Genomic DNA, 144,179 nt, shown 5'->3' with positions numbered 1-144,179 from the left:
ATCATGTTTGTTATGCTCCTCCGGTGAGCACTCCTGGGCTGCATGCTGGACACTGTCCTGCCCGCTGTTGGTAGGGACCGTCTCTATATGTTGCCAACTTGTACTTCCCAAGCGCTTGGTACAGTGCTCTGCACACAGTAAGCGCTTAATAAATGCGATTAAATGAATGAATAAATACCTTCTCTGTCCAGGTCTCCGGGACGGACCCCTCTCCCACCACCTCTACATGATTCTCTGAGTTAGACTAATCGATGAACTAGCTGTGCAGCTGGACTGCCAAATGTCCTCCTCCTTTCCTGCTTCTGGAACCGATTTTGTAATTGAGTCTTAAGGCTTCTCAAATCCAGTCTTTTCTGGGTTTCTGGATATTCTCCTGCTGCTAACCTCTGAGGCGCGAATCGTATGGCTTTGCAAATCTGGGATACTGATTGCTCTCCTGCTGCTGGACTCTGAGGAACGAAGCCCAAATTTAATTAAAAGTCCAGGGTATTGAAATCTGTTTTAACTCTGCCCCACACAAGCCCCCGCGTCCCCGTCTCCAGGGTGGGGGAGAGGGCCCAACCTTGTAATCCTCAGATGTAATAATAATAATAATAATAGCATTTATTAAGCCCTTACTATGTGTAAGCTCATCCTCTAGACTGTAAGCTTTTTGTGGGCAGGGAATGTGTCTGTTTATTGTTGTATTGTACTCTCCCAGGAGTTTAATACAGTGCTCTGCAAATAGTAAGCACTCGATAAATACGATTGAATGAATGTGCTAATTGGCTCAAGTTGCCCTGTAAAAGAGTGTAAGAGCCACTCTGGCTTTCTGAGCTTCCTTGTATGGATGACTACCCTTTGCCTCGTGGCAGAAAATGTACTGGGCACTAAAAATCCTTCAGTACCATTGTTTGAAGATAATAATTATTATTATATAATTATTATTTATTAATGTTAATAAATATTATATTTGTATTATGAATATGTTAAATGTATAGATATAATATAATAATATATATTACATATGCATATTGAAACAGTAAGCGCTTAATAAATATCACAGTTATTATGATTAAATCCTACATTATGAGGAGCTGGGGAGGAGGCCAGATCAGGCATAGAATTATGTATATGTAGAATTATGTATATGTAGAATTATGTATAGAATTAGGCATAGAAGAATATATATATAAAATATATAATATATATGTAATATAATATATATTATATATAGAACATCATATATATTATATATAAGTATATTGATTAATATTAATTATTATTATTATTATGGTATTTGTTAAGTGCTTACTATGTGCCAAGCACTGTTCTAAGTGCTGGGGTAGATACAAAGTAATCAGGTGGGGCTCACAGTCTTAATCCCCATTTTAAAGATGAGGTAACTGAGTCACAGAGAAGCTAGGTGGCTTGCCCAAGGTCACACAGCAGACAAGTGGCGGAGCCGGGGTTAGAACCCACATCCTGTGACTCTGAAGCCCGGGCTCTAGACACTAGGCCACACTGCTTCTCTTCTGAGGTAGATACAAGGTAATCAGGTTGGCCCACGTGGGGCTTCCAGTCTTAATCCCCATTTTACAGATGAGGTAACTGAGGCACAGAGAAGTTAAGTGGCTTGCCTTAGGTCACACAGCAGATAAGATCAGATCAGACACTATGTCACTATGTGGCACACCGTGGGGCTCACAGCCTAAGTAGGAGGGAGAACAGAAATTTAAACCCCATTTTACAGATGAGGGAACTGAGGCCCAGAGATCAATCAATCAATCAATCGTATTTATTGAGTGCTTACTGTGTGCAGAGCACTGTACTAAGCACTTGAGAAGTACAAGTTGGCAACATATAGAGACAGTCCCTACCCAACAGTGGGCTCACAGTCTAGAAGGGGGAAACAGAGAACAAAACCAAACATATTAACAAAATAAAATAAATAGAATAGATATGTACATGTAAAATAAATAAATGAAGTAATAATGAATAAGAGATGTTAAGTGACTTGCCTAAGATCACACAGCAAACAAGTGGAGGAGCCAGGATTAGAATCCAGGTCCTCTTATTCACAGATCAATACTATATCCATTGGGCCACACTGCTTCTATTTGGATGATGATGATGGTATTTGTTAAGCGCTTACTACGTGCCAAGCACTGCTCTAAGCACTGGGGGAGATACAAGGTTATCAGGTTGTCTCAGGTGGGGCTCACAGTCTTAATCCCCATTTTGCAGATGAGGGAACTGAGGCATAGAGAATCAATCAATCAATCGTATTTATTGAGCGCTTACTGTGTGCAGAGCACTGTACTAAGCGCTTGGGAAGTACAAGTCGGCAACACATAGAGACAGTCCCTACCCAACAGCGGGCTCACAGTCTAGAAGGGGAAGACAGAGAGCAAAACCAAACATACTAACAAAATAAAATAAATAGAATAGATATGTACCAGTAAGATAAATAAATAAATGAATAAATAAATAAATAAATAAATAAATAGAGTAATAAATATGTACAAACATATATACATATATACAGGTGCTGTGGGGAGGGGAAGGAGGTAAGATGGGGGGATAGAGAGGGGGACGAGGGGGAGAGGAAGGAAGGGGCTCAGTCTGGGAAGGCCTCCTGGAGGAGGTGAGCTTTCAATAGGGCCTTGAAGGGAGAAAGAGAGCTAGCTTGGCGGATGGGCAGAGGGAGGGCATTCCAGGCCCGGGGGATGACGTGGGCCTAGAGAAGTGAAGTGACTTGGCCAAAGTCACACAGTGACAAGTGGCGGAGCCAGGATTAGAACCCGCGACCTCCGTCTACCAAGCCCTTGTTCTTTCCACTAAGCCACGTCGCTTGCCGTCCCAGTTCCCTGGGGATTCTCCTGCTTTGGTGTCCCTGTCACCAGAGAGGCTGGTTACGCTCAAATGGTTGGTCTCCTGGGCTCTGCCCGTGGCTACCAAGACTACTGCAGAGGGGAATCAATCAATCAATCAATCAATCGTATTTATTGAGCGCTTACTGTGTGCAGAGCACTGCACTAAGCACTTGGGAAGTACAAGTTGGCAACATATAGAGACAGTCCCTACTCAACAGTGGGCTCACAGTCTAAAAGGGGAAGAAGCCAATATATTTGCATCCTCCGTTACTGGCAAAATCTCCTCTCGGGGCCGGGCATTTCAGGTAAAGCTTTGCTTGAGTCGGCTATTTCACTGGCGGGGGCAGAGGAAGAAAAGGCCGTAGTCGGGGGCAGAGGGAGGGAGAGAGGGGTGGGGAATTCCAGTGGTTCTCTAGGTGACTTTAGTGTGGAGTTTTATTTTATTTTGTTAAAAAGTTTGGTTTTGTTCTCTGTCTCCCCCTTCTAGACTGTGAGCCCACTGTTGGGTAGGGACTGTCTCTACGTCTCCAACTTGTACTTCCCAAGCGCTTAGTACAGTGCTCTGCACACGGTAAGCGCTCAATAAATACGATCGATTGATTTTGGCCGGCTGAGAATTTCCGGGCCTCCGGGGGAGCGGCAGAGACAGCTAAAGAGTCAGAGAGCACCTCAAGTGACGGCATTTTTTTATTTCTGTTTATTGCTCCCAAGTGGCTACTCCACTGCTGTCATCATCAGCATCTTTACTGAGTGCTTACTCTGTGCAGAGCACTGTACTAAAAGCTTGGGAGAGCCCTCTCTCAAAGATCTGACACCCAGGGCAGCCACAGAGAGGCACAGACAGATAATAATAATAATAATAATAATAATAATAATAATAATAATAATGGCATTTATGAAGCGCTTATTATGTGCAGAGCCCTGTTCTAAGTGCTGGGGAGGTTACAAGGTGATCAAGTTGTCCCACGGGGGGCTAAGAATAAGGAGACAGAGAGATCTCTCTCAAAGACCCCTTTTAGACTGTGAGCCCACTGTTGGGTAGGGACTGTCTCTATATGTTGCCAATTAATACTTCCCAAGAGCTTAGTACAGTGCTCTGCACATAGTAAGCGCTCAATAAATACAATTGATGATGATGAAAGACCAAAGAGTCACTTACCTCTCTGAGCCTCAATTTCCTCTGGGGTTAAGCAGTGATAGCATACTTTTTTTAATGGTATTTATTAAACGCTTACCATGTGCTGCACGACACTGTACCAAGCACCGGGGTAGAAACAAGCTCACCAGGTTGGACACAGTCCATGTCCCACATGGGGTTTACAGTCTTAATCCCCATTTTACAGATGAGGTAACTGAGGCACAGAGAAGTGAAGTGACTTGTCCAAGGTCACACAGGAGACAAATGGCAGAGTTGGGATTAGAACCCAGGTCCTCTGACTCCCTAGGCCCTTGCTGCTTTCTCTGTCATAGCTACTTGGCTGGTCGGCTATTCTTTTTTAGATTGAAGTTGTCCTGATTCTTAATGGAGGGCCATACTTGTGTAAAAGTTTACCTAGCATTTTTTGGAGGGAGAGCCTCAGCGTGAGGGTGGGAGTCTTCCCACAGAGACACTCAGTTCCTCCAAACAATAGTAATAATTATGATGGCGTTTTTTAGGCATTTACTATATGCCAAGCATAATGCTAAACGCTGGGGTAGATACAAGACAATAAGGACGAACGTAGTTCCTGTCCCACATTGGTCTACAGTCTTAGAGGGAAAGAGAACAGCAATTTAATCCCCATTTTACAAATGAAGAGCCTTAGACACAGAGATGCAAAGAGACTTGCCCAAAGTCACACAGTAGACTGTGAGCCCGTTGTTGGGTAGGGACTGTCTCTATATGTTGCCAAATTTCACTTCCCAAGCGCTTAATACAGTGCTCTGCACACCGTAAGTGCTCAATAAATACGATTGAATGAATGAATGAAAGTGGCAGAGTCAGGATGAGAACCCAGGTCATCAGCGTGGCTCAGTGGAAAGAGCCCCCCGTGGGACAACCTGATCACCTTGTAACCTCCCCGGCGCTTAGAACAGTGCTTTGCACATAGTAAGCGCTTAATAAATGCCATTAGAAAAAAAAAAGAGCCTGGGCTTGGGAATCAGAGGTCATGGGTTCAAATCCCAGCTCCGCCACTTGTCAGCCGTGTGACTTTGGGCAAGTCACTTAACTTCTCTGAGCCTAAATTCCCTCATCTGTAAAATGGGGATTAAGACTGTGAGCCCCATGTGGGACAACTTAATCACCTTGTATCCTCCCCTGCGCTTAGAACAGTGTTTTGCACGTAGTAAGCACTTAACAAATGCCATTATTATTATTATTATTATTATTATTATTAATATCTGACTCTTTGCATTAGGCCATGCTACTTATACTCTGTTTATAGTCCAAAGCATCTCCTCATTCCTCACCAGCCACAGCGGGCAGAAAATATGGGGCCTTTCCCTTGAATAAGTTCAAGTGTAGTTCCATTCCTGGGCCCCACCAGTGATTCATTCATTGAGTCATATTTATTGAGCACTTACTGTGTGCAGAGCACTGTACTAAGTGCTCGGAAAGTAAAATTCAGCAATAAAGTGAGACAATCCCTGCCCACAAACAGGCTTAGAGTCTAGAAGGGGGAAGACAGACATCAAAACAAGTCAGCCTGGGTTTCCGTCTCTTCATGAAGACATTTCCCCCTGCCCCCACCAAACCAGGACATTCCTTCTCAGCTCAGCTAGCTGACGGGTTTCCTGAAAAGAACTTCCCCAATTTTCCCAGCTTCAGTCACCTCTGGACTTTGTCCCGTTAAATGATTTTTTTCAAAGGAGACCGTATTTATACGCCTGACATTTGACCTGCCTCTTTGATCTTTGACCTCCCCAAATGTTTATAATTCCTGTCCCCACCTCCTGTTAACTGGGGAATTTCATGTTGTCGGTTTCTTAAGCATCACATTTGACCATGAGAGAGAAGGAGAGATTCATAGCAGCAGGTGTAAGAGAGGTTGCGGTATGCCTATTTCTCTCAAGTTCTTGGGGTATTTTTAAGGTATCTCAACTAACATGTAAAAGGAATGTGTGGACTTTTGTTCTTCTTTTGGGCCTAAGCCATTTCCTATTAATGTGGCTGCTGGAATGATAGATTTTGTTCCCGCAAAGCCATTTCTGACAGCTTTTAGACTTTCTAATCTCGAGGATATTGCAACTTTTGTCTTTGTAAAGTCACTGCATTCACTTCCATTGTTCCTTAAGGAGATATATAGCTTCGTGGGTTTGGGGTTAGTTTGGACCTGTAATGCAAACAGATTTTGACCTTTTTTTTTTTTTTTTGGTTAATGCGGATATCATGCCTTCAAACTGCAAGCTTTGCCTCTCTTCTCCCCTGTAGATTGCAGGGAAAGGAACGATGCTTGTCTATGAAATAAGATTAGAAGCTATTAAAGGATAAAACTCCCAGTTAATTTTCCGACGAAGATGCAATGGTTCATATAGGTGAGAGCGGCTCCTCAACCTCTTCAAGTTTGAAAACTGCTTCACTATGACTTGGACAGTGAGTCAGCCCCCGGCCCTCGAGAGACCCCCTGGAATTCCAGTTAGTGAGGAAAGAAAGCAAGGGATCTCAGACCCTCTAATTTCAAAGGGCCCGAGGGGGAGGCCCACTGTAATTTTTTCCCTTCTCCTCTTCAACCTTCAAGCCCCGAAGCCATGTCTTCCACAGAGGAATCGTTTCAGTCTCAGGGGAACGTGAACGATGAGATGAAAGCAAATTTTCAGCCTCTGATTTATCCTTTTGATTTCCAGTTAAAGAGCATAACCTTCCAGGAGCTTCTTCCAGGGTCTTCTAAGCTCCCCTCTAGATGGTACGCCCATGGCTCAGTGGAAAGAGCACGGGCTCTGAAGTCAGAGGTCATGGGTTCGAATCGCGACCACCAGTTGTCAGCTGCGTGACTTTGGGCAAGTCACTTAACTTCTCTGGGCTTCAGTTACCTCATCTGTAAAATGGGGATTAAGACTGCAAGCCCCCCGTGGGACAACCTGATCACCTTGTAACGTCCCCAGTGCTTAGAACAGTGCTTTGCATATAGTAAGCACTTAATAAATGCCATCATTATTATTATTATGAGCAGGGAACATGTCTACCGGTTCTGTTGCATTGTATTCTCCCAAGCACTTAGTACGGTTCTCTACACCCAGTCAGTGCTCAATAGATACCATCAATGATGATGATTGATGATAAACTGCTGCGTATGTTTCTTTTCTTTTAGTCCTCAAATGCGGCTTTGGACACTGGCAATGGGGTATGACCTATTCCAGTTTAAAACAAAGGTAATTTTGCCAGCTTGGAAATTCTTACTGCAGAGGGTCACTCCAGCGTGAAATCCATGTTGTTTCAAGACAGCATCCTTGTTTGATTTAACTGTACTTAACTTCATGTTGGCCCAATTAAACCTCAGCAACTCTGGTCCCAAGCCCAAAGAGAGGACTCTTTGACACTGACTAGGAAATTTAGGGCCTCTAATTCCTTTGCCCCAGGAATCCTCTTTGGACGAAGAGTACTTCTTCATGCTCCAAGGACGCAGAAGGTAAAACAATCAATCAATCAATAAATCAGTGATATTTATTTAGAGTTTACTGTGGGCTGAGAACTGTACTAGACATTTGGGAAAATGCAGTGCAACAGAGTTGATAGAAGGAGCTCACAGCCTTTGGGGAGATGGATATTAAAGGGTAAGGAAAATAGTAGAATATAAGGATATTTATGGAAGTATTTGGGGCCCGGGGTGAGTGTCTAAGTTATTAAGGGGAACATGAACAAATGTGCAGTCAAAGCTGAGCTGACTTAGACTGTGAGCCCCACATGGAACAGGAACTGTGTCCAACCTAATTATTTTGTACCTACCCAGCACTTAGAACAGTGTTTGACACATAGTGCGTGCTAAACAAATACCATTTTTTTAAAAAGCGGAGGGGAGGGCAGGTAGGGGAAATAAGAATGACACCAAATACTCGCTTATTGTGGGGAGGGAATGTGGCTACCAACTCTGTCATATTGTTATATTTGACTCTCCAAATGGCTTCGTGCTCTGCACACAGTAAGTGCTCAATAAATACGTTTGATTGTTTGATTAATCGACAAACTTTTTGGGTGGCCGACGTGGCCAGGCTTGTGAATCCCACGTTGACCTTCTCAATGTGACCATGACACGGTCAGCTGTGTCATCTAAGAGTATGAAGGGTTACGCTATAATCCATTCACATTTACCTGGAACCCTCCATCTGTCCGGAAGCCAAGCTCCCCCTCACTCCCAAGGCAAAGAGGACATCAAAGCTCCAGTCTCATCTTTTTCCTACCGCCTGAAGTGATTACTCTCCCGTGGACGACACCTTGTTTTTCCAGTTTTCAGGAAATAGCTTTTTTCTTTCTTTTTTTTTTATTGTAGAGGGGGAGGGAGGGCGGGGGCAGGTGGGAGGGAAGAGGAGGACAGAGCTGAGACATTAAAGGTTTCTAAATCTGTTACTCTGCTCCGGAGGGGAGAAAGCTGTTCCTTCTCTCCCCACCTGCTCGTGGACAAATCCATCTCGCCTCTCCTTCCTTCGGCTCCGTCTACGGAAAACCAGTCAGGGGGCTGGGAGGATTTCATCCCAGCGTTCACTAGCATGGGAAGGAGAGCAGCACCTAGCCAGGCAGAGGTAAGAGAGCTTCCCAAATTCCTCTGATTCCCGAAAAGCTGAAGAAGAAAAAGAAAGCCCTCCAGGGGGAAATTATTCTAAGTAGACTCCTGCTGTTGGTAAGAGCCAGGTCCGAAGAGGGAAAAGAGGAGAGTGGGGTCTGGTTCACTGAACCCAGATGATGATCATTGAAGTTAAAAGTCCATTGGCCTGAAATAGTCAAGGGACTATGGTTTGGTCCAGGGGGAGCTTGAGATGGGAATTGTGCTTGTCGTATTTTGCTTAGCCAGAAATTTGGGACATGATTGGAGAAAGATAAAGTTGTGCTGAGAAACTGAAGTTAGATCCTGGCTTTTGAGGCTGTTACCAGGCGAGTGTGCAGCTGTCTTCTTGAGCGGACAAAGAGTTTTAATGATCGGGAATCATTTGTGCTGTTAACTAGAATTTAATGGATTGGAAGGAGACTGCATGTTGATTGCATCAACTGAGGACCTTGCCCGGAGAGATATATCTTTCCCTCCTGTGCTCTTTAAGAATTTTTCTGAGTCATTGGAGAGCTATGTAGCACCTTTCCCAATTAGGGCATATAAGAGCACTTAAGAGAATTAGTTAAAGGAGGGGCAAGATTATTAGACGTAAAGTCATTTTTGTCTAGCGTAACAATTAATCAGAGGCGGCATTAATTCCGTCCATGCGTACGTATGAATTAGTCTTTGGGTTTCTTTCCTCTGACAGCATGATGAGATCTAAGCGTGTGTTCTGCTGATGAATCAGAGCGAGAGAGAGAGGCAGTGTGAGAGATGAATGAATGAAAACTGTTCTTTGCAGTTGATATTACTTTCTGTTCAATCAGTCATATTTATTGAGCGCTTACTGTGTGCAGAGCACTGTATAAAGTGCTTGGAGGGTACAAAACTGAGTTGGGTACAAATCCGGTGGTTTCTGTTCAACATGATCCTTGAATCAAGTCTCTCTCCCCTCCCCACTACCCACCTCCACCGGCCCGGTCTGCGGAAATGGATGTTATTCTCTTGCTGATTTAAATTGAAGGGAAATGTATGTTGTCTTCTGATGACTCAAAGGCCAAGTTGGTACGGCGTATTTTGGGTGACTCACATGCTTTTGAGGGTGAACCAGAGGACAGATATGCATGTGGACAAATTTCATACTGGATTCCAATAGAAAGAAGACTTCTTTCGTATGCAAGTGTGTGGTGTGTCCAGTTGTTTGGACAGTCAGTCAGTTGTATTTATTGAGTGCTTATTGTGTGCAGAGCACTGTACTAAGTGCTTGGGAGAATACAAAATAATAATAATAATGGCATTTATTAAGCTTTTACTATGTGCAAAGCACTGTTCTAAGCACTGAGGAGGTTACAACGTGGTCAGATTGTCCCACGGGGGGTTCACAGTCTTCATCCCCATTTTACAGATGAGGGCACTGAGGCCCAGTCAAGTTAAGTGACTTTCCCAGAGTCACACAGCTGACAATTGGCAGAGTCGGGATTTAAACCCATGATCTCTGCCTCCAAAGCCTGGGCTCTTTCCACTGAGCCACGCTGCTTCTCTCATATAATATTACAATAGAATACAGTATAACAGATTCATTTTCTGCCTACAATAAGCTTACAGTCTAGAGGGAAAGCTTTGCTAGCTCCTCAGCCTTGGAGAGAGTTTATTTGGGGCAGGAATATTACGCGACTTGCATTTCTTTTCCGGCAAATGATAGAGAGTGCTTCATTTTCAGGTGGACACCAGCCCCATCCTCTGAGATGAGCTGTGTCCAGCTGTTTATTCTTTGGAGGCTAGCTAAACCCAAGATATACTTTGGACAAGAAAGTCAGTTTGGCAGTCACACCCACAGGACATCCCCATGGATGTGTCCAGCCAAGATTTTTCTGGTTTTTTGGGTTTCAGAGTTTCCCGGGAGCTTGGTTTTTTGATGCACACATCGTCAGCATGGTGCAACTGGACAGTAACAGCAGCAAGACACTAATGGACATGGGAAAACATGACCTAGTAGATGCAGCGCAGACCTGGGACTCAGAAGGGTCTGGGTTCTAATCCCGACTGTGCCACGTATCCGCTGTGCGACCCTGGGCATGCCATTTCACTTCTCCGGGCCTCAGTTCCTTCGTCTGTAAAACGGGGAGTAAGACCATGAGCCCTGTGTGAGACATGGACTGTGTTTGACTTGATTAGCTTGTATCTATGGCAGCGCTTAGTACAGTGCCTGGCGTATAGACAGTACTTCACAAATGCCACAAAATAAATAGATAAAATAAAATAATGGCCCCTGAGGAGAACAAGGATGCTTGGGATGCTGGAAAAGCCCCCTTCAGAGGTCTGGCCAGTTTACCATAGGAGAAATTAACAATAGTCAACGCAATTCCCATTAGTCCGTCTTGGTCCCGGGTTCGAGGAGATTAGTCAGCACGGAGCACTGCTTCTGCCTGGGTTTGTACTTTCAATGTAACCACTCTGGGTTGCAGGCATGGAATTTACGTTCTCATTGAATAATAATGATGGTATTTGTTAAGTGCTTACTATGTGCAAAGCACTGTTCTAAGCCCTGGACTGTTCTAAGCGCTGGTGAAACATCACTTTGCACTCCTGGATGAAACCATGAGATGTGTTTGATGGGGAACAATGCCTACGAATTAAAACTTTCCAGAGGAATTAGCTTACCAGCAAAAAGAAGCTGTGTGGCCTAATAATAGTAATAATAATAATTATGGTATTTTCTAAGTGCTTATTATGTGCCAAGCACTGTTCAAAGCGCTGGGGTAGATACAAGGTAATCAGGTTGGACAGTCCCTGTCCCACATGGGGCTCACAGTCTTCATCCCCATTTTACAGATGAGGTCACTGAGGCAAAGAGAAGTTAAGCGACTTGCCCAAAGTAGACAAGTGGTGGAGCCAGAATTAGAACCCACATCCTCTGACTCCTAAGCTCGTGCTCTTTCCACTAAGCCACGCTGCTTCTCAAATAATTATGATTGAATGAATGAACGAATGAGTGAGTTCTAATCCCGGCTCTGCCACCTGTCTGCTGTGTGACCTTGGGCAAGTCACTTCACTTCTCTGTGCCTCATTTCCCTCATCTGCAAAATAGGGACTCAATAATAATAACAATAATGGCATTTATTAAGTGCCTACTATGTGTAAAGCACTGTTCTAAGCTCTGGGGAGGTTACAAGGTGATCAGGCTGTCCCACTGGGGGCTCACAGACTTAATCACCATTTTACAGATGAGGTAACTGAGGCCCAGAGAAGTGAAGTGACTTGCCCAAGGTCACACAGCTGACAAGTCTGAGCCCCAGGTGGGACCTGATTATCTTGTGTCTATCCCAGTGCTTAGTACACTGTTTAACAAATCCCACAATTATTATTACTAGAAATATTGGAAAATAAGTACTCTATAGCCTTTGTGTGCACACGGTGGCTCATTTGCACAAAGGCACACAAATACACACATATGCACACTGCTGCTGCAAATGAAAAAATGCGATTAGCTGCTTCAAATCATTTTCTTTTTGCACAGATTTGTAGACACATCTGGCTTTTGGGCTCCACAGGTCTAGTAAATCCACAGGAAATACCACTTCCCAAGTTTTTCACGAATTTGGGGATAGTTCCAAGGAGCTTTGTTCATCTCCATCTGAAGTTTTCCTTTAGCCCTCGCCTTATTTTCTGAATGCTTTTTTCGATCAATCCTTGTTGCGTGGAAAGGATGGCATTTCCCAGTCTGGTTTGGTGGGGGCTCGAAATCCTGTGAATTGGAGCCAACCCTGGGCTGATTTAAAGCCATGGCTTTGTGGCAGGGTGCTGTTTTTTTGAGGAGCAGCTCCCAATCTGAGGGGTTATGGATCCAAGACGGAGATGAGTAGGGACCAGACCTAGGGACAGAGGGATCTCGTCTGCTGGATCTCGTCTCCTCCCCTCCTCTAGACTCTAAGCTCATTGTCTAGCGCTTAGTACAGTGTTCTGCACACAATAAGCGCTCAATAAATATGATTGATGATGATTGTCGACAGGGAACCTACCAACTCTACTGTACTGTACTCCTCCAAGCGCTTCCCACACAGGAAGCTCTCTGTAAGTACCATTAATAGTGATGATGATGATGATGATCTAAGCGCTTAGTACAGTGCTCTGCATACAGTAAGCACTCAATAAATACGATTGATGATGATGATGATGATGAGGGGTATAGGGACAAGACCGAAGGGCTGATGGCCTAGGGTCAAGTGAGAGAGACCGAGTGTCTGAGAGACACACCCTGAGGTGATGAGGGTGTGCTCATAGAGAAGCAGCGTGGCTCACTAGAAAGAGCCCGGGCTTTGGAGTCGGAGGTCATGGGTTCAAATCCCGGCTCCGCCGCTTGTCAGCTGTGTGACTTTGGGCGAGTCACTTCACTTCTCTGAGCCTCAGTGACCTCATCTGTAAAATGGGGATTAAGACTGTGAGCCCCAAGTGGGACAACCTGATCACCTTGTAACCTTTCCAGCGCTTAGAACAGTGCTTTGCACATAGTAAGCGCTTAATAAATGCCATTATTATTATTATTATGAGGGGCGGAGAGACTCAGACTAAAAGGTGAAAGGGCTGAGACACCATCAAAAGTGACCGTGATGGTGATGATGAGGGGCAGAGGGAAAAGACTGAGGGGTCAAAGGGTCCAGACTGGAGGGGTAAGGACCACAGCGAGAGGCCGGGGAGCTTAGTACAGTGCTCTGCACACAGTAAGTGCTCAATAAATACGATTGAATGAACGAAAAACCCACCCTGAGGGGCTGGTCTCTGATATCCTGGTTGGATTCATTCATTCAATCGTATTTATTGAGCGCTTACTGTGTGCAGAGCACTGTACTAAGCGCTTTGAGTACTTACAGTGTTCAGAGCACTGTACTAAATGCTTTGAACGCTTACTGTGTGCTTACTAAGTGCTTGGGAAGTACAAGTAGACAACATAGAGAGACGGTCCCTATCCAACAATGGACTCACAGTCTACAAGGGGGAGACAGGCAACAAAACAAAACATGTAGACAGGTGTCGAAATCGTCAGAATAAATAGAATTAAAGCTATATGCACATCCTTAACAAAATAAATAGAATAGTAAATATGTACAAGTAAAATAGAGTAATAAATCTGTACAAATATATCCCGGTGCTGTGGGGAAGGGAAGGAGGTAGGGCGGAGGGGATGGCAAAGCAGTGTGGCCTAGTGGACAGAGAATGGGCCTGAGATTCAGAAGACCTGAATTCTAATCCAAAGATGCTGTAGGACCTTGGGCAAATCATGTTGTTTCTCCGCCCCTCAGTTACCTCACCTGCAAAATGGGGAGTTAGACTCCGAGCCCCAAATGGAACAGGGATTGTCTCCAACCTGATTATCTTGAATCTACGTGAGGAAAAAATGCTCCTTCCAACAATCTATATTCTCTGTGCTCTCAGGGGTTTTTTTCGTGTCTGTTCTGGTTTGTTTGTTTTTTTAATGGTATTTGTTATGTGCTTTCTAGGTGCCCGGCACTGCACTAAGCACTGTGGTAGATGCAAGCTAATCAGGTTGGACACAATCCCTATTCCACGTGTCAGGGACAGATGGGTCTCAGTGTGGGTCTCTCAGCCGCTGGCCCCTCAGTTTCCATTCCCATTTTTTAGATGAGGAAACCGAGGCCTAAATAAGCAAAGAGATTTGCCCAAAGTCACAGAGCAGACAAGTGGCAGAGACCGGATTAGAACCCAGGTCCTTCGGACTACCATGTGTGGTCTCTATCCTACTAAGCCATGCTCGTTGCTGAGATTTCCTCCCCTTCCCCACAGCTTCACCTCCATTGGACTGTCTCCAGTTGGACACAAAAGTATGTATATATGTTTGTACATATTTATTACTCTATTTATTTATGTATATATTTATTTTACTTGTACATATCTATTCTATTTATTTTATTTTGTTAGTATGTTTGGTTTTGTTCTCTGTCTCCCCCTTTTAGACTGTGAGCCCACTGTTGGGTAGGGACTGTCTCTATATGTTGCCAACTTGTAACAGTACAGTGCTCTGCACACAGTAAGCGCTCAATAAATACGATTGATGATGATGAGGAGGTTGATAGTAGTTACAACCCAAGCAGCACCTTTGCCACTGAATAGCTATGTCAATCAATCAATCAATCAATTGTATTTATTGAGCGCTTACTGTGTGCAGAGCACTGTACTAAGCGCTTGCTATGTCCTTGGAACTTTACTCAGATTTGAAATTGGAGGAATTGCTACTAAGCACATAAGAGCATGTACAAGGAACACCATGACGGGATGAGATCCCAGGTCCCTCCAGCCCAGGATCCTGTCTCCAACAACAGCCCCAAGATGTTTGGAGAAGCTATGTGGGGTCTACTATCCTCACAGTTAGCGACGGGCCACCCAACACCCCTAGATTTCACCTTTATTCCGCTATCACTAGAGGAAACATTGATGAGCGACCCTTTAGGGACCCATCACAGACACTAGTTCACTAATTTATCAAACCCTCCTTGCACGTGATAGTTTCTCCAGCGCGGCTTCCTCTGTGAACATTGCTATAATAATGATGGCATTTGTTCATTCATTCATTCATTCAATTGTATTTATTGAGCGCTTACTGTGTGCACAGCACTGTACTAAACGCTTGGGAAGTACAAGTTGGCAACATATAGAGATGGTCCCTACCCAACAGCAGGCTCATAGTCTAGTTTGTTAAGCGCTTACTACGTACCAAGCACTGTTCTAAGCACTGGGGTAGATACAAGGTAATCAGGTTGTCCCACATGGGGCTCACAGTCTTCATCCCCATTTTGCAGATGAGGTAACTGAGGCACAGAGAAGACAAGTGACTTGCCCAAAGTCACACAACTGACAAGTGCCAGAGCCAGGATTAGAGCCCACGACCTCCGACTCCCAAGTCTGTGCTCTTTCCACTAAGCCACGCTGATTCTGTGTGGTGAGAGCCCTGCTGGGGGAAGAAGAGTTGGGTTGTATTTGTTTTAACACTAGTAATAATAACACTAGTAATAATAACACTAGTAATAATAACACTAAGACTAGTAATAGCACTAGTAATAACACTAGTAATAACAGTAGTAATAATAGCAACATCACCATCAGTAGTGATTTCAGTTTCTTTGCATCCATCGCTAAAGTGTTCATGTTCCACTCAGCCTTCAGTCCAGTATTTTCTTCTTCCACATCCCGGGATTGGGATCCCCACTATAATAATAATAATAATGGCATTTATTAAGTGCTTACTGTGTGCAAAGCACTATTCTCAGCACTGGGGAGGTTACAAGGTGATCAGGTTGTACCACGGGGGGCTCACAGTCTTAATCCCCATTTTACAGATGAGGGAACTGAGGCCCAGAGAAGTGAAGTGACTTGCCCAAAGTCACACAGCTGACAGTTGGCAGGGCTGGGATTTGAACCCGTGACCTCTGACTCCAAAGCCCGGGCTCTTTCCTCTGAGCCACGCTGCTTCTCTGAAGGAAGCATCTTGGCTTCATTCATCATCATCAATCGTATTTATTGAGCGCTTACTATGTGCAGAGCACTGTACTAAGCGCTTGGGAAGTACAAATTGGCAACATATAGAGACAGTCCCTACCCAACAGTGGGCTCACAGTCTAAAAGGGGGAGACAGAGAACAAAACCAAACATACTAACAAAATAAAATAAATAGAATAGATATGTACAAATAAAATAGAGTAAAAAAATACGTACAAACATATATCCATATATACAGGTGCTGTGGGGAAGGGAAGGAGGTAAGATGGGGGGGATGGAGAGGGGGACGAGGGGGAGAGGAAGGAAGGGGCTCAGCTAGCAGCCATATTCCCTGCCCACAACGAAGTTAGAATCTACGGAGAGAGACAGGCAGTAATACAAATAATTGATAATACATAATTGAAATCAGATTATGAAAAAAACCCTTCTGATGGGCATGTGCTGACCCAAGAAATAAGAGTCCTTTGCAAAGAGAATCATTCGCCACGTTTCCCTCAGAGATTCATTCATTCATTCAATCGTATTTATTGAGCGCTTACTGTGTGCAGAGCACCGGACTAAGCGCTTGGGAAGCACAAGTTGGCAACATATAGAGACGGTCCCTACCCAACAGCGGGCTCACAGTCTAGAAGATGGTCTCTCTGCCATGAGCAGTGGCCAAGGGAAGGCAGCCGGAGTGAGAGGAAAGTCTACTTCAAGTGTGGAAGTGGCACCACTCTATGGGATGCCTCAGCAGGGCAGGTGTTGTGAGCATTTCCAGAAATGGCCCTATGAGCCCTTTCAATCAAATACGATTGATTGATTCTTATGGAGCACCCTGATTTGGCTCAGGGAGCATCTGGGAGGTCTGAGCTAGCCTGGGCTTAGCTTCCCGAAGCAGAGCAGCAAAGCAGCATGGCCTAGTGGAAAGAGCACAAATCCGGGAGTCCGAAGACCTGAGTTCGAAATCCACCTCCACTACTTATCTGCTGGGTGGCCTTGGGCTAGTCACTTCATTTCTCTCTACCTCAGTCCCCTCATCTGCAAAATAGGAATTCAATGCCTGTGCTCCCTCCTGCCCAGACTCTGAACCCCAAATGGACTTGATTAGCTTGTAATAATTCATTCATTCATTCAATCGTATTTATTGAGCGCTTACTGTGTGCAGAGCACTGTACTAAGCACTTGGGAAGTCCAAGTTGGCAGCATATAGAGACGGTCCCTACCCAACAGTGGGTAATAATAATAGTAATGATGGCATATGGCAATGCATAGCACTGTTCTAAGCACTGGGGTAGATACAAGGTAATCAGGGTGTCCCAAGTGGGGCTCACAGACTTCATCCCCATTTTACAGATGAGGGAACTGAGACCCAGAGAAGTTAAGTGACTTGCCCAAAGTCACTCAGTTGACAAGTGACAGAAGCTTGAGAAGCAGCAGCTTGAGAAGCAGCGTGGCTCAGTGGAAAAAGCCCGGGCTTTGGAGTCAGAGATCATGGGTTCAAATCCCAGCTCCGCCACTTGTCAGCTGTGTGACTTGGGGCAAGTCACTTAACTTCTCTGGGCCTCTGTTACCTCATCTGTAAAATGGGGATTCATTCATTCATTCATTCAATCGTATTTATTGAGTGCTTACTGTGGGCAGAGCACTGTGCTAAGCGCTTGGGAAGTACAAGTTGGTAACATCTAGAGACGGTCCCTACCCAACAGCGGGCTCACAGTCTAGAAGGGGGAGACAGACAACAAAACAAAACATATTAACAAAATAAAATAAATAGAATAAATATGTACAAGTAAAATAAATAGAGTAATAAATACGTACAAACATATATACATATATACAGGTGTGAGCCCCCCGTGAGACAACCTGATCACCTTGACTGTGAGCCTACTGTTGGGTAGGAACCGTCTCTATATGTTGCCAACTTGTACTTCCCAAGCGCTTAGTACAGTGCTCTGCACACAGTAAGCGCTCAATGAATACGATTGATTGATTGACTGATTGATTGTAACCTCCCCAGAGCTTAGAACAGTGCTTTGCACATTGTAAACACTTAATAAATGCCATCAGTACTGTTATTATTATTATAGAAGCAAGATTAGAACCCACGACCTCTGACTCCAAAGCCCAGGCTCTTTCCACTAAGCCATGCTGTGCTTAGTACAATAAACATTTAACAAATACCATTATCAATAACAACATATAAAACCATTCAGCTGGCCTCCACATTGAGGATTCAGTGTGAATGAGAAGCAGCGTGGCTCAGTGGAAAGAGCCCGGGCTTGGGAGTCAGAGGTCATGGGTTCAAATCCCGGCTCTGGCAACTGTCAGCTGTGCGACTTGGGGCAAGCCACTTAACTTCTCTGGGCCTCAGTTACCTCATCTGTAAAATAGGGATTAAAACTGTAAGCCCCCCGTGGGACAACTTAATCGCCCTGTAACCTCCCCAGTGCTTAGAACAGAGCTTTGCACATAGTAAGCGCTTAACAAATACCATTATTATTATTATTATTATTATTCAGTCTGACTCAGAGAGTGGTGAGGGGAGCCTAGGACAGCCAACACCCCCCGGCCGCCGCAACGAGTGACTTCGGGCTCTGCTCAGGTTTTCTGTGTGGGGTTTTTGAGTACAGACTCTTTCTGTGAGTTTTCATTGTTTGGGAGAAAGAGAGATGGGACAAGATGGCCTGGTTGGAGATTCTTCATTTTCTCCCCTTTGGCCCTTTCAATTTCCAGGATCCATTATAGGGTGAAGCCATCAAAAAGGGTGTGGGGCAGCTAGAGGGGCCTTTCAACTTTTGGGGTCAGTACCAGAAACCAAATCCCTGCAGGCGGATGGAGGGGGCATCAAGGGTGGATGGGACCAAAGCTCGAGAATGGATTCAAAGAGAAGGGACAAAGTCCTGCCTCCGGCCTGGAATGCCCTCCCTCCTCAAATCCGACAGACAATAACTCTCCCCTCCTTCAAAGCCTTATCGAAGGCCCATCTCCTCCAAGAAGCCTTCCCGCACTAAACCCCACTTTTCCTTGTCTCCCACTCCCTTCTGCTCTTCCCCTCTCCCAACCCCACAGCACTTATGTACATATCTGTCATTTTCTCTATTTGTATTGACGTCTGTCTCCTCCACTCTAGACTGTAAGCTTGCTGTGGGCGGGGAATGTCACTGTTAATTGTACTGTACTTTCCCATCATATGTTCAACCATCATATAACCACATAAGCAGCGAAGCAGGGAAGCAGCGTGGCTCAGTGGAAAGAGCCTGGGCTTCGGAGTCAGAGGTCATGGGTTCAAATCCCGGCTCCGCCAATTGTCAGCTGTGTGACTTTGGGCAAGACACTTCACTTCTCTGGGCCTCAGTTGCCTCATCTGTAAAATGGGGATTAAGATTGTGAGCCCCACATGGGACAACCTGATCACCTTGTATCCTACCCAGTGCTTAGAACAGTGCTTTGCACATAGTAAGCACTTAAATACCAAAATTATTATTATGATGATGATTATTATTATTATAAGCAGCATGGCCTAGTGGAAAAAGCATAGGCCGGGATATCAGAGGAGACCAGGGTTCTAATCCCGGCTTTGCCAATTGCTTGCTGTGTGACCTTGGGCAAGTCATTTGACTTCTCTGTGCTTCAGTTTTTTCATATTTACAATGAGGATTAAATAATAATAATAATAAGACTAATAATAATAATAATAATGACATTTATTAAGCACTTACTATGTGCAAAGCACTAAGTGCTGGGGAGGTTACAAGGTGATCAGGTTGTCCCACGGAGGGCTCACAGTCTTCATCCCCATTTTACAGATGAGGGAACTACCCGTTCTCCTGTTTTCCCTCCTTCTTAGAGTCCCATGTGGCCCAGACTGTGTCGAAACTGATAGAGTTGCCTATGCCCCATCCCTTAGAACAGTGCTTGACATGTAGTAAGTGCTTAACAAATGCCACAATGACTATTATTAATGATAACTTCCAAGGGTTCCGGGTTTCCTATTGGTTACAGAATCCTGGATTGAATGGACCAAAGATGGCATTGCATATAGTCTCAATTAGTCAATTGTATTTATTGAGTGCTTACTGTGTGCAGAGCATTCTACTAATCACTTAATACAATATGCCAGAATTGATAGGAACATTCTTTTGGAGTTTTTTTTAATGGTATTTGTTAGACGCTTACTTTGTGCCAGGAACTGTACTAAGCATTGGGGTGGATATAAGATCATTGGGAAGCAACGTGGCTCAGTAGGGAAAGAGTGCTGGCTTGGGAGTCGGAGGTCATGGGTTCGAATCCTGACTCAGCCACTTGTCAGCTGTGTGACCTTGGGCAAGCCACTTAACTTCTCTGTGCCTCAGTTACCTCATTTGTAAAATGGGGATTAAGACTGTGAGCCCCACGTGGGACAACCTGATCACCTTGTATCCCCCAGTGCTTAGAACAGAGCTTTGCACATAGTAAGCACTTAACAAATACCATCATCATCATCATCATCAGGTTGGACACAGTCCCTGTCCCACACAGAGCTCACGATTCTAATCCCCATTTTAAAGATGAGGTAACTGAGGCCCAAAGAAGGGAAGTGACTTGCCTAAGGTCACACAAGAGACAAGTGGCAGAGCCGGGATTAAAACCCAGATCCTTCTGATTTTCAGTGTTGGGCTCTATTCACTAGGACATGCTGCCTCACTTCCCGTTCATATGTGGAAGGACTTACCTGTAACAAGGGCAGGCTTCACTAGAGGCCATAAGGTCTGGTTCTCCAAAATAATAATAATAATGGCATTTATTAAGCACTTACTATGTGCAAAGCACTGTTCTAAGCACTGGGGAGGTTACAAGGTGATCAGGTTGTCCCACGGGGGGCTCACAGTCTTCATCCCCATTTGACAGATGAGGGAACTGAGGCCCAGAGAAGTGAAGTGACTTGCCCAAAGTGACACAGCTGACAAGTGGCTGTCAGGATTCGAACCCATGACCTCTGACTCCAAAGCCCGGGCTCTTTCCACTGAGCCACGCTGCTTCTCTCAATGTCCTCCAGGAGTGAAAACCTCCTGCGGACCGTGAACATCTGAGCTACTGTTGGCTAGGCCTGAGAACTTGATGGGGTCAGGGAATGTGTCTGTTTACTGTTGTATCGTATTTTCCAAAGCGCTTAGTACGGTGCTTTGCACACAGTAAGTGCTCAATAAATACGATGGACTGAATGACTTTGTAGAAGCTGGGAGTCAGCTAATACACACTTCAGAGCCACTCCAACTCTCTGATGCTTTATCAGAAAATAGACATTTATTGTTAAAGAGATTAAGCTCCCCTCTGCAATAAACTGGAGAAAAAAGTTTGTATTTCAGGAGAAAGCTGCCCTCTTTCACAAAGCTCTTGGGATTTAGGTGCACAATCACGCACACCGCGGCACACAGGGACACACTCACCCACACACAGCTGTTCAAGCCAAGAGGGCTGACTAGAAGCGGCGTGGCTCAGTGGAAAGAGCGTGGGCTTTGGAGTCAGAGGTCATGGGTTCGAATCCTGGCTCTGCCACATGTCTGCTGTGTGACCTTGGCCAAGCCACTTAACTTCCCTGAGCCTCAGTTCCCTTATCTGTAAAATGGGGATGAAGACTGTAAGCCCCACATGGGACAACCTGATCACCTTGTATCCCCCCCAGCGCTTAGAACAGTGCTTTCTTCTAGACTGTGAGCCCGCTGTTGGGTAGGGACCGTCTCTAGATGTTGCCAACTTGGACTTCCCAAGCGCTTAGTACAGTGCTCTGCGCTCAGTAAGTACGATTGAATGAATGAATGAAATTCCAAACATGTGGATTTTGTCACGTGACCCGATTCCCGGAGATTGTCTTTTCTCCAGCTCCTCTGGAAAGACCCTCCTTCCTCTCCGGCCTTTCGATTCCCGTGGATTCCACGGGCATGGCCAAGCCAAGGGGTCAGACAGAAATCCGGCGGTCTCCTAGGGGGGCCACCCAGAGAGGGGACACCAAGGCCACCCAAGGGGCAGGGTGTGTGGTAGCTAAGCGGTTACCATCTCCAGAGGCAGGATCCTCTGGAAACCTGGGTCTGAGTTAGTTCATTCATTCATTGCCGCATTTATTGAGCGCTTACTGTGTGCAGAGCACTGTACTAAGCACTTGGGAAGTACAAGCTGGCATCATATAGAGATGGTCCCTACCCAACAGTGGGCTCACAGTCTAGTTATGACAGCACTCAGGGAGGACAGAGGCACGGGTCATCATCATCAATCGTATTTATTGAGCGCTTACTATGTGCAGAGCACTGTCCTAAGCGCTTGGGAAGTACAAATTGGCAACATCTAGAGACAGTCCCTACCCAGCAGTGGGCTCACAGTCTAAAAGGGGGAGACAGAGAACAAAACCAAACATACTAACAAAATAAAATAAATAGAATACAGTTCACAGGAGGGAGACGGGGTGTGGAATTTGGAGGGAGAGTGTGGGATGGGGCTTGGGAGTGGTTAATGGGTCAATGGGAAGTGGCTAATGGGTCAGTGCGGCCAATACAGCGCAGACCACTGTAGACCAGAAAAAACTTTCCTAAAAAGTTTCCATCCCCCGTGATTTTTCATCCCTCTTCCATCCCTCTGCGCCTGCCCTGGTCTCTGGTCTCATAATATTTCAATATTCAATGTGAATTCGATGTTTCAGCAGGTCTTTTATGCTGTTTGAGTGTTACATTGTTTCATCTTTCCCTATTTAACAGCCATCAGTCCCTTCTCTCAATCTATCGGTAAACCAACGATATTTATTGAGCTATAACGCGATGCAAACCACTGTACTGAGCGCTTGAGAGGTTATAATCCAACAGAGTGGGTAGACACGGTCTTCGCCCACAACGAATTTACAATTTAGACACATTCACAATCTAGAGACTCTCTCCCCTTGTAGTCTTAAATTGGGAGGCTCTGGGAGGGAGCGACTCTACACTATTTATTTATTTATTTATTTATTTTAATCAATCAATCAATCAATCATATTTATTGAGCGCTTACTGTGTGCAGAGCACTGTACAAAGCACTTGGGAAGTACAAGTTGGCAACATAACAACAACAACAACATTTTACTTGTACATATCTAGTGCTCTGCACATAGTAAGCGCTCAATAAATACGATTGATGGATGGATGGGTTTAAATCCTGGCTCCGCCGATTGCCAGCTGTGTGACTCTGGGCAAGTCACTTAACTTCTCTGTGCCTCAGTTTCCTCATCTGTAAAACAGGGATTAAGACTATGAGCCCCCCGTGGGACAACCTCATCACCTTGTAACCTCCCCAGCACTTAGAACAGTGCTTTGCAAATAGTAAGCACTTAATAAATGCCATCATTATTATTACTATTAGTATTTGGAGTCAGAGGTCATGGGTTCAAATCCCAGCTCTGCCAATTGTCAGCTGTGTGACTTTGAGAAAGTCACTTAACTTCTCTGTGCCTCGGTTACCTCATCTGTAAAATGGGGATGAAGACTGTGAGCCACCCCGAGGGAACACCTAATCACCTTGTAACCTCCCCAGCACTTAGAATAGTGCTTTGCACATAGTAAGTGCTTAATAAATGCCCTCATTATTATTATTATTATTTCTCCTCCCCATCCTCCCCACCTTACCTCCTTCCCCTCCCCACAGCACCTGTATATATGTTTGTATGGATTTATTACTCTATTTATTTTACTTGTACATATTTATTCTATTTATTTTATTTTGTTATATGTTTTGTTTTGTTCACTGTCTCCCCCTTCTAGACTGTGAGCCCACTGTTGGGTAGGGACTGTCTCTATATGTTGCCAACTTGTACTTCCCAAGCACTTAGTACAGTGCTCTGCACACAGTTAGCGCTCAATAAATACGATTGATGATGATGATGATGACAACCTAATCACCTTGTAACCTTCCCAGCACTTAGAATAGTGCTTTGCACATAGTAAGTGCTTAATAAACGCCCTCATTATTATTATTATTATTTCCTCTCCCTATCCTCCTCACCTTACCTCCTTCCCATCCCCACAGCACCTGTATATATGTATATATGTTTGTATGGATTTATTACTCTATTTATTTTACTTGTACATATTTATTCTATTTATTTTATTTTGTTATGTGTTTTGTTTTGTTCACTTTCTCCCCCTTCTAGGCTGTGAGCCCACTGTTGGGTAGGGACCGTCTCTTTATGTTGCCAACTTGTACTTCCCAAGCGCAAGAAGCAGCATGGCTCAGTGGAACGAGCCCGGGCTTTGGAGTCACAGGTCAGGGGTTCAAATCCTGGCTCTGCCAATTGTCAGCTGTGTGACTTTGGGCAAGTCACTTCACTTCTCTGTGCCTCAGTTCCCTCATCTGTAAAATGGGGCTTAAGACTGTGAGGCCCCACGTGGGACAACCTAATCACCTTGTATCCCCCCAGCGCTTAGATCAGTGCTTTGCACATAGTAAGCACTTAACAAATACCATCATTATTATTATTATTATTCAGTGTTTGGCACAGGTACTGAATACCACACTAATACCACAGTAATAATAATAACAATAATCATAATGAATTGTTATTATCAGCTGGGGCCAATGGATATTTAAGCAGCAGCAGCCTCTACAGATATTAGAATTTTGGGTGGCTGGATGTGACTGGACTCTCAATCGATCAGTACTATTTACTGAGCTCTTACTGTGCGCAGAGAGCTGTACTAAGCTCTTTGGAGGGTACAAAACAACAGAATTAGCGAACACATGTTCCCTGCCCATAACGATGATCTGGTTGGCAGAATCCTGCAGATCCTTCAGGTCTCCCTTCACCCTTGGACTTGTTGGATTCTGATTCCTTCCCCACTTCATCCGTAGATGGTGAGCCCCTGGAATTCTAATAATAATAATAATAATCATGATAATAGTTGTGGCATTTGTTGAACATCTTCTTTGTGCCAGGCACTGTTCTAAGTGCTGGGGTGGATACAAGCAAATTGAGTTGGACTGTGCTCACACTCTTAATCTTCATTTTACAGATGAAGGAACTGAGGCCCAGAGAAGTTAAGTGACTTGCCCAAGGTCACACAGCAGACACGTGGAGGAGCCGGGACTAGAATTGAGGTCCGTCTGACCCCCCAGACCTGTTCTCTATCCACTAGGCCACACTGCTTCTCTTCGTTAGTAGTAGTAGTAGTACTGTTTCAGTATTACTATTACTACTACTACCGGCTTCACCACTTGTCTGCTGTGTGACCTTGAGCAAGTCACTTCCCTTCTCTATGCCTCAGTTACCTCATCTTTAAAATGAGGATTGAGACTGGGAACCCCATGTGGGACAGACACTGTGTCCAACGTGACTAACTCGCATCTACCCCAGTGCTTAGAACAGTGCTTGGCACATAATAAGTACTTAACAAGTACCATGATTATTATTATTATTGCCACCACGACTACTACTACTAGCAGCAAACAGATAGGGTAACACGTCCTCTTCCCGGCTCCACCACTTGTCAGCTGTGTGACTTTGGGCAAGTCACTCAACTTCTCTGTGCCTCGGTTACCCCATCTGTAAAATGGGGATTAAGACTGTGAGCCCCACGTGGGACAGCCTGATTACCTTGTATCTCCCCAGCACTTAGAACAGTGCTTTGCACATAGTAAAAAGTGCTTAACAAATGCCATCATTATTATTATTATTATTCCCACGACAACCTTGCTATCTATACTTCTGGTAAAGATTGCTCAAGGCCCAGAGAACTGCATGAAAATGCAGCCAGCCCACACACACATACCCATTTTCCGTCCGACGTACCCATTTTCCGTCCGACGTACCCATTTTCCTTCCGACGCCGGCCTCTCTAGGCTCTCAGACATTCATTCACTCATTCGATCGTATTTATTGAGCACTTACTGTGTGCAGAGCACTGCACTAAGCGCTTGGGAAGTACAAGTTGGCAACAGTCCTCTCCCTCCAAGATCTTTCCGCGTGCTCTGCTGCTTGTCAGCTGTGTGACTCTGGGCAAGTCACTTAACTTCTCTGTGCCTCAGTTACCTCATCTGTAAAATGGGGTTTAAGATTGTGAGTCCCACATGGGACAACCTGATCACCTTGTATCCTCCCCAGTGCTTAGAACAGTGCTTTGCACATAGTAAGCACTTAACAAATACCAAAATTATTATTATTATTATTATGTTGCGGGCTGCCCTCCCCTGATCTCTGCCTGCTTTGCGTGACCCCACTTCTTCCAGTCGCCAGCCCTCCACTCCACGAAGCGCATCCTGCGATTTTCTTTCCCTCACCAGTCGAAGCGAAAGGGATACACTAAAAAAAAAAAGTAACCAGCATTTCATGGTTATTAATGAAAGTGATAGCGATCCCCTTGTGTATTTATCTTAGATTATATGGTCGTTATAAGATGAAGTACCTCAAGCAGTCAGTCTGCGGTTGATTTGAAATCAGACTTGTCTCAACAATGAGCTTGGGGAAAGGTGTTAGGTATAAATCTCGTCTTCAAACAGACCGGGTACATTCCTGACTTCAGAGACACTTCTTTGTGTAAAGTCTTCTCCATTTTTTTTTCTTTCTTTCGTCCCTCCTTTCTTTTCCTCAGGCCTGGAAGCGGATGAAAGAGCCGGGGTGTGTGCATTCGTTTAGTCTGATAATGAAGAGGCTCCCGGGCACAGAAATCTGGCAGCCTTTTCACTTCCTGTAACAGTTTAGGCCTTTTTTTCTGCTTTTTTTCCGATCGGAGGGCTGGGGGAAGACAAACAATTTTTGTTCAACTGCTGGTGGTTCGTTTTATGCAGGAACCGTGCAATTAATCTTGTTTATGTGAAAGAGACAGGTTGCCTTTGTAAGCTTTCCTGAGCTATAATTAATGAAGATCAAAAAATGTTACAAAGACATAATATTTAGCTGAATGCAGATGGGCTGTGCTAGATCTGCGGCAATTAGGGGTGGAAAAAGGGAAAGCAAACATCCTCCCCTCTGGGAGCGCTGGGAGAGGTTGGAAAAGTAGCCCCTTCTCTGGGTTATTTTCTTCCACACTTTTCCCCCTGGGTGTGGACGGGGTGCGTGGGGATGGTGATGAAACCCAGGGGAACTGATCTACTAGCCAACTTTCAGAAATGAAGGCCAATTAGTTCACCACTCTGGGAAGCAGAAAGTTGGTTTCCAGGTGTGCGGGTGAAAATCCAGTGGCATGGAGCCACCCGGAGCAGCCCAGCATGAGGGGGAAGAAGGAGAAGAGAGACTGGAGGAAGAGCATCCTGGTTTCTAAGGGGGAAGGAATTCCAAGGAAGCACTGCCACAGGGAACTTCCGACCTCAGACGTTAACAAGACTAACAGTTTGAATTTCTACAATATGCCCACGATGCCTTCGCCTCGCTTAGCTCGTTTTCACGAGCACATAATAAGTTTCACGTTCGAGTTGGAAGGAAAATTGGCTCTGCCAATTGTCAGCTGTGTGACCTTGGGCAAGTCACTTAACTCCTCTGGGCCTCAGTTACCTCATCTGGAAAATGGGGGTTGACTGTGAGCACTCCCCGTGGGACAACCTGATCACCTTGTATCCCCCCAGCGCTTTGAACAGTGCTTTGCACATAGTAAGCGCTTAATAAATGCCATCATTATTATTATTATTTCACCTCACAACGTCTTTGGGGGCAAGAAAGTGGCAGCGATCTCTAGCCCTGCTTTGCGGAGGAATAAGGGTTCAGGGAAGTTAAGTCCCCTTTTCATCCAGCACTTAGAACAGTGCTTTGCACATAGTAAGCGCTTAATAAATGCCATCATCATTATTATTATTATTCATTCATTCAATTGTATTTATTGAGCACTGTTCTAAGCACTTGGGTAGTACAAGTTGGTCACATATAGAGACGGTCCCTACCCAATAACGGGCTCACAGTCTAGAAGGTTCATTCAATCCTGTTTATTGAGTACTTACTGTGTGCAGAGCACTGTACTAAGCGCTTGGGAGAGTACAAATCTAACAATATAACCGACACGTTCCCAGCCTAATACGAGTTTACAGTCTACAGACTGTGTGCAGAGCACTTTTCTAAGCATTTGGGTAGTACAAGTTGGCCACATATAGAGACGGTCCCTACCCATCAATGGGCTCACAGTCTAGAAGGTTCATTCAATCCTGTTTATTGAGTGCTTACTGTGTGCAGAGCACTGTACTAAGCGCTTGGGAGAGTACAAATCTAACAATATAACTGACATGTTCCCAGCCTAATATGAGTTTACAGTCTGGAGGGGGTCAGACAGCGGGTCAGCGGCCCAAATGGGGCTAGAAACCAGCATTTGGGTGTTTTTTGCTGTTTGGCCTTACCATAGACTCCTGTCTGCTCACCCTCTGGCCCTATACACAGCAAGTATGGCCCTGTGGCTAGTTAGCGCTTAATAAATACCATTATTGTTATTATTATTATTATTACTCTATTTATTTACTTGTACATAGCACCTGTGTATATGTACATATGTATGTCCATATATGTTTGTACATATTTATTACTCTATGTATTTATTTTCCTTGTAAATAAGGAAAATAAAGGGGTTCAAATCCCGGCTCTGCCGATTGTCAGCTGGGTGTGACTTTGGGCAAGTCACTTGACTTCTCTGGGCCTCAGTTCCCTCATCTGTAAAATGGGGGTTGACTGTGAGTCCCCGGTGGGACAACCTGATCACCTTGTAACCCCCCAGCGCTTAGAACAGTGCTTTGCACATAGTAAGCGCTCAATAAATCCCATCATTATTATGGGTTCAAATCCCGGCTCTGCCGATTGTCAGCTGGGTGTGACTTTAGGCAAGTCACTTCACTTCTCTGTGCCTCAGTTCCCTCATCTGTAAAATGGGGATTAAGACTGTGTCCCCGTGGGACAACCTGATCACCTTGTAACCTCCCCAGCACTTAGAACAGTGCTTTGCACATAGTAAGCACTTAATAAATGCCATTATTATTATTATTATTTGTTTCTCTGTGGCTCTGTCTCAGAAAGGCCATCCAGTGGATGACTAGGGGCAATCCAGCTATGGAGTTGAATAATAATAATAATAATAATGATGGAATTTATTAAGCACTTAATATGTGCAAAGCACTGTTCTAAGCACTAGGGACATTACAAGGTGATCAGGTTGTCCCACGGGGGGCTCACGGTCTTTATCCCCATTTTACAGATGAGGTCACTAAGGCACAGTTGCCAACTTGTACTTCTCAAGTGCTTAGTACAGTGCTCTGCACACAGTAAGCGCTCAATAAATATGATTGAGTGAATGAATGAACAGAGAAGTTAAGTGACTTGCCTAAAGTCACACAGCTGACATATGAGGGAGCAGGGATTTGAACCCATGACCTCTGACTCCAAAGCCCGGGCTCTTTCCACTGAGCCACTGAGTTGAATGTGTGTAGGAGCAGACCATGACACTATAGATCTGCCTTTAGACTAGTCCTCTAGACTGTAAGCTTGTGGTGGGCCTGGAATGTGTCCGTTATATTGTTAGATTTGTACTCTCCCAAGCGCTTAGTACAGTGGTCTGCACAGTCAGGGCTCAATAAATACAATTGACTGACGAGTGACTTTCCTGTGGCTCTCGTACCATGGAGAGGGTCAGTCTCAACTCCTAAGAGCTCCCAGATGACCCTGCCTTGCCTCAAATGAATCAATCAGTCATTCATTCATTTATTCAATTGTATTTATTGAGAGCTTACTGTGTGCAGAGCACTGTACTAAGCGCTTGGGAAGTACAAGTTGGCAACATATAGAGACTGTCCCTACCCAACAGCAGGCTCACAGTCTAGAAGGGGGAGACAGACAACAAAACAAAACACGTAGACAGGTGAAACAAAATATGTAGTGCTTAATGTGTGCGGAGCACTGTATTAAGCTTTGGGAAGAATACAATATAACAGAGTTGACAGACACGTTTCCTGCCCCCAACTAGTTTACAGTCTAGAGGGGGAAACAGACATTAATATAAATTAATAAGTTATGGATATGTACGTAACTGTGAGCTCACTGTTGGGTAGGGACCGTCTCTATATGTTGCCAACTTGTACTTCCCAAGCACTTAGTACAGTGCTCTGCACACAGTAAGCGCTCAATAAATACGATTGAATGAATGAATGAATAAGTGCTATGGGGCCTCTTGGAGATGTACCCTCAATTGAGAAGCAGCATGGCTTAGTGGAAAGAGCCCGGGCTTGGGAATCAGAGGTCACGGGTTCAAATCCCAGCTCCGCCACTCCTCAGTTGTGGGACTGTGGGCAAGTCACTTATCTTCTCCGTGTCTCAGTTCGCTCCTCTGTAAAATGGGGATGAAGACTGTGAGTCCCACGTGGGACAACCTGATGACCTTGTATCTATCACTCTTCTGTATGTAGAATGGTGCTTGCCACATAACAAATACCATTATTATTATTATTATTAATATTAGAGTCCAAAAGAGCCCAAAATTCATTCCACTCAAGGAAACAATCAATCTGTAATATTTATTGAGTACTTACTATGTACAGAGCACTGTATTAAGCACTTGGGAGAGTACAATATACCAGAATTAGCAGGTGGCTTCCTTGGCCACAAGAAAGCAAGGTTTTAGGCTCCACCTTCTCTACCCTCCAGTTCAACATGTTGCATCTTCAACAATGTGACTTGTCCTTCCCAAGCGCTTAGTCCAGTGCTCTGCACACAGTAAGTGCTCAATAAATACGATTGAATGAATGAATGAATGAAAGTTCCTACAGACTAGGCCTGTCCAGGATTATGTTGGAGATAAAAAGAATAACAGCCATGTAGCAGAGCGGAAAGATCATCATCATCAATCGGATTTATTGAGAGCTTACCGTGTGCAGAGCACTGTACTAAGCGCTTGGGAAGTACAAATTGGCAACATATAGAGACAGTCCCTACCCAACAGTGGGCTCACAGCCGTGTAGCAGAGTTGAAAGCGCACAGGCCTTAAAGTCAGAGGACCTGGGTTCTAATCTACCCCAGTATCTACCCCAGTACTTAGAACACTGCTTGGCACATAGTGAGCACTTAACGAGTCCTATTATTGATATTAGGGAGTCGGAGGTCATGGGTTCGAATTCCGACTCCACCGCTTGTCAGCTGGGTGACTTTGGACAAGTCACTTCACTTTTTCCAGTGCTTAGAACAGTGCTTTGCACATAGTAAGCACTTAACAAATGCCAACATTATTATTATTAATCCTGACTCCACCTCTACCTGCTTGTGAACTGGGATAAGTTCATTCATTCATTCAGTCGTGGTTATCAAGCACTTACTGTGCGCAGAGCACTGCACTAAGTGCTTGGGAAAGTGCAATATAGCAATGAACAGGGACGTTCCCTGCCCACAATTGTTCTTCACAAGCGCTTAGTACAGTGCTCTGCACACAGTAAGCGCTCAATAAATATGATTGAATGAATGAATAGAAGGGGGGAGACGGACATCGATACAAATAAATGAAGTTACAGATATGTACATAAGTGCTGTGGGGATGGGAAAGGGGGAGAGAAAAGGAAGTAAGGCAGGGTGATGGAGAAGGAAGTGGGAGATGAGGAAAAATGGGGCTTAGTCTGGGAAGGCCACTCTTGGAGGAGTTGTACCTTCAAGAAGATTTTGAAGCGGGGGAGAGTCCTTGTTTGTTGGATTTGAGGAGGGAGGCCAGAGGCAAGATGTAGGCTAGGGACCGGCAGTGAAACAGTGGAGATGGAGACACAGTGAGAAGCTCACTTCATCATCATCATCATCATCATCATCAATCATATTTATTGAGCGCTTACTGTGTGCAGAGCACTGTACTAAACGCATGGGAAGTACAAGTTGGCAACATATAGAGACAGTCCCTACCCAACAGTGGGCTCACAGTCTAAAAGGGGGAGACAGAGAACATAACCAAACATACTAACAAAATAAAATAAATAGAATAGATATGTACAAGTAAAATAAATAGAGTAACAAATATGTACAAACATATATATATATATACAGGTGCTGTGGGGAAGGGAAGGAGGGAAGATGGGGGGTGGAGAGGGGGACGAGGGGGAGAGGAAGGAAGGGGCTCACTTCTCTGTGCCTCAGTTCCCTCATCTGCAAAATGGGGATTCAATCCCTGTCTTCCTCCTACTCATACTGTGAGCCCCATGTCGGGCCCGATGATCTTGTACCTACCCCAGTGCTTAGTATAGTGCTTGGGACATAGTAAGCATTTAATAAATACCACACTTGTTATGAGAAGCAGCATGGCCTAGCGGTTAGGGCACAGGTTTGGGACGCGGAAGGTCATGGGCTCTAATCCTGGCTCCGCCACTTGTCTGCTGTGTGACCTTGGGCAAGTCACTTCACCTCTCTGTGCCTCAGTCCCCTCATCTGTAAAATGGGGATTGAGACTGTGAGCCCTACATGGGACGGGGACTGTGTCCAACCCATCTGGTAACTACCCCCTCTCTGAGATCAGTGCCTGGTACATAGTAAGGGCTTAACAAATGCCGTAATTATTATTCCAACTGTAATTTATTTATTTATATTAATGTCTGTCTCCTCCTCTAGACTGTAAGCTCATTGTGGGCAGGGAGGGTGTCTGTTTATTGTTTTATTGTATTCTTCCAGGCGCTTAGTACAACGTTCTGCACACAGTAGTGCCCAATAAATATTCTAGACTGTGAGCCCGTTGTTGGGTAGGGATTGTCTCCATTTGTTGCTGAATTGTACTTTCCAAGCGCTTAGTACAGTGCTCTGCACACAGTAAGCGCTCAATAAATATGGTTGAATGAATGAATGAATGGTACGTAGTAAGGGCTTAACAAATGCCATAATTATTATTCCATCTGTAATTTATTTATTTATATTAATGTCTGTCTCCTCCTCTAGACTGTAAGCTCATTGTGGGCAGGGAATGTGTCTGTTTTTATTCTTTTATTGTATTGTATTCTCCCAAGCGCTTAGTACAATGTTCTGCACACAGTAGTGCCCAATAGATGTTCTAGACTATGAGCCCGTTGTTGGGTAGGGATTGTCTCTATTTGTTGCTGAATTGTACTTTCCAAGCGCTTAGTACAGTGCTCTGCACACTGTAAGTGCTCAATAAATACGATTGAATGAATGAATGAATGGTACATAGAAAAGGCTTAACAAATGTCTCATAATTGTTATTCCATCCGTAATTTATTTATTTATATTAATGTCTGTCTCCTCCTCTTGACTGTAAGTTCATTGTGGGCAGGGAGTGTGTCTTTTTATTGTTTTATTGTATTCTCCCAAGCGCTTAGTACAACGTTCTGCACACAGTAGTGCCCAATAAATATTCTAGACTGTGAGCCCGTTGTTGGGTAGGGACTGTCTCTATTTGTTGCTGAATTGTACTTTCCAAGCGCTTAGTACCGTGCTCTGCGCACAGTAAGCGCTCAATAAATATGATTGAATGAATGAATGATTGAGCGACCGACTTATTGGGACTCCTTGAAGACGTTATTTGTGGACACTGACCTTCCGATTCCTGGTCCTTTCTCAGAAATCACCGGGCACCTTACTACAGCCGCCTCTTGGAAAGGGCACAGGGACTCATATATGTTGCCAACTTGTACTTCCTAAGCGCTTAGTACAGTGCTCTGTACACAGTAAGCGCTTAATAAATGCGATTGATTGATTGATTGATTGATTGATTGACTCTGTGATGGAAGGGTCCTCTCTGAAGGCAGGAACACCACATAACTCAAACCAGGGATGAAGTGACCTTGTCATCCTATAGACCCTTGGGGTCTGCCGAAGTTCACGAAGAACTAGGACAAAGTGGGATTGTTCACCCTGGAATTCTCTCCCGGCCCTCCCCCTCTGTTAGAGATTTCCCCCTACGTAAACTTCAACTGGTTTCAGTTCCCACTGGACAGGGGAAGCCCAGATTTTTCTGTTATTGTTTTCCAGAGTCATTTTTCAGGCATCGTTTTTAGGACTCGAAGCTGCCGTGAATAAAACAGGAGGATGAACTCCGAGGCGGAGGCTCAATCTTTTCCATAAATGTATGAGACCTTGGCGTTATTTAAATTGGTTTACGGACCAAAAGAGAAGTAGTCATTCATTCGGAAATGGCCTAGCAGAAGGAGATCTGCTGTATATATGTATATATGTTTGTACATATTTATTACTCTATTATTTATTTATTTATTTTACTTGTACATATCTGTTCTATTTATTTTATTTTGTTAGTGTGTTTGGTTTTGTTCTCTGTCTCCCCCTTTTAGACTGTGAGCCCACTGTTGGGTAGGGACTGTCTCTATATGTTGCCAATTTGTACTTCCCAAGCGCTTAGTACAGTGCTCTGCACATAGTAAGCACTCAATAAATACGATTGATGATGATGATGATGATGAGATCGAGTCAGGGAGCCAAAGGACCTGGGCTCTAATTCCAACTCTGTCACCCTTCCTGGGTGACCTTGGGCAAGTCACAACTTCTCTGTGCCTCAGTTTCTTTATCTGTAAAAATCAATCAATCAATCGTTTTTATTGAGTGCTTACTGTGTGCAGAGCACTGTACTAAGCATTTGGGAAGTACAAGTTGGCAACATATAGAGACGGTCCCTACCCAAAAGTGGGCTCACAGTCTAGAAGGGGGAGACAGAGAACAAAACAAAACATATTAACAAAATAAAATAAATAGGATATGTACAAGTAAAATAAATAGAGTAATAAATACGTACAAATATATACATATATACAGGTGCTGTGGGGAAGGGAAGGAGGTAAGGCGGGGTGGATGGAGAGGGGGAGGAGGGGGAGAGGATTCAAAAAGGGGATTCAATGCCTATTCTAGCTCCTACTTAAACTGTGAGTCCCATGTGGGACAGGGACTGTGTTCAGACTAATTAACTTGTTTCTACTCCAACATTTAGAACTGTTCTTGGTACAGAGTAAGCGCTTAACAATTATTATTAATTGTTATTAATTATTATTATTAAAAGAGATGCAGTTAGGACCCGGAAAAGCAACATTACGTTTTCAGGGAGTCCAAAAACCCTCATTTCTCGGGAACCAGTTCTAAAACCGGCACCTCCTCCGAGTCTTCAGATTCAGTGACAAGCTAATTAAACAAACATCTGTTACCCAAACTGACTAGTTACCCAAACAAGATTAGCTTGGATGATATGACAAAAAAGTTTGCATAATTGGCTTGGTGTTATTCTACCAGCTTGCCCTCAATCCATCATCTGGATCCATGACTTCATGAGGTAATAATAATAGCTGTTTTCACGGAAGGATCACGGAAGATTTCCAAACCATGGATGCACACACAACCACACACACACTCACACACCACACACACTGCTCACGCCTGGCGATCTTGAATCTTTTCCATCCAAGGTTTGCTCTGCCAGGGCCAAGCTCCGGGGAAGAGGGGGTGGCAGGCCTCACTTCACCCTCAGAGACTTTCATCTAGGACGGAGAGGGCGATTGTGCCAGCCCTCGTGCCCAGCTGTTCCCGACGTGCCTCTTTCCAAGTGAAATCGCGTGGCCTGATCTATCTTCCAAAAACCAGCCCCGAGAGTACGCTGGTTCCTGCCACCGGGCCACATTTTTCTTCAGCAGAAGTAGAATTGTCACGTTGTTCCACACTGATCGGGATAATCCCTCCATACCCCGCCTCTCCTTCTTTCCTCCAGTTCCTCTGCTTCTCTTTCAACTCTCCTCCTCGTCCTGCACCTCGGTTTTCTAAATTTCCCCCGCTTCCACCTCCAAATCCATTCTTCCTTCCCCTGCAGCCCTACGGTGCTCCTCCCCATCCTCTGTCCCTCGTCCCCCACCATTTTCAGTCATTCATTCAATCATATTGATTGAGCGCTTACTGTGTGCAAAACCATGTACTAAGCTCCTGGAGGAGTTCAATAGAACAATGAACAGAAACATTCCTGCCCACAATGAGCTCACAGTCCACTTCTACTACGGCTTAAACATTTTTTTAAACTAGTTCCACCTCCGCAGCTGCGGCTCACCCCTTCTTTGGTTGAAACCCCCCACCATCTGTGCTGGACTGGGTTTGGGGAGGAGGCTAACGTCCCCTTTTCCCCAAACATCGGATCCTGCCCTGGCCCGGCCCGGCCTCTTCAGCCAAAGCGGTCCTAGGGGATAATAATAATAATAATAATAATGGCATTTATTAAGTGCTTACTGTGTGCAAAACACTGTTTCAAGCGCTGGGGAGGTTACAAGTTGATCAGGTTGTCCCACATGGGGCTCACAGTCTTAATCCCCATTTTGCAAATGAGGTAACTGAGGCACAGAGAAGTGAAGTGACTTGCCCAAAGTCACACAGCCGACAATTGGCGGAGCCGGGCTTTGAACTCAGCTCTTTTCCACTGAGCCACGCTGCTTCTCTGAGGGAAGGGGCCGGCCACCGTGTGATGGCGAAACAAGCTCGGAAAACATTCGATTCAGTTCAGTCGCATTTATTGAGCGCTGACTCTGTGCAAAGCACTGTACTAAGCACTCGGGAGGGGCCAAACTGCTGAGTGAAACAACCTGGCAGTTGTCCTCCTTGACACTCATTCTCCCTTGGTTCTTCCCCCGTCCCAGCCCCACAGCACCTATGTACATATCTGTAATTTATTTATTTGTATTGATGTCTGCCTTCTAAACTGTAAGCTCATTGTGGACTGGGAATATGTCCATTTTTTGTTGTATTGTACTCTCCTAAGAGCTTAGTACAGTGCTCGGCACACAGTAAGTGCTCAATAAATAGGATTGATTAGAGATGGACCATCCAACACCCTTGGGTTCCCTGTCTCCATATCGAACTTTCATTCTGGTCACCCCATATGGTTCACATCGCAGTGTGGGCCACTCAGGAAGTTCATTCATTCATTCATTCATTCAATCGTATTTATTGAGCGCTTACTGTGTGCAGAGCACTGTACTAAGCGCTTAGGAAGTACAAGTTGGCAACATATAGAGACGGTCCCTACTCAACAGCGGGCTCACAGTCTAGAAGGGGGAGATGGACAACAAAACAAAACATATTAACAAAATAAAATAAATAGAATAAATATGTACAAATAAAATAAATAAATAGAGTAATAAATGTATACAAGCATATGTACATCTATACAGGTGCTGTGGGGAGGGGAAGGAGGTAAGGCGGGAGGGATGGGGAGGGCGAGGAGGGGGAGAGGAAGAAGCGGGAAGTTCCTGAGCACCTTCTGGAACCTACTGATATTTTTAGATGCAACATGCTTCCTGGGGGGACGAATGACACCCGCTGGGCCCAGTTTGTCCGTTTACTTATTTACTTAAATAATAATGGTGGTACTTACTTGTCAGCCGTGTGACTTTGGGCAAGTCACCTAACTTCTCTGGGCCTCAGTTACCGCATCTGTAAAATAGGGATTAAGACTGTGAGCCCCATGTGGGACAACCTGATCACCTTGTATCTCCCCCAGCGCTTAGAACAGTGCTTGGCACATGGTAAGCGCTTAACAAATACCATTATTATTATTATTATTGTTAAGTGCTTACTATGTGCCAAGCACTGCTCTAAGCACTTGGATAGATACAAGCTACTCAAGTCAAACACAGTCACACTCCCATCCCCATTTTCCTGTATATATGTTTGTACATATGTGTTACTCCATTTATTTATTTATTTATTTTACTTGTACATATCTATTCTATTTATTTTATTTTGTTAGTATGTTTGGCTTTGTTCTCTGTCTCCCCCTTTTAGACTGCGAGCCCACTGTTGGGTAGGGACTGTCTCTATATGTTGCCAACTTGTACTTCCCAAGCGCTTAGTACAGTGCTCTGCACCCAGTAAGCGCTCAATAAATACGATTGATGATGATGATGATGATGATGAGGTAACAGAGGCCCAGAGATGTGAAGCAACTTGCCTAACATCACACAGCAGACAAGTGGCTGAGCTGGAATTAGAACCCGATCCTTCTGACTCCAGGCCTGTGCTATCAATGTCTGCCTTCCCCTCTAGACTGTACGCTTGTTATAATAATAATAATAATAATGTTTGTATGTTAAGCGCTTACAATGTGCCAAGCACTGTTCTAAGCGTTGGAGAGGATACAAGGTAATTAACGTTCTCCCATGTGGGGCTCACAGTCTTAATCCCCATTTTACAGATGAGGAAACTGAGGCACAGAGAAGTGAAGTGATTTGCCCAAAGTCACACAGCTGACAAGTGGCGGAACAGGGATTAGAACCCATGACCTCTGACTCCCAAGCCCGGGCTCGTTCCACTGAGCCACGCAGCTTCTTGTTATGGGCAGGGAACGTGTAGGGAACGTGTTGGCTAAAGTATTGTACTCTCTCAAGCTCTTAGTACAGTGCTCTGCATATAGGAAGAGCTCAATAAATACCATTGATTAATAATAATGATAGCATTTATTAAGCACTTACTACGTGCAAAGCACTGTTCTAAGCTTTGGGGAGATTACAAGGTGATCAGGTTGTCCCACCGGGGGCTCACAGTCTTCATCCCCATTTGACAGATGAGGGAACTGAGGCACAGAGAAGTGAAGTGACTTGCCCAAAGTCACACAGCTGACAAGTGGCAGAGCCGGGATTTGAACCCATGACCTCTGACTCCAAAGCCCGGGCTCTTTTCCACTGAGCCACGCTGCTTCTCACGTGATTGACCGATTGATTTGGATTCTTCCACCATGAGGGTTCATCAGGAGAAGCAGCATGGCTCAGTGGAAAGAGCACGGGCTTGGGAGTCAGAGGTCATGGGTTCAAATCCCGGCTCTGCCACTAATCGGCTGTGTGACGTTGGGCAAGTCACTTAACTTCTCTGTGCCTCCGTTACCTCATTTGTAAAATGGGGATTAAGATTGTGAGCCCCCTGTGGGACAACCTGATCACCTTGTATCCCCCCAGCACTTAGAACAGTGCTTTGCACATAGTAAGCGCTTGATAAATGCCATTATTATTATTATTCAACAAGAGTCCCTCATCCAGGTGCTGTGGGATTTGGTGAACACCAATTCCAATTTTGGGCTTTATACCCTCTCTAAGGTCCAGCATACTGTAATTTGTGCTTCCACTCGGCCTGCATCTTCCCAGTAAGATCCCTGACTCTTTCGGTTTGTCTTTCTATAGCTGCCGCTCCATTCCCCCTGCCCATATATCTATATGTATACATGTTTGTACATATTTATTACTCTATTTATTTATTTATTTATTTTACTTGTACATATCTATTCTATTTATTTTATTTTGTTAGTATGTTTGGTTTTGTTCTCTGTCTCCCCCTTATAGACTGTGAGCCCACTGTTGGGTAGGGACTGTCTCTAGATGTTGCCAATTTGTACTTCCCAAGTGCTTAGTACAGTGCTCTGCACATAGTAAGCGCTCAATAAATACGATTGATGATGATGATGTTGATCTCCGTCCATTCTCCAGCTATTTCCTGACCTCCTGGAGGTCTGAAAACCCAAATATATGCAGTGTTGCCGGAGTTTAGAAGTTCCCTCATTTTCTAGACTAGAAAAGCTACAGGTTTGGTTCTATTTCCTATCACCCCCGGGACGCTGCTGGCATCAGAGAGAAGCAGCGTGGCTCAGTGGAAGGAGCCCGGGCTTTGGAGTCAGAGATCATGGGTTCAAATCCTGGCTCCGCCAATCGTCAGCTGTGGGACTCTGGGCAAGTCACTTCACTTCTCTGTGCCTCAGTGACCTCATCTGTAAAATGGGGATGAAGATTGTGAGCCCAATGTGGGACAACCTGATCACCTTGTATCCCCCCAGTGCTTAGAGCAGCGCTTTGCACATAGTAAGCGCTTAACAAATACCATCATTATTATTATCAGAAGCAGTGTGGCCTACTGGATAGACAAGTGGATTGGAACTTGTCTAATTATTAGACGGGACGGGATTAGAACCAACATCCTCTGATTCCCCAGCCCGTGCTGTTGCCACCCTTCTCTCCCGTCTGCATGCCCGAAAGGTGCCTGACTTTGTTGGTCCATTTTAGGGAATCGAAAGCAGTTGCCCGGGTAAAGTGTTGTCGCTAGATCAAGATAGATCAACATCTAAAGGGGTGCTCAGTACAGTGTTCCTCACTGACAGGGCACACTGCTTATAGCTGGGGCTCAGGCCAACCTGGTGATGGGGAAGAAATAATAATAATAATAATAATGGCATTTGTTAAGCACTTACTATGTGCAGAGCACTGTTCTAAGCGCTGGGGGTGGATACAAGGTGATCAAGTTGTCCCACATGGGGCTCACAGTCTTAATCCCCATTTTACAAATAAGGTAACTGAGGCTCAGAGAAGTTAAGGCCCAAGGTCACACAACAGACATGTGGCGGAGCCGGGATTCAAACCCATGACCTCTGACTCCAAAGCCCGTGCTCTTCTCCACTGAGCCACGCTGCTCCTCTGAAATGATAATTGTCCGATACTGCACGCAGTCATCTTCCGTCGCAGACTAAATGCACCTTACACCCGTAGTCTACCTAAAGATACTGGGACTTATTTTTCCCTCTAATTAATAGGCTTTCGACTTCAAGTGCCTTATTTTTGTTTTAGCGAAGGCATATCCAAGCCACTAATCCTCTGGCACGGCCTCATGGTTCTTGGCATAGGAATAAGCAGGATTCAAGCTGCAAGGCAGGTGCAAGCGACATTCCCAAGGAAACACCTAATGAAAGAGGCCCTCAAACCCTTGAACGAAGCTCCTGCAGACGGGGGTTTTAAGAATCGACAGAACCTCTCCAGCAGAACCAGAGGGCTGAATCGATCCGTCGGTCGTATTTATTGAACACCGACTGTACTAAGCATTTGGGAGAGCACAAGAGAGTTGGTAGACACGTTCCCTGCCCACAAGGAGCTTACACAAACCCCGCTATCCATGGGGATTCCCCGTCTCGTCTCGTGACTCCGGGATGGTTCCGGGCCAGAAATCCCAGGCCCTCGGAGAGATACGGGAGTGATTTCCTGGAGCTGCCTGCCAGGGAAAGGGGTCAGTCACAGTCAAAGCTTTCCCTTCCCCACAGCACCTGTATATATGTATATATGTTTGTTCGCATTCATTACTCTATTTATTCTACTTGTACATATCTATTCTATTTATTTTATTTTATTAATATGTTTTGTTTTGTTCTCTGTCTCCCCCTTCTAGACTGTGAGCCCACTGTTGGGTAGGGACCGTCTCTAGATGTTGCCAACTTGTACTTCCCAAGCGCTTAGTACAGTGCTCTGCACACAGTAAGCGCTCAATAAATATGATTGATTGATTGATTGAAGGTACATTTCCTCTCCGGAGGAAAGGCTTCCCTGACTAAGCTTCTTTTTCTCTTCTCCCACTCTCTCCCGCGGCACCCTGACTTGCTCCTTTTATTCATCCTTCCTCCCAGCTATGTACATAGCTGTAATTTATTCATTTATATTCACGTCTTTCTCTTCCTCTAGACTGTACGCTCGTTAGGGGAATATCTGATATATTGTTATATTGTACTCTTCCGAGCAGTTAGTACAGTGCTCTGCATGCAGTAAGAGCTCAACAAATAGGATTGACTGACTGAAATTTGTTGCCCCCGTCCCCTCCATCCCTATTCCTCTATGGGTGGCTGTCACCCATCGCCCGGGAACGGGTTCCTTCAGTAATCGGCGAAACGAGAGAGAGAAAGAGAGAGGGTGGGGACGGAAAGCCTGAGTTTTATATAAAATTTATTCCATGACACGAATTGAATTATTTAGTTATTTAGGTGCAATGGATTGAGCTTCCCAAGTTTTCAACCTCCCCTGATATGACAGAGAAAATTCAGAAACCATCTAAAAATAATCAATCAGGGTAATGTACTAAGTGCTTGGGAGAGTATAATAATAATAATAATAATAATAATGGTACTTGTTAAGCACTCACTAAGTGCCAAGCGCTGGGATAAATACAAGTTAGGTTGGACACAGTCCTTGTCATTCATTTATTCAAACATATTTATTGACTGTGAGCCCACTGTTGGGTAGGGACTGTCTCTATATGTTGCCAACTTGTACTTCCCAAGCGCTTAGTACAGTACCCTGCACACAGTAAGTGCTCAATAAATATGATTGATTGATTGATTGAGCACTTACTGTGTGCAGAGCACTGTACTAAGCGTTTGGAAAGTACAATTCGGCAACAAATAGAGACAATCTTTACCCAACAACAGGCTCCCCAGTGAGGTGTTCCTTGCCTCCGGGCAGATGCAGGACCCCAGGAAGGACAGAGCTGGAGGATGGGATTGCCACTGCAGTGGATAGAGCAAGGGCCTGGGAATCAAAAGGTCATGGGTTCTAATCCTGACTCCGCCACTTGTTTGCCGCATGACCTTGGTTAAGTCATTTCATTTCTCTGGGCCTCAATTCATTCATTCAATCATATTTTTTGAGTGCTTACTGTGTGCAGAGCACTGTACTAAGTGCTTGGGAAGTACAAGTTGGCAACATATAGAGACGGTCCCTGCCCAACAGTGGGCTCACAGTCTAGAAGGGGGAATTACCTCAATTACCTCATCTGTAAAATGGGGATTGAGACCGTGAGCCTCATGTGAAGCAGGGACTGTGTCCAGATTGATTTGCTTGAATCCACTTCAGTGCTTAGTACAGTGTCTGGCATGTAGTAAGTATTGAACAGATACTTTATTATTATTATTAAGCCAGTGAGGGCGAGGAGCCCCTTTCCCGAGAGACTTCCTGAGCCCGCTTCCATCCTTCCAGCAGGAAGCAGTGCTAAAAGCTAGGAAAAACCTCCAAGTGTGTCCTTATGGCCCAGCCCTTGGGGCAGTCTAGGATGGTTTCTGGCGAGTTGCTACTTGTTTCCATTGTTTGGGATGCCTTCAAAAAACGTTTGAGCTCTGTGTTTTGTTTTGTTTCTCTTCTCAGAATAATAATAATAATAATAATAATAATGTTGGGATTTGTTAAGCACTTACTATGTGCAAAGCACTGTTCTAAGCGCTGGGGGGGGGGGTACGAAGAATGATCTCCCTTAGTGGAAGAGAAGGATGGGGAAGGAACTCAATAATATGAGTTCCCATCCAGAGCTCCCCTCTTAGGGTCTCACCTGGAGAGTTTCCAGTATTCTACCAGTCACGACTACGGGAGGGAGAGTAAAGCCGAAGTCCACCCATTCCATTCCTAGCTTGGGAAGTGGCTAGCGAGTGGAAGGCAATCGGCTACAAGTCAAAACTCACCTGCGCTGGGCAGAGAGTTGAGGGCATCATCATCATCAATCGTATTTATTGAGCGCTTACTATGTGCAGAGCACTGTACTAAGCGCTTGGGAAGTACAAATTGGCAAGTACAAGGGGCAGAGACTCGGAAGGAGGCAGTGGAAAACCACTTCTCTATTTTTACCAAGAAAACTCTATGGATACACTACCAGAGCAATTGTAGATGGAAGTGGGGCGTTCCGGGAGAGACGTATCTATGGCGTCGCTATGGGCCGGACACGACTCGACAGCATAAGACGACAACATCCACAGCTCATGTCTTCCGACACAGCAGTGTGGCCTAGTAATAGAGCACTGGGTTCTAATCCTGGCTCTGCCACTTAATAATAATAATAATGTTGGTATTTATTAAGCGCTTACTATGTGCAAAGCACTGTTCTAAGCGCTGGGGTAGATACAAGGTAATCAGGTTGTCCCACAAGGGGTTCAGAGTCTTCATCCCCATTTTACAGATGAGGGAACTGAGGCCCAGAGAAATAAAGTGACTTGCCCAAAGTCACACAGCTGACAAGTGGCGGAGCTGGGATTTGAACCCACGGCCTCTGACTCCAAAGCCCGGGCTCTTTCCACTGAGCCCCGCTGCTTCCCCAATCTAGTGTCTGGTGTGTGATCTTGGGCAAGTCACTTCACTTCTCTGTGCTTCAGTTCTCTCATCTGCAAAATAGGGACTCAATACCTGTTCTCCCTCCTCCTTAGCCTGTTGGAACTGATGATGAGAAGCAGCGTGGCTCAGTGGAAAAGAGTCCAGGATTTGGAGTCAGAGGTCATGAGTTCAAATCCTGACTCCACCACTTGTCAGCTGTGTGACTTTGGGCAAGTCACTTAACTTCTCTGGGCCTCAGTTACCTCGTCTGTAAAATGGGGATTAAGACTGTGAGCCCCCCGTGGAACAACCTGATCACCTTGTAACCTCACCAGTGTTTAGAACAGTGCTTTGCACATAGTAAGCACTTAATAAATGTCATCATTATTATTATTATTATCTTTTTTTTAAAAATGGTATTTGTTAAGCACTTACTATGTATCAGGGACTATACTAAGCGCTGGGATAGACACCAGCTAATCAGGCTGGACACAGTCCCTAGCCCACATTGGGCTCACAGACTTAATACCCACTTGACTCTAGACTGTAAGCTTGCTGTGGACAGGGAATGTGTTGTTATTGTTATATTGCATTCTCCCAAACTCTTAGTACAGTACTATGCTCACAGTAAGTTCTCAATAAATGCACTGACTGGCTGGCTGACAGATGAGCTCATTGAGGCCCAGAGAAGTGAAGTGACTTACCCAAGGTCACACAGCAGACGAGTGGAAGAGCCAGAATTAGCACCCAGGTCCTTCTGAATCCCAGGCCCATGCTTTAACCAGGTCCTTCTTTAACCACTAAGCCATGCTGCTTCTCTTTTATCTTACATCTCCTCCAGCACCCAGTATAGTTCTTGACACAGAGGAAGCATTTAACAAATACCATTATTATTATCATTATCATCATTGTTATTCTGACTGGTGGTGACTAGCGAAAATGGAGAGTCAAATCCTCTTCCTGCTGCTCCTCTGAGCCCCCCGGGTTAGGCCTCCGAATGGGACTGTTGACATTTATCGAGCCCCAACTGGATGATTTTTTTCACTTCCCCAATTCCCAGCGGTGAGGTGTTCCTTTGCATCCCTCCTGAAAGAAAGCCCTGCTGCTCTCCAAGAATTCTTCAGTGCCAACATCAGCCCCGTGAGCTACCGGATAGGGATGCGCAAAGCCCCTAATGTGTATGGTGTAATTACAATGTACGGCGTGAATGTATAATATAATTACATTAGGAGAAACGAATTAAACCACCAACAAGAGGTTTTAGTCTCCACCTCAGTAATCCCCAGGTAGCCTAGATTTTGGCACATGAACGTTAGTCTTGGAGTCTTTGGTTGTTTCTCAGAAGCCGCTAATAACGCCGCTAACATCCGGCAAAGGAAGCCCAACCTCGGCTCGTTTTTCGCCGGTCCTGTTGTATTGCACTCTCCCAAGCGTTTAGAATAGTGCTCCGCGCATAAATTCCGCTGATGGACTGATCGATCATGTCGAACCTCGACAAAGCCTGAGCTCTCCGAGATCTCCCCGTCGCGGCTCTCAAAGAGGAAAGGCAGGAAAGCCAATTCTCTTTCAAACCGGTAGAACGAGACCCTGCGCTTGACGGGAGAGATCCAAATTTATGAGTTTCCCCGCTTCATGCTAGGACTCGAAGTCGCGAAATCAGCCTCTCCCAAAAGAATTAAATTAAAGAATTAGAATTAAAAGGTTATTTCTAATCACTGGATCCCCCCCCAGTCACCTGCCTAATCAAACGCCATCTGAGATCGGGTTAGTTCCACGTCAGAGGAGCCTGGGGTGGAGAACGCTTGGTTTAATCTGAGGATTAGAGCCCCCCAAAAATGATCCGATTGGGAAAGACGCGAACGAAAAATCCGACAGGCGAAAACTTTAAAGCGCCGAATGTTTTTGGTAAACATTCACGCCCGGAAGCAGTGAGGGGTGTGAACTTTGACTGGGAGGGAGCCCCATTGCTGCCGCTGTGCCTTGGAAACTAAACGGGTTGTGGAACCAACATTGTGCAGCTGGAAGCGAGTTTTGAGAGGGGAGGAGGTGATGCAGTTACTCTATATGTTGCCAACTTGTACTTCTCAAGCGCTTAGTACAGTGCTCTGCACACAGTAAGCGCTCAATAAATACGAATGAATGAATGAATGAATGGGTTGAGATGGGATGTGAGAGGCCTTCTTGGGGTGGAATAGAGGAGTGGGGTGGATAAAGCAAGATCCTGGGAGTCAAAAGGACTTACATTCTAATCCCGGCTCTTCCGCTTGTCTGCTGCATGCCCTTGGGCAAATCACTTCATTTCTCTGGGCCTCAGTTACCTCATCTGTAAAATGGGGATTAAGACTGTGAGCCCCGTGTGGGACAAGGGCCTGTGTCCGACCCGATTAGCATGTATCTACCTCAGTACTTAGTACAGTGTCTGGCACATAGTAAGCACTTAGCAAACACCATTAAAAAATAGGTAGAAGCAGCGTGGCTCAGTGGAAAGAGCACGGGCTTTGGAGTCAGTGGTTATGGGTTCAAATCCCGGCTCCACCAATTGTCGGCTGTGTGACTTTGGGCAAGTCACTTCACTTCTCTGCGCCTCAGTTACTGTAAAATGGGGATGAAGACTGTGAGCCCCCCTGTGGGACAACCTGATCGCCTTGTAACCACCCCAGCGCTTAGAACAGTGCTTTGCACATAGTAAGTGCTTAATAAATGCCATCATTATGATTATCATTATTATTATAGAAAACACTGATGCAAAAGGAGATTTTTCTTCACGCTCTCCATTCACTCAATCGTATTTATTGAGTGCTTACTGTGTGCATCTCAGCAGCCACAAGAAACAAGACATCTGGGGAGTCAAGTCCCACTTACACAGAGATGGCAGAGTGTTTGATGTCTGCTGGTCTCCAGCTGGTCTCTTGCATTACGTCTGGAGGCTAGTTTTCTTAACTAAAATAGTTTTCAAGGAACACCGTGGCCTAGTGGAAAGAGCCCGGGCCTGGATATCAGAGGACCCGGCTTCTAATAGCTCAGCTACTTTGCTGTGTGACGCTGGCCGAGTGACTTAACTTCTCTGGGCCTCCGTTTCCTCAACTGAAAAATTGAGATTCAATACCGGACCCTCCCCGGCTCCTACTTAGACTGTGAGCCCCATGTGGGACTCTTTCCAACTAAATCAAACAGTCAATCAATCATATTTATTAAGCATTTACTGTCTGCAGGGCACCATACTAAGTGCTTGGGAGAGTACAACCTCAGTTACCTCATCTGTAAAATGGGGATTAAGACTGTGAGCTCCACCTGATTAACTTGTATCTACCCCTGCACTTAGAACAGTGCTTGGTACCTAGAAAGCACTTAACAAATACTGTAATTATTATTATTATTATTATTATTAATTACAACAGAACAATATGATAGATACATTCCTTGCCCACAACAAGCTTACAGTCTAGAGGGGGAGACAGACACAGATCAGGTTGGACACAGTCCGAGTCTCACATGGAACTCACATGTGCTGGGATAGCAACCAGAACAGTGCTTTGCACATAGTAAGTGCTTAATAAGCGCTTACTCACAAGCCCGCAACCTTGGTGTCATCCTCGACTCCGCTCTCTCATTCACCCCTCACATCCAAGCCGTCACCAAAACCTGCCGGTCTCAGCTCCGCAACATTGCCAAGATCCGCCCTTTCCTCTCCATCCAAACCGCTACCCTGCTAATTCAAGCTCTCATCCTATCCCGTCTGGACTACTGCACTAGCCTTCTCTCTGATCTCCCATCCTCGTGTCTCTCTCCACTTCAATCCATACTTCATGCTGCTGCCCGGATTATCTTTGTCCAGAAACGCTCTGGACATATTACTCCCCTCCTCAAAAACCTCCAATGGCTACCGATCAATCTGCGCATCAAGCAGAAACTCCTCACCCTGGGCTTCAAGGCTGTCCATCCATCACCTCGCCCCCTCCTACCTCACCTCCCTTCTCTCCTTCTCCAGCCCAGCCCGCACCCTCCGCTCCTCCACCACTAATCTCCTCACCGTACCTCGCTCTCGCCTGTCCCGCCATCGACCCCCGGCCCACGTCATCCCCCGGGCCTGGAATGCCCTCCCTCTGCCCATCCGCCGCGCTAGCTCTCTTCCTCCCTTCAAGGCCCTGCTGAGAGCTCACCTCCTCCAGGAGGCCTTCCCAGACTGAGCCCCTTCTTTCCTCTCACCCTCGTCCCCCTCTCCATCCCCCCGTCTTACCTCCTTCCCTTCCCCACAGCACCTGTATATATGTATATATGGTTGTACATATTTATTACTCTATTTATTTATTTATTTATTTATTTTACTTGTACACTTCTATCCTACTTATTTTATTTTGTTGGTATGTTTGGTTCTGTTCTCTGTCTCCCCCTTTTAGACTGTGAGCCCACTGTTGGGTAGGGACTGTCTCTATGTGATGCCAATTTGTACTTCCCAAGCGCTTAGTACAGTGCTCTGCACATAGTAAGCGCTCAATAAATACGATTGATTGATTGATTGATTGATTGATTAATAAATGCCATTAAAAAAAAAACACCTGTTTAATTCAGTTGGGTCCCAAACAGGCCCATGGAGAACAATTGGTGCCAGAAAGGAGAAAAAAGCATGGCCTTTTGGATAGAGCATGGACCTGGATTCTAATCCCATCTCCACCATTTGTCTGTTCTGTGACCTTAGGCAAGTCACTTAACTTCTCTGTGCCTCGGTTACCTTAATAATAATAATGGCATTTATTAAGCGCTTACTATGTGTGAAGCACTGTTCTAAGCGCTGGGGAGGTTACAAGGTGATCAGGTTGTCCCACGGGGGGCTCACAGTCTTAATCCCCATTTTACAAATGAGGGAACTGAGGCCCAGAGAAATGAAGTGACTTGCCCCAAGTCACACAGCTGACAAGTGGCGGAGCCGGAATTTGAACCCATGACCTGTGACTCCAAAGCCCGTGCTCTTTCCATTGAGCCACGTTGTTTCTCTGTACCTTATCTGTATTAAGATTGGGTATTGACTGTGAGTCTCATGTGGGACAGGGACTGTATCCAGCCTGATTATCTTCTGTCTACCTCAGTGCTTAGAACAGTGCCTGACACATAGTAAGCTCTTAACAAATACCATTAAAAAAAAAAAATGGAGGGTTGATGCTCTCTGAACTCCAAAAAGGGTTAGGAATAGAGGGAGGCTTTAGCCACTGGGATTTGAGGGACGTTTGGCCACTGGAAAAAGAGACTAGGCATGCCCTATGAGAAAATATTCCAAAAGCAGAATAAAGTCTATTCTCATCGTGGGTGGTTAATGAGTCTACTCTATTGTTATATTCATTCATTTGTTCAATCATATTTATTGAGCACTTACTGTGTGCAGAGCACTGTACTAAGCACTTGGGAAGTACAAGTTGGCAACATATAGAGACAGTCCCTATCCAACAGTGGGCTCACAGTCTAAAAGGGGGCTGGCTAATACTTTACTGAGGGATTGTGTGGCTGTAGACTAGTGAGTGGAGGAGTCCAAGGTGACCGTATATAGGTAAATGGAAGGGAGGATTCTGGAAAATAGTAGAATTTGGGAATCCACAGAGTTTTTCAGCTGAATCCCACATTCCTGACATTTGAGGAGAAAATAAGTATCTATGATTTTACTTCCAGTTCATCTCATGTATCAATCTATCAAGCAATAGTATTTATTGAGTGCTTACTACATGCAGACCACTGTCTTGTCTTATGCTGAAGCAGCGTGGCTCAGTGGAAACAGCCCGGGCTTTGGAATCAGAGGTCAGGGGTTCAAATCCCACTCCGCCAATTGTCAGCTGTGTGACTTTGGACAAGTCACTTAGCGTCTCTGGGCCTCAGTTCTCTCATCTGTAAAATGGGGATGAAGGCTGTGAGCCCACTGTGGGACAACCTGATCACCTTGTAACCTCTCCAGCGCTTAGAACAGTGCTTTGCACATAATAAGCACTTAGTAAATGCCATCATTATTACTGTGCCGTTGAGTCATCTCCGACCCACAGCGACATCATGGACACTTCTCTCCCAAAACGCCCCACCTCCATCTGCAATCATTCCGGTAGTGGATCCACAGAGTTTTCTCGGTCAAAATATGGAAGTGGTTTACCATTGACGTCTTCTGCACAGTAAACTCGAGTCTCCACCCTTGACTCTCTCCCACACTGCCGCTGCCCAGCACAGGGGAGTTTTGACTTGTAGCCGATTGCCTGCCACTCGCTAGCCACTGCCCAAGCTAAGAATGGAATGGATAGGCCTCTGTCTGACTCTCCCTCCTGTAGTCGAGACTGGTAGAGGACTGGGAACTCTCCAGATGTGGCCCTGAGGGGGGAACAATTATAGTAATTAATTAATTAATTAATAATGGCATTTATTAAGCACTTACTATGTGCAAAGCACTGTTCTAAGCGCTGGGGCGGTTACAAGGTGATCAGGTTGTCCCACAGGGGGCTCACAGTCTTAATCCCCTTTTACAGATGAGGTAACTGAGGCACAGAGAAATTAAGTGACTTGCCCAAGGTCACACAGCTGACAACTGGTGGAGCTGGGATTTGAACCCCTGACCTCTGACTCCAAAGCCCGAGCTCTTTCCACTGAGATACACTGCTTCTCAGTATCTAATAATATCCAATAGTAGATATTATTAAGTATCAGAAGTTAGCTCTGAGAGAGAAAACATCTGGGATTTACAGATTCATTCATTCATGCAATCGTATTTATTGAGCACTTACTGTGTGCAGAGCACTGTATTAAGCACTTGGGAAGTACAAGTTGGCAACATACAGAGACAGTCCCTACCCAACAACAGGCTCACAGTCTAGAAGGGAGAGACAGATAACAAAACAAAACATGTGGACAGGTGTCAAGTCAAACATCTGTCAAACTGCAAGTTACAACTGTGAAGTTTTGGGGCTTGGTGTTTTTGGGGTTTCTGGAATTTTCTCTTTTGCCTGTCACCTCCAAAACACGAGAATCCATAAGAGTCTCGATGCTGAGAGTAGTAAAATGGGTAATTCTTCTAGAAGCCTGAGAGAGCTAGAAAATATCATATAGCTCTTGCATTAAAACACATGTGGAGGAGCGGCGTGGCTCAGTGGAAAGAGCCCGGGCTTTGGAGTCAGAGGTTATGGGTTCAAATTCCGGCTCCGCCAATTGTCAGCTGTGTGACTTTGGGCAAGTCACTTAACTTTTCTGGGCCTCACTTACATCATCTGTAAATTGGGGATTAAGACTGTGAGTCCCCCTTGGGACAACCTGATCACCAGCGCTTAGAACAGTGCTTTGCACGTAGTATGCTCTTAATAAATGCCATTATTATTATTATTATTATTATTATGTGGACCAGTTGACAAAGTAGATAGCCTTCCAATAACACCTTTCAGCAGTAGGAGAAGTGAGGCATGGGCACAAATGTTTTGTGTAGTACATACGAAATGGGATACACGGCCCACATAAACTAACTCACAGAGGCAGGGTCGGTCCGGGAAACCATCGACTCCAGAGAATGAAAAACTGCTTGCACGCAGGAGATGGTGGCCAGAGACCCTCCCAAATTTAAACCACCACAGCCTTGAGATTCACACCATCCCCAGAGTGGGATGTCTTGCCCAACCTCAAGTCAGCCAGATCCTGCTCAAAAGCAACTTGACTGGAAGCAGAGACACTCGGACCGCAGCCCGATTCGGACAACCGACTGGAAGATTTCCAGTGAAATTTGGAGTAGCTGTCGACCCGGACAGCTCAACGAGGCCTACACCCCTCCATCCCCTCACTGCACAGATACACCTCAGCGGAAACACACCTCTATCTATTTCCAGCCCACAAAAACCTAGGCAACACCAAATGTGTCGGTTTGCACCCATACATGGTACAAAGCCCTCTCTGTGTGGGTCTCTGCTATTTAATCGGCGTCCAACTTGCACTCAAGAGGCTGAAAGAGTGAGTGGTTGTGCCTAAGAGCAGGCAAGCTCCAGGCCCTGGCTGTGAGCCAGGGGCTGTTTCCTCTCTACCCCCTCGAATCTCTTTCCGGTGCTTTGCTCCCACTGAACTTCAAAGGGGACCAGAAGTGGAGGAGAAAGAGGAGGAGGAGGAGAACTAGGGCGGAGGGGAAGGTGAGGCAGAAGGAGCCCTCTAGCAGTGAAGTTGACCCTCGTGAGCCGCCCACGGATTCGTACATTTCCAAACCGGTTTTGACTGACACCTGCCCAATGCTTTGGGTTTCACCACACAGGAGTGCCCTCCAGCCTTCCACCACCCATGATGGCAGCCTTTTAAATTACTGCAGCCCTTTAACAACCTTCCAGATGAACATCAAACCTTCCAAGTGTTCCTCCAGGGCTAAAAAATAATAATACTCTCTCCCACCGCGCCCCCTCCACCAAAAAAAAACCTTACGCCCTCCCCCCAAACCTAGCCTTACCTCACTTGCTCAATGCAGCTTTGTAGCTAATCCTGCATCGATTGATCCCGGTGCCAATAAATGTTTATCTCCGAAACCTCCAATTCCTTATAGGGATACATCTTCACTGTCAAATTGATGCCTTTGATTTGACAAAGGCAGCCAGGGGTTGTAGTTGTGTGTGTTACAGTGATGGTTTATTGTGTGTTTGTTTTGGTTCCACCACCTAGCAGAATGGATGTGATGTGCCTGCGTTTGTCAAGAGAGCCCAACTCATAACAAACTGTAAATATTTTAATTCAGGCGCTAATTTACTGCCAACCCTTGCAGTCTGGACTGGGGCTTAATGAGGCTGGATGGAGTCGGCAGGTGGTGGGCAGGTTTCTAAACTGCCTCCGGAAGCATCTCAGAACGCGAGCTTCCAGGAAAGGAATGAAAAGAGGAGGGAAGCACCAATTGAGCCGCCCTGGATAAGCTGAGGATAGAAAAGGAGTCTTGATTGCCTCTTAATGCAATGCTCCTTAGAAAAGCAGTGTAGCCTAGTGGATAAAGCACGGGCCTGGGAGATGGAAGAACCTGGGTTCTAATCCTGGCGCCGTCACTTGTCTGCCGTGTGACTTCATTTCTCTGTGCCTCGGTTCCCACATCTGTAAAATGGGGATTAACTCTGTGAGCCTCGTGTGGGACATGGACCATGTCCAGTCTGATTATTTTATATCTAACCCAGCACTTAGTACCATCAATCAATCGTATTCACTGAGTAATAATAATAATAATAATAATGGCATTTATTAAGCACTTACTATGTGCAAAGCACTGTTCTAAGCACTGGGGAGGTTACAAGGTGATGAGGTTTTCCCATGGGGGGCTCACAATCTTAATCCCCATTTTACAGATGAGGTAACTGAGGCACAGAGAAGTTAAGTGATTTGCCCAAAGTCACACAGCTGACAATTGGCGGAGCCGGGATTTGAACCCATGACCTCTGACGCCAAAGCCCGGGCTCTTTCCACTGAGCCAAGAGTACTTAATGTGTGCAGAGCACTGTACTAAGAGTGTGGGAGGAAACAATATAACAGAGAGTAGAACAGAGTTGGTAGAGACATTTCCTGCCCATAATGAGCTTATAGTCTAGAGGGATAATAATAATAATAATAATGATAATGCTCACTATGTGCCAGGCACTGCACCAACTGGTTGGGTCGATACAAACAAATAATAATAATAATAATAATAACATTTATTAAGTGCTTACTGTGTGCAAAGCACTCTTCTAAGCACTGGGGAGGTTACAAGGTGGTCAGGTTGTCCCACGTGTTGGCTCACAGTCTTCATCCCCATTTTACAGATGAGGTAACTGAGGCCCAGAGAAGTGAAGTGACTTGCCCAAAGAAAGTCACACAGCTGACAAGTGGCGGAGCCAGAATTTGAACTCGTGACCTCTGACTCCTAAGCCCGTGCTCTTTCCACTGAGCCACGCTGCTTCTCAGGTGAACAAATCAGGTTAGGAACAGTCCCCATCCCATATGGGGCTCACAGTTAACCCCCATTTTACAGATGAGACCCAAGTTCAAAGCAGACAAGTGGTGGACTCAGGATTAGAACCCAGGTCCTTCTGACTCCCAGGACCATGGTCTAATCCACTAAGCAGCCTAGCATATAGTAAGCACATTACAAATGCCATTTAAAAAATGCCATTAGTGAAAGCAATCCACTTCAACTGATCTTTCCCCAAAAAAACTAAGGGAGAAGAAAAAGGTGAATTGGAGACAGCTGAGCAATGATGGGGAATTCAGTAAAAGAAAGTCATATGGTTTTTGTTGCTTTACAGAACAAAAGGGCCAGAAAAGAGCCAACCATGTAGTTTAATAATGTCTTTTTTGGCTTCAATTTCCAGAAGAAGGAGAAGGGAGGTATTTGGTGGGGAAGACACCTGCCTTTTTAGGAGCAGGCCTTTAAAAACTCAGGAAATGTGAAAAACAGAGTGTTTGGTTTCCCTCAAATGTGGACAGACCATCATCTTCATGTATGGGTGCACGTATCGGTAATCACCAAACTGGTGGACTACGCTTGCGACCACGGTGGCCACAGTGCACAAATGCTGAATGTTCAAGGACGGTGCACCGTTTCCGACGTAATTACTGCCATCCCCAGGACAAGCAGGAAAAGAGACAGAGATAATAGGTCTGATGCTTCCCTGTACTTCCCAGCAGAGAGAACTGGCATTCCCAGGTTTCCACCAGATGATCCGTTCCCCTGCTATTCAGCTTTTACACTTAGAAATTCTCTCACTTGGAAGCATTAGCTTAAAGCTCAGATTCACATTCACCAGGTGAACATGAATGAATGAAGCAGCGTGGCTCAGTGGAAAGAGCCCGGGCTTTGGAGTCAGAGGCCGTGGGTTCAAATCCTGGCTCCGCCACTTGTCAGCTGTGTGACTTTGGGCAAGTCATTTCACTTCTCTGGGTCTCAGTTCCCTCATCTGTAAAATGGGGATGAAGACTGTGAGCTCCTCGTGGTACAATCTGATTACCTTGTAGCCTCCCCAGCGCTTAGAACAGTGCTTTGCACATAGTAAGCGCTTAACAAATACCAAAATGATTATTATTATTATTATTACCAGGTGGGAATCCAGTCCCTCATTTTTTAAACCAGGAATCCATCTGATAGACTGTGAGCCCACCTTCTAGACTGTGAGCCCACGGTTGGGTAGGGACCATCTCTACATGTTGCCAACTTGTACTTTCCAAGCGCTTAGTACAGTGCTCTGCACACAGTAAGCGCTCAATAAATACAATTGAATGAATGAATGAATCAATCAATCCATGGTATTTATTGAGCACTTACTGGGTGCCAGAGCACTGTATTAAGCACTTGAGAGAGTACAATACAATACTGAGTCGGTAGACACAATCCCCGCCTTTGAGTTTATAGTCTCTGTTTCTCTGTCTCTCTCCACTGGGTAGGTTTCACACACCTTCAAACCCAACACTATATCTTTAGAGAAGCAGCGTGGCTCAGTGGAAAAAGCCCGGGCTTTGGAGTCAGAGGTCATGGGTTCAAATCCCAGCTCTGCCAATTGTCAGCTGTGTGACTTTGGGCAAGTCACTTCACTTCTCTGGGCCTCAGTTACCTCATCTGTAAAATGGGGATTAAGGCTGTGAGCCCCACAGGGGACAGCCTAATCACCTTGTATCCTCCCCAGCGCTTAGAACAGTGCTTTGCACGTAGTAAGCACTTAACAAATACCAAAATTATTATTAATATTATTATCTTTCCAGCTCCAAAGATATAGTGAACGTTTCTGCCAGTTCTATTATATTGACTCTCCCAAGCGCTTAGTACAGTGCTCTGCACATGACAAGCACTCGATATATATGATCGATTGATCCCTTTGGAAGGAGGATGTGGGTGAAGGCTAGTTTCTGAGGACCTGAGGTAGCCTGTTCATCGGTCACACCCAGGCACCTTTCCTGAGAAAGCTTGATTTCCACTAATCCTCTGGCTGGGGAGGGAATCTGTAATATTTGCCATCTGGACTCACTGTTGGGTAGGGATCGTCTCTATATGTTGCTGACCTGTACTTCCCAAGCGCTTAGTACAATGCTCTGCATATAGTAAGTGCTCAATAAATACGATTGAAGGTAGGAAAGGTTTAGGTCTGAGGCGGCAAGCCGCAGCCCAAAAGGCGGACTGCCTAGGCTGCTCCCAAGGAGACTGGTTAGAAGGAATGGGGTTGGCTGGAGGAGAGGAGAGGAAGCCAGAGGGTGGGATTGAGCTAAGGGAGAAAGGATTTGAATTTTGGTTGCGATAGTTGGTGACCTCAATAGGCCTTCCTGACTGAGGATTGCATTGATACCCGGCTGGAATGGGTTAGGTCCTAGGGCTTCCTGAGGGGAAATCACCCAGAGACCACCCACAGCCTCGTCAGCCCACCCCGGCTGATCCAACAGCGTCCTCTCTTGCCCCTCCCCTCCCTGCCTCGGTTGCCGTTCTGGACTGAAAACGCTCCCGGCACGTACCTTAGGCGTGTTCTCGAGTTGCAGAGAGGACTAGGCTGGTCTCCCATGATGGCCCGGGACCCCCCGCCGATCCCTAAACTGGGCCTCCCCAGATTCCCCACAGGGCTGGTTTCTGGACAGGACGATCTGCCGCTCCATTCTGGACACGGGGTCATCATCATCAATTGTATTTATTGAGCGCTTACTGTGTGCAGAGCACTGTACTAAGCGCTTGGGAAGTATAAGTTGGCAACATATAGAGACAGTCCCTCCCCAACAGTGGGCTCACAGTCTAAAAGGGTCAGGTCAGTCCCAACAAGCGTTCTGTCCCCAACAGTGGCAATCCAATGACACCGGGAAGAGGAAAATTTCTCATTGCAGAATCGGGACCACTCTCAAATAGTAATACTAATGATGGTATTTGTTAAGCGCTTACTACGTGCCAGGCACTATGCTAAGCACTGGGGAGGATACAAACAAATCGAGTCGGACACAGTCCCTCTCCTTTTGTGGGGCTCCCAGTCTCAAATATGTTGCCAACTTGTACTTCCCAAGCACTTAGTACAGTGCTCTGCACACAGTAAGCGCTCAATAAATACGATTGACTGAATGAATCCCCATTTTACAGATGAGGTAACTGAGGCACAGAGAAGAGACGTGACTTGCCCAAGGCCACACAGCAACAAGTGGTGGATCCGGGTTAGAACTCTGCACAAAGTAAGCGCTCAATAAATACGATTGAATGAATGAACCCGTGACCTTCTGACACCCAGGACCTAGCTCTACTTACTATGCCATGCTGCTTCTCAGTAATAATAATAACAATAATAGTAATAGTATTTTCTAGGTGCCGAGCACTGTGAAAGCGCTAGGGTAGATAGGGGATAGTTAGATCGGACACAATCCCTGTCCCACGTGGGACTCACAGACCTAAAAAAGAGGAAACTGAGGCACAGAGAAGTTAAGAGACTTGCCCACAGCCACACTACAAGCCAGAGGCTGAGCCAGGATTAAACCCAGGCCTTCTGACTCCCTATTGCCCCTCTCAATTCTATTCCTTAAAAGTGTTTCTAGGCCTCAACTTTAGCTTACACCACATTCCCTTCACACAGCCCCAGCCTGAGAGTGGTTTTCGTTTTTTATTTTTATACTAAGCTTGGAGTTGAATTACGCTACACATTCAGCGATCACGCTGTTTCTATTGCTACTAGATTTGCTTACAAAGTGAGAACAAGTCAGACGGCTGTCCTTCTGGGAAGTGGGGAGAGGGGAGCAGGGTTCAAGGGTTCAAGTAATTCTGTAGCCACCACGCTGCCCTGCTCCACCTGTTTCCAGCTGACTATTATTTAATAACAATAATAATAATAATAGCTTTTATTAAGCACTTACTAGGTGCAAAGCACTGTTCTAAGCACTGGGGAGGTTACAAGGTGAACAGGTTGTCCCACGTGGGGCTCACAGTCTTCATCCCCATTTTCCAGATGAGGGAACTGAGGCCCAGAGAAGTTAAGTGACTTGCCCAAAGTCACACAGCTGACGTGTGGCGGAGCCGGGATTTGAACCCATGACCTCTGACTCCAAAGCCCAGGCTCTTTCCACTGAGCCACGCTGCTACTTCCATTGGGTCCCACTGAAGAATGCTGTAGCTTCATCCTTTAGATTGTAAGCTTGTCCTCTAGACTGTAATAATAATAATAATAACAATAATAATAATAACAATAATAAGAATAATAAGAATAATAATGGTATTTGTTAAGTGCTTACTATGTGCAAAGCACTGTTCTAAGCGCTGGGGGGGATACAAGGTGATCAGGTTGTCCCACTTGGGGCTCACAGTCTTAATCCCCGTTTTACAGATGAGGTAACTGAGGCCCAGAGAAGTTAAGTGGCTTGCCCAAAGTCACACAACTGACGTGTGGCGGAGCTGGGATTTGAACCCATGACCTCTGACTCCAAAGCCCAGGCTCTTTCCACTGAGCCTAGCTGCTATTTCCATTGGGTCCCACTGAAGAATGCTGTAGCTTCATCCTTTAGATTGTAAGCTTGTCTTCTAGACTGTAATAATAATAATAACGGTGGTATTTGTTAAGCGCTTACTATGTGCAAAAAACTGGGGGATACAAGGTGATCAGGTTGTCCCACTTGGGGCTCACAGTCTTAATCCCCATTTTACAGATGAGGTAACTGAGGCCCAGCGAAGTTAAGTGACTTGCCCAAGGTCACACAGCTGACAAGTGGCGGAGCCGGGATTCGAACCCATGACCCATGACTGTAAGCTCATTGTGGGCAGGGAATGTGTCTGTTTATCCTTGCATTAACTCTCCCGAGCGCTTAGTACACTGCTCAGCACACAGTATGTGCTCAATAAATATGACTCATGGAATGACTGACTTCTGTTCCCTGTCAGGACAGCGTCTCCGACTTGCCGCAGCCCCAAAAAGCTCAGCAGCCTCGGGGAGAGAGGTTGGAGGTGGAGGGGGGGATTAATTAATCTCTTCGCAATCTAGTAGTAATTAGCCTCAACTAGCAGAGAATGTGGAAACTGCACAGGCGTAAATTCCATCGAATAAAATGATTTTCGGTTACCCGGCTAATGAACTCCACAGACTCCTGGAGGGCGAAAAAAAGGTTCGCCTCCGTTTGTGGAAATTCTCAGGGCGCCTTCTGGGGAGTCGGCGGAGCAAAGGAGCCCATTGAGGATGGAGGAGTGGGACCCTCCGGCAGGCGGGCTCCTGCCGGAAGAGGGGCAAGGAAGAGGGGGTGGGAGGAGAGAATGAGCCACCCAGCAGTCTCTCCTGGGGATACAAGTCGCTGCCAGAGTCGGTACGGAGCAGCCAGTATCCTCAGCCCACCTCCCCCAATCCTCCCCTCACCCTCCACATACGCACATGCTCTCCTCAAACACCCAGGGTGGGCTGGGGGTTTCGCCCAAAGGCACATGGTGGCGGCCAACGGACCCCCCTGCAGATCCTGGGACTGGTGGGGAGGAGGAACACAACCTTCCCCCCCTTCCCCTTTGATCCTTCCACCGCTGTTGCTGTAAACGTGATTCACTGAACTTACTCGTTGACGCTTCCTGTCCCGAGGGCCGCGGGCCGGGGTCCAGTTGAAGGCCCCATCCGCAAAAAGCTGCCTCTCCTCTGCGTCTTCCCGGCCTTCCCGGCGCCAGGCCGCCGGGATGGGAATACACGCTCACCATGGGCTGCTCTGGTCTTCCCCATTATTACATTACATTATTATTATTACATCAATTATTTATATTAATGTATGTCTCCCCCTCAAGACTGTCAGCTCCTTGTAGGCAGGGAAATGTGTTTACTATTCATTCATTCAATCATATTTATTGAGCGTTTACTGTGCGCAGAGCACTGTACTAAGCTCTTGGGTAGTACAAGCCGGCAAGAGAGACGATCCCTACCCAACAACGGGCTCACAGTCTAGAAGAGGGAGACAAACAAAACAAAACACGTAGATAGGTGTCAACACCTATTATATTGTTGTGTTGTACTCTCCCAAGTGCTTAGTAAGGTGCTCTGCACAAAGTAACACGCAATAAATACGATTAACTGACCGACTTGAAGCAGACCATCCGGCCCTGTTCATCTCAGTCCAAGACCTGATGAACATTTTCCATCAGGGCTGGAGAACCCCAAAATGATTTGCTAAAGGAAAGAGGAAGACACAAAGGCTTTGGGCGGTATGCCAAATGTTTGGTTAAAATAATAACTTGAAAGCACTCAATCACCTTGCCCTATTCTACCTTACCTCGCTGCTCTCCTACAACAACCCAGCCTCCACACTTCACCCTTCTTAAAGCCAACCTACTTACTGTACCTCAATCTCATCTATCTCTCCTCTGTCCTCTCACCCATGTCCAGCCGCTGGCCTGGAATGCCCTCCTTCTTTATATCTAACAATCACCCTCTCCGTCTTCAAATCTTTATTGAAAACACATCTCTGAGAAGCCCTTCCTGAGTAAACCCCCATTTCCTCTTTTCCCCTTCCCTTCTGCATCTCCCTCAGCCCCACAACACTTACGTACATATCCGTAATTAATTTATTTAATAATAATAATAATAATGGTGGTATTTGTTCATTCATTCATTCATTCAATCGTATTTATTGAGCACTTACTGTGTGCAGAGCACTGTACTAAGCGCTTGGGAAGTACAAGTTAAGCGCTTCCTATGTGCAAAGCACTGTTCTAAGCACTGGGGAGGTTACAAGGTGATCAGGTTGTCCCACGGGGGGCTCACAGTCTTCATCCCCATTTTACAGATGAGGTATAATAAATACGATTGAATGAATGAATGAAGGTAACTGAGGCCCAGAGAAGTGAAGTGACTTGCCCAAAGTCACACAGCTGACAATTGGCGGAGCCAGGATTTGAACCCATGACCTCTGACTCCAAAGCCTGGGCTCTTTCCACTGAGCCACGCTGCTTCATTTATCAATCAATCAATCGTATTTATTGAGCGCTTACTGTGTGCAGAGCACTGTACTAAGCGCTTGGGAAGTACAAGTTGACAACATATAAAGACAGTCCCTACCCAATAGTGGGCTCACAGTCTGAAAGGGGGAGACAGAGAACAAAACCAAACATACTAACAAAATAAAAAAAATAGAATAGATATGTACAAGTAAAATAAATAAATAAATAGAGTAATAAATGTGTACAAACACATATACATATATACAGGACATTTATATTAATGTCCATCTCCTCCTCTAGTCTGTAAATTAGCTGTGGGCAGGGAACGTGTCTACCAACTCTGTTATATTGTACTCTCCCAAGTGCTTAGTACAAAGGTTTGCACACTGTAAGCACTCAAAAAATATGATTGCTTGATAACTGTGGTATTTTTTAAGCGCTTTCTCTGCTAAGGGCTGGGGTGAATACAATATAATCATATCAGACACAGTTTCTGTCCCACATTTGGGGCTCAAAGTCTAAGTAGGAGGGAGAACAGATCTTGAATGCCCATTTTATATCATTGCCAATGAAGTAATAAACCGATAAGCCAATAAAAGATTTAGAGGACCATCCGGTTCCCAACAGAGGTGAACGATCACCTTGATGGGCTTCAACAAACAGTTCCCTGAGACCCCAGGGCCAATTATCATCTCCCAATCAATCGATCAATCAACCAAATTTACTGAGCACTTACTGCGTGCAGAGCACTATGCTAAGCGCTTCAGAGAGTACAGTATAACAGAGTTGGTAAATTTATTCCCTGCCCTCGATGAGCTTAACAGGTGAGATGTACCCATAACACTATTCTCTTACCTTCTTCCTCATTTTTTTACCATATGTCAGGTGCTGTACTAAGCGCTAGGGTACATACAAGCTAATCAAGTTGGACACAGTCCCTGCCCCACATGGGGCTTACAGTCTTAATCGCCATCTGACAGATGAGGTAACTGAGGCACAGAGAAGTTAAGTGGCTCTACCAAGGTCACACAGCAGACAACTGGTGGGCCAGGGATTAGAACTATCAAGGCCTTCTGATCCCCATGCTCTCTCCACTAGGTCATACGGCGTCTCAGAAGAATCTTTTCCTGAGATTCGGCTTCTCTGTGGGGTCAGGCTTCCTGACAACAACAACAACAATAATAATCATCAATCGCATTTATTGAGCGCTTACTATGCGCAGAGTACTGTACTAAGCGCTTGGGAAGTACAAATTGGCAACATATAGAGACAGTCCCTACCCAACAGTGGGCTCACAGTCTAAAAGGGGGAGACAGAGAACAAAACCAAACATACTAACAAAATAAAATAAATAGAATAGGCATGTACAAGTAAAATAAATAAATAAATAAATAGAGTAATAAATCTGTACAAACATATATACATATATACAGGTGCTGTGGGGAAGGGAAGGAGGTAAGATGGGGGGGTGGAGAGGGGGACGAGGGGGAGGGGAAGGAAGGGGCTCAGTCTGGGAAGGCCTCCTGGAGGAGGAATCTTTTCCTGAGATTCTGCTTCTCTGCGGGGTCAGGCTTCCTGACAACAACAACAACAATAATAATAATAATAATAAATTCTTGTTACTATTATTATGATATTTGTTAATCACAGTGTGCCAAACACTGCACTAAGCAGCCTATTTTTTTATGCCGTAGAGTCGTTTCCAATGAATAGCGACTTTATGGACTTCATCCTTAGAGTTTTCTTGGTAAAAACATATAGGTGTGATTTAATAATAATAATGAAGGTATTTGTTAAGCACTTACTTATGTGTGAAGCACTGTTCTAAGCCCTGGGGGGATACCAGGTGATGAGGTTGTCCCACATGGGGGTCGCAGTCTTAATCCCCCATTTTACAGTTGAGGTAACTGAGGCACAGAGAATAATAATAATAATGGCATTTGTTAAGCGCTTACTATGTGCAAAGCACTGTTCTAAGCGCTGGGGGGGATACAAGGTGATCAGGTTGTCCCACGTGGGACTCACACTCTTAATCCCCATTTTACAGATGAGGTAACTGAGGCACAGAGAAGTGACTTACCCAAAGTCACACAGCTGACAAGCGGCAGAGCCGGGATTAGAACCCATGACCTCTGACTCTCAAGCCCGGGCTCTTTCCACTGAGCGACGCTTTCCTCCACGCGGTAAAAACTTAAGTCTCAGCTGTTGTCTTTGATCAACATTTTGATCACTTGATCATCCGCCTTTGAGTCATTCCCATTTAATTGCTTCCCAGCACAGGTGAATCAACTTTGTCTGACTCTTAGGTTTAGTCTTTTCCATTATGGGTAACCCCGGCCAGAGAATATCTCTCAATGGCATAGCTCTAAGATTTACTGGCGCATGCAAACTCTCCTGTCATGTTAAGGCACTGATTCATTCATTCAATCGTATTTATTGAGCGCTTACTGTGTGCAGAGCACTGTACTAGACGCTTGGGAAGTACAAGCTTGCAACATATAGAGACCGTCCCTACCCAACAGCGGGCTCACAGTCTAGAAGGGGAGACAGACAACAAAACAAAATATATGTTGCCAATTTGTACTTCCCAAGCACTTAGTACAGTGCTCTGCACATAGTAAGCGCTCAATAAATACAATTGATGATGAAAACAGAACAAAATAAACCAAATAAAATAAACAGAATAAATATGAACAAGTAAAATATTCGCTAAGCGCTAAAAGATATTCAGGTTGGACACAGTCCCTGTCCCACAAGGGGCTCACAATCTTAGTAGGAGGGAGAACGGACGCTGAAACCCCATTTTACCGATGAGGAGGCTGAGGCACAGAGAGGGGAACTGACTCCCCTAAGGTCACACAGCAGACAGGTGCTGGAGCCGAGACTTGAACCCAGGTTCTCTGAATCCGAGGCCAGTGCTCTTTCCAGGGGGCCAGGCTGCTTCTGAAGTTAGTTAAGGCTTGCTACAAAGGAATGATGATGACCTAGAGGAACCAGATATCTGAAACGACATCCACCTGGTCCACAGGGCTGAGGGGAGAGGAGAAGGAGGGAGGAAGAGGGAGAACAGTGCTCAGTACAGTGCTCTGCACACAGTAAGCGCTCAATAAATACAATTGAATGAATAAATGAGAAAGGGAAGCCTCTCAGACTTATGTCACAGAGGTGGTGACTGTCCTCTCTAGGAAAACATGCTCCAGGCCCGCTGGGGCTGACTATCTGGGGATTTAGGTTATCAATCAATCAATCGTATTTATTGAGCGCTTACTGTGTGCAGAGCACTGTACTAAGCGCTTAGGAAGTACAAGTTGGCAACATATAGAGACGGTCCCTACCCAACAGTGGGCTCACAGTCTAAAAGGTTATGTTATTCTCTGGCCAGGGTTACCCATAATGGAAAGGACTAAACCTAAATCCTAAACGTCTAGACTGTAAGCTCGACGTGGACAGGGAATGTGTCTGTTTATTGTTCATTCATTCAATCGTATTTATTGAGCGCTTACTGTGTGCAGAACACTGTACTAAGCGCTTGGGAAGTCCAAGTTGGCAACATACAGAGATGGTCCCTATCCAACAGCGGGCTCACAGTCTAGAAGGGGGAGACGGAGAACAAAACAAAACATATTAACAAAATAAAATAAATAGAATATGTGCAAGTAAAATAAATAAATAGAGTAATAAATATGTACAAACATATATACATATATACAGTTGCATTGTACTCTTCCAAGCGCTTAGTACAGTGCTCTGCAGACAGTGAGAGCTCGATAAATACGATTGAATGAATGAATGAATGACTTCGGCGTGGCTCAATGGAAAGAGCCCGGGCTTTGGAGTCAGAGGTCATGGGTTCAAATCCCGGCTCCCCTAATTATCAGCTGTGTGACTTTGGGCAAGTCACTTAACTTCTCTGGGCCTCAGTTACCTCGACTGTAAAATGGGGATTAAAACTGTGAGCCCCACGTGGGACAACCTCATCACCTTGTATCCTCCCCAGTGCTTAGAACAGTGCTTTGCACATAGTAAGCGCTTGACAGATACCATTATTATTATTATCCAGTCCCACACTCACTTCATCAGTGCCTCAAGTTGGAAGGATGAGCGAGCAGCTTGGGGAGGCAGCATTGCCTAGTTCATTCATTCATTCAATAATATTTATTGAGCGCTTACTGTGTGCAGAGCACTGTACTAAGTGCTTGAGAAGTATAAATCGGCAACAGAGAGAGACGGTCCCTACCCAACAACGGGTTCACAGTCTAGAAGGGGGAGACAGACAACAAAACAAAACATATGGACAGGTGTCAAGTCATCAGAATAAAAGTAGTAATAAACGTAGTGACGGGCCTGGGAGTAAGAAGGTCATGATGATGATGGTATTTGTTAAGCGCTTATTATGTGCCAAGCACTGTTCTAAATGCCCGGAAAGATACAAAGTAATCAGGTTGTCCCACGTGGGGCTCACAGTCTTAATCCCCATTTTACAGATGAGGAAACTGAAGCACAGAGAAGCGACTTGCCCAAAGTCACACAGCTGCCAAGTGGCATAGCAGGGATTAGATTATGTTGCCAACTTGTACTTCCCAAGCGCTTAGTACAGTGCTCTGCACACAGTAAGCGCTCAATAAATACGATTGATTGATTGATTGATTGATTGATTGAAACCCACGACCTCTGACTCCCAAGCCCGGGCTGTTTCCATTAAGCCACGCTTCACGTGTTCATGGGTTCTGATCCCGGCTCTACCATTTGTCTGTTGTGTGGCCTTGGACAAGTCACTTCACTCTTCTGTGCCTCAGTTGCCTCATCTGTAAAATGGGGATTGAGACTGTGAGGTCCCTTGTGGGACGGACCTGGGTCCGACCCGATTTGCTTGTACCCATTCCAGCGCTTACTACAGTGCCCGGCACACAGCAAGAGCTTAACAAATACCACCATATTAGAACCCCAGCCACTAATGTTGGCGCTGGAATCAATTCAATCAATTAGCCCATCAGTAGTATATATGATGATGATGATGATGATGGCATTTATTAAGTGCTTACCATGTGCAAAGCACAGTTCTAAGCGCTGGGGAGGTTACAAGGTGATCAGATTGTCCCACGGGGGGCTCACAGCGTGGCTCAATGAGAAGCAGCATGGCTCAGTGCAAAGAGCCCAGGCTTTGGAGTCAGAGGTCATGGGTTCAAATCCCGGCTCTGCCTATTGTCAGCTGTGTGACTTTGGGCAAGTCACTTCACTTCTCTGGGCCTCCGTTCCCTCATCTGTAAAATGGGGATTAAGACTGTGAGCCCCACGTGGGACAACCTGATCACCTTGTATTCCCCCAGCTCTTAGAGTGGTGTTTTGCACATAGTAAGTGCTTAACAAATACCATTATTATTATATTATTATCATCCCCATTTTACAGATGAGGTCACTGAGGCCCAGAGAAGTGAAGTGACTTGCCCAAAGTCACACAGCTGACAATTGGCGGAGCTGGGATTTGAAACCATGACCCCTGACTTCAAAGCCCGGGCTCTTTCCATATATTAAGCTCTCACTGGGTGAGGAGCACTGTACTAAGCGCTAGGGAGAGCACAATACAATAGATGCAGCAGACACGATACCTGTCCTTAAGGAGCTTACAGTTTAGTTGGGGAGACAGACATTGCAATTCATTCATTCATTCAATCGTATGTATTGAGCGCTTACTGGGTGCAGAGAAGCACACAGTAACACATTCATTCATTCATTCATTCAATCGTATTTATTGAGCGCTTACTGTGTGCAGAGCATTGTACTAAGCGCTTGGGAAGTACAAGTTGGCAACATATAGAGATGGTCCCTACCCAACAGTGGGCTCACAGTCTAGAAGGGGGAGACAGAGAATACATCTACCCTGGCGCTTAGAACCGTGCTTGGCACACAGTAAGCACTTAAATGCCATCATCATCATGACCTTCGTACTCCCCGGCCTATCACTACATTTATTACTACTTTTATTCTGATGATTTGACACCTGTCCTCATGTTTTGTTTTGTTGTCTGTCTCCCCAACAAATTATAATAATTATAATAATAATAATAACCTCCCCAGCGCTTAGAACAGTGCTTTGCCCCTAGTAAGCGCTTAATAAATGCCATCATTATTATTATCATTATCAAATCCAGCTTGCTCTTCGAGCAGCTCCGCCGTCCTGGCTCTTCAGAACCAGCGGGTCGGCAGGGGGGAGATCCGTGCAGCCGTGGACGATGATGGAGGTGGAAAGGATGAGCCCGGGCCTTCATCCCGGAGATCCCCACGGGGGGAAAATAGTCTCATCGGATCCGAGCCTCCTGGGGGTCGGGTTATGAGCTAAACAACACGCTCGGCCCTGGGCGCTTACGGAAGGTTTGACGTCTTCAAAGCCTTTTCGAACATGAAACGACTAGTCACCAACCATTGGGTTTTAATGGGACCTTCAAGGTTCTCCAAGGCCTCCGCTCCTCTGGTCCCGGCCCACCAGCGTGGGCGTCCCGGGCCGGGGCCACCCAATCCGCCCCAAGGGAAGAGAGAATGGGATTGAGCTGGAAGCCGGGCTTTCTTTCCTTCTTTCTTTTGACATGGGGTGCTCCTCCTCTCCTCACCGAGGGCTGCACCCCAGCTCCTTCATCCCTCCGCCCCCCGATAATCTGCTCGCAAAAGGCTGCTTTGTTCACCGTTCTGGCAGGAGTGGAGAGAAGAGGTCGCTCCGAGCCGGATCGGGGAAGAATTGAACTCGCCCCAGTGGAGAATCAATCAATCAATCAATCAGTCATATTTATTCATCATCATCATCATCATCAATCGTATTTATTGAGCGCTTACTATGTGCAGAGCACTGTACTAAGGGCTTGGGAAGTACAAATTGGCAATACATAGAGACAGTCCCTACCCAACAGTGGGCTCACAGTCTAAAAGGGGGAGACAGAAAACAAAACCAAACATACCAACAAAATAAAATAAATAGGATAGTTATGTACAAGTAAAATAAATAAATAAATAGAGTAATAAATATGTACAACCATATTGAGCGCTTACTGTGTGCAGAGCACTGGACTAAGCGCTTGGGAAGTACAAGCTGGCAACATATAGAGACAGTCCCTACCCAATGATAGCAGGAATCATTTAAAAGGCTCACAGATGAAGCTTCAAATTCATCCACGAGACATCCTAAAGTCTCAGTTCCATCCTATATTATATAGGATATAATAATAACAATTGTTATTATGGTATTTGTATATAGTAATTATTATTAATATGGTATTTGTTAAACATCTACTGCATGCCAGGCACTGTACTATGCGCTGGGGTGGGTACAAACTAATCCCTTTAGACACGGTCCCCATCCCACGTGGGGCTCCCGTGGTGATGACCATCTCCCCCTTCTAGACTGTGAGCCCACTGTTGGGTAGGGACCGTCTCTATATGTTGCCAACTTGGACTTCCCAAGCGCTTAGTACAGTGCTCTGCACACGGTAAGCGCTCAATAAATACGAGTGAATGAATGAATGAATGATTAGCTGTGTCTTTCCCAGGTGAAGAAGCAAGAAAACATGGCGCCCATTGGGGAGTGCAGATGGACCTCTCTGCTTCCCTTCCTGGTGGTAAGTCTTCCTGATACCTACACTCCCATCTCCATCTTCTGCACACAGTAAGCACTCAATAAATACGATTGATGAATTCAGTAAGGCTTTGAAGGCGGGGAGAGCAATTTGGAACAATCCGGGTTGCACACTTGGACCACCCTGCTCACACCAAGGATTCCCCTCCCAGTTGACGCCCGGCCCATAGGCCTTCTCTGGGCCTCAGTTTTCTCATCTGTAAACTGTGAGCCTGCTGTTGGGTAGGGACCGTCTCTATATGTTGCCAACTTGTACTTCCCAAGCATTTAGTACAGTGCTCTGCACACAGTGAGTGCTCAATAAATACGATTGAATGAATGAATGAATGTAAAATGGGGGTTCGATAACTGTTCGCCCGCCAGCTTAGACTGGTAGCCCTATGTGAAACGGGAGGAGTGTCCGATATGCTTCTCTTGTATCTGCCGCGGTGCTTAGTACAGTGCTTGGCGCATTGTAAGGACTTAACAAATGCCACAGTATTATGATCGCTATTACTTACGGATTTGAAGATCTGTCAGGAGTCCATCATATTTTTCCCCAGATTCAATGGGAGTTGGGATAGAAGAGGAGGGAGATGTTACCATCTCAACCCCAACCCTGGTGGTACATAACTCCAGTGCTGCGGAGCTGAACCCTAGGCCATGGAATGAAGTAGACCCCGGGCAGCAAGATAATAATAATAATTATGGTATTATTATGGTATTTCTTAAGTGCTTACTATGAGCCAGGCACCGTACTACACGCTGGGGTGGATACGAGCAAATCGGGCTGGACACAGTTCCTTGGCCCACATGGGGCTCACGGTCTCAATCCCCATTTTACAGATGAGGGAACTGAGGCACAGAGAAGTGAAGTGACTTACCCAAGTTACCAGTGCTTCTAACCCCAGCTCCGCTATTTGTCCGCTCTCTTTCCTTGGGCAAGGCACTTCATTCATTCATTCATTCATTCATTCAATCGTATTTATTGAGCGCTTACTGTGTGCAGAGCACTGGACTAAGCCCTCGGGAAGTCCAAGTCGGCGACATCTAGAGACGGTCCCTACCCAACAGCGGGCTCACAGTCTAGGAGGGGGAGACAGACAACGAAACAAAACATATTAACAAAATAAAATAAATAGAATAAATATGTACAAATACCTCAGTTATCATCATCGATCGTATTTATTGAGCGCTTACTGTGTGCAGAGCACTGTACTAAGTGCTTGGGAAGTACAGTTAACTCATCTGTAAAATGGGGATTAAATCTAAAGGCCCCATGGGACCGGGATTGCATCCAAACTGATTAGCTCGTATCTACCCCAGCACTTAGTAATAATAATAATGATAATAATGTTGGTATTTGTTAAGCGCTTACTATGTGCCAAGCACTGCTATAAGCACGGGGTTAATAATAATAATAATAATAATGGCATTTATTAAGCACTTACTATGTGCTCTAAGTGCTGGGGAGGTTACAAGGTGATCAGGTTGGCCCACTGGGGGCTCACAGTCTTAATCCCCATTTTACAGATGAGGTCACTGAGGCTCAGAGAAGTGAAGTGACTTGCCCAAAGTCACCCAGCTGACAGTTGGCGGAGCCGGGATTTGAACCCATGACCTCTGACTCCAAAGCCCGGGCTCTTTCCACTAAGCCACGCTGCTTACAGTGCCCGCCACCAAGTAAGCGCTTAGCAAATACCATAAAAAAAGGGGAAGTCTCCGGCCTCTGGACTCACCGGTAATAACAGGTGCGCGAACGTATCTGTCCTCCGCGTGGGAGAATGTCCTGGATTTGGGAAAGGAATGAGGAGGCCCCGAAATCCAACATTGGCTTTGTGGCGCAGGTGTCTCTGATGTACTCGGCGCGCGCGGAATACTCCAACTGCGGAGAAAACGAATACTACAACCAGACGACTGGCATGTGTCACGGCTGCCCGCAGTGTGAGCCGGGAGAGGAACCCTACATGGTAAGTCCCACCTTTCCTCTTTCTCTCATTTTCCTTGCCCGGATTCCCGGCAGTATCCCAGCTAGTCTCCCTCTCCAGACTGTAAGCTCGTTGAGCGCAGGGAATGGGACCACCCAATCTGTTGGTTTGTGCTCTCCCGAGCGTTCGGTACAGTGCTCTGTACACAGTAAGTGCTCAATAAATACCATTGACTGATTGATTGATTGATTGATTGGCACCCACCGCTCAATCATGGCCCAAAGGGGAAAACTAACTGACACAGCCTGAACATTAATAGATAAGTATGCAAATTTACATGTACACACGTGAACACACACACACCACTTTTATCCCTCAGCATTTCCATGTCACCTAAGCATTTTAGAACTCCCATCATCTGTACTCGATCAATCGTATTTATTGAGGGCTTACTTGGTGCAGAGCACTGTACTAAGCGCTTGGGAAGTACAAGTTGGCAACATATAGAGACAGTCCCTACCCAACAGTGGGTTTGCATCCACCCCCGTGCTGAGTACAGTGCCTGGCACATAAAATGCACTTAACAAATACTATAGTTACCATTATTATTACTAATAATATTACATATCTGTATACTCTATTACTTCCTCCTATCTGCAATACCTTGTCCCATCTTACACTGTCGAGTCATTTCCGACCCATAGCGACGCCACGGACACATTTATCCCAGGACACCCCACTCTCCATTGGTCATTATTCTGGTAGTGGATCCCTAGAGTTTTCTTGGTAAATCATTATTATTACTAATAATATTACATACCTGTATACTCTATTACTTCCTCCTATCTGCAATATCTCGTCCCATCTTATGCCATCGAGTCATTTCCGACCCATAGCGACGCCACGGACACATTTATCCCAGGACGCCCCACTCTCCATCTGTCATTGTTCTGGTAGTGGATCCCTAGAGTTTTCCTGGTAAATCATTATTATTACTAATAATATTACATACCTGCATACTCTATTACTTCCTCCTATCTGCAATACCTTGTCCCGTCTTACGCTGTTGAGTCATTTCCGACCCGTAGCGATGCCACGGACACTTTTATTCCAGGACGCCTCACTCTCCCCCTTCTACACCATGAGCCCACTGTTGGGTAGGGACCATCCCTATATGTTGCCAACTTGTACTTCCCAAGTGCTTAGTACAGTGCTCTGCACACAGTAAGCGCTCAATAAATATGATTGAATGAATGAATGCATCTCTAGAGAAGCAGTGTGGCTCAGTGGAAAGAGCCCGGGCTTTGGCGTCACAAATCATGGGTTCAAATCCCAGCTCCGCCACTTGTCAGCTGTGTGACTTTGGGCAAGTCTTTTCACTTCTCTGGGCCTCAGTTACCTCATCTCTAAAGTGGGGATTAAGACTGTGAGCCCCCAGTGGGACAACCTGATCTCCTTGTAACCTCCCCAGCGCTGAGAACCGTGCTTTGCACATAGTAAGTGCTTAATAAATGCCATCATTATTATTATTATTATTATTATTATCTCACCCCCTCCTACCTCAATTCACTATCTCTTACTACAACCCAGACTGCACTCTTCATTCCTCTAATGCTCACTTTCTCACTGTACCTCCATCTTGTCTAGCTCACTGCCGACCTCTCGCCCAAGTCATCATCAATCGTATTTATTGAGCGCTTAGTCCTGCCTCTGGCCTGGAATTCCCTCTCCCCTCATATCCGACAAACAATTATTTTCCTCCCCTTTAAAGCCTTATAGAAGGCCCACCTCCTCCAAGAGGCCTTCGCTGACTGAACCCTCCTTTCCTCTTCTCCCACTCCCTTCCGCGTCGCCCTGACTTGCTCCCTTATATTAATGTCTTTCTTCCCCTCTAGATAGTACACTCGTTATAGGCAGGGAATTCAATGTGTCTGCTCGTTCTCACATTGTCCTCCCCCAAACGTTTAGTACAGTGCTCTGCACACAGTAAGCACTCAATGAATATGATCGACTGACTTGATTGACCCTGCTGCAGAAAGGGCAGATGGTCGGTGATGAAGCCGAGTCTTTGGCAGACTCAGTTTTGCTCCTGGAAAGGTCTATTGCCTTCATTATTATTATTATTATTATTATTATTATTATTATTATCATTATTATCATTATTATTAAGTGCCATCGAGTCATTTCCAATTTATAGCAACTCTACGGTTATACTTTCTCCAGAACATCTTGTCCTCTGCCACCATCTGCAACCTTTCTAACGGCTCTTCCGTTATTGTTGCTGTGGTCTCTAACCAGACTTGTACTTCCCAAGTGCTTAGTACAGTGCTCTGCACACAGTAAGCGCTCAATAAATACGATTGAATGAATGAATGAATGAATCTAGGCTGCTGGTCTGCCTCTTCCACGTTTTCCCTGGACTTTTCCTAGCATTAGTGTCTTCTCAGGAAAATTAGTCCTCCTGATTATGTGTCCTAAATATGCTCATCTAAGTCGAGTCATTTGGCCTTCCAAAGACCACTTTAGTTTCATTTCCTCTAAAATCCAAATGTTTGTCTTTCGGGCAATCCATGGTATTCACAAAAAAGCCTTCTCCAACACCACGTTTCAAAAGAATTCTTCTTTCTATCCTGTTTTTCCACAGTCCATCTCCTTCACACAGGGCCTTAAAAAACAAACTCCACCCACACTCATCTACCCCCCTCTTGAAAAACAATCTAAGCTCTTGTCCAAAGAAACATCCATTAGAAGTTGGGGTCCAGGGCCTAATTTAGTAAATAATAATAATAATGATGGCATTTATTAAGTGATTACTATGTGCAAAGCACTGTTCTAAGCGCTGGGGAGGTTACAAGGTGATGAAGTTGTCCCACGGGGGGCTCACAGTCTTAATCCCCATTTTGAGGTCACTGAGGCACAGAGAAGCCAAGTGACTTGCCCAAAGTCACACAGCTGACAATTGGCGGAGCCGAGACTTGAACCCATGACCTCTGACTCCAAAGCCCGGGCTCTTTCCACTGAGCCACACTGCTTCTCTCCCAGGACTCCCCATTCCTCAGCTGCCCCATTGGTTAAGAATGGAGAAGCAGCGTGGCTCAGTGGAAAGTGCCCGGGCTTTGGAGTCAGAGGTCATGGGTTCAAATCCCGCCTCCACCACTTGTCAGCTGGGTGACTTTGGGTAAGTCACTTAACTTCTCTGTGCCTCAGTTACCTCATCTGTAGCGTGGCTCAGTGGAAAGAGCCCGGGCTTTGGAGTCAGAGGTCATGGGTTCAAATCCTGGCTCCGCCACTTGTCAGCTGTGTGACTTTGGGCAAGTCACTTCACTTCTCTGGGCCTCAGTTCCCTCATCTGTAAAATGGGGATGGAGACTGTGAGCCCCTTGTGGGGACAACCTGATTACCTTGTATCTACCCCAGCGCTTAGAACAGTGCTTTGCACATAGTAAGCACTTAACAAATACCATTATTATTATTATTAACATTATTATCTGTAAAGTGGAGGTGAAGACTGCGAGCCCCCGTGGGACAACCCGATCACACTGTAACCTCCCCAACGCTTAGAACAGTGCTTGGCACATAGTAAGCGCTTAATAAATGCCATTATTATTATTATTATTAATGGGGCCTGGGACCTAGCCTTGCCTCACCACTGTTCCACTTGCGCTGCAGAGGAGACAGGTTGGTCCGTCGTGATCATGAGGCCAAGGATTTTTTCACATCGGCATTTCCTTCCTCCCACCCGGAGAGAGGAGGTGAGAGAGGGAGAGAGGCAGGAAGAGAGACAGGGAGAGAGAAAGAGAGACAAAGAGAGCACCCAGCCCCATTTGAGAGTTTGTGATTGCCACGAACGATCAGTTTACTCCCTTCTGCGTCACCCTGACTTGCTCCCTTTCCTCTTCCCCCCTCTCCCCGCCCCACGGTAATAATAATAATAATGATGGCATTTGTTAAGCGCTTACTATGTGCAAAGCACTGTTCTAAGCACTGGGGGGATACATGGTGATCAGGTTGTCCCACATGGGGCTCACAGTCTTAATCCTCATTTTACAGATGAGGGAACTGAGGCTCAGAGAAGTGAAGTGACTTGCCCAAGGTCACACAGCAGACATGTGGTGGAGCCGGGATTCGAACCCATGACCTCTGACTCCAAAGCCCGGGCCCTTTCCACTGAGCCACGACAGTACTTATGTATAGATCCGTAAGCAGCGTGGCTCAGTGGAAAGAGCACGGGCTGGCAAGCCAGAGGTCGTGGGTTCTAAGCCCGGCTCCGTGACTTGTCAGCTGTGTGACCTTGGGCAAGTCACTTCACTTCTCTGGGCCTCAGTGACCTCATCTGTAAAATGGGGATGAAGACTGTGAGCCCCACGTGGGATAACCTGATTACCTTGTATCTACCCCAGCGCTTAGAACAGTGCTTGGCACATAGTAAGCGCTTAACAAATGCCAATATTATTATTGTTATCATTATTACTTATATGGATGCCTGTTTATTTGTACTGATGTCTGTTTCCCCTCTCTAATAATCATAATAATAATAATGATGGCATTTATTAAGGGCTTACTATGTGCAAAGCACTGTTCTAAGCACTGGGGAGGTTACAAGGTGATCAGGTTGTCCCACGGCGGGCTCACAGTCTTAATCTCCATTTTACAGATGAGGCAACTGTGGCACAGAGAAGTGAAGTGACTTGCCCAAAGTCACACAGCTGGTGATTGGCAGAGCCAGGGTTTGAACCCATGACCTCTGACTCCAAAGCCCAGGCTCTTTCTACAGAGCCACGCTCTAGTCTGCAAGCTTGCTGTGGGCAGGGATTGTCACTCTTTATTGCTATATTGTACTTTCCCAAGTGCTTAGTACAGTGCTCTGCACACAGTAAGCACTCAATAAATACGATTGAATGAATGAATGAACGAATGAATGAACTGGAGCCCTGCTTAATAATAATAATAATAATGATTGCATTTATTAAACGCTTACTATTACAAAGCACTGTTCTAAGCGCTGGGGAGGTTACAAGGTGATCAGGTTGTCCCACAGGGGGCTCGCAGTCTTAATCCCCATTTTCAGATGAGGGAACTGAGGCCCAGAGAAGTTAAGTGACTTGCCCAAAGTTGCACAGCTGACAATTGGCAGAGCCGGGATTTGAATCCATTCATTCCTTCATTCATTCAATCATATTTATTGAGAGCTTACTGTGTGCAGAGCACTGTACTAAGCACTTGGGAAGTACAAGTTGGCAACATCTAGAGATGGTCCCTACCCAACAGCGGGCTCACAGTCTAGAAGTCTAGAGCCCACGACATCTGACTCCAAATAATAATAATAATAATGGCATATATTAAGTGCTTACTATGTGCAAAGCACTGTTCTAAGCGCTGGGGAGGTTACAAGGTGAACAGATTGTCCCACAGGGGGCTCACAGTATTAATCCCCATTTTACAGTTGAGGTAACTGAGGCCCAGAGAAGTTCAGTGACTTGCCCAAAGTCACCCAGCTGACAATCGATGGAGCCAGGATTTGAACTCACGCCCTCTGACTCCAAAGCCCGGCGGGCTCTTCCCACTGAGCCACGCTGCTTCTCATCCCTCCCGGCGGTGAACTCACTGTTTTGTTAATATGTCTTGTTCCGTCGTCTGTCTCCCCCTTCTAGACTGTGAGCCCGCTCTTGGGTAGGGACCGTCTCTGTATGTTGCCAACTTGTACTTCCCAAGTGCTTAGTACAGTGCTCTGCACACAGTAAGTGCTCAACAGATACGAATGAATGAATGAATGGATGGATGGATGTTACCCTTCGAGCCACGGTGCAGGTCAAAGCAGGTTGTCAGGGGAGAAGACGGGCCAAGCTCTTTCCACTGAGCCACGCTGCTGCAGAGGCAGTGGGTGGGAAGAAAGGAGGGTCCATGCCCGGCCCGGTGCCAGGGAAGAGGGAACTCTTTTAGCTGAGGTGGATAAGAATATTAATAATAAATCAATCAATCAATCAATCAATCATATTTATTGAGCGCTTACTGTGTGCAGAGCATTCATTCATTCATTCAATCGTATTTATTGAGCACTTACTGTGTGCAGAGCATTCATTCATTCATTGTCGTATTTATTGAGCGCTTACTGTGTGCAGAGCACTGTACTAAGCTCTTGGGAAGTCCAAGTTGGCAACATATAGAGACGGTCCCTACCCAACGGCGGGCTCACGGTCTAGAAGGGGGAGACAGACGACAAAACACAACATATTAACAAAATAAAATAAATTGAATAAATATGTACAAATAAACTAAATTAATAAAGTAATAAATACGTACAAACATATATACATATCATCATCATCATCATCAATCGTATTTATTGAGCGCTTACTATGTGCAGAGCACTGTACTAAGCGCTTGGGAAGTACAAATTGGCAACATATAGAGACAGTCCCTACCCAACAGTGGGCTCACAGTCTAAAAGGGGGAGACAGAAAACAAAACCAAACATACTAACAAAATAAAATAAATAGAATAGATATGACTGTCTGTATATGTTGCCAATTTGTACTTCCCAAGCGCTTAGTACAGTGCTCTGCACATAGTAAGCGCTCAATAAATACGATTGATGATGATGATGATGGTGTACAAGTAAAATAAATAAATAAATAAATAGAGTAATAAATATGTACAAACATATATACATATATACAGGTGCTGTGGGGAAGGGAAGGAGATAAGATGGGGGGATGGAGAGGGGGACGAGGGGGAGAGGAAGGATGGGGCTCAGTGTGGGAAGGCCTCCTGGAGGAGGTGAGCTCTCAGTAGGGCTTTGAAGGGAGGAAGAGAGCTAGCTTGGCGGATGGGCAGAGGGAGGGCATTCCAGGCCCGGGGAGGACGTGGGCTGGGGGTAGACAGCGGAACAGGCGAGAACGATTATTAGTACAGAGTGTACTGCACTAAGCGCTTGGGAAGTACAAGTCGGCAACATAGCAATGACAATGGCTTTTATGAAGCGCTTACTATGTGCCAGGCACTGTTCTAAGCGCTCATGGAACAGGCTTCCTGAGCCATGGAGAGGGAGCACGGGGCGTCGTGGCAGGCCGCACGACATCCCGAGCCATCCCCCGGTGACTGATCCCTGTGTTTCCCATCCCAGACGTGCGGCTACGGCACCAAAGACGAGGACTACGGCTGTGTCCCCTGTCCTTCCGAGAAGTTCTCCAAGGGAGGTTACCAGATCTGCAGGCGCCACAAGGACTGCGAGGGGTTCTTCCGGGCCACTGTCCTGACGCCGGGCGACACTGAGAACGACGCAGAATGCGGGCCTTGCCTCCCCGGGTGAGTACGGCGCTTAGAACAGCGCTTTGCACATAGTAAGCGCTTAATAAATACCATCTTCTTATTACCAAAAGAGCTGAAGGGCACGGATCGGCTCTCCATCTAGACTTCAAACTCTCTGCGGGCAGGGAACGTCAGTCAATCGTATTTAGATTAGACTTCAAATTCACTCCGTCAGTCAATCATATTTAGATTGGACAGAGCACCCGTCAGGAGGTCCTGGGTTCTAACTCTTCATTCATTCATTCAATCGTATTTATTGAGCGCTTACTGTGTGCAGAGCACTGGACTGAGCGCTTGGGAAGTCCAAGTTGGCAACATATAGAGACAGTCCCTACCCAACAGTGGGCTCACAGTCTAAAAGGGGGAGACGGGGAACAAAACCAAACGTACTAACAAAATAAAATAAATAGAATAGATATGTACAAGTAAAATAAATAAATAAATAAATAGAGTAACAAATATGTACAAACATATCTACATATATACAGGTGCTGTGGGGAAGGGAAGGAGGTAAGATGGGGGGATGGAGAGGGGGACAAGGGGGAGAGGAAGGAAGGGGCTCAGTCTGGGAAGGCCTCCTGGAGGAGGTGAGCTCTCAGTAGGGCCTTGGCATCTAGACTTCAAACTCACTCCATCAGTCAATCATATTTAGATTGGACAGAGCACCTGTCAGGAGGTCCTGGGTTCTAACTCTTCATTCATTCACTCAATCGTATTTATTGAGCGCTTACTGTGTGCCGAGCACTGGACTACAGCTCTTGGGAAGTACAAGTTGGCAACCTATAGAGACAGTCCCTACCCAGCAGTGGGCTCACAGTCTAGAAGGGGGAGACAGACAACAAAACAAAACATATTAACCAAATAAAATAAATAGAATAAATATGTACAAATAAAATAAATAAATGAATAGAGTAATAAATACGTACAAACATATATACACATATACTGGTGCTGTGGGGAGGGGAAGGAGGCTCAACTCCCTGCTCAACTCCCCCTTCTAGACCGTGAGCCCGCTGTTGGGTAGGGAGAAGCAGTGTGGCTCAGTGGAAAGAGCGCGGACTTTGGAGTCCAAGGTCATGAGTTTGAATCCTGGCTCTGCCACGTGTCTGCTGTGGGACCTTGGGCAAGTCACTCAGCTTCTCTGTGCCTCAATTACCTCATCTGTGAAATGGGGGCTAAGACTGTGAGCCCCATGTGGGATAACCTGATTGCCTTGAATCGACTCCAGCGTCTAGAACAGTGCTTGGCACATAGTAAGCCCTTCTAGACTGTGAGCCCACTGTTGGGTAGAGACCATCTCTATATGTTGCCAACTTGTACTTCCCAAGCACTTAGTACAGTGCTCTGCGCACAGTAAGTGCTCAATAGATACGAATGAATGAATGAACAAATACCATAATAATAATTATTATTATTACTAAGTGCTTGGGAGAATACTATAGAGTGAGTATCAGTTAATCCATCAGTGGCATTTTTTGAGCTGTTACTTTGTGCAGAACACTATACTAAGCACTTGGGAGAGTAATAATAATAATTTTGGTATTTGTCCATTCATTCATTTAATCATATTTATTGAGTGCTTACTGTATGCAGAGCACTGTACTAAGTGCTTGGGAAGTACAAGTCGGCAACATATAGAGACGGTGGGCTCACAGTCTAGAAGCGCTCAATAAATACGATTGAATGAATGAATGAATAGATGGGGGAGACAAACACTTGGGAGAGTAATAATAATAATTTTGGTATTTATTCATTCATTCATTCATATTTGTTAAGCGCTTACTATGTACCCAGCACTGTTCTAAGCACTGGGGTAGATACAAGGCACTCAGGTTGTCCCACACGAGGCTCACAGTTTTAATCCCCATTTTCCAGATGAGGTAACTGAGGCCCAGAGAAGTGAAGTGACTTGCCCAAAGTCACACAGCTGACAAGCGGCGGAGTCGGAATTAGAACCCGCGACCTCTGACTCCCAAGCCCGGGCTCTTTCCGCTAAGCCACGCTGCCTCTCCCTGCTAGTACAGTGCTTTGCTCACCGCAAGCACTCAATAAATACCACTGATCGATACCAACACTCTAGTTCTCTCCCAAGTGCTTCGTACAGTGCTCTGCACACAGTAAGCGCTCAATAAATACCACTGATTGATAGGTGGGGAATTTCCTGAGAGGTCAGTTGCCTGAGGCTTCTCTGGCACAACCGTTGTCAATCAATCAAACAATCGTATTTATTGAGCGCTTACTGTGTGCAGAGCACTGTACTAAGTGCTTGGGAAGTACAAGTCGGCAACATCTAGAGACGGTCCCTACCCAACAGTGGGCTCACAGTCTCAAAGGGGGAGACAGAGAACAAAACCAAACATACTAACAAAATAAAATAAATAGAATAGATATGCACAAGTAAAATAAATAAATAGAGTAATAAATATGTACAAACATATATACAGGTACAGGTACAGGTAGCTTCTCGGAGAGTCAGACCTCGTCAAACATCACATAGCCAAGGCCACATTCTTGACTGTGAGCCCACTTCCCAACAGTGGGAGGGGTTCTAGATGCTCCTGCTATCTTCGCCGCAGATTTGGGGGAGCATATTTGATACTTAATGCAGGCACCCAACCTTTTCCATTAAGCAGTGTGGACATGAGAAAAATCAAACTAACTTTTTAAAATCATGGTATTTTAAGGACTTAGTGTATACCAATAATAATAATAACTGTGGGATTTGTTCATTCGTTCATTCATTCATTCAATCATATTTATTGAGCGCTTACTGTGTGCAGAGCACTGTACTAAGCTCTTGTTAACTCTTTACTATGTGCCGATAATAATACCAATAATAATAATAACTATGGGATTTGTTCATTCGTTCATTCATTCATTCAATCGTATTTATTGAGCACTTACTGTGTGCAGAGCACTGTACTAAGCGCTTGTTAAGTCATTACTATGTGCCAGGCCCTGTACTAAGAGCCGGGGTGGACACAACCAAATCGGACTGAACACAGTCCCTGTTCCTCAAGGGGCTCAGAGTCTTAATCCCCATTTTACAGATGAGGGAACTGAGGCACAGAGAACGGAAGTGATTTGCTCAAGCAGACAAGTGGCGGAGCTGGGATTAGAACCCATGACCTCAACTCCCAGGCCCGTTGTCCATCCACAATGCCATGCTTCACCAGAGACTAGGGGATTTACAAGAAAATTGATCAGATGTGACCCCTATCCCCCACATAGGGCTCACAATCTATATGTTGCCAACTTGTACTTCCCAAGCGCTTAGTACAGTGCTCTGCACACAGCGCTCAATAAATACGATTGGATGAATGAATGAATTACCCTATGTTCCCCCTCCTCCCCCTCCCCATCCCCCCACCTTACTTCCCCTCCCCACAGCACCCATATATATGTATACATGTTTGTACATATTTATTACTCTATTTTATTTGTACATATTTATTCTATTTATTTTATTTTGTTAATATGTTCTGTTTTGTCGTCTGTCTCCCCCCTCTAGACTGTGAGCCTGCTGTTGGGTAGGGACTGGCTCTATATGTTGCCAACTTGTACTTCCCAAGCACTTCGTACAGTGCTCAGTCTGGGAGGAGGGGGTTCATTCATTCATTCATTCAATCGTATCTCTTCATTCATTCATTCAATAATATTTATTGAGCGCTTACTGTGTGCAGAGCACTGTTCTAAGCGCTGATAGCAAGCACTTAACATACACCAAAGGAAAAAATAATCCACTAACAAATCCACTAACGATGTCAGGTGCTGGCTTTCCCTAAGAGAAAAGCTTTCCAGTCAGCGTGGCTCAGTGGAAAGAGCAAAGGCTTTGGAGTCAGAGGTCATGGGTTCAAATCCCAGCTCCGCCAAGTGTCAGCTGTGTGACTTTGGGCAAGTCACTTCACTTCTCTGGGCCTCAGTTCCCACATCTGTAAAACGGGGATTAAGACTGCGAGCCCACCGTGGGACAACTTGATCACCTTGTAACCTCCCCAGTGCTGAGAACAGTACTTTGCACATAGTAAGCGCTTAATACAGTAAGCACTCAATAAATACGATTGATTGATTGATTGATTGATAATAAATATCATCATTATTATTATTATTACTTCCAGAACCCAATCTTTCTGCCATGTGAATGTTGCTGTGAAAATGTCATGGGGCTTTCAGCAGCTTTGTTCAATTAGCTGCATGCAGGGTGTTTATTTTTTTCCAACCCGCTGTGGCTTTTAGCGGATTCAGGCTCCCTTGTATTTATCTGTTCTGCTCCTCAGGCTCCTCTGCTTTTCCCCTCCTCACTTATGGTTTGGCAGGGAGGCTTTCCACATTCATTAAGACCCCCACGGGGTTGCATAAATAGGGCATGGGGCTTTCTTGGCAGAGGGACGGAGGAATGAGCACGTGAGAGGAAAGGGGGAAGAGGCAAATCTTTCACACACAACTACTCTCTGGACCTCACCAAGTGCCTCTATTTCCATAGCGGGCCTGCTTCAACTTTTGGCCAAGAACAGGAGAGCGCAGAGAGCGGGAATAACTGTACGACAAGGTTTCTTTGGCTCATCAACTTTTTCAGAAACCAGAAGAGACTGTGGCCCAAGCCCAGGCTGTTTGCCCTAAGTCTAAGTTTCCTAGCCCCCGGGCTAGGCTGTTTGCTCCAAGCCCAGTTTCCTAGCCCTAAACCCAAGTTGCCCAGATTGTAAACTCTAAACTGAAAGCTTGATTTTGGTTTTTTTTTTTTGGTTTACGGTATTTGTTAAGCACTTACTATGTGCCGAACACTGTTCTAAGAGCTGGGGTAGCTACAAGTTAATTAGGTCAGGAATAGTCCCTGTCCCACATGGGGCTCACAACCTAAGTAGGAGGGGGAACAAGTACTTAATCCCCATTATACAGCCGAGGGAACTGAAGCATGGAGAAGTTAGGTGACTTGCCCAAGGTCTCAGATCAATCAATCAATCAATCGTATTTATTGAGCGCTTACTATGTGCAGAGCACTGTACTAAGCGCTTGGGAAGTACAAATTGGCAACATATAGAGACAGTCCCTACCCAACAGTGGGCTCACAGTCTAAAAGGGGGAGACAGAGAACAAAACCAAACATACTAACAAAATAAAATAAATAGAATAGATATGTACAAGTAAAATAAATAAATAAATAAATAGAGTAATAAATATGTACAAACATATATACATATATACAGGTGCTGTGGGGAAGGGAAGGAGGTAAGATGGGGATGGAGAGGGGGACGAGGGGGAGAGGAAGGAAGGGGCTCAGTCTGGGGCTCAGAGGAAGCTATTTGGTAGAGCAAGGATTAGAACTCAGGTCCTCTCACTCCCGGGCCCGGGCTGCTCATTGTGGGCATTCATTCATTCATTCATTCAATCGTATTTATTGAGCGCTTACTGTGTGCAGAGTACTGTAGTAAGCACTTGGGAAGTACAAATTGGCAACATATAGAGACGGTCCCTACCCAACAGGGGACTCACAGTCTAGAAGGGGGAGGCAGAGAACAAAACAAAACATATTAACCAAATAAAATAAATAGAATAAATATGTACAAATAAAATAAATAGAGTAATAAATACATACAAACTTATATACATGTATACAGGTGCTGTGGGGAGGGGAAGGAGGTAAGATGAGAAGCAGCGTGGCTAGGGAAGCAGCGTGGCTCAGTGGAAAGAGCCTGGGCTTTGGAGTCAGAGGTCATGGGTTCAAATCCCAGCTCCACCACTTGTCAGCTGTGTGACTTTAGGTAAGTCACTTGACTTCTCTGGGCCTCAGTTCCCTCATCTGTAAAATGGGGATTAAGACTGTGAGCTCTACGTGGGACAACCTGATCACTTTGTAACCTCCCCAGCGCTTAGAATGGTGCTTTGCACATAGTAAGTGCTTAATAAATGCCATCATTATTATTATTATTATTATGGGGGGGGTGGAGAGGGGGAGGAGAGGGAAAGGAAGGAGGGGGCTCAGTCTGGGAAGACCTCCTGGAGGAGGTGAGCTCTCAGTAGGGCCTCAGTAGGGCAGGGAACATCGCTACCAACTCTCTTGTATTCTCCCATGTGCCTCGTAATGTTCCCGACACACAGTAAGCCCTCAAAAGATATTGTTGACTGATTGATTGATGATCGGTTGCCCCAAGCCCAAGCCGTGTGCTTCATAACCAGATTGCTTGATCCAAGCCCAGATTGTAAACTCTAGATTGTGTAGATCGTGGGCTTGGAATGTGTCTACCAGTTCAGAGAGGGTGAGAGAGAGAGGAAAGAAAGGGGGATGGGGAGGGGTGAAAGAAAGGGAAGAAAGGGAGAAAGGGAATAATAATAATAGCATTTATTAAGCACTTACTATGTGCAAAGCGCTGTTCTAAGCGCTGGGGAGGTTACAAGGTGATCAGGTTGTCCCACGGGGGGCTCACAGTCTTCATCCCCATTTTACAGATGAGGGAACCGAGGCCCAGAGAAGTGAAGTGACTTGTCCAAAGTCACACAGCTGGCTATTGGCAGAGCTGGGATTTGAACCCATGACCCCTGACTCCAAAGCCCGGGATCTTTCCACTGAACCTTGCTGCTTCTCTAAGGGAAAATAGGGAGAAAGAGATGGAGGTAGGGAGGGAGAGAGAGGGGGAGGTAGGAGGGGGAGAGAAGGAGAGACAGAGACAGAGGGTGGAGGGAGAGAGAGACAGAGAAAGAGGGAAAGAGAGAAACAGAAATGGAGAGAAAGAGAGAGAGAGAGAGAAAGAGAGAGAATCAGCCCAGCTTGGGACCTTTTTGTTGCGTGGCGGAGTGAATGTGGACATTTGGCACTCATGTTTGGGCTTCTCAGAAGGATTCATTCGTTCACTCATTAAATCGTATTTATTGAGCGCTTACTGTGTGCAGAGCACTGGACTAAGCGCTTGGGAAGTACAAGTTGGCAACATATGGAGACGGTCCCTACCCAACGGTGGGCTCACAGTCTAGAAGATGTTTAGAGGAGAAGCAGCGTGACTCAGTGGAAAGAGCATGGGCTTTGGAGTCAGAGGTCATGGGTTCAAACCCCGGCTCCACCACTTGTCAGCTGTGTGACTTTGGGCAAGTCACTTAACTTCCCTGTGCCTCAGTTCCCTCATCTGGAAAATGGGGATTAAGACTGTGAGCTCCCCGTGGGACAACCTGATCACCTTGTATCCTCCCCAGTGCTTAGAACAGCACTTGGCACATAGTAAGCGCTTAATAAATGCCATCAATAATAATAATTAATTTAGAGTGAGCTGATGGGAAACAACGTTAACAGCAAACGTGAGTCAGTGTTCATTCAATCGTATTTATGGAGCACTTACTGTGTGCAGAGCACTGTACTAAGCGCTTGAGTGTTGAAAACCAACATGATCTAGCGGTTAGAGCACGGGCCTAGAAGTCAGAAGGACTTGGGTTCTAACCTCGGCTCCGCCATTTGTGCGACCTCGGGCAAGTCACTTCACTTCTCTGTGCCTCAGTTCCCTCCTCTGTAAAATGGGGATAATAATGATGGCATGTGTTAAGCGCTTACTGTGTGCAGAGCACTGTACTAAGCGCTTGAGTGTTGAAAACCAACATGATCTAGCGGTTAGAGCACGGGCCTAGAAGTCAGAAGGACTTGGGTTCAAACCTCGGCTCCGCCATTTGTGTGACCTCGGGCAAGTCACTTCACTTCTCTGTGCCTCACTTCCCTCATCTGTAAAATGGGGATAATAATGATGGCATGTGTTAAGCGCTTCCTATGTGCGAAGCACTGTTCTAAGCGCTTAGTACAGTGCTCTGCACATAGTAAGCGCTCAATAAATACGATTGATGATGGATGAAGACTGTGAGCATGTGGGATATAGACTGTGTCCAACCCGATTAGCTTGGTACAATGCCTGGCACACAGTATGCGTGGTAAGCACTTAAACAAATACTATAAAAAGAAAAACCCAAGGAGAACAGAAGAAATCATTCAAAGATATAACAAAGCAAAACCTCAAATAACATTGCCTAGCCAGGGGCATCGGAGAGCAAGCCCAAGAAGATAAACCACACCGGGGCAGCAATTAGAAATGGCCCAAGTCTCTCAGGACAGAGAAATTTCAGGAAGGTTGCAACACGAACAAGTCGAATCCAAAACAACACCAAGCACTGTGGGTCTCAAACGCAGTGCCAACAATTGGCAAGGGCCGATCTTTACAAGCGCCCAACGTAGAGAGGCTTTTAGTCATACACGTTAGTCTTAATTACTTGCTGATAAAATCTCCTCCCCAATAGCTCCGTGTTCAAACCCTGAAGAACAGATGTCTAAGTGTTTTGGACTTAATTTGGGGAACGATATTAGTACAGTCAGGAGACAGACCAGTCTGGTGGACAGGAACGCCGGGGCTCGATTTCCGGGCCCCAAACCTTGTTGTGGGCAGGGAATGTGTCTGTTGTATTGTTACATTCTACTCTCCCGGCGCTTTGCACACAATAAGTCTCAGGAAAAACTATTGACTGACTTCAGGACGGTTATAGGATGATAATAATAATAATGATGGCATTTATTAAGCGCTTACCATGTGCAAAGAATTGCTCTAAGCGCTGGGGAGGTTCCAAGGTGATCAGGTTGTCCCACGGTCTTCACCCACAGTCACACAGCTGACGTTTGGTGGAGTCGGGATTTGAACCCATGACTCCAAAGCCCGGGCTCTTTCCACTGAGCCGCGCTGCTCCTCAAGCAGATATTTGGTTTTTCTGTTGTTTCCCATTCTTTTCCCATGTCATTCATTCATTCAATTGGATTTATTGAGCACTTACCATGTGCAGAATACCGTACTAAGCGCTTGGGAGAGTGCAATATAACAATAAACAGACACATTCCCTGCCCACAGCGCGCTTACAGAAGACTGTAAGACTGTCTTGAGAAGCAGCGTGGCTCAGTGGAAAGAGCCCGGGATTGGGAGTCAGAGGTCATGGGTTCGAATCCCAGCTCCGCCACATGTCTGCTGTGTGACCCTGGGCAAGTCACTTAACTTCTCTGAGCCTCAGTTACCTCATCTGCAAAATGGGGATAAAGATTGTGAGCTCCAAGTGGGACAACCTGATCACCTTGTATCCCCCCCAGTGCTTAGAACAGTGCTTTGCACATAGTAAGCACTTAACAAATGCCATCATTATTATTACCCCCATTTGACAGATGAGGGAACTGAGGCCCAGAGAAGTGAAGTGACTTGCCCAAAGTCACACAGCTGACAATTGGCGGAGCCAGGATTTGAACCCATGACCGGTGACTCCAAAGCCCAGGCTCTTTCCACTGAGCCACGCTGCTTCAGATGCCAAGTGGCAGCTGAAAACTGAGTTATGCCCCTTGTTGTGGGCAGGGAATGTGTCTATTGTATTGTTACATTCTACTCTCCCCTCGCTTTGCACACAGTAAGCCTCAGTAAAAACTATTGACTGACTTCAGGGCGGTTATAGGATAAGAATAATAATAATAATAATGATGGCATTTATTAAGCGCTTACCATGTGCAAAGAATTGTTCTAAGCGCTGGGGAGGTTACAAGGTGATCAGGTTGTCCCCCCGAGGGGCTCACAGTCTTCATCCCCACTTGACAGATGAGGAACTGAGGCCCAGAGAAGTGAAGTGACTTGCCCAAAGTCACACAACTGACAATTGGCGGAGCCGGGATTTGAACCCATGACCTCTGACTCCAAAGCCCGGGCTCTTTCCATTGAGCCACACTGCTTTGGACGCCAAGTGGCAGCTGAAAACTGAGTTACACCCCTCCGTACCACCCCCCTACACCCCACTGTTGGCACAGCAAGGATCTCTCAATAAGGACCTGGGTTCTAATGCTGGCTCTGTCACGTGTATGCTGTGTGACCTTGGGCAAGTCACTTAATGATTGTGAGCCTCATGTGAGATGGGGAATATGTCCAACCTGATTACCTTATATCTCCCTCAGCGCTTAGAACAGTGCTTGGCACACAGTAAGCACTTAACAAATACCATTAGTATTATTATTATTAACAATAATAACAGGGACTGTGACCCATCTAATTAGGTTGTATCTTCCCTGGCACTGCGTACATAGTAAGCACTTTTAAAAAAGGCCACACAAAAAAAAATGTAAACACCATAGGTGGGTGCGTCCCTCTTTTCAGCCTCCACTGGATTATTGAAAGTGTCGTCACCTTTAAGAAGGACAGGTTTGTGTGTATGTGTGATATAAATGTGCGTAAGTTGCACCTACTCTTCACTTAGCACAGAGCTGGGCTCCTAGTAAGCGCTTAACAAATATCACAATTATTATTATTACTATCTTGATTATTATTACCACTGTTGTAGGGGAGAAGCAGAGTGGCTTAGGGGGTACAGCATGAGCCTGGGAGTAATAAGGACCTGCGTTCTAATCCCGGCTCTGCCACTTGTCTGTTGTGTGACCTTGGGCAAGTCACTTCACTTCTCTGTGCTTCACTTACCTCATCTGTAAAATGGAGATTCATTCATTCATTCATTAAATCGTATTTATTGAGCGCTTACTGTGTGCAGAGTACTGTACTAAGCGCTTGGGAAGTAGAAGTTGGCAACATAGAGAGACGGTCCCTACCCAACAGTGGGCTCACAGTCTAGAGATTAAGACCAGGAGTCCCTTGTGGGACAGAGACTGCATCCAACCCTATTAACTTGTATCTACCCCAGCACTTAGAAGTGCTTGGCACATAGTCAACACTTAACGAGTACCATAATAATAATTATTATTATCATTATTATTGTAGATGAAGAGAGAAAGAGGAGAGCGAAAGAGAGGGGGGATTTAGGTTGGAGCAGTCTATAACTCATTAAGCATTTTATTCATCATTCATTCATTCAATCGTATTTATTGAGCGCTTACTGTGTGCAGAGCACTGTACTAAGCGCTTGGGAAGTACAAGTTGGCAACATACAGAGACGGTCTGTTCCATCCTTCAGGTGCTCAGAGAAGTAAAGAGACCCAGGAGAGACGCTCAGTACACTTTACGGCAGCTTGCTTGGGCTCCACCATCCTGGTTCAGACAAAATCCCACCTCGGGATCTTCTGAGTTGGCTCGACTTTGGCAGGGAGAACGCTGTTTCCGAGCCGCGTGATCTCTATTTCACGGCTGATTCATGGTTTCTGTGGTGTAGCCGCTGTGGGGGGATGAAAGCAGTCCACAACCCGTTGAAAATTATAATGTCATCAAAATGTTAATGAAGGTTCTGCCAATTAATAGCGATTTTATCTCCGACGATAATTGGTCACCGTCCGTTGGCTCATGACTGTACCCACTCACTTGGATCGCTTGCCCTGCCCTCTCCTTTTTGCAGTTACTACATGTTGGAAAACCGTCCGAGGAACATCTATGGAATGGTTTGCTACTCCTGCCTGCTGGCGCCTCCGAATACCAAGGAATGTGAGTTCCCCGTCCGTTCCGTTGAGCATCCGTCCGCGTAGGCTTGGGCAAAACTAAATCCTCAAGAGCCGAATAACTGCTGGGCCAAAGAGAAAATTCATCCAGAAGGGATTTGTCATCTCCCTGACTCCCTCCCCATTCTGCGTCGCTCTGATTTGCTTCCTTTATTCACCCCTCCTTCTACCTCTCAGCACTCAAGTACATACCAATAATGTATCAATTTATAGTCATATCTGTCTCCCCTTCTAAGCTCGGAGCTCACTGTGGGCTCACTGTTACACTGTACTCTCTTCCAAGCACTTAATACAGTCTTCTGCACTCAATAAATTCAATCATCATTCCTTCAACTATATTTATTGAGCGCTTACTGTGTGCAGAACACTGTACTAAGCACTTGGGAAGTACAAGTCGGCGACATTTAGAGACAGTCCCTACCCAACAATGGGCTCAAAGTAAATATGATTGATTGAAGCGCAGTCAATCCTTAGAAATGTCTTTTTCTGGTTCCCACAAAGGTGATTTAGGGCAGAACTGTAGCCCTGACGTCTCAGCTGTTCTCCCAAAATGTCCTTTATCTTTCTCCCCTCCCTCCTATCATATACGATCGATCCATCCATCAATCAGTGGTATTTGTTGAGCACTGACTGCACGCGAAGCACTGTACTAAGTGCTTACGAGAGTACAATGTCATAGAGTTGCTTAGTGGAAAGAATGGCTTAATGGAAAGGGCACGGGCTTGATAGTCAGAGGTCGTGAGTTCTAATCCTGGCTCCGCTACTTATCAGCTGTGTGACCCTGGGCAAGTCACTTTACTTCTGTGTGCCTCAGTTACCTCATCTGTAAACTGGGGATTAAGACTGTGAGCCCCACGTGGGACAACCTGATTACCTTGTATCTATCTCAGCCCTTAGAATAGTGCTTGGCACATAGTAAGCGCTTAACAAATACCATTATTATTATCATTATTTTTATTATTATTATTATTATTATTATTATTATTAAAGAGTTGGTAGATGTAACCCCTGGCCACATGGAGCCTGCAATCTCCTTGGCCAGAGGAGGGGGAGGGAGGGAGAAAGACATTAAAATAAATTATAGGTGAATATGTACATAAGTAATCCAAGGGTGGGGTGAAAATCAAAGTGCTTTCTGTGTGCCCTCCCTCATAATAATGATGATGGTATCTGTTAAGTGCTTACTATATGCAAATCACTGTTCTAAGCTCTGGGGGGATACAAGGTGATCAGGTTGTCCCACGTGGGGCTAACAGTCTTCATCCCCATTTTACAGATGAGGGAACTGAGGCACAAAGAACAATAATAATAATAATAATGGCATTTATTAAGTGCTTACTATGTGCAAAGCACTGTTCTAAGCACTGGGGAGGTTACAAGGTGATCAGGTTGTCCCATGGGGGGCTCACAGTCTTAATCCCCATTTGACAGATGAGGTAACTGAGGCACAGAGAAGTTAAGTGATTTGCCCAAAGTCACACAGCTGACAAGTGGCGGAGCCGGGATTTGAACCCATGACCTCTGACTCCAAAGTCCGGGCTCTTTCCACTGAGCCACGCTGCTTCTCATATTTCTAGACTGGGAGCCTGCTGTTGGGTAGGGACCGTCTCTATATGTTGCCAGCTTGTACTTCCCAAGCGCTTAGGTCAGTGCTCTGTACACAGTAAGTGCCCAGTAAATACGATTGAATGAATGAATGAATTCAGATCCCCATATCTCTCTCTCTCTCTCTCTCTCTCTCACACACACACACACACACACACACACACACACAGACACACACAGAGAGACAAGCTGAAATACTCACCGGGGTTGAGCAACCCTTTTGGGGAAAACTAAAAACAGCAGCAGCAGCCGGAGCCGGAGAAAAGAGAAAACATTTCCTTTGTGACTCAGAGCGGAGCCCATCTGACAAAATTCTCTCTTCTCACATGTTCTTTTTGAGGAACCTCTCCCCTCAACCACTCATTACCTGCCCTCATTGTCCGTTGCAGAAATGCCATATCCCCGACTGGGTTTTGAAGTACACCCAGATAAAAATTATCTATGCTGTTTAAAATAGAGCATCAGATCTAAACTTAGAACCTTATATGAGGGAAGGGGATACGTTGTTTTTTTCTCCTAGAAAATCTAATTATCCTTTCTAAATAAGATCAAATAAGAGCGTGGGTGACCTAGTGTCACATCTATATGCTGTGATTTCTGATTTTTTTTTTAATTCATGTGCCTGAGGTCCAAGGTAAATCAGATAGTGCACTAAAAGAAACACCTTGTTCATTTTTTAGTTTGCTTAGGCAAATCTGTTCGGGTGCCTTTGGGGAACTTGGAAAGACTGTACTGCATTAAGATGATTTTGCTCACTTAGGCTACTGATAAAAGGAGCTAGGAAGGAGACAAGTTTGGGGAGGGAAGGGAGTGGGAAAATGTGGGTGAAGCAAATGCAAATTTTGCAGATCAGGTGGAAAGTTTACAGGCTACAGAGTATGCTTGCGGGTCAGTTAGAATAATTCCAGGCCAATTCAAATATTCACAGATGAAAGTAGAATGTTTACTGATCTAAAAGAGTGTCTTAAGGTCTAATAGGTTCTGAAAGCTATTTACAAAGTTGCTTCTCCCAAATCATCCCCGGTTTCTCATTCGTCTGTTTGTTCAGTCCCGCATCCTGACTTGGAAGGATGGTTATAATAATAATAATGATGGCATTTATTAAGTGCTTACTATGTGCAAAGCACTGTTCTAAGCACTGGGGAGGTTACAAGGTGATCAGGTTGTCCCACGGGGGGTTCACAGTCTTCATCCCCATTTTACACATGAGGGAACTGAGGCACAGAGAAGTTAAGTGACTTGCCCAAAGTCACAAAGCTGACAATTGACGGAGCCAGGATTTGAACCCATGACCTCTGACTCCAAAGCCCGAACTCTTTCCACTGAGCCACGCTGCTTCTCTATTTGGGGATTGCCAAAGGCATTCATCCGCTTCCATTCAGAGATTCATTCATTCATTCATTTATTCAGTCATATTTATTGAACGCTTACTCTGTGCAGAGCACTGTACTAAGCGCTTGGGAGAATACAATATAACAATAAACAGGTGCATTCCCTGCCCACAATGAGCTGACAGTCTAGAGAGGGAGAAAAACTCTAATAGAAATAAATGACAGATACGGACATAAGTGCTATGGGGCTGGGAGGGGGCGATGAATAAAGGGAGCAAGTCAGAGCATTGCAGAAGGGGAAGGGGAGGGAGGAACAAAAATGAATGGGAAGAGAGAATGGGGGGGAGGAGGCGGTGGCTTTTGGGAATCTTCAATAGGAGCTGGGATGGGGGTGTGGCAACCAGGAGAAACCTGGGATACTGAATATCTGGGACCCCACTAGAGTTTCTCAACCTTCTTATTTTCCCACTGGGTGTGCAGTGGGAAAAGGCTGGCTTCATATTCTTTTCCGTGTATGGTCACCAGGGCTAAACTGTGCTCAAAATTCCCTCCAGCTCTCCATATTTGTTTTTGCTGTTAGATGAATACGCATGGAGACGCAAGTCCAAAATGGTAGGTCAGCTCAAAGAAAAGCCAAATCTGCTTCCCACATAATAAGGTGACAGCTAACACGGGCAGTGAGCTGCTGAGGAGTGAAAGGGACTTTGGAAAGCGCGCTAGAAGAACAGAGGAAAGGCCAAACTGCACTGGGCTAGGAAGACTGGACACCCTACATGCTACCTGACTAGTAAATCTCTGGCGGCTGCTTTTTTAAGATGAATTTGCTGCAGAAACCCACTTTCCCGACCAGCGGTCAGTTTTCCCTTCCATTGGACATCGTAACCAACTGCAGAGAAGCAGTGTGTCCTAGTGAGAGAGTAACTTGTACTTCCCAAGCGCTTAGTACAGTGCTCTGCACACAGTAAGTGCTCAATAAATACGATTGATTGATTGATAGTGAGAAGCTAGGTGCCCCAGTGGAAAGAATATGGGACTGGGATTCAGAGGACCTGGATTCTAATCCTGGCTCTGCCACTTGTCTACTGGGTGACCCTTCATTCATTCATTCAATCATATTTATTGGGCGTTTACTGTGTGCAGAGCACTGTACTAAGCACTTAGAAAGTACAATCCGGCAACAAATACAGACAATCCCTGCCCAGCAACGGGCTGACAGTCTAGAACTGGGGAGAGAGACATCAAAACAAGTAAACAGGCATCAATAGCATCAATATGAATGAATGGAATTATAGATATATACACATCATTAATAAAATAATAGAATAATAAATATGTAAATATGTGCACAAGCGCTGTGGGTTTGGGAGGGGGTACAAAAGAAGGAGGGAGTCGGGGAGATGGGGAGGGGAAGCGGAGCAGGGGAAAAGGGGGGCTTAGTCTGGGAAGGCCTCCTGGAGGAGGTGAGCTTTCAGGAGGGCTTGGAAGGAGGGAGGTGTGCTAGTTTGGCAGATGTGAGGAGGGAGGGCATTCCAGACCAGAGGTAGGAAGTGGGCCAGGGGTCGATGGCGGGACAGGCGAGAACGAGGCCCTGTGAGGAGGTTAGCAGCGGCAGAGGAGCGGAGGATGCGGGCTGGGATGGAAAAGGAGAGAAGGGAGGTGAGGTAGGAGGGAGTGAGGGGATGGAGAGCTTTGAAGCCGAGAATGAGGAGTTTTTGCTTCATGAGAAGGTTGATAGGCAACCACTGGAGATTTTTGAGGAGGAGGGTGACGCCCAGAATGTTTCTGTAGAAAGATAATCCGGGCAGCAGAGTGAAGTATAGACTGAAGTGGGGAGAGATAGGCAGTTGGGAGATCCCTTAGGCAAGTCACTTTACTTCCCTGTGCCTCAGTTACCTCATCTGTAAAATGGGGATTGACTGTGAGCCCCCAATGGGACAACCTGATCACTTTGTAACCTCCCCAGTGCTTAGAACAGTGCTTTGCACATAGTAAGCACTTAATAAATGCCATTATTATCTATAAAAGGGGCTTCAATTCCTGTTCTCCCTCCCAGTTAAACTGTGAGCCCCACGTGGGACAGGGACTATGTCTGACCAGATTACCTTGCACCTACACCAGTGCTTAGTATAATGCTTGGCAAATAGTAAGTGCTTAACAAGTATCATATCATCATCATCATAAGCACTTAGTACAGTGCTCTGCACAGAGTAAACGCTCAATAAATATGACTGAATGAGTGAATCATCATCATCGATTTTTAAAAAGCCCATTCATTTTCTTTAGCCAGCAGAATAGCTAAAAAATTCAGATTGTGATCATTGGTTAAGTGCTTACAATGTGTCAAGCACTGTTCTAAATACTGGATTAGATACAAGCTAATCTGGTTGGACACAGTCCCTGTCCCACACAGGGCTCACAGTCTTAATCTCCGTTTTACAGATGAGGTAAAGGAGGCCCCGAGAAGTAAAGTGGCTTGCCCAAGGTCACACTGCAGACAAGTGGCAGAGGTGGGATTAGAACCCATGACCTTGGGATTAGAACCCATGACCTTCTGTGATCTATCCACTATGCCAAGACCCCAGCCTGCTGGCCCAGTTTTCCCTGAAGGCTAATTCCTCTCCACGTCAAGAAGTTCCTTATAATTAGCTTTACTACAGTGTAAACTCTCTCACTCCTACTTATCCAATATAGCCCAGGTAGTTAGCCTCATGTGGGGCATGGTGTAAATCCAAACTGATTGGCTTGCATCCACCCCAGTGCTTAGTAACTCGCTTGGCACATATTTAGCTCTTAACAAATACCATCCATAAAAAAAAGAAGGCCTTCTCCGATTAATTTCTCCGATCGTTACTTTCTCGACATATAACCAAGAAAAGTTTTTTATGGTATTTGTTATGCTCTTACTCATAATACATAATATATACATAATACATAATATAATACATACATATATGTATTTGAGAAGCAGCGTGGCTCAGTGGAAAGAGCCCGGGCTTTGGAGACAGAGGTCATGGGTTCAAATCCTGGCTCCGCCACTTGTCAGCTGTGTGACTTTGGGCAAGTCACTTAACTTCTCTGGGCCTCAGTTCCCTCATCTGTAAAATGTGGATTAAGACTGTGAGCCCCACATGGGACAACCTGATCACCTTGTATTCTCCCCGGCGCTTAGAACAGTGCTTTGCACATAGTAAGCGCTTAATAAATGCTATGATTATTATTATTATTATTATTATTATTATTACTCCGTGTCAAACACTGTTCTAAGCAATGGAGTAGGAATATTTTAATTAGACCAGACACAGTCCCTGTCCCGCATGGTACTTACAGTCTAAGTAGGCGGGAGAATGGGTGTCCTCATTTTACAGTTGAGGAAATTGAGGCACAAATTAGGTGACCTGCTCAAGGTCACATGGCAAGCAGTTGGCAGAGCTGGCATTTGAACCCAGGTCCTTCTGACTCATTCATTCATTCATTCATTCAGTCGTATTTATTGAGCGCTTACTGTGTGTAGAGCACTGTACTAAGCACTTGGGAAGTACAAGTTGACAACATATAGAGACGGTCCCTACCCAACAGCGAGCTCACAGTCTAGAAGGGGGAGACAGGCAACAAAACAAAACATGTGGACGGGTGTCAAGTCTTCAGAATAAATAGAAGTAAAGTTAGAGGCACATCATTAACAAAATAAATAGAATAGTAAATATGGACAAGTAAAATAGAGTAATAAATCTGTACAAATGACTCCCGGGCCATGCTCTCTCCACTGGACCACACTGCTTCCTAGCCAATCTATAAAATTCTTCAAGGAAGGAATTCCCCTGTCTCCTTTGGTAGCCCATACAGGGGATCTGGTAACCCTTTTGCCAAGGCCTGGGACCTAGAGAAGCAGCGTGGCTCAGTGGGAAAGAGCCTGGGCTTTGGAGTCAGAGGTCATGGGTTCAAATCCCAGCTCTGCCAATTGTCAGCTGTGTGACTTCGGGCAAGTCACTTAACTTCTCTGGGCCTCAGTGACCTCATCTGTAAAATGGGGATTAAGACTGTGAGCCCCCCGTGGGACAACATGATCTCCTTGTTACCTGAACAGTGCTTTGCATGTAGTAAGTGCTTACTAAATGCCATCATTATTATCAGGAGGGGAGATACCTGCCCTGACAGATGATCAATCCTTTCCTCCTCCTCCTTTTCTCTTTCCTCCACACCGTCACCTTCTTTGAGTCAGGGAAGATGCCTTGGACATGACTCCGAAGTTCTGAAAATACCTAAGCGTCCTCGCTCAGCTTTGCAACTTGAGCCTCCTCCAGACAGGCTTAAACCTCACTCAAAAACGATCACCAGCTTGATGCTTTTTGGAGCTTCCCCTTCATGATTATTCATGAAAGGGATCCAGTTCATACTTAACTCCGCTGCCCGGATCGTTTTTTCTACAGAAACGTTTGGAACATGCTTCCCCACTCCTCAAGAACCTCCAGTGGTGGCCCCTTCACCTCCGCATCAAATAAAAACTCCTCACCATTGACTTTAAAGCACTTCACCACCTTGCTCCCTCCTACCTCACATCGTTATTCTCCTACAACCCAGCCCACACACTTCTAACCTTCTCACTGTGTCTCCATCTCTCCTGTCTCACCACGGACCCCTGGCCCCTATCCTGCCACTGGCCTGGACCCCTCTTCCCTCACAATTACAATTACTCACTCCCTCTTCAAAGCCTCATTGAAGACGCATCTCCTCCAAGAGGCCTTCCCTAAGCCCTCCTTTCCCCTTCTCCCACTCCTTTCTTCATACCCTGACTTGCTCTCTTTGTTCATCCCCCCTCCCAGCCCCACAGCACTTCTCTAGATATCTGTCATTTATTTATTTATATTAATGTCTGCCTCCCTCCTTCTAGACTGTAAATTTATTGTGGGCAAGCACTTAGTACAGTGCTCTGTACACAGTAAGCACTCAATAAATATGCCAGCGCTTAAAACAGTGCTTTGCATATAGTAAGTGCTTAATAAATGCCATCATTATTATTATTATTATGATTGAATGAATCAATCAATCGTATTTATTGAGCACTTACTGTGTGCAGAGCACTGTACTAAGCACTTGGGAAGTACAAGTTGGCAACATAGAGAGACAGTCCCTACCCAACAGTGGGCTCACGGTCTAAAAGGGGGAGACAGAGAACAAAACCAAACATACTAACAAAATAAAATAAATAGAATAGATATGTACAAGTAAAATAAATAAATAAATAAATAGAGTAATAAATATGTACAAACATATATACAAATATACAGGTGCTGTGGGGAAGGGAAGGAGGTAAGATGGGGGGGATGGAGAGGGGGACGAGGGGGAGAGGGGGAATGAATCATTCCAATGGAGGTGGGCCCCAATAACCAGAAATCCAATCCCTTTCCTCTTCCCACTCTGATGACCAAGCCAATCAATTAATCAATCAGTGATATTTTTTAAGCACTTACTATGGGCAGAGCCCTTGGGAGAGTAATAACAATAGTAATGATGGCATTTATTAAGTGCTTACTATTTGCAAAGCACTGTTCTAAGTGCTGGGGAGGTTACAAGCTGATTAGGTTGTCCCGGGGGGGCTCACAGTCTTAATCCCCATTTTACAGATGAGGTAACTGAGGCACAGAGAAGTTAAGTGACTTGCCCAAGGTCACACAGCTGACGATTGACAGAGCAGAGATTTGAACCCATGACCTCTGACTCCAAAGCCCAGGCTCTTTCCATTGAGTCACACTGCTTCTCACAATACAACAGAATTAACCCACCCATTCCCTGCTTATAAATGAGCCAACAGCAGCGTTGAAATGTGAGGTTTAAAGGGAAAACGAAAAAGCCATCGATGGTTTCAAATAGTCAACCAGCAAGACCAATCATTGGCCACAGCTTTGCCGTGGAGGGGGTCAAATGGGGGTCGACAGTACTCTCCTGGGCAAAACTTTGATTTAGCAAAACCACCAGCTTCTCATACAAAAAGGGTTTTATGCACCTTCAGTGCTGATGCTGGGTCAGCCACGGGGGAACTCAGACAATGCAAATGGATAATAATAATAATAATAATAATAATAGCATTTGTTAAGCACTTACTATGTGCAAAGCACTGTTCTAAGCGCTGGGGGGTGATACAAGGTGATCAGGTTGTCCCACGGGGGGCTCACAGTCTTAATCCCCATTTTCCAGATGAGGTAACTGAGGCCCAGAGAAGTGAACTGACTTGCCCAAAGTCACACACCTGACAAGTGGCAGAGGAGGGATTAGAACCCATGACCTCTGGCTCCCAAGCCCGGGCTCTTCCCACTGAGCCTCGCTGCTATGGGTAAGGCTGTTACTGACGGTGTTTCCAAAGGGAAATCCAATCATTTTTTTCAAGTGCCCAGCACTTGCCACGAAGCGTTCCTGGCGGCCATATAACCCAGGTGGATTAGTGAATCTTTGAAAGCCCCGTTGTGCTTCTGTCTCGCTTGCCGATCATAATAATAATAATAATAATGGCATTTATTAAGCACTTACTATGTGCAAAGCACTGTTCTAAGCACTGGAGAGGTTACAAGGTTATCAGGTTGTCCCACTGCGGGCTCACAGACTTAATCCCCATTTTAGAGATGAGGGAACTGAGGCACAGAGAAGTGAAGTGACTTGTCCAAAGTCACACAGCTGACAGTAGGCGGAGCCAGGATTCGAACCCATGACCTCTGACTCCAGAGCCCGTGCTCTTTCCACTGAGCCACGCTGCTTCTCCATCAGTCCGATGATGAGATGCAGCATGGCCCAGTGGACAGAGCAGGGGCCTGGAAGTTGGAAGGTCCTGGGTTTTAATCCTGGCTCCGCCACACGTCTGCTCAGTGACCTTGGGCTCACACATGTCTGCTCTGGACCTCAGTTGTCTCATCTGTAAAGTGGGGACTAACCGTGTGCCCAGGGACTGTGTCCAACCTGACTAGCTTGCATCTAAACCAACGCTTAGAACAGTGTTGGGCACATAGTAGACACTTAACAAATACCATAATTATGACTCTACCGCAGAGGAAAACAGTACTGAAATGAGTCTTTTCAGAATTTAATAGAATTGAGTACCCCCACCCTGAAAGAATGAACTGGATAGCCTTCACAGCTGGGGTTGAAGGAAAATACGCAAGTCCACCGAACTTCTTCTCTGCTGTTGTTTTTGAAATTCCTGCTAGTCTGAAACTCCCGGGGTCAAGGCGAACCCGGGGTCCAAGGCCAAATTTTAGCTTCTGATTAGGCGGCTTGACTATGGAAAGCCTGACCGGACTTTTATGGCAGCCGAACTGGTAGAGCTGTGTGGGAAATCCTACAGTTTTCCAGGCACCCTGGGCAGAATACCCAAACCACTGTTGGGTAGGGACTGTCTCTATATGTTGCCAAATTGTACTTCCCAAGCGCTTAGTACAGTGCTCTGCACACAATAAGCACTCAATAAATACAATTGAATGAATGAATGAATGCAAACTCCACTTCTGTTCTCAGCCATCAAAATGCCAAGGCCATGAACGAAAGCTATTTCCATATGGTCTGTACGATCCCTTCCGGAACCTCTCTGAAACCACCCCTGGGATGCCCCTGGAACATTGGGTCTGAGACCTAAATGAAGACAGGCCTCCCGGCACCATCTTTCCAACTCTGTGGCGTGTCTTTAAATGAAAAGGGCAAAGCAGTTAGAACTCTTCTTTTATGGAGGGAGGGGAAAAGCCATCTTCTGGTTTCCTCTGGGAATTCCATTCCCTCTCCCTGTCTCTCTGGGGTAATTAAGGAAAGAGCTGAAGAAACTGACTCTTTTTGGTTCCCCTCCCTTCCCCCTCCCATATTCTGCAGGTGCCTTTGCTGGCACCCTCCTCCAAACCACATCCAAGGCCCAAACGTGGCTCTTTGAGATCGAATCTGCCAAATTGTTCCTATTGATAATAGGCTTTACATAGGTATAATAAGTGTAACACCTACTTTTGAAAACTGACATTCCTGGGCCGCCATCAGCCCTGATCCCCAGAGAGCCAAGAGATCGTTAAAATTCCATTCTAACTAGAAAGCTAGTAAGCGAGCAAGCGAGGAAGAGCCAATGCCCGGAGAACAGAAGGATGCACTGTTGATGGAGAGCTTTTGTGGCTTCCTTTCCACCCCATCTTCTACCGACTTACCATCCCCATTATAGTGGGGAGACACGCAGAAGAGCCCTTCCCTCTTCCTCCCCCTTTTCCTCCTCCTCCTCTTCTCCTTTTCTCTTCTTCCTTTTCTCTTTCTCCTTTTCCTCATCCTTTTCCTCCTCCTTGTCCTCCTCCTCCTCCTCCTCATCCTCTCCCCCTTATTTTTCCTCATCCTCCTCTGCCTTCTATTCCTCCCTCTTCTCCCTTTCTCTTCCTTCCCATCCTCTTCCCCTTCTCCTCTTCCTCATCCTTCTCATCATCATCCTCTTCCTTCTCCTCTCTTCCTCCTCCTTCTCCTCCTTTTCCACCTCCTCCCCCCCGGTGTAGTAGATATAGAGCATGGGCCCAGGAGTCAGAAGGTCCTGGGTTCTAATTCTGGCTCCCCTGCTTCTCTGCTGTGTCACCTTGGGCAAGTCACTTCACTTCTCTGTGCCTCAGTTACCTCTTCTATAAAACGGGGATTGAAACTGTGAGCCCCAGGTGGGACAGTGACTGTATCCAACTTGATTTGCTTGTATCCACCTCGGTGCTTAGTACAGTACCTGGCACATAGTAAGTGCTTAACAAATACCACCATTATTATTCTTATTGTTATTAATTCTCCTCCTCCTCCTCATTTTCCACCCCCTCCCCTTCTTTCTCCTCCCCTCTTTCTTTCTGTTCCCTCAGCCTCTCAAAATAAATATTCTTATGCCAACTGTATTATCAGTTACGTAGGTCGTCTAAACTGTATCACCCCCAAGTAGAAGGGTGAAGTGAATTGAGGCATTTTTAATGGCATTGGTTAAGTGCTTACTATGTGTCAAACACTGTTCTAAGCACTGGGATAAGTATAAACTAAATAGGTCAGACATAGTCCCTCCCCCACGTAGGGCTCACAGCCAAAGTAGGAGGGAGAACAGGTATTGAATCCCCATTTTACAGTTGATGAAACTGAGGCACAGAGAAGTTAAGTGGCTTGCCAAGGGTCACTCATTCATTCATTCATTCAATCGTATTTATTGAGCACTTACTGTGAGCAGAGCACTGTACTAAGCACTTGGGAAGTATAAGTCGGCAACATATGGAGACGGCCCATACCCAACAAAGGGCTCACAGTCTAGAAGGGGGAGACAGACAACAAAACAAAACATATGGGCAGGTGTCAAGTCGTCAGAACAAATAGAATTAAAGCTAGATGCACATCATTAACAAAATAAATAGAATAGTAAATATGTACAAGTAAAATAAATAGAGTTATGAATCTGTACAAATATATCCTAGTGCTGTGGGGAGGGGAAGGAGTTAGGGTGGGGGGGATGGGGAGGAGGAGAGGAAAAAGGGGGCTCAGTCCGGGAAGGCCTCCTGGAGGAGGTGAGCGCTCAGTCAGGCACTCAGCAAGCAATTGTCAAAGCTAGGATTAGAACCCAGAGCCTCTGGTTCCCAGATCCAGGTTTGTCCCACAAGGCCAAGCTGCTTCTCTACCTTGTACAGCTTGACTCAAATAAAGTGTTTCGGAGGAAAAACGGATGGCCACTCCGATGGTAAAGGGGTCCATGGCCCAACCCACCCAGAACCCCATCTCTGACAGACGTCATTATCCTTGCATTTTTTATGTGGTAGATATAATAATAATAATGGCATTTATTAAGCACTTACTATGTGCAAAGCACTATTCTAAGCACTGGGGAGGTTACAAGGTGATCAGGTTGTCCCACGGAGGGCTCACAGTCTTAATCCCCGTTTTACAGTTGAGGTAACAGAGGCACAGAGAATAATAATAATAATAATAATAATAATGGCATTTATTAAGCGCTTACTATGTGCAAAGCTCTGTTCTAAGCGCTGGTGAGGTTACAAGGTGGTCATGTTGTCCCATGGGGGGCTCACAGTCTTAATCTCCATTTTACAGATGAGGTAACTGAGGCACAGAGAAGTGAAGTGACTTGCCCAAAATCACGCAGTTGACAAGTGGCAGAGCGGGATTTGAACCCCTGACCTCTGCCTCCAAAGCCCGGGCTTTTTCCACTAAGCCACGCTGCTTCTCCTAATAGCTACCTAATATAAACTAATCAGCTTGGATACAGTCCATGTTCCACATGAGACTCAAAGTCTTAATCTCTGTTTTACAGATGAGGTAACTGGGCCTCAAAAAGTGAAGTGACTTGGATTGGCCCTCTTTGTTCACTCCTCCCCTCAGCACTTAAGTATCTATTTGTAATTTACTTATTTCTATTACTGTCTGTCTCGCCCTCTAGACTGTTAACTCCTTGTGGGCAGGGGAAGGGTCTACCAACTCTGTTCTGTTGTTCTCTGCCAAGTGCTTAGTACAGTGCCGTGCCCACAGAAAGAGCTCAATAAGTACGATTGATTGACTGATTGATACGATCCTTAGGATGAGGAGCTGTGTGATAGTTGCCCTCCGAACAACCATCCTCAGTTAGATATGGAACAACCACCCCCTTCCATTCCCCTCTCCATCTTAGACTGACCCTTGAGAGGCCCAGCATGGACCAATTTTCCTTGGATTTATCCAAAGCTCTTTTTTTTTTTGGTATTCATTAAGCACTTACTACAAGCCAGGCACCGTTTTAAGCGCTGAGGTAGATACGAGCTAATTCATTCATCCATTCATTCAATCGTATTGATTGAGCACTTACTGTGTGCAGAGCACTGTACTAAGTGCTTGGGAAGAACAAGTCGGGAACATATAGAGATGGTCCCTACCCAACAACGGGCTCACAGTCTAGAAGGGAGAGACAGACAACAACACAAAACATGTAGACAGGTGTCAAAATCATCAGAACAAATAGAATTAAAGCTATATGATGATGATGATGGCATTTGTTAAGCACTTACTATGTGCAAAGCACTGTTCTAAGCACTGGAGGGGGATACAAGGTGATCAGGTTGTCCCACGGGGGGCTCACAGTCTTAATCCCCATTTTACAGATGAGGTAACTCAGGCATAGAGAAGTTAAGTGACTTGCCCAGGGTCGCACAGTTGACAATTGGTGGAGCCGGGATTTGAACCCATGACCTCTGACTCCCAAGCCTGTGCTCCTTCCATTGAGCCACGCTGCTTCTCTAATAATAATGATGGTATTTGTTAAGCGCTTACTATGTGCAAAGCACTGTTCTAAGCCCTGGGGAGGTTACAAGGTGATCAGCTTGTCCCATGGGGGGCTCACAGTCTTTATCCCCATTTTACAGATGAGGGAATTGAGGCCCAGAGAAGTGAAGTGACTTGCCCAAAGTCACACAGCTGACAGTTGACAGAGCCCGGATTTGAACCCATGACCTCTGACTCCATAGCCCGGGCTCTTTCCACTGAGCCACGCTGCTTCTCTGCTTCTATGTGTACATCATTAACAAAATAAAGAGAATACTAAATATGTACAAGGAAAATAAATAGAGTAATAAATCTGTACAAATATATATACAAGTGCTGTGGGGAGGGGAAGGAGGTAGGGCCGGGGGGATAGGGAGGAGGAGAGGAAAAAGGGGGCTCAGTCTGGGAAGGCCTCCTGGAGGAGGTGAGCTCTCAGTAGGGCATTGAAGGGAGGAAGAAAGCTAGCTTGGCGGATGCGTGGAGGGAGGGCATTCCAGGCCTGGGGAAGGGCATGCCCAAGCTAATCAGGTTGGACACGTCCATGTCCCACACTGGGCTCACTGTCATAATCCGCATTTTCCAGATGAGGTAACTGAGGCCCGGAGAAGTGAAGTGACTTGTCTAAGGTCACACAGCAGAGTGCCAGACCTGGACTAGCTCTCTCAAACCTGATGATATTTTCCATCTGAATGGATTCCCCGAATGAATTCCATCTGCTCCCTCCCCACTGGGATGAAGAAGCAAAAGCCTTCTGGGGATTTCGTGGGGGTCCAAACTTCACCAAATAGGGATGCGGTCCGATCAGCCTTGGGTGCTAGCGAGACCTTATTTCACCTGGAGGTCAGGAGGGAAGAGATGGGCTTATGGACAGGAGTCAGCATTCATCTCTCTTTGTGGGATTTATTAAGCACTTACTATGTGTCAAACACTGTTCTAAGGGCTGGGGTAGATAATAATAATAATAATGGCATTTGTTAAGCGCTTACTATGTGCAGAGCACTGTTCTAAGCGCTGGGGGGTTACAAGGTGATCAAGTTGTCCCATGTGGGGCTCACAGTCTTAATCCCCATTTTACAGATGAGGTAACTGAGGCTCAAAGAAGTTAAGTGACTTGCCCAAGGTCACACAGAAGACATGTGGGGGAGTCACAATTCGAACCCATGACCTCTGCCTCCAAAGCCCACACTCTTTCCACTGAGCCACGCTGCTCCTCTACGCACTAGATACTAGTGCGCACTAGATACGAGCTTATCAGGGAGGACATGGTCCCTGTTCCACGTGGATCTCACAGTCTAAATAGGAGGGAGTGGGATTTAATTCCCATTTTACAGTTGAGGAAACTGAGGCCCAGGGCAACGAAATGACTCACCCTAGGTTGTAATTGGCTGAGGCAGGATTAGAACCCAGGTCCTCTGACTCCCAGCCCTGTGCTCTTTAAACTAGGCCATGCCGCTTCCTCTTGGCCTAAGTGAGAGGGTGTCTCTGAACTTTTTCTCCCTTTGGCCAAGGATGGTGTAAGCACTTACAAGTGTGGTAGATAATAATAATAATAATAATAATAATACTGACATTCATTAAGCACTTACTATGTGCAAAGCACTGTTGTAAGTGCTGGGGAGGTTACAAGGTGATCAAGTTGTCCCACGGGGTGCTCACAGTCTTAATCCTGCGTGTGTTTAATCCTTCCCTGTCCTTAACCAACACCACTCGGCCCCAGTCCTTTTCTCCTCCGATTCCCCTCCCCGATCCTCCAACCCAGAGGGCTAATCAATCAATCAATCAATCCATCATATTTATTGAGCACTTACTGTGTGCAGAGCACTGTACTAAGTGCTTGGGAAGTACAAGTTGGCAACATATAGAGACGGTCCCTACCCAACAGTGGGCTCACAGTCTAGAAGGGAGAGAGAGAGAACAAAGCCAAACATATTAACAAAATAAAATAAATAGAATAGATATAACAATCATTTTACAGATGAGGTAATTGAGGCACAGAGAAGTTAAGAGATTTTCCCAAAGTCAAACAGCTGACAAATTTATTTATTTATTTTACTTGTACATGTCTATTCTATTTATTTTATTTTGTTAGTATGTTTGGTTTTGTTCTCTGTCTCCCCCTTTTAGACTGTGAGCCCACTGTTGGATAGGAACTGTCTCTATATGTTGCCAACTTGTACTTCCCAAGCGCTTAGTACAGTGCTCTGCACACAGTAAGCGCTCAATAAATACGATTGATGATGATGATGATGATGACAAGTGGCAGAGCCGGGATTTGAACCCATGACCTCTGACTCCAAAGCCCGGGCTTTTTCCACTGAGCCACGCTGCTTCTAAGTGATGAACTTGTATCTATCCCAGCGCTTAGAACAATGCTTGAATATAGGAAGCGCTTAACAATTATTATTATCATCAAGTGTGATCATAGAAGCTTCTTAGAGTAATAAAATAGAATCTCCCCACAATTCCCGATACTTTTTAGGCCTTCATTTTTTAACTATAGCTCTCATAAGGTAAAACAAATGAAATCCACATTCTTGTCTCCTCCCCGCAAATCTCCTCTTCCAATTTCTCCAACCACTGGCTGCCTCATAGCGTTCAATCCTGTAGTTGGTTCTTCTGAGCCCAGAAGATCCAGGCAGCCCTTAGTCTAACCAGAAAATAAAGCAAAATTGGAGTGGAGGGGAGGTCACTTCATTTCTGGGTCTATTATTGTTGTTTTTTAAATCATTCCACTTGGGTTAACTCTCCACCAGTCCAGCTTCTTCCTTTCCTCTCTCCCTACAATCCTCATCTTCCTTCCCGCTCTGATATACTCCTCCCACCTACCCCAAAATAATAATAATAATAATAATAATGGTATTTGTTAAGCGCTTACTATGTGCAAAGCACTGTTCTAAGCGCTGGGGAGATACAAGGCGATCAGGTTGTCCCACAGGGGGCTCACACTCTTAATCCCCACTTTACAGGTGAGGGAACTGAGGCCCAGAGAAGTTAAGTGACTTGCCCAAAGTGACAAGTGGCGGAGTCAGGATTTGAACCCATGACCACTGGCTCCAAAGCCCGAGCTCTTTCCATGGAGCCACGCTAAGGCATCCTCTGCTAGGATACCAGTGCTCTCTGCCTCTTCACTGGGGTGAAATAATAATAATAATAATAATAGCAATAATAACTGTGGTATCTGTTAAGCATTTACTATGTGCCAAGCACTGCTCTAAGCCCTGGGGAAGATAAAAAAATAAGAGTGGAAATGGCTTGATGACCTTTCCCTGGGACTCCAGGAGAGCCAGGATCGACCATGACCACTTTTTCTCCCAGGCCTCTTCCTGCCCGAATCAAAAAGGAAGCATTTCAAGAACCAGATTTCCCCAGGAATGGCGAGGGCTGTGAGAGGATGTTTTGTTTTGTTTTTTTATGGTATTTGTTAAGCGCTTGCAATGATCCAGGTACCGTACTAAGCCCCGGTGTAGATACAAGCTAATCAGCTTGCACACGGTCCCTGTCCTACATGGGGCTCACAGTCTTAATCCCCATTTGACAGATGAGGTAACTGAGGCCCAGAGAAGTGAAGTGACTTGCCCAAAGTCACACAGCTGACAAGTGGCGGAGCCAGGATTTGAACCCATGACCTCTGACTCCAAAGCCCGGGCTTTTTCCATGGAGCCACGCTAAGGTATCCTCTGCTAGGATACCAGTGCTCTCTGCCTCTTTGCTGGGGTAAAATAATAATAATAATAGCAATAATAACTGTGGTACCTGTTAAGCATTTACTATGTGCCGAGCACTGCTCTAAGCTCTGGGGAAGATAAAAAAAAAATGAGTGGAAATGGCTTGCTGAACTTCCCCTGGGACTCCAGGACAGCCAGGATCGGCCATGACCACTTTTTCTCCCAGGCCTCTTCCTGCCCGAGTCAAAAAGGAAGCATTTCAAGAATGAGAATTCCCCAGGAATGGCGAGGGCCGTGAGAGGATGTTTTGGGGGTTTTTTATGGTATTTGTTAACACTTGCAATGCGCCAGGTACTGTACTAAGCCCCGGTGTAGATACAAGCTAACAGGTTGCACACAGTCCCTGTACTACATGGGGCTCACAGTCTTAAGCCCCATTTGACAGATGAGGTAACTGAGGCCCAGAGAAGTGAAGTGACTTGTCCGAGGACACACAGCAGACAAGTAGCAGAGCTGAGAATTCAGGTTCTTTTGACTTCAAGTCTTGTGCTCTACCCACTAGGCTACACTGCTTCTGGTTGCACTGCTCTGCAGCTGCCTGTTTGTTTAGGAGTTCTGCACGCATTAGCCCTCTGGGTTGGAGGATCGGGGAGGGGAATGGGAGGGGAAAAGGACTGGGACCGAGTGGTGATGGATAAGGACAGGGAAGGATTAAACGCACGCAGGTTAAGACGTTCAATAAATCCAGCTTGGGCAAAGGGTGAAAGGTGACTTTCCTTTTAGCCCTATTCCTCCCCTCGCTTTCATCCATTCATCAATCAATCAATCAATCGTATTTATTGAGCGCTTACTGTGTGCAGAGCACTGTACTAAGCGCTTGGAAAATACAAGTTGGCAACGTATAGAGACAGTCCCTACCCAACAGTGGGCTCACAGTCTAAAAGTTCATTCATTCAACTGTTTAGTGTGTGTGGAGCACAGTACTAAGAGCTTGGGAGAGTCCACCAATTCAACAATAAACAAATTTCCTGACTAATAATAATAATGGCATTTATTAAGCACCTACTATGTGCCAAGCACTGTTCTGAGCGCTGGGTACGTTACAAGGTGATCAGGTTGGCCCACGTGGGGCTCACAGACTTACCCCCATTTTACAGATGAGGTAACTGAGGCCCAGAGAAGTGAAGTGACTTGCCCAAAGTCACACAGCTGACAATTGGCAGAGCCGGGATTTGAACCCATGACCTCTGACTCCAAAGCCCGGGCTCTTTCCACTGAGCCATGCTGACTACAAAGAAAGAGAGAGCCCACTGTCATCTAGACTGTGAGCCCACTGTTGGGTAGGGACCATCGCTATATGTTGCCAACTTGTACTTCCCAAGCGCTTAGTACAGTGCTCTGCACACAGTAAGCACTCAATAAATATGATTGAATGAATGAATTAGCCTTTCCCTCTCTCTGATACTGTTGCATGGAGAAGCAGCATGGCTCAGGGGAAAGAGCCCGGGCTTTGGAGTCAGAGGGCGCGGGTTCAAATCCCAGCTCCGCCAGTTGCCAGCTGTGTGACTTTGGGCAAGTCACTTCACTTCTCTGGGCCTCAGTTACCTCATCGGTCACATGGGGATTAAGACTGTGAGCCCCACGTGGGACAACCTGATCACCTTGGAACCTCCCCAGCACATAGTAAGCGCTTAATAAATGCCATTTAAAAAAAAAAACAGAAAACTTTCCTTTCCTGCCCCCCCCGCCGAAACCTCTTCGCAGCCCCCTTCCCCCTCTACCCAAATATCAGGTCTGCCTCCTAATCAATCAGTCAATCGTATTTATTGAGCGCTTACTGTGTGCAGAGCACTGTACTAAGTGCTTGGGAAGTACAAGTTGGCAACATATAGAGACGGTCCCTACCCAACAGCGGGCTCACAGTCACCAGGTCATCCGGGATGGGAGGGCATCCGACGGTCCCCCCGGGTTGGAGGGGCTGGACGAGGGAATCGTCCGACCCTTCCGAGCTGCAGTTCGGCGGTAAAAGAGGATCAGGACGGAGCCTGCTCCCGGCGGGAGCGAGACGCGGCTTGTCGGGCATCGGCTCAAAGCCTGCGCCTGCTTAGTTTGGGGCGAAGGCAACCGATTGTTGACTTGTTGCGGCCTGCGAGGAGCGTTGGGCGCCATCCTTATTTAACCAGCCCGTGCCAGGGCTGGGAGGAAAAATTCCCCAAGTCCGGTGGACTGAACTGGCCGCGTTAGGCCCGGGTGCGGGGGGAGAGTAAAGGAGAAAGGTGGGCAGGCCAGGGGAGAGACTAGCGTCCGCACTATGGGCCTGGGAGTTTAGAAGGTCAGGGGTTCTAATCCCGGCAAGTCGCTTCACCTCTCTGGGCCTCAGTTACCTCATCTGTCAAATGGGGACTGAGACTCTGAGCCCCCCGTGGGACAGGGACTGTGTCCCACTTGATCTCTATATGTTGCCAACTTGTACTTCCCAATCAATCAATCAATCAATCGTATTTATTGAGCGCTTACTATGTGCAGAGCACTGCACTAAGCGCTTGGGAAGTACAAATTAGGCAACACATAGAGACAGTCCCTACCCAACAGTGGGCTCACGGTCTAAAAGGGGGAGACAGAGAACAAAACCAAACATACCAACAAAATAAAATAAATAGGATAGAAATGTACAAGTAAAATAAATAAATAAATAAATAAATAGAGTAATAAATATGTACAACCATATATACATATATACAGGTGCTGTGGGGAACGGAAGGAGGTAAGATGGGGGGATGGAGAGGGGGACGAGGGGGAGAGGGGGACGAGGGGGAGAGGAAGGAAGGGGCTCAGTCTGGGAAGGCCTCCTGGAGGAGGTAAGCGCTTCCCAAGCGCTTCGTACAGTGCTCTGCACACAGTAAGCGCTCAATAAATACAATTGATGGTGATTTGCTTGTATCCATCCCGGGGCTTTGTGTGGGTTCAAAGCCCGGCTCTGCCGGTTGTCAGCTGTGTGACTTTGGGCAAGTCACTTCACTTCTCTGGGCCTCAGTTCCCTCATCTGGAAAATGGGGATGAAGACTGTGAGCCCCACGTGGGACAGCCTGATCACCTTGTATCCCCCCAGTGCTTAGAACAGTGCTTTGCACATAGTAAGCGCTTAACAAATACCATCATTATTATTATTATTATTATTATTTAGGAAGTGCTTAACCAATACCGTCATTATTACTATCATCATTACTCCTATCCTCTCCCCCAGCTTCAGCCAGGGATGAGATGCTGGCTGGACTCTCCTTCCTCTGGACAAGTGGAGTGCTTTCCTGCAGACCCATCTCATCTTTTTTCTTCTCTTAACGGTATTTGTTAAGTGCTCACTATGTGTCAGGCGCTGTGCTAAGCGCCGGGGTAGATACAAGTTAATCAGGTTGGACACAATCCCTGTCCCTCATGGGGCTCACTGTCTTAATCCCCATTTTTTACAGATGGGGTAACTGAGGCCCAGATAATTTAATTGACTTGCCCATGGTCATATCGCAGATACGTGGCTGAGCAGGATTAGAACCCAGGTCCTTCTATCTTCCAGGCCCCTGCTCTATCCACTAGACCACCCCTATGTCACCTCTTCTTTTTTCTGTGGATTGTTAGTTTGCTTTGCAAAGATGGTTTGTCCGTCTGTAAGCCTCATTAGCCCACTCTTGGGTAGGGACCGTCTCTATATGTCGCCAACTTGTACTTCCCAAGCGCTTAGTACAGTGCTCTGCACACAGTAAGCGCTCAAAAAATATGATTGAATGAATGAATTAGCCTTTTCCTCTCTCCGATACTGTTGGATGGAGAAGCAGCATGGCTCAATGGACAGAGCACGGGTTTTGGAGTCAGAAGGCATGGGTTCAAATCCCAGCTCTGCCAATTGCCAGCTGTGAGGCTTTGGGCAAGTCACTTCACTTCTCTTTGCCTCAGTTACGTCATCTGTAAAATGGGGATTAAGACTGTGAGCCCCCGGTGGGACAATCCTGATCACCTTGTAACCTTCCCCAGTGCTTTGAACAGTGCTTGGCACATAGTAAGCGCTTAATAAATGCCATCATTATTATTATTATTATTATTATTGGGCCACTGGATGAGACTTGCAACTACTTTCCTCCCCCATCACATCTCCATGCTTCCCTCCCCCCACGCCTCGCTTCTAGACTGTGAGCCCGCTGTCGGGTAGGGACCGTCTCTATATGTTGCCAACTTGTACTTCCCAAGCGCTTAGTCCAGTGCTCTGCACCCAGTAAGCGCTCAATAAATACGATTGAATGAATGCCCAAGAAACCAAGCATTGGTGGCTATGAGTGACTCATTTGCACTTCACCCAGAGCAGATTTCAACTGCATTTTGATTAACTGCAAAAAAGCACTTAATGGGTCCCCCCTCGCCCGCCCCCGCCAACCTCAGCTCTTCAAAACAGATAAATCCTGCGGAGTAGGAAGGGTTAAGATATCATCACTTGTCAGCTGCGTGACTTTGGGCAAGTCACGTAAATTCTCTGGGCCTCCGTTACCTCATCTGTAAAATGGGGATTAAGACTGAGGGCCCCACGTGGGGCCACCTGATCACCTTGTAGCCCCCCCAGCGCTTAGAACAGTGCTTCGCACATAGTAAGTGCTTAACAATTGCCATCATCATCATTAGGAGCAAAGCCCACTGTTGGGTAGAGACTGTCTCTATGTGTTGCCAACTTGGACTTCCCAAGTGCTTAGTACAGTGCTCTGCACACAGTAAGCGCTCAATAAATACGATTGATGATGATGATGATGATGATGAGTGGAGCAAAAAAACCCGCAAGAACATGAGCCCACGGACTAGGCTATTCTGGATCGGTGTCACGACCCATTTGAAGCAGACCTCTGTGTCAGGAGCCTGGGGCAGGGAGTATGGTAGCTGCCCTCTGGAACCCTAGATAATAATAATAATAATGATAATAATAATAATAATAATGGCATTTGTTCATTCATTCATTCGATCGTATTTATTGAGCGCTTACTGTGTGCAGAGCACTGGACTTAGCACTTAGGAGAGTACAATACAAGCACTTAGCACAGTGTTCTGCACACGGCAAGCGCTCAACAAATACGATTGAATGAATACAACACTAAACACGTTCCCTGCCCACAAAGGAGCTTACAGTCTAGAAGGGGGAGTAAACGTGTACTATGTGCCCAGCACTGCTCTAAGCACTGGGGTAAATACAAGTTAATCAATCAATCAATCAATCATATTTATTGAGCGCTTACTGTGTGCAGAGCACTGTACTAAGCGCTTGGGAAGTACAAGTTGGCAACATATAGAGACGGTCCCTACCTAACAGTGGGCTCACTGAAGGGGGAGTCTAGAAGTTAATCGAGTTGGACCCAGTCCCTGTCCCACATGGGGCTCACAATCTTAATCCCCATTTTACAGATGCATTAACTGAGGCACAGAGAAGTGAAGTGACTTGCCCAAGGTCACACACCAAATAAGAGACAGAGCAGGGATGGTCTAGTGGCAATATGACGGGCTTGGGAGTCAGAGGTTGTGGGTTCTAATTCCGGCTCCGCCACTTGTCTGATGTGTGGGCAAGTCACTAAGCAGCGTGGCTCAGTGGAAAGAGCCCGGGCTTGGGAGTCAGAGGTCATGGGTTCAAATCCTGGCTCTGCCAATTGTCAGCTGTGTGACATTGGGCAAGTCACTTAACTTCTCTGGGCCTCAGTTACTTCATCTGTCAAATGGGGATGAAGACTGTGAGCGGGACAACCTGATCACCTTGTATCCTCCCCAGCACTTAGTAAGCTGCACATAGTAAGCGCCTAACAAATGCCATCATTATTATTATTATTCTCTGTGCCTCATCTGTCAAATGGGGATGAAGACTGTGAGCGGGACAACCTGATCACCTTGTATCCTCCCCTGCACTTAGAACAGTGCTTTGCACATAGTAGGCGCCTAACAAATGCCATCATTATTATTATTATTCTCTGTGCCTCATCTGTAAAATGGGGATGAAGACTGTGAGCGGGACAACCTGATCACCTTGTATCCTCCCCAGCACTTATCAGTGCTTTGCACATAGTAAGCGCCTAACAAATGCCATCACTATTATTATTATTCTCTGTGCCTCATCTGTAAAATGGGGATTGAGACTGTGAGCCCCACATGGGACAACCCGATTACCTTGTATTTGCCCGAGCGCTTAGAACAGTGCTTGGCACGTAGTAGCGCTTAACAAATACCATAATTATTATTAATATTATTATTAGAACCCAGGCCCAAACTCTATCCACTAGACTACCCTGCTGCCCTTCTGGACTCAGAGCTCCTCGTTAAGGAGGAATTACTCCAGACCTCTAACTTTCCCTCTAATAAACCATTAAAGACTTAGGACTTAGGACTAAGACTAAGCGCTTAGTACAGTGCTCTGCACATAGTAAGCGCTCAATAAATACGATTGATGATGATGACCCAACAATCCATTTCAACCCTTTCTCAGCCTCTAATATCCCAAACTTTTCCTTCTGCTGGCCTAATTGGGTTTCTAACAACCCTTTTATGGATTCATCCTCCGTGAGTTTCTCCATGATAAGAGTTCAAGGAGGATGAGGAGAAGAGGAAGAGGAGGAGGAGATAGTGGAGTTTATGCTAAATTGTAAACTCCTTGAGTGTAGAGTTTGTATCTAGCCATTCGATTATATTGTACTCTCCCAGTCGATCAGTCAATCAGTGGTATTTATTGAGCGCTTTACTGTGTGCAGAGCACTTGGAAGAGTACAACAGGACAGAATTTTCCTGCCCACAAGGAGTTTACAATCTAGAGGGGGAATGCTTAATATATTATTCTATTACATATCTACATCTACATATCTATTCTATTTATTACATATCTATTCTATTTATTACATATCTATTCTATTTATTACATATCTATTCTATTTATTTTATTTTGTTAGTATGTTTGGTTTTGTCTCCCCCTTTTAGACTGCGAGCCCACTGTTGGGTAGGGGCTGTCTCTATATGTTGCCAATTTGTACTTCCCAAGCGCTTAGTACAGTGCTCTGCACACAGTAAGCACTCAATAAATACGATTGATGATGATGATGATTATTCTGCATACGGGAAGCCCTTACTAAATACCAGTGATTGGCTGTTTGATTAATTGAGGAGGAGGAGGAGGTGGAGTTTATTCAAAATCGTAACCTCCTTGAGGACAAGGATTGTTTTAGCAACTCCTTTATATTGTACAATCCCAAGCTTTTAGCACACAGTGAGCGCTCAATAAATACCAGTGATTGATTGATCGATTGAAGAGGAGGAGGAGGAGGAAAAAGAGGGGAGAGAAAAGGGGGAGGAGAAAGATGAAGGAGAGGGGAAGAAGAGGAAGAAGAGAAGGACAGAGGAGAAGGAGGAGGAAGAGGAGGAGATCATCAAGAGAGATGATGATCAGGACGGTTGACTTCTTTTATTTAAAAAAATCATGCTCCATTCTCTTTTTTCCTTTTCATATCGGTAACACTATCTAGTTTTGCGGTGAAATGACTGTGAAGCAGCGTGGCTTGTTGGAAAAAACACAGGACAGAGTGTCAGGAAACCTGGGTTCTGGTCCCGGTTGTCATCCCTGGCCTGCCGTGTGACCACGAGCGAGTCACTTAATCACGCTGTGCTTTTAACTTTCCAGAGGCCAATCCAGGATAAGAATCCCAGCCTCTCCCCTCAATGTCAAGCAGACAGAAATGAGCTAAAGTAATGTAAAAGCAATTTTGAAAAATGAAAGAGCTCTCTAAATGCAGAGCGTCATTATCATTAAGGTATTAGGGACTTATTTATCTTTCCTGGGATAGGATCCCTTTTCATGCCGAGCAATGTTTCATAACATTAAGATTTGTTATTTAAAGAGCATGTACATTTTGGTATGGAGGGGGCCCGGTGACATTTCTCCTTCCCTGCCAGGCAGTTTAATTTCCTGAGGGATGGGCCCGGCCCCGTGTGACTTAGGGCCTTTCAAAGGGCTGCACAATGTCAGAGCACTAATCATTTTTCAGCTTTGACATCAACCTGCTCAAATAATGACTTCCACTCCTTCCCGGAAAGAGCCCCGCTTGGGAGCCAGAGGTCACGGGTTCTAATCCCACCTTGTCAGCTTTGTGACTTTGGGCACGTCACTTAACTTCTCTGAGCCTCAGTTACCCGTCTGTAAAATGGGGACTAAGACTGGGAGCCCCACGTGGGACAACTTGATCACCTTGTATCTACCCAGAACTTAAAACAGTGCTTTGCACATAGTAAGCGCTTAACAACTACCATCATCATTATTATTAATATTAAATGCAATTTCGTAGTAATAATGATGATAATAATGAGAAGCAGTGTGGCTCAGTGGAAAGAGCCCGGGCTTTGGAGGCAGAGATCATGGGTTCAAATCCTGGCTCCGCCACTTAATTAATAATAATAATAATGATGGCATTTATTAAGCGCTTAGCGCTGGGGAGGTTACAAGGTGATCAGATTGTCCCAGAGAGGGCTCACAGTCTTAATCTTCATTTTACAGATGAGGTAACTGAGGCAAAGAGAGGATAGGCAACTTACCCGAGGTCACACAGCAGGAAAGGGGCCCAAGAGCCCACGTTCATTCATTCAATCGTATTTATTGAGCGCTTACTGTGTGCAGAGCACTGTACTAATCAATCAATCAATCGTATTTATTGAGCGCTTACTGTGTGCAGAGCACTGTACTAAGCGCTTAAACAGACAAGAAAACAAAACACGTAGACAGGTGTCAAAATGCATTCTTTCCTTCAGACCACGTCGCTTCTGGACTCAAACAATTTGCCTTGGATCATCCGAAAAGTCTTCTGGTGTGATTTTGGGGTATCCCCAGAAGGCTGTCGGGCTCAAATGAGGATTGTTGGGGCTGCAGAAAGCCAAATGGAATATGTTTTGTTCTCTGTCTCCCCCTTCTAGACTGTGAGCCCACTGTTGTGTAGGGACTCTCTCTAAATGTTGCCAACTTGTACTTCCCAAGTGCTTAGTACATCATCATCATCATCAATCGTATTTATTGAGCGCTTACTATGTGCAGAGCACTGTACTAAGCGCTTGGGAAGTACAAATTGGCAACATATAAAGACAGTCCCTACCCAACAGTGGGCTCACCGTCTAAAAGGGGAAGACAGAGAACAAAACCAAACATACTAACAAAATAAAATAAATAGAATAGATATGTACAAGTAAAATAAATAAATAAATAAATAGAGTAATAAATATGTACAAACATATATACATATATACAGGTGCTGTGGGGAAGGGAAGGAGGTAAGAAGTGGGGGATGGAGGGGGGACGAGGGGGAGAGGAAGGAAGGGGCTCAGTCTGGGAAGGCCTCCTGGAGGAGGTGAGCTCTCAATAGAGCTCTCAATAGTACAGTGCTCTGCACACAGTAAGCGCTCAATAAATACGATTGAATGAATGAATGAATGAATGAATGAATATGCTCCTCCTTTCCTTAGAATGACTAGGCTCTCAGTACACAGATGTATAAACACTTCTGCACCCGTCTCACATACACACATATTCCTTAAGGACAGCTCGTGGATCTAGCCATTTTTCCTTCTTCCTCATATCTGTAATCCCTTTAATAATAATAAGAAGAAGAAGCAGCGTGGCTCAGTGGAAAGAGCCCGGGCTTTGGAGTCAGAGGTCATGGGTTCAAATCCTGAGTACACCAATTGCCAGCTGTGTGACTTTGGGCAAGTCACTTCGCTTCCCTGGGCGACCTAGTTCCCTCATCTGCAAAATGGGGATTAAGACTGTGAGCCTCCCATGGGACAACCTGATCACCTTGTAACCTCCCCAGCGCTTAGAACGGTGCTTTGCACATAGTAAGCACTTAATAAATGCTATCATTATTATTATTAACCTCCCCAGCGCTTAGAACAGTGCTTTGCACATGGCAAGCGCTTAATAAATGCCATCATTATTATTATTACGTTTCTTAAGGACAACTGGTGGACCTAGCCATTTTTCCTTCTTTCTCACATCTGTAATCCCTTTAATTCATTCATTCATTCATTCAATCGTATTTATTGAGCGCTTACTGTGTGCAGAGCACTGTACTAAGCGCTTGGGAAGTACAAGTTGGCAACATATAGGGGGGGTGAAGAAGAAGAAGAATTACGGTATTTGTGAAGCACTTACTATGTACCAGGCACTGTACTACACCCTGGGGTGGATACAAGCAAATCAGACTGGAAACGGTCCCACGTCCCACATGGAGCTCACCGTCTCAATCCCCAATTTGGCAGATGAGGTAACTGAGGCACAGAGAAGTAAAACAACTTGCCTAAAGTCACACAGCAGACAAGGGACAGAGTCAGGATTAGAATCCATGACCTTCTGACACCCAGGCTCTATCTACTCTATCCACTACGCCACACTGCTTCTCAGATCCCCTTTGCGAGTCTGTCTCCCCTGCTAGGATATAAACTCCTCCAGGGCAGCGACCATGTCTACTAAATCTATTAGCTTCTCCCCAAGTGCTCACCACAGTGCTCTGCACACAGTAGATCAATCAATCAATCAATCAATCGTATTTATTGAGTGCTTACTATGTGCAGAGCACTGTACTAAGCGCTTGGGAAGTACAAATTGGCAACACATAGAGACAGTCCCTACCCAACAGTGGGCTCACAGTCTAAAAGGGGGAGACAGAGAACAGAACCAAACATCCCAACAAAATAAAATGAATAGGATAGAAATGTACAAGTAAAATAAATAAATAAATAAATAAATAGAGTAATAAATATGTACAACCATATATACATATATACAGGTGCTGTGGGGAAGGGAAGGAGGTAAGATGGGGGGATGGAGAGGGGGACGAGGGGGAGAGGCTAAAGAAAGATTTTTTTTATGGATGGATGGATGAGAAGCAGCATGTCAGAATGTCAGCGCTTAGAATAGTGCTTTGCACATAGTAAGCGCTTAATAAATGCCATTGAAAGAAAAAATGTCTAGAGCACAGGCCTGGAAATCAGGTCACGGGTTCTAATCCTGGCTCTGCCACTTGTCTGCTGTGTGTCCTTGGGCAAGTCACTTCACTTCTCCGGGCCTCAGTTCCCTCATCTGTAAAATGGGGATTGAGACTGTGAACCCCAAGTGTGTCCAACCTGATGTGCTTGTATCCATCCCAGTGCTTAGTACAGTGCATGGCACAGGGTAAGAACTTAAATACCACAATTATTAATAATAATGGCATTTGTTAAATGTTTATTATGCGCAAAGCACTGTTCTAAGCACTGGGGAAGATACAAGGTGATCAGGTCGTCCTACATGGGGCTCCCAATCTTAATCCCCATTTTACAGATGAGGGAACTGAGACACAGAGAAGTTAAGTGGCTTGCCCAAAGTCACCCAGCTGACAAGTGGCAGAGCCTGGATTTGAACCCATGACCTCTGACTCCAAAACCCGGGCTCTTTCCACTGAGACACGCTGCTTCTCAAGCTGCATTTTAGGATCTCGCTGCTTTGGAATCGCTTGCGGGGAGGAAAGGCCCTTCCCACGGTTATAACTGTGATATTTGCAAGCGCTGTACTAAGCGCTGGGATAGATACAAGATAATCAGGTCCCACCTGGAGCTCAGTCTAAGTAGGAGGTAGCACAGGTATTGAATCCCCATTTTACAGATAAGGGAAGTGAGGTACGGAGACGTTAAATGACTTACCCAAGGTCACAGAGCAGGCAAGTGATAATGACTCATGCTCTTTCTGCTAGGCCACACGGCTTCTCTGGTAACTTTAGAGAATCAGCGTGGCTCAGTGGAAAGAGCCTGGGCTTTGGAGTCAGAGGTCATGGGTTCAAATCCCGGCTCCGCCAATTGTCAGCTGTGTGACTTTGGGCAAGTCACTTCACTTCTCTGTGCCTCAGTTACCTCATTTGTCAAATGGGGATTAAGACTGTGAGCCCCCCGGTGGGACAACCTGATCACCTTGTAACCTCCCCAGCGCTTAGAACAGTGCTTTGGACATAGTAAGCGCTTAATAAATACCATTATTATCATTATTAGAGGTAACTTCAGAGGGACTGTCTCTCCCTCTGCCTCCTCCTCTAGACTGTAAGCTCGTTGTGGGCAGAGAATGTGTCATCCAACTGTCTTACCGTACTCTCCCAAATGCGTAGTACTATGTTCTGCACACAGTAAGTGATAATAATAATAATAATAATAGTATTTATTAAGTGCTTACTATGTGCAAAGCACTGTTCTAAGCGCTGGGGAGGTTACAATCAATCAATCAATCATATTTATTGAGCGCTTACTGTGTGCAGAGCACTGGACTAAGAGCTTGGGAAGTCCAAGTTGGCAACATATAGAGACGGTCCCTACCCAACAGTGGACTCACAGTCTAAAGGTGATCAAGTTGTCCCAAGGCAGGCTCACAGTCTTAATCCCCATTTTCCAGATGAGGTCACTGAGGCCCAGAGAAGTGAAACAACTTGCCTAAAGTCACACAGCCGACGATCGGCGGAGCCGGGATTTGAACCCACGACCTCGGACTCCAAAGCCCGGGCTCTTTCCACTGGGCCACGCTGCTTCAGTAAACGCAATGGGTCGAGCGATCGATTTATTTTATTTTGTTAGTATGTTTGGTTTTGTTCTCTGTTTCCCCCTTTTAGACTGTGAGCCCACTGTTGGGTAGGGACTGTCTCTATATGTTGCCAATTTGTACTTCCCAAGCTCTTAGTACAGTGCTCTGCACATAGTAAGCGCTCAATAAATATGATTGATGATGATGATGATGATGATGATTGATTGAAGGCCAATTTGTTGTGCTTTGCAGGTGTGGTCTCCCCCCCAGGAGCTGCAGCCAGCTCACCCAGTGCCTCCGGAACCAGCACTCTTTCACCTTTCCAGCACGCACATAAAGGTGAGAAAAGAGCCGGGGGTTTGAGTTTCTGGATTTCCCCTCCACAGAAAGAAGGGGGCGGACCGGGAATCATTCCTAGGAAGACTCCTGAGGCATTCCCTGCTCCTCCAAACCATTTTTTCGCCCTGAGCTGAGCCAGAGAACGGCTTGCCGGCTGCTCAGGCTGAACAACAAACACTCGGAGCAACTAAGAAGCCACTCCGGTTTTGGAAGAAATGCGGCCGGCCCTTGAGCTCGCCGGAGGTATCGAGCGGGTCGGAAAAGTCCTCCTCCACCTAGAAGTCGAAACTGTGGTGCAGTTGTTGCCAACTGGTACTTCCCAAGCGCTTAGTACAGTGCTCTGCACACAGTAAGCGCTCAATAAATACGATTGAATGAATGAATGAAATGGAGTGACTTGCCCAAGTTCACACAGCAGGCAAGGGGCAGAACTGGGATTAGAACCCAATTAATATCAGTATCAATAAATCGTATTTATTGAGCGCTTACTGTGTGCAGAGCACTGTACTAAGCGCTTGGGGAGTACAAGTTGGCAACATACAGAGACAGTCCCTACCCAACAGTGGGCTCACAGTCTAAAAGGGGGAGACAGAGAACAAAACCAAACATACTAACAAAATAAAATAAATAGAATAGATATGTACAGGTAAAATACATAAATAAATAGAGTAATAAATATGTACAAACATATATACATATATACAGGTATATATGTACCCAGATCCGCAGACACCCCCAGGCCTGTGCTTTTTTCCTCTATGCAGTGCTTCGCACATAGTAAGCGCTTAATAAATGCTATCATTATTATTATTACGGTATTTTTATAGCATTTATTAAGCGCTTACTATGTGCAAAGCACTGTTCTAAGCGCTGGAGGGGTTACAAGATTCCCTCATCTGGAAAATGGGGATTGAGACTGTGAGCCCCACGTGGGACAACCTGATCACCCTGTATCTACCCCAGTGCCTAAAGCGGTGCTTGGCACGTAGTAAGCGCTTATCAAATACCATCATCATCACCACCACATGTCAAATCACATCATCATCATCGTCATCTTAAGGTCTTTATGAGCAGGGAACACGTCTGCTAATTCTGCTGTATTGTTCTCTCCCAAGTGCTTAGTACAGTGCTCTGCACCCAGTAAGCGCTCAATAAATACGATTGAATGAAGGAATGAATGAATGAAATGGCTTCCCAAGCGCTTAGTACAGTGCTCTGCACACAGTAAGCGCTCAATAAATACGATTGAATGAATGAATGAAAAGGAGTGACTTGCCCAAGTTCATACAGCAGGCAAGGGGCAGAACTGGGATTAAAACCCAGATCTGCGGACCCCTCCAGGCCTGTGCTTTTTTCCTCTATGCAGTGCTTTGCACAAAGCAAGTGCTTAATAAATGCTATCATTATTATTATTATGGTACTTTTTTATAGCATTTATTAAGCGCTTACTATGTGCAAAGCACTGTTCTAAGCGCTGGAGGGGTTACAAGTTTCCCTCATCTGGAAAATGGGGGTTGAGACTGGGAGCCCCACGTGGGACAACCTGATCACCCTGTATCTACCCCAGTGCCTAAAGCGGTGCTTGGCATGTAGTAAGCGCTTATCAAATACCATCATCATCACCACTACATAATAATAATAATAATAATGTTGGCATTTGTTAAGCGCTTACTATGTACAAAGCACTGTTCTAAGCGCTGGGGGGCATACAAAGTGATCAGGTTGTCCCATGTGGGGTTCACAGTCTTAATCCCCATTTTACAGATGAGGTAACTGAGGCTCAGAGAAGTGAAGTGACTTGCCCAAAGTCACACAGCAGGCATGTGGCAGAGCTGGGATTCTAACCCATGACCTCTGACTCCAAAGTCCAGGCTCTTTCCACTGAGCCACGCGGATGTCAAATCACATCATCATCATCGTCATCTTAAAGTCTTTATGAGCAGGGAACACGTCTGCTAATTCTGTTGTATCGTTCTCTCCCAAGTGCTTAGTACAGTGCTCTGCACATAGTAAGCGCTCAATAACCACCATCGATCGATTGATTCTTCATCATCACCATAAAAAAATAATAAAAGAAGCAGCTTGGCTCAGTGGAAAGAGCCCGGGCTTTGGAGTCAGAGGTCATGGGTTACAAGGTGATCAGGTTGTCCCCCAGCGGGGCTCACAGTCTTAATCCCCATTTTCCAGATGAGGGAACTGAGGGCCAGAGAAGTGAAGTGACTCGCTCAAAGTCACACAGCTGGCAATTGGAAGAGTCGGGATTTGAACCCACAACCTACGACTCCAAAGCCCGGGCTCTTTCCACTGAGCCACGCTGTACTTCTCAGGGTGGGGAGGAAAGGCCCCATATCCTCCCTGAGCTCACCTGTGAATGAGGTGATGGCGGGGAGCGGAGCCTGAGGGAAGGTCCAGGGGTTACAGGCCCCAGAGGTGGGAGGCTCCTCTCTGGGATGTGGAATTGTGGGCTAGATTGGACTGCCACAATCCAACCTCTGCTCAGGCTTCAATCAATCAATCAATCCTATTTATTGAGCGCTTACTGTGTGCAGAGCACTGTACTAAGCGCTTCAGACTTCAGACCCAGGCCTCACTTACCCCCCCGGACTCAGGCCTCAGACTCCCTGCCCATGGCTCAGACTCCCACTCAGGCCTCAGATTTCCGCTCAGACAGCAGATGTTCATTTTGATTCCAATCAATCAATCAATCAATCAATCAATTGTATTTATTGAGCACTTAGCACTTACTGTGTGCAGAGCACTGTACCAAGTGCTTGGGAAGTCCAAGTTGGCAACATATAGAGACGGTCCCTACCCAACAGTGGGCTCACAGTCTAGAAGGAGGAGACAGAGAACAAAACCAAACATATTAACAAAATAAAATAAATAGAATAGATATAGAATAGAATAGATATGTTCCACAAAGCTGCTTTCCTTCAATCAATCAATCAATTAATCGTATTTATTGAGCGCTTACTGTGTGCAGAGCACTGTACTAAGCGCTTGGGATGTACAAGTTGGCAACATATAGAGACGGTCCCTACCCAACAGTGGGCTCACAGTCAAGAAGGGGGAGACAGAGAACAAAACCAAACATATTAACAAAATGAAATAAATAGAATAGATATAGAATAGAATAGATATGTTCCACAAAGCTGCTTTCCTTCAATCAATCAATCAATCAATCAAAGCTGCTTTCCTTCAATCAATCAATCAATCAATCAATCGTATTTATTGAGCGCTTACTGTGTGCAGAGCACTGTACTAAGTGCTTGGGAAGTACAAGTTGGCAACATATAGAGACAGTCCCTACCCAACAGTGGGCTCACAGTCTAGAAGGGGGAGACAGAGAACAAAACCAAACATATTAACAAAATAAAATAAATAGAATAGGTATAGAATAGAATAGATATGTTCCACAAAGCTGCTTTCCTTCAATCAATCAATCAATCAATCAATCGTATTTAGTGAGCGCTTACTATGTGCAGAGCACTGTACTAAGCGCTTGGGATGTGCAAGTTGGCAACATATAGAGACGGTCCCTACCCAACAGTGGGCTCTTTCCACCTTTCCGTATTGGGAAAGGGTATCAAGAGGAACAAAGCTGGATAATTACCTCAGAGAAACCTTTGGACTGGGTTTTCCTTCATTAGGAATCACTGTTTTGGGGAGCTTGGAGGGAATATCGGCCCATCTCCCAAGGTATCTAGGGTTCAGCCTCTGTATTTTGCACCTTCCCTTATTTACGTAGGGTGCCAAACCAGTAAAACCTTGCCGAGATAGATGCGTCTCATTTCTCCTGATACTCCGGGGAGGTAACACACAATACTGAGAATATTAAAAAGATTATATCATCTGCTCTTGGCTAAGCAAGCCAAACACGCTTTCCTTCACTTGCTGAGACTAATTTTCCTACTTTGGGGTTTAACAGTTCTCCAGTCATTGTTTTTTCCCAGGCTGCCACGTGAAGGTTATTATTTCCCTTTTTTTTTGGTCACCTAAAGTACCTCAGTAAAACTGGATTTCACTTCAATGCTCCAACTCCAACTTACCGGGCCTCGATTTCGTCTCTTTTGCCGATGACCCCCTTCCTCAAGTCTTCCCTCCTGCCCGAAATTCCCTCCCCCTCCACCACTCTCCCCACCTTCAAAGACCTCTAAATAATAATAATGGCACTTATTAAGCGCTTACTATGTGCAAAGCACTGTTCGAAGCGCTGGGGAGTTTACAAAGTGATCAGCTTGTCCCACGCGGGGCTCACAGTCTCAATCCCCATTTTCCAGATGAGGGAACTGAGGCACAGAGAAGTCAAGTGACTTGCCCAAAGTCACACAGCTGACAAGTGGCAGAGCCGGGATTTGAACTGATGACCTCTGACTCCAAAGCCCGGGCTCTTTCCACTGAGCCACGCTGCCCGGACAGTGCTCTGCACACAGTAAATGCTCAATAAATACAATTGAATGAATGAACTTGTACTTTCCAAGCGCTTATTATAGTGCTCTGCACACAGTAAGCGTTCACTAAATACGATTGATTGAATGAATGAATGAATAATTGAAGACAACAGGGCTTCCTTGGGCATCAGCCGGGATGCCCCTTATCGAAAGTCAGGTTTGTTGTTCCAAGCAATAACAGCTCCTGTTCTTTTAAATGTAGTAGCTAAGATGCAAGGACCGGGCATGTGATCGCACGAAATTGTTCCGAGGGTCCTACGTCCTGAGCCAAGAGTTCTCTGCCTGGAATGCCCTCCCTCTGCCCATCCGCCAAGCTAGCTTTCTTCTTCCCTTCAAGGCCCTATTGAGAGCTCACCTCCTCCAGGAGGCCTTCCCAGACTGAGCCCCTTCCTTCCTCTCCCCCTCGTCCCCCTCTCCATTCCCCCTTCTTACCTCCTTCCCTTCCCCACAGCACCTGTATATATGTTTCTACATATTTATTACTCTATTTATTTATTTTACTTGTACATATCTATTCTATTTATTTTATTTTGTTAGTATGTTTGGTTTTGTTCTCTGTCTTCCCCTTTTAGACTGTGAGCCCACTGTTGGGTAGGGACTGTCTCTATATGTTGCCAATTTGTACCTCCCAAGCGCTTAGTACAGTGCTCTGAACATAGTAAGCGCTCAAAAAATACGATTGATGATGATGATGATGATAATAACCAGGAGTTTCCTGCTTTCTCCCGGGGCTCTGACAGATCTGGCAGGGCAAGGGCACCTGGCCACCGCCCTGATCATCGCCATGTCTACCATCTTCATCATGGCCATCGCCATCGTCCTCATCATCATGTTTTACATTGTGAAAACCAAGCCTTCCGCTCAAGGTAACCGCCTCAACTCTACCCGGCTTCCTCCCTGTCCCTCCTTTCTTCAGCTCATCCCCTAATGGGCTCTTCCTTTCTCTTCCAGCCTGCTGCACTAGCCATTCGGTCAAAAACGTGGAGGCCCAAGCCAGCAAACCAGAAGAGAAGAGAGAAGTTCAAGGTTGGCATTCACCTCCCTACTTTCGCGCCCGGGCTATTGATGGATTGAGTTCCCCATTTATTTCCCATCCTGTCCAGCCGTCTCTCCTAATTCCTTAAGCTCTTCTGCGGGTGAGCAGAGGGATCGAGGGAAGTGGTGCCTTAATCCTTGGGGCGTCGTTACGTGAGTGGATTTAGCTGTTCTCCAGAACCAGACAGCAGAGGAAGCAAATACCCTTCTTCCATCATCATCATCATCATCATCATCAATCGTATTTATTGAGCGCTTACTGTGTGCAGAGCACTGTACTAAGCGCTTGGGAAGTACAAGTTGGCGACCATATAGAGACAGTATCTATCTAAAGAGAAAGTCAGAGAGAGAGTATCTTCGTGTTTGCATGAGCTATATAATAATGATGGCATTTATTAAGCGCTTACTATGTGCAAAGCACTTTTCTAAGCGCTGGGGAGGATCCAAGGTGATCAGGTTGCCCCACGGTCTTCATCCCCCATTTTCCAGATAATAGTAATAATAATAATGGCATTTATTAAGCGCTTACTATGTGCAAAGCACTGTTCTAAGCGCTGGGAAGGTTACAAGGTGATCAGGTTGTCCCACGGGGGGCTCACAGTCTTAATCCCCATTTTACAGATGAGGGAACTGAGGCACAGAGAAGTTAAGTGACTTGCCCAAAGTCACACAGCTGACAAGTGGGGGAGCCAGGATTTGAACCCGTGACCTCTGACTCTAAAGAGTCCGGGCAGCCAATATACCGCTCTATAAACAGAGGCAGCATTCAGTAAGGGTGGATGTTGAAATCAATAGCCTTGACGACCATTTTAACCTCTCCTCCCTCCTTCCCGTTAACCTGCAGAAAATGGAGTGATATTCACCGAAAAGGATGAGTTTGAGAAGCTGACGGCTACTCCGGCAAAGACTGCGAAGAGGTAAACCGTGCTCCGTGATCCAGATTTGGGGCCATGGGGGACTTTGGGAGACTCCCAGGACTCTGACCCAGGTCGACGGAGGGCGGATGAGGAAGATCAGATTCAAATCCGGGTTCTGAGATCCGGAGGAAACCTTTAATAATTATAATAATGGCATTTATTTAGCGCTTACTATGTGCAAAGCACTGGTCTAAGCGCTGTGGAGGTTACAAGGTGATCAGGTTGTCCCACGTGGGACTCACAGTCTTCATCCCCATTTTATAGATGAGGTAACTGAGGCACAGAGAAGTTAAGTGACCTGCCCAAAGTCACACAGCTGACAAGTGGCGGAGCTGGGATTTGAACCCATGACCTCTGACGCCAAAGCTTGTGCTCTTTCCACTGAGCCACGCTGCTTCTCTAGTACAACCTTTGTTGAATTTTTAGACTTTTAGACTGTGAGCCCACTATTGGGTAGGGACTGTTTCTATATGTTGCCAACTGGTACTTCCCAAGCGCTTAGTACAGTGCTCTGCACACAGTAAGCGCTCAATAAATACGATTGATTGATTGATTGATTGATTGAATAAAGCAGAAGGTCACACTGACAGCCTGGTTCATTTCACCAATAATAATATGAGCAAGGGCCTGGGAATCAGAGGACCTGGGTTCTAACCCTGGATCTACCACATAGACCTTGGGCAAGTCCCTTATCTTTCCTGTGCCTCAATTTTCTCATCTGAAAAATGGCGATTCAATACCTGTTCTCCTTCCTACTTTTAGTATAGGCACTATGCTGGATCTGATTATCTTGCATCTACCCTAGCCCTTAGTACAGTGTATGCACTTAAATATTATAATTATTGTTATTATTATTATTATTGCACTTATTAAGCTCTCCTACAATGTGCGAAGCACCAGACAGCGTGGCTCAGTGGAAAGAGCCTGGGCTTTGGAGTCAGAGGTCATGGGTTCAAATCCTGGCTCTGCCAATTGTCAGCTGTGTGAGTTTGGGCAAGTCACTTCACTTCTCAGTGCCTCAGTTCCCTCATCTGTAAAATGGGGATAAAGACCGTGAGCCCTCCGTGGGACAACCTGATCCCCTTGTAACCTCCCCAGCACTTAGAACAGTGCTTTGAACGTAATAAGCGCTTAATAAATGCTATCATTATCATTATAAAATTGGACACAGACCCTGCCTGAGACTCACAGTCTAGGACGGACGGAGACCAGGTATCTTATCCTCATTTTTACATTTGAAGAACCTGGACACAGAGAAGTTAAGTCACTGCCTCAAGGCTACACAGCAGTCAAGTGGAGAAGCCAGGATTAGAACCCAGGTGTTGGGACTCTAGAGGTTAGAGATGTCTGCTGCTCCATCATTAATCTTCTAGACTGTAAGCTCATCATGGTCAGGGAATATGTCCACTAATTTTGTTGCATCATGCTCTCCCAAGCACTTAGTACAGTGCTCTGCACATAGTAAGCACTCAATAAATACCACTGATTGATTGATTAATCATGGGGATGAATGTCCACAGAACTACGATCACTTAGTCCCCTCAAGCATCCTGATGCCACTGTCAATCAATCAGTGGTATTTATTGAACCCTTACTGTATACAGAGCACTGTACTAAGTGCTTGGGAGAGTACACTCCAACAGAGTTGGCTGACATGGAGTTGGCAGACATATTCCCTGCCCACAGTGAGCTTTCAGTCAGAGACAGAACCCTAGGGTGGGGGGTATCACAGTTCATGGCTCATTCTAAGTAGATCCATCAGACAGATTATTCCTTCAATTCATTCAAGTATTCATTCATTCATTCAATCGTATTTATTGAGCGCTTACCGTGTGCAGAGCACTGTACTAAGCACTTGGGAAGTACAAGTCGGCAACATATAGAGACAGTCCCTATCCAACAATGGGATCATAGTCTAGAAGGGAGAGACAGACAACAAAACAAAACATGTAGACAGGCATCAAAATCGTCAGAACAAATAGAATTATAGCTATATACACATCATTAACAAAATAAATAGAATAGTAAATATGTACAAGGAAAATAAATAGAGTAATAAATCTGTACAAATATATACAAGTGCTGTGGGGAGGGGAAGGAGGTAGGGCAGGGGGGATGGGGAGGAGGAGAGGAAAAAGGGGGCTCAGTCAGGGAGGGGCTCCTGGAGGTGGTGAGCTCTCAGTAGGGCTTTGAAGGGAGGAAGAGAACTAGCTTGGCGGATGGGCAGAGGGAGGGCATTCCAGGACAGGGGAAGGACGTGGGCCGGGGGTCGATGGTGGGACAGGCAAGAATGAGGTACGGTGAGGAGATTAGCGGCAAAGGAGCGGAGGGTGCGGGCTGGGCTGAAGAAGGACAGAAGGGAGGTGAGGGAGGAGTGGGTGAAGTGATGGATAGCCTTGAAGCCGAGAGTGAGGAGTTTTTGCTTGATTCATTCATTCAATTGTATTTATTGAGCACTTACTGTGTGCAGAGCACTGTTCTAAGCACTTGGGAAGTGCAAATCAGCAACATATAGAAACGGTCCCTACCCAACAACAGGCTCACAGTCAATCTTGCTGAGAACACCCACCTCCTTCAAAACAAAACTCCATGGTCTAGTTGTAAGTAAGGTTGATTCGGTACAAATTCCCCCCACATTCAAACGGGTCATGGTCCGCTCCAACGCCTCACCTGGCTGCCATTCCCACCACTGGCTTTGTTATCATCAATCGTACTTATTGAACGCTTACTGTGTGCAGAGCACTGTACTGTACTTATCTGGAATGCTAGCACAGAGTTTGGCTGAGGAAATCTACCTCCCCTAGACAGAGAACTCTGGGCTTCGAGATGTTCATTCATTCATTCATCCAATCATATTTATTGAGCGCTTACTGTGTGCAGAGCACTGGACTAAGCGCTTGGGAAGTACAAGTTGGCAACCTATAGAGACGGTCCCTACCCAGCAGCGGGCTCACAGTCTCGAAGGGGGAGACAGACAACAAAACAAAACATATTAACAAAATAAAATAAATAGAATAAATATGTACAAGTAAAATAAATATAGAGTAATAAATACATACAAACATATATACATACATACAGGTGCTGCGGGGAGGGGAAGGAGATAAGGCGAGGGGGAGGAGGAGGAGAGGAAGGAGGGGGCTCAGTCTGGGATGTGCAAAACTCTGAGCCCATTGTTGGGTAGGGATTGTCTCTGTTGCCAAATTGTACTTTCCAAGCGCTTAGTACAGTGCTCTGCACATAGTAAGTGCTCAATAAATACAATTGAATGAATGTTGGGTAGGGACTGTTTCTATATGTTGCCAACTTGTACTTCCCAAGTGCTGAGTACAGTGCTCTGCACACGGTAAGCGCTCAATAAATACGATTGATTGATTGATTGATTGATAAAAATACTGGACTCTAATTAGGATGTAAATATTCTCTCCTGCCTTGACAACTCTGTCCACCACTTAATATGAATAAATTGCTCACTCTGAGCTGGGAACCTAATCCCCTTGTTGGCAGTGTTGGGTTTTTTTTTTCAGGGTCCAATCCCAGAGCAAAAGGAACACATTTCGAGCTCCGAGGGATGATTGGGAAGCAGCCTGGCCTAGTAGGATGAGCATGGGGTTGGAAGTTAGGGGACGTGGGTCCTAATCCCATCTCTGCCACTGTGGGCCTGCTGTGTGATCTTGCCTTCCCTCCCCCTCAGAGAGAAGGAAGGAAGAAATAAGAATAAGAACAGAAAGAGAATACGTGTCCCAGGCTCAGCTCAGTGGTAATCTAGGCACCATGGCCCAAGGGCAGGGATCCTGTCTACCAATTCTGTTATATTGTTCTTTCCCAAGAGCCTAATACAGTGCTCCGCACACAGTAAGTGCTCAATAAATGTCTGCTGCGTGACCTTGGGCAATTCGCTTGACTTCTCTGTGCCTGAGCTATAGAGAAACAGTGTGGCTCAGTGGAAAGAGCCCGGGCTTTGGAGTCAGAGGTCATGGGCTCAAATTCCGGCTCCGCCACTTATCAGCTGTGTTACTTTGGGCAAGTCACTTCACTTCTCTGGGCCTCAGTTACCTCGTCTGGAAAACGGGGATTAAGGCTGTGAGCCCCCCATGGGACAACCTGATCACCTTGTAACCTCCCCAGCACTTAGAACAATGCTTTGCACATAGTAAGTGCTTAATAAATGCCATCATTATTATTGTTATTATTTATGAAAGGGGGATTAAGACTGTGAGCCCCATGTGGGACACGGACTGGGTCCAACCTGATCAGGTTGTATCAACCCCAGCTCTTAGAACAGTGCTTGACACAAAATGGAAAGAGCCCGGGCTTGGGAGTCAGGTCGTGGGTTCTAATCCTGCCTCCGCCACTTGTCAGCTGTGTGACTTTGGGCAAATCACTTAACTTCTCTGTGCCTCAGTTACCTCATCTGTAAAACGGGGATTAAGACTGTGAGCCCCACGTGGGACAACCTGATTACGTTGTATCTACCCCAGCGCTTAGATCAGTGCTTGGCACATCGTAAGCGCTTAACAAATACCATTATTAGTATTATTATTATTATTATTATTATTATTACAAAATTGTATCAATTGATTTGATTGGAATGCTTATTTGAAACGTGAGAATTTGGGAAAAGTAGAAGCTTGGAAAGAGAGCGTCACAACTGCCCCCCAAGCCTTGGGTTGGGGCTGAGGGGGGATGGACAAGAGATGGGGGGGTCATTCCTTGATTCCCAAGCATAATCAGTCAATATGGTGAGAGTCCATTATTGGCCCCCCAGAAAGGGCCTTTTCTATCCCTTTCCACGCCCAGACGATGGAAATCGGATTAAGTGGTTACCGTCCATAGAGAATCTTCAGTTTGGCTTTCACTGCTGAGTCTCATGGGTCAGGTTGTTGTGTGGGCGGCGTGATTATCACCCAATTACCAGCAAATATCATTCCTTTTTAAGGTTTCAGCCCAAACACGACGGGAAGATAAATTTTTTTAAAAAAGACTGTTTTTAATATATTTTGAGTGATTTTTCTGGAGCTGCCTTCCCTCTAGTTTCAAGCCCTTAATGAACGCAGTGCGGCTCTCTGTGTTGGTTTCTGAGGAGAATTTGGAGAGTACCATTCGCCACGGGGCCCAAAACGTACACGTGACACGGTCCTTCGTCGCTGAGGTTTAACAAGTCACTTTCTGTTACCATGGCCTCGGGTAGCCCTGTAATTCCTCCCTTCAGGGACTTGCCCATTCCAGCCCGTTTGAATCCAGGCACAAAGCGAGAATCCCAATGGGCCTTGCTTCCAAGCGTGTAGTTTGGATCTAGTAGTTGAGGTAAAATCTCTGGGAAATAGGCTTCCATTAATCCTCACCAGGAGTGGGGAGGCAGTTTCTGCGAATCTTGACAAGTAAAAGTGGTGGTCAGTAGCTAAGAGCAAGGCGATGGTAAAGCGTTTCTGTTAGCGGCGGTAGATGGGTAACCACTGGAGGTTCTTCAGGAGTGGACTGAACGGTTTTGTCGAAAAATGATCCGGTCGGCAGGCTGAAATACGGACTGGAGTGGATAGACTTTTAGCATCAAGTAGTGCTCCATAAATACCACAGATTGATCGATCGATTGGCTTGCTTTTCCAGTGAAAACGACGCCTCTTCTGAGAACGAGCAGCTGCTGAGCCGGAGCATGGACAGCGACGAAGAAGCCGCCATTGACAAGCAAGGATCCCCGGAGTTGTGCTTGTTATCGCTAGTTCATCTGACGAGAGATAAATCTTCCACAACCAACAACAAATCCACCGGGGTACGGTCCCACGGTGAACACTCCGGGCCACACTCATAATTCATAGTTGCGGTAAAATGATGTGCTGTAGCTGCAACAGAGATTAGGAGAATTTACGGCCAGGAAATGGGAACATTCCTCACGTCAATAATTGCTTCTGTTCTTCCAAATCTTCCTTGACTATTCCCTCTTGCAAAAGCGTCATGCTAAGAGAAAGCAACCCGCTTAGTGCAGTGCCTCATTAAAGCTCCTTGCAAAGGGCCATGCAACAAAACAGTGGATGGGAGATTTTGCTCCCTGGCCATCTAATCTCTTACCACCTGACTCCACCTGCATGTTAGAAGCCTGCACTTTAAGGGGAGAGGTATTTTCGGCATGGGGTATTTTATGTCGAGGAGATGCTTTGTTAGTCCAGATCAGTGGCCTTCACTAAGGCTGATACAAACACTCTCTTTGTTTTGTGTCCTGCAGATTCAAAGTCGACGGAAAAAGATCCTTGACGTGTACGCCAATGTGTGTGGGGTGGCTGAAGGTAAGGGAAAGGGACTTGGGGGTGGCTAACAATTAAATAATAATAACAATAATGGTATCCGTTGAGCCCTTACTATGTGCAAAGCCCTGTTCTAAGCACTGGGGGGATACAAGGTGATCAGGTTGTCCCCCGGGGGGCTCACAGTCTTAATCCCCATTTTCCAGATGAGGTAACTGAGGCACAGAGAAGTGAAGTGACTTGCCCAAAGTCACACAGCTGACAATTGGCAGAGCTGGGATTGGAACCCATGACCTCTGACTCCAAAGCCCGGGCTCTTTCCACTGAGCCACGCTGCTTCTCTAAAGCTTCTCTATATGTTGCCAACTTGTACTTCCCAAGCACTTAGTACAGTGCTCTGCACACAGTAAGGGCTCAATAAATACGATTGAATGAATGAATGAATGAATTAATTAATTAATTAATAAAGCAAGCCCTCACATGATGTATTGCTACATTTCTCTAGAAATGCTTTCCCTCGATATGCCTCCAGGGAGAAAGGATTCCTTGAGGTGCCCGCAGTTTTTTGTTCTTTTTTATGGTATTTAATAAGCACTTACTATGTGCCAGTCACCATATCTGCGCTGGGGCAGATATCAGGTTAGACACAGTCCGTGTCCCACATGGGGCTCAGTTTTAATCCTCACTTACAGAGGATTTTACATTTACATTTTACAGATGCCATTTTACATTTTACAGAGGAGGGAACTAAGGCACAAAGAAGTGAAGTGACTCGGACAAGGTCACACAGCAGACAAGTGGCAGAGCTGGGACTGGAAACGAGGTCCTTCCAACTCCCAGGCCCAGGCTCTACCCATTAGGCCACACTGCTGCTCTCGCTCCAGTGGGCGCTCAGTGAATACCATTGAATGAATGAATGAATTCAGAGAGAGAAGCAGCGTGCCTCAGTTGAAAGTCATTCCTTCAATCATATTTATTGAGCGCTTACTGTGTGCGGAGCACTGGACTAGGCGCTCGGGAAGTACAATTCGGCGACATATAGAGGCGGGCCCTACCCAACAGCGGGCTCACAGTCTAGAAGGGAAAGAGCCCAGGCTTGGGAGCCAGAGGTCGTGGGTTCTAATCCCGGCTCTGCCACTTGTCGGCTGGGTGACTGTGGGCGAGTCACTTCACTTCTCTGGGCCTCAGTTCTCTCGTCTGAAAAATGGGGACTAAGACTGTGAGCCCCACATGGGGCAACCTGATGATCTTGTATCCCCCCAGCGCTTAGAACAGTGCTTTGCACATAGTAAGTGCTTAACAAATACCATTATTATTATTATTATTATTATTATTATTATCCAAGTTGCGCATTATTGTCAGTTAAGCTATTAGCGCCTCCTGTTTCTAGGCTCCTGAGTCCTTGATTCTCGGGAGACCTTCCTTCTCTAAACACTTCTCTCATCCCAACCTCCCTCCGCGATCCAGCTCAGCCCCCTGCTCCATATAATGGAAAAGAGAACTTGTCCGCTGGGTGACCTTGGGCAGGTCTCTTCACTTCTCTGGGCCTCAGTTACCTCATCTGTAAAATGGGGATTAAGACTGCGAACCCCATGTGGGACAGGGCCCGTATCCAACCTGATTCGCTTGTATCCATTCATTCATTCATTCAAACGTATTTATTGAGCGCTTACTGTGTGCAGAGCACTGTACTAAGCGCTTGGAACGTACAAGTATCCACCCCATCACTTAGTTCAGGTCCTGGCTGTGTACTTCCCAAGCGCTTAGTACAGTGCTCTGCACATAGTAAGCGCTCAATAAATACGATTGAATGAATGAATGTGTGACTTTGGGCAAGTCACTTAACTTCTCTAGGCCTCAGAGACCTCATCTGTAAAATGGGGATTAAGACTGCGAGCCCCATGTGGGACAATCTGATCACCTTGTATCTATCCCAGTGCTTTGAGCAGTGCTTGGCACACAGTAAGCGCATAACAAATACCATCATTATTATGAACAAATGCCACAGTTACTACTATTACTACCATCAATTGCATTTATTGAGCGCTTACTGTGTGCAGAGCACTGTACTAAGCGCTTGGGAAGTACAAATTGGCAACATATAGAGACAGTCCCTACCCAACAGTGGGCTCACAGTCTAAAAATTACTGGTGTTACTTATGTACGTATCTGTGATTCATTTATTTGTATTAATGGCCGTATCCCCCTCAAATTGGTACGCTCATTGGCAGCAAGGGAACGTGTCTACCATGTTTGGTTCTGTTCTCTGTCTCCCCCTTTTAGACTGTGAGCCCACTGTTGGGTAGGGACTGTCTCTATGTGATGCCAATTTGTACTTCCCAAGCGCTTAGTACAGTGCTCTGCACATAGTAAGCGCTCAATAAATACGATTGATTGATTGATTGATACCAACTTTGCTGTCTTTGCGTTATTACGGAGGGTGTCTCCTGAGTCTCACCCTGGCACCATTTACTTAGCCATTTTAGACTGTGAGCCCACTGTTGGGTAGGGACTATCTCTATATGTTGCCAACTTGGACTTCTCAAGCGCTTAGTACAGTGCTCTGCACACAGTAAGCGCTCAATAAATACGATTGATTGATTGATTGATTGATTGATTAGCATCTGCCCTAGCGATTCCTGGTTTCATCGTCGGCCTGCTCCCTCTGCCTCTCTCCCGTCTGTTCCGGCGTGGGGTCTCCGCCTTGCCTGATCCCACCCTTCCTTCCTTCCTCTCTTCCAGCCCAGGCTCCGTCGCCTCTGTCCGGATACTTCATCAATCAATCGTATTTACTGAGCGCTTACTATGTGCAGAGCACTGTACTAAGCGCTTGGGAAGTACAAATTACTTGGCCCAAAGCCTGAGCAAAGGAGTCTTAGCATGAAAACTCTAATCTCTCCCTCCCCTCGGCACTGCCCTCCTCTCCACCCATCCTCTACGCACTCCCGCAACCGCCTGGAGTGGTACATCTCACTCCTCCAGCCTCCCTCATCTCTGAATTAGAAAACTCAACCCATTCAATCGTATTTATTGAGCACTTACTGTGTGCAGATCACTGTACTAAGCGCTTGGTAAGTCCAAGTCGGCAACATATAGAGACGGTCCCTACCCAAAAACGGGCTCACGGTCTAGAAGGGGGCGATTCACAGACGTTATCTCCACTTTTGCAAATATGGCCGGCGGCAGTCAGATTTGCAATCATTTTTCACCCCTCCCTCACCCTTACAGCACTTACGTACATATCTTTGATTTATTTATTTGTATTAATGAGAAGCAGCGTGGCTCAGTGGAAAAGAGCACAGGCTTTGGAGTCAGAGGTCAGGGGTTCAAATCCTGGCTCCGCCAACTGTCAGCTGTGGGACTTCGGGCAAGTCACTGAATTTCTCTGGGTGGGCCTCAGTTACCTCATCTGTAAAATGGGGATTTAGACTGTGAGCCCCCCGTGGGACAACCTGATCACCTTGTAACCTCTCCAGCGCTTAGAACAGTGCTTTGCACATAGTAAGCGCTTAACAAATGCCGTCATTATTATTATTAATGTCCCTATCCCCCTCCAAACTGTAAGCTCATTGGCGACAAGAGAACGGGTCTACCAACTTTTTTATGTTGTACTCTCCCAAGCACTTAGTACAGCGCTCTGCACATAGTAGCACTCAACAAATACGATTGATAAACTCAGAATAGAAGCTCCAAAGTATTCCTCCCAGGCTTAAACCTCCACTCCACGACTTCTGAGGGAGAACCTAATTTGAAGGGAAAAAAAATGAGTCCTCTAACAATCATGCTGTCAATCCTACCAGATAGAGGGCTTTGAAGATATCTTGCTTTGATGTTTCCGAAGGCCTTTGAATCCGGCCAAGACTCTGTAGATGCCATTCATAGCCTGAAGGCTGTTTTAACGCTATATTTTGGTAATATTTGTTAAATTCATTCAGTCAGTCAGTCAATCGTATTTATTGAGCGCTTACTGTGGGCAGAGCACTGTACTAAGCGCTTGGGAAGTACAAGTCGGCAACATATAGAGACGGTCCCTGTCCAACAGCGGGCTCACAGTCTATGCTCATTATGTGCCAAGCACTGTACTAAGCGCCCTCCCCCTCCCCCTCCCCTCCACCCTACCTCCTTCCCCTCCCCACAGCACCTGTATATATGTTTGTACAGATTTATCACTCTATTTGTTTTACTTGTACATATTTACTATTCTATTTATTTTACTTTGTTAATATGTTTTGTTTTGTTGTCTGTCTCCCCCTCCTAGACTGCGAGCCCGCTGTTGGGTAGGGTCCGTCTCCCTATGTTAGAGAAGCAGCGTGGCTCAGTGGAAAGAGCCCGGGCTTTGGAGTCAGAGGTCATGGGTTCAAATCCTGGCTCCGCCAATTGTCAGCTGTGTGACTTTGGGCAAGTCACTTCACTTCTCTGGGCCTCAGTGACCTCATCTGTAAAGTGGGGATTGACTGTGAGCCCCCTGTGGGACCACCTGATCACCTTGTAACCTCCCCAGCTCTTAAAACAGTGCTTTGCACATAGTAAGCGCTTAATAAGTGCCATCATTATTATTATTATTATTATGTTGCCAACTTGTACTTCCCAAGCACTTAGTCCAGTGCTCTGCACACAGTAAGTGCTCAATAAATACGATTGAATGAATGAATAAAAGTCTAAGTGGGAGTTTCACATTTCACCTGTGTCCAAACCGATTTGCTTGTATTCACCCCAGGGCTTAATACGGTGCCTGGCATATAGTAAACGCTTAACAAATACCACAATTATTATTATTATTACCTAGCATCCAATGATCTGGACAAACCTCCATTAGTGAGTGTCATTCGAAATGGTGAATAATGAATCAACCAACTGTAATTATCGAACACTTACTATATGAAGAGCACTGTTCTAAGCACTTGGGAGAGTACAGTATAACAGAGTTGGGTAAGCATGTTCCCTGCGGCGTGGCTTAGTGGATAGAGTACGGGCCTGAGAGCCCGCAGATCATGAGTTCTAATCCCGGCTCCGCGGCTTGTCTGCTGTGTGACCTTAGGCAAGTCGCTTCATTTCTCTGTGCCTCAGTTACCTCATCTGTAAAATGAGGATTAAGACTGTGAGCCCCACGGGGGACAGGGGCTGAGTCCAACTTGATTTGCTTGTACCCACCCCAGCGCTTAGTACAGTGCCTGGCACATAGTAAGCGCTTAACAAATACCATTAAAAAAAACAAGCTCACAAGAGTCTAGAGACTGTAATCGAAAATAATCAAGAACAAGAAGAAAAATAACTTGAATTTATATCATTTAATCCTCAAGACATCCCTGTGAGATAGGGAGAGGCAGGGTAATTATTCTTCCCATTTTACAGATGAGGAAGCAGAGGCACAGAGTGGTTAAGTGGTTTGCCTGGGGTACCACAGGAGCCCAGAGTTCCCTCCTCCCCTTCTGATTTTCTAAGGGGAGAAGCTAAGGCACATATATCATCATCAATCGTATTTATTGAGCGTTTACTGTGTGCAGAGCACTGTACTAAGCGCTTGGGAAGTACACGTTGGCAACGTATAGAGACAGTCCCTACCCAACAGTAGGCTCACAGTCTAAAATATATATTTTTATATATATCTATATTTACATATATTTATTTATTTATATATTTACATATATATATATAAAATATATATATATATATTTATATATATATTAGATATATATATATATCTAAAACATATATAACATGACTTGCCTGGAAATTTAAGTCAGTGACGGAGCTGGGCTTTTGTAAACTGCTCCTCACCCTCCTCAAGAAACTGCATGGCCTAATGGATAAAGCATGGGCCTGGGATCAGAAGGACCTGGGTTCTAAACTCAGGTCTGCTGTGTGACCTGGGGCAAGTCACTTCACTTCTCTGTGCTTCTGTAACCGCGTCTGTAAAATGTGGGACAGGGACTGTGTCCAACCTAATTGACTCTATCTACACCAGCACTTAGTACAATGCCTAGCACACAGTTAGTTCTTAATGATACCATAAAACGAACCTCGCTCCTCTTCCCCCGCCACATAATAATAATAATAATAATGCTGGTATTTGTTAAGTGCTTACTATGTGCAAAGCACTGTTCTAACCGCTGGGGAGGTTACAAGGTGACAGGTTGTCCCACAGGGGGCTCACAGTTTTAATCCCCATTTTACAGATGAGATAACTGAGGCACAGAGAAGTGAAGTGAAATGACTTGCCCAAAGTCACACAGCTGACAGTTGGCAGAGCCAGGATTTGAACCCATGACCTCTGACTCCAAATAATAATAATAATAATAATAATAATAGTATTTGTTAAGCGTTTACTATGTGCAAAGCACTGTTCTAAGCGCTGGGGAGGTTACAAGGTGATCAGGTTGTCCCACGGGGGGCTCACAGTTTTAATCCCATTTTTACAGGTGAGGTAACTGAGGCCCAGAGAAGTGAAGTGACTTGTCCAAAGTCACACAGCTGACAAGTGGCAGAGCCAGGATTTCAGCTCATGACCTCCGACTCCAAAGCCCGGGCTCTTTCCACTGAGCCACGCTGCTTCTCTAAGCCCGTGCTCTTTCCACTGAGCCACGCTGCCTCTCATGCCCAATTGTAATAACAGTAGCGATAACTGTCGGATTCACAAAGCTCTTACTATAATAATAATAATAATGATGGCATTTGTTAAGCGCTTACTATGTGCAAAGTACTGTTCTAAGTGCTGGGGGGGGGATACAGTGTGATCAAGTTATCCTATGTGGGGCTCACAGTCTTAATCCCCATTTTTACAGATGAGGTAACTGAGGCTCAGAGAAGTTAAGTGACTTGCCCAAGGTCACAAGTCTTCGAACCCATGACCTCTGACTCCAAAGCCCGGGCTCTTTCCACTAAGCCGCGCTACTTCTCTATGTGCTGAGCACTGTACTCGGTGCCGGGGTAGACGCGAGGTCATCGAGTTGACAGTATTTACTAAGTATTTTAGTCTTTTAGACTGTGAGCCCACTGTTGGGTAGGGACTGTCTCTATATGTTGCCAACTTGTACTTCCCAAGCGCTTAGTACAGTGCTCTGCACACAGTAAGCGCTCAATAAATACGATTGATGATGATTTACGGGATGTGGAGCACAATACTAAGTGCTGGGAAAGAGTGGGAATTTGACCCATCCCTCAGGGGAGACCCCGACCCACGCAAGATTCACAATCTAACAGGGAAGAAGAACAGTAGAGGAAACCAAGGCCCAGAGAAATTAGGCGACATATCTCAGATCACACAGCAGGCAGGTGGCAGAGGCAAGATTAGAACCCGGGTCTTCTGAGTCCCAGGCCCGGGCTGTTTTCACTAGACCCTCCTCACTGCTTCTCTCCGGATTTGATCCCCCCCCACCGGCCCACATCATCCCCCGGGCCTGGAATGCCCTCCCTCTGCCCATCCTCCAAGCTCGCTCTCTTCCTCCCTTTAAGGCCCTACTGAGAGCTCACCTCCTCCAGGAGGCCTTCCCAGACTGAGCCCCTTCCTTCCTCTCCCCCTCGTCCCCCTCTCCATCCCCCCATCTTACCTCCTTCCCTTCCCCACAGCACCTGTATATATGTTTGTACATATTTATTACTCTATTTATTTATTTTACTTGTACATATCTATTCTGTCTCTATATGTTGTCAATTTGTACTTCCCAAGTGCTTAGTACAGCGCACTGCACATAGTAAGCGCTCAATAAATACGATTGATGATGATGATCTTCATCTCCAGCTGCAGAGGCAGGCAGAGAGCTTGGCTGAGAGAAAGCTGAGGGAAAGCCAGAGAAGAGGGCCTGGATCAAGAACTGAGCCTGTATGAGGAGCGGATTAATGCTCTTGTTAAACTGCTCCGACAGAAACGGGCAGTGTCTTGCGCCAGCCAAATTCTGGCTGGGCCTGGTGGGAGTCTGACAATCCCTAAATAATACACCTGGGCACCAGCTCGCTAAGCTCAGATGCCCCTTCCTGGGTCCCAAGCTGTGTTAATCAATCAATCAATCAATCAATCAATCAATCGTATTTATTGAGCGGTTACTGTGTGCAGAGCACTGGACTAAGCGCTTGGGAAGTCCAAGTTGGCAACATATAGAGACGGTCCCTACCCAACAGTGGGCTCACAGCCCTCCCTCTGCCCCTCCGCCAAGCTAGCTCTCTTCCTCCCTTCAAGGCCCTGCTGAGAGCTCACCTCCTCCAGGAGGCCTTCCCAGATTGAGCCCCTTCCTTCCTCTCCCCCTCATCCCCCTCTCCATCCCCCCCATCTTACCTCCTTCCCTTCCCCACAGCACCTGCATATATGTATATATGTTTGTACGTATTTATTACTCTATTTATTTATTTATTTATTTTAACATATCCATTCTATTTATTTTATTTTGTTAGTATGTTTGGTTTTGTTCTCTGTCTCCCCCTTTTAGACTGTGAGCCCACTGTTGGGTAGGGACTGTCTCTATATGTTGCCAATTTGTACTTCCCAAGCGCTTAGTACAGTGCTCTGCACATAGTAAGCGCTCAATAAATACGATTGATGATGAGGATAAAAGGGGGAGACAGAAAAAAACCAAACAAAATAAAATAAATAGAATAGATATGTACAAGTAAAATAAATAAATAAATAAATAAATAGAGTAATAAATATGTACAAACATATATACAGGTTAATCCCATACCAGTGGCTTACTTGTTGTCAGAGAAGCAGTGTGGCCTAGCGGAAAGCTCCCAGGCCTGGGCGTCAAAAGACCTCAGTTCTAATCCCAGCTCTGCCGCTTATCTGCTGGGTGACCTTGGGCGAGTCACTTCTCTGTGCCTCCGTTCCCTCACGGCAAAATAGGGATTCAATCAATCCCTTTGCTCCCTCCTACTTGGACTGTGGGCCTCACGTGGGACCTGATTACCTCGTATCTAACCCAGCGCTTAGTACAGTTCTTGGCACATAAGAAGCACTTAAAAAGCACCACAATCAATCAATCGTGTTTATTGAATACTTACCATGTGCAGAGGACTGCATTAGAGCTTGGGAGAGTCCGATAAAACAGTCTAATGGAATTGGTAGATCCGTTCCCTGCCCACCGTGAGGTTACAGTCTAGAGGGAGAGACCGAGATTAATAGAAATAAATAAATTACGGCTGTGTGCTGTGGTGACACGATCAGTGTGGCAGAGCCGGGAGCTTTGGAGCTGAGGGAGGGGTGAATAAATATGTTGCCAACTTTTACTTCCCAAGCGCTTAGTACAGTGTTCTGCACACAGTAAGCGCTCAATAAATATAGTGTGGTTCAGTGGAAAGAGCACGGGCTTTGGATTCAGAGGTCATGGGTTTGAATCACGGCTCCACCACAAGTCTGCTGTGTGACCTGTGTGACTTAACTTCTCTGAGCCTCAGTTACCTCATCTGTAAAAATGGGGATTAAGACTGTGAGCCCCACGTGGGACAACTTGATCACACTGTATCCCCCCCAGTGCTTAGAACAGTGCTTTGCACATAGTAAGCGCTTAAACTCATTATGGGCAGGGAAAGTGTCTGCTTATTCTCTTCTATTGTACTGTCCCAAGTGCTTAGAACAGTGGTCTGCACATAGTAAGCTCTCAATAAATACCATTGATTGATTGGGAAAGACTCAGAATTGTCATCTTTTCCTCAGGCCTCTGATCTCGGTCATTATCTGAGATGAGATGGGAATTTCACCCTCCCCTGGACACTTAATTCACTCTCACCTGGGCACTTAACTCACTCTTTGGACACTTCACTCTCTCCTGGGCACTTCCCACTTCCCTGGGCACTTCACTCTCCTGTGAGCACTCGTTTCACTCTATCCTGGGCACTATCCCTGGTTTCACCTCGACTTCAGGTTCTTATTCTCTCAAGAAGAGTAATTAATCAATTAATCAATGTTTAAGTGCCAAGATAATTATACTAAGAACTGGAGTAGATACAGGATAAGCAGGTTGGACACAGTCCCTATCCCACGTGGCGCTAGCAGTCTAAGTATTATTATTTTTATTATTATTATTGTCAATATTGTACTTAAGTGTTTACCATATGCCCGGCACCGTACTGAGCGCTAGGGTCGATATGAGCAAATTGGGTTGGACACAGTCCCTGTCCCACATGGGGCTCACGGCCTCAATCCCCATTTTACTGATGAGGTAAGTGAGGCCTGGAGAAATTAAGTGACTGGTCCAAGGTCACACAGCTACTTCCCAAGCGCTTAGTACAGTCCTCTGCACACAGTAAGTGCTCAATAAATACGATTGAATGAATGAAAGGTGGCGAAGCCGGAATTAGAACCTATGACTTTTAGAGAAGCAGCGTGGCTCAGTGGAAAAGAGCATGGGCTTTGGAGTCAGAGGTCATGGATTCAAACCCCGGCTCCACCAATTCATTCATTCAATCGTATTTATTGAGCGCTTACTGTGTGCACAGCACTGTACTAAGCGCTTGGGAAGTACAAGTTGGCAACATATAGAGACGGTCCCTACCCAACAGTGGGCTCACAGTCTAGAAGAGAAGCAGCGTGGCTCAGTGGAAAGAGCACGGGCTTTGGAGTCAGAGGTCATGGGTTCAAATCCCGGCTCTGCCAATTGTCAGCTGTGTGACTTTGGGCAAGTCACTTCACTTCTCTGTGCCTCAGTTACCTCATCTGTAAAATGAGGATTAAGACTGTGAGCCCCCTTTGGGGCAACTTGATCACCTTGTAACCTCCCCAGCGCTTAGAACAGTGCTTTGCACACAGTAAGCGCTTAATAAATGCCACCATTATTATTATTATAGAAGGTGGGCTCACAGTCTAGAAGACTGTGTCTTCTAGCCCAATTCACAGCCCAATTGCCAGCTGTGTGACTTTGGGCAAGTCACTTCACTTCTCGGGCCTCAGTTCCCTCATCGGTAAGATGGGGATGAAGACTGCGAGCCCCCCGTGGGACATCCTGATCACCTTGTATCCCTCCAGCACTTAGAACAGGGCTTTAGTAAGTGCTTAATAAATGCCAGGCCCGTGCTTTATCTACTATGCCACGCTGCTTGAAGAAGGGTAACCTTTCACCCATAGTTCCTTAGCCAGGGGGTGTCGACTCTCGGCCAGCCTGCTCCCCACGTCCGTGGACTGCCAGCCGTAACCGAGCCCGCTCATATTGCAGGACTCAGCCCCACGGAGCTGCCGTTCGACTGCTTGGAGAAGACGAGCAGGATGCTCAGCTCCACCTACAACACGGAGAAGGCCATCGTCAAAACCTGGCGCCATCTGGCCGAGAGCTTCGGGCTGAAGCGGGACGAGATCGGGGGCATGACGGACGGCATGCAGCTCTTCGACAGGATCAGCACTGCAGGCTACAGCATCCCCGAGCTGCTCACCAAACTGGTCCAGATCGAGCGGCTGGACGCCGTGGAGTCGCTCTGCGCGGACATCCTCGAGTGGGCCCAGGTCTTGCCCCCGACTCCCCCGCCGCCAGTGACGTCCTGAGGCGGGCGAGGAGGGTCTCCGTCCAGACCGCCAGTCCCTGGGATCAGTTTCCCCCTCTCCCCTGAGCAGAGAACGACCTTGACGACTCTCTCACCGAGGCGCGGGGACAAAAGGACTCCAAGTCCGGCCCTGCGGCTGGGCCCCGGCTGGCTCCGAGGAGCAGAGGCCGGGAGGAAGGGTCAGTCCATCCGGGGAGGAGATGGGGACCACCCCCCTCCTGTCCCTACCCCTCCTGTGGCTCTCATCTAGGCCAATGGGCCACTGGCAAAAAGATTTTGGCTTCCTGGGAATACGTTCTGCAGCTGCCCCCTCCACCTCTTGCCCTATCATCTCCCCTCCAC

At 45.8% G+C, this 144,179-nt stretch overlaps 1 protein-coding gene and 1 non-coding gene across 2 annotated transcripts; both read left to right on the top strand.

Moving 5' to 3' along the window:
* Positions 1-43,076: 43,076 nt before the first annotated feature.
* On the top strand, positions 43,077-43,214 carry LOC119924837. The gene has a single exon (XR_005449524.1). It is a non-coding gene; the product is annotated as a small nucleolar RNA SNORA7 (small nucleolar RNA).
* Positions 43,215-68,234: 25,020 nt separating this feature from the next.
* On the top strand, positions 68,235-143,838 carry EDAR (ectodysplasin A receptor). The gene is made up of 11 exons (XM_038741812.1): positions 68,235-68,299; positions 70,143-70,265; positions 77,347-77,528; positions 88,854-88,939; positions 119,649-119,735; positions 124,927-125,052; positions 125,138-125,212; positions 126,066-126,138; positions 131,746-131,908; positions 132,359-132,419; positions 143,516-143,838. The coding sequence occupies exons 1-11, from the start codon at positions 68,249-68,251 to the stop codon at positions 143,836-143,838; spliced, it is 1,350 nt and encodes a 449-aa protein (XP_038597740.1). The 5' UTR covers positions 68,235-68,248.
* Positions 143,839-144,179: the final 341 nt, after the last annotated feature.

Source organism: Tachyglossus aculeatus, chromosome 2 (genome assembly GCF_015852505.1).
Source record: "Tachyglossus aculeatus isolate mTacAcu1 chromosome 2, mTacAcu1.pri, whole genome shotgun sequence".
NCBI lineage: Eukaryota > Metazoa > Chordata > Mammalia > Monotremata > Tachyglossidae > Tachyglossus > Tachyglossus aculeatus.
Note: the sequence above shows the minus strand (reverse complement) of the source record. Positions and strands in the feature narration are given on the sequence as shown.

What these genes read in the sequence shown, in the direction of transcription:
- EDAR (XM_038741812.1), top strand. Translation starts at nt 68,249, where the DNA reads ATGGCGCCCATTGGGGAGTGCAGATGGACCTCTCTGCTTCCCTTCCTG. An exon ending in CTCTGCTTCCCTTCCTGGTG is followed by an intron (nt 68,300 to 70,142) that starts GTAAGTCTTCCT and finishes TTTGTGGCGCAG; the next exon opens with GTGTCTCTGATGTACTCGGC. An exon ending in AACCAAGCCTTCCGCTCAAG is followed by an intron (nt 125,053 to 125,137) that starts GTAACCGCCTCA and finishes TTTCTCTTCCAG; the next exon opens with CCTGCTGCACTAGCCATTCG.